We start from the raw sequence: 144,179 nt of genomic DNA, 5'->3' as shown, positions 1-144,179 counted from the left end.
TGTGTGCTCGGACCCTGGCACAGCATATCATAGACAGAAGCTCCGGTCCTCATGGAAGGATAGAGCAGATATTAATGATACTACGTCTGTTGTGACTTTACTTAGACACTCCAGGCTCTAGCTCATGTCTTACCATAGAGAGTGCTCAGCTGTTTCATATCATTCACGTCTTTTCTGGTCTGGAGCCCCACAGCGCTACTATTGGACAGGAGGTAGTCGTGCATGCACTGCACCAGCCCCGCACAGGTCTCATTAACTGACAGTAACAGTGTTTGTGACACCGAGGACAGGAGCGCGGACGTGAAGGTCGGTTTAAATGCTTTCCAAATGTCTACACTTTGTCTGGATCCAAAAAGACTTTCTGGAGACGGAACAATCCCTGCAAGGAAAAGGAACCGCAATTATAATATAGAGTAAAGTGAATCCATTACACAGTATCTAGACATGTGTGACATCAGCAGCCCTGTCCAAAGGGGGTTTCTAGGGAAATTGGAAAGTTCTAGAACATGTTTTTAAAATATTTCTGTTTTCAAGATACAGTAGGGGGAGCGCCAATATTAATACACTCTGTATTACTCTGTATTAGGACTGGTACTAACTGCACTGGAGGTATCAAGGAGATTTGTTTCATCTTGTATTCAGACAAAGTAATCCCCAGTTCAGACAGAACCAGAAGGAAAATTCTTATACTCTGGGATCTCTTGAAACCCCGGAGTATAACAGGTGCTAAATACTCACCTCCTCCTACCTCTATTGGCTTCCTTGTGGCGTCCAACACTCTCCTGGTGGTGTCAGGTGACCGGGGTCACTGCTGATTGGGCCACCAGCTGTCACATAGGCAAGCCAAGTGTCATGGAGCCTCCATCTTCTTCTGGAACGCCCTCTTCCTGTGACTTCTTCCATCTTGGGTTTCAATCTTCTAGGCCTCAGGCAGAGCCAACTGCGCATGCCCGGGCCACAAGAAAATGGCTGCTTACACAGTAAGCTACACAGTAAGCTGGTGTAAGCAGCCATTTTCTTGTGGCCCTGGCATGCGTAGTTGGCTCTGCTTGAGGCTTAGAAGATTGAAACCCAGGAAGAAGACACAGAGAGGGGGTTTTCCAGAAGAAGATGGAGGCGTTGCTGGAGAGTTCTCTCGCAGCATTCGGGACGCCCCCAGTGCTTTGAGAGAACTCATTTGCATACTGAAGAAAACCAGGATTTCTAGTGAATGGCGGCACGGAGAAGACATCTAAAGGTAGGAGAAGAATAGACTTTCTTAAGGCTATTCGTACGTATTAGGGAGAAAAAAAGGGTATCTAATGATAGGATCCCTTTAAAGGGATTCTACCATTAACATCAACTCTCGCTAACACTCAAACAGCACTGGGGCGTCCCCAATGCTGCAAGAGAACTCTCCAGCGCCGCCTCCATCTTCTTCAGGAACGGCCTCTTTATGCGTCTTCTTTCAGGGTTGGTTTCAAACATCTAGGCCTCAGGCCTAGGGCAAAGCCGACTACGCATGTCCGCAGGCCACAAGAAAATGGCCTTTCTCAAGGCTATTCCTACGTGTTAGGGAGAAAATATTCGATTTTAATGGTAGAATCCCTTTAAAAACCAAACAATTTAGAATATTCAGGTTGATTCTGGTTCGTTGCAAACCGATTTGCCCGACTCTAGTGAAAACCTGTTATTCAACCTGCGTCCCCCGAGTCCATTCCTGCACTCACCCCCAAGGACCCTTCCAGCTACTACCATTGGTTCAGTGAGCTGAAGACCACCGGAGGGAGCGACTTGGGGACAACTACCTCCACTATTAGGCATCCTGCAGGCCCCCTCAGCACTGCACCAACTCAGGAGTCCGGCTGGAGGAGACTTGCAAGTTTTGGAAGGTGCCACTGCTTCAACTACTTCTCCCATCCTCCGGATTGCCTTCAATGCATTGTTGCAAATATATACACAAGGTGGCCAATGACTTTATACCCACCTAGCTTTCCATCATGCTGCCTCAGTCTCTGTGTTACCTGGTTTTATCATGTGCTACCCATTCTGTGCTCAAAACTTACAAGAAAGGCCAAAGTTGTAGAGGGTTTCTTCATCTGGCAGCCTGCCCTCCGGGTAAGACAATGCATATCCATTCGATAGTGTAAAGTCATCTGATTTCTTGGCGCTCCATAGTCCCAGAAGGCCGAGTGTTTTTTGTAGGAATGTCTGCGGTAGATTCACCAGGATTCGTAGAATAGCTCCTTCCCCCATCCCCACAGACACCTGAAGACCACAGCCGTACACCACGGCCATCCTCTTGTCTTCCAGCTTCAGGACGGCAAAGCCATATTGGCTGAAGTACATTACATCTATAAAACAATGGGATAGGGGTAAGGATAGGACTTGTGTTACTGCACCATTGCCAATCGTATACCACCATGAATGGTCTGGGACTTGTCAGAACCAGGATAACCAGCCAGGATAGATAATCCAGGGCCATGCAAGTCTGAGGGGGCCCGAATGCCCCTTTGTTCCTTTTGAGGAGACCAATACCATCAATAAGGGGCCCGATTACATATTTTGTATTGAGTCCTGGGACTTCAAGATATCCCTAGAGATGGGCGAAACTCAGAAGATTCGTTTTCTTTTGGGTTCAGACAGTTCGGCCCAAAGATTTGTTTGCAAGCTCAGACAGGGTTTGACTTCAGTATTCCAGAAGTTTCGGATTTGGAGATTTGGAGATTCATCACTTGCAAACTGGAAGTGCAATTATTATACTGTGGGGTCTCTTCAGTCTCTTCAGTAGGTGGAGGCCCAATGGAGGTGTAAGAAATAGCAAATAATTATACTCATCTTCTCTCATCTCAGACGTCATAAGGAAGCCCAGAAGAGGCGAAGGAAGGCGGGTATAATTTTTTGTTATTTTTTTCACCTTCCCTGGGCCCACAACTATTATATCTGAAGAGACCCCACGGTATAATAATTTCACTTCCAGTTTGCAAGTGATGAAACTTTTGGAATACTGGAGTCAGTAAAATCAGTAACATTGCCCGTCTCTAGTTACTTGCATGGATACAGAATTCCCACAAAGCCAGAACTCCGGGAAACCTGGGGGGGGGGGGGGGGGGCGCTCTAACTGAGTTGTAATGCCAGAGATTTCAATGGGGCAAATTTATGGAGGCTGAAGTTTTTATCGCCAATCTTCATATTTCCTAGGGTGGCGGTGGATGGGCCTCATTTATGGCAAGGCTCATTCCTCCTCCTATATCAGGCTCACCCTCTGCCAGGCTGGCAATCTATGCCCGCTGATAGCTATCGTATATTTCAGGCATCAATTGCTCCAGATCATAAATCCGGTGGTGTCGATCGCCCGCCCACATCACACCCTATTCAGGAAAGTTGATCGTTTGTCATAATAAGTCCAAATATTTAGCACAAAACATCCAACTTTTGCAAAATTTGGGGCTTTTTCGTGGTTTGTACACTGGAGCCCATGGCATGATAAATCTTCCCCTTGACTTCGGCTTACAAGTCATATTATATATGTTCATGTCTCTGCTCCTTTTTGTTTTACCTCTTTGGAATTCCACCAATTTGTCATCCACCAATACATTCAGATCTTTCCTATTGTCTGATATTCTCCATTGTACCTAGAAGAGAAGACAAGCATTAATGATATGAGTCTGTGTATGTGGCCTTGTCCCGTCTAGTAGCCGGTCACATACCTTCAGTGTACCCTGGTAGAACGCCGCCACCCGTACCAGTGCCGTGCTGTCAGTAGTCCCATATTCTGTTTGCCGTCTCTCAGTTTGACCCTGAAGAGTGAAAACGTTGGCCCCGGTGACAGATGACAAACGGACGATTACAAATTCTCCCAGTCCTTTAAATGTATATTCTTGTCCATCAAACATAAAGAAATGCAAAGTCCCATAAACCAGCCCTGCGGTGTATAAAGAACATCAAACAAATCACGTAGAAAGTCTTCAATGTTCTACGGAATTGACAATACTAAGCAACTGTACAACCCAAATACAAAGACTCATTTCTAATATATCTTCATAGCAGGTAGAAGGTACAGGTGACTACTGTAGCCAGTGGCAACCTCTTTACAAATGGGCAGGTCTCAGTGGTGACCTCTTCACAAATGGGCAGGTCTCAGTGGTGACCTCTTCACAAATGGGCAGGTCTCAGTGGTGACCTCTTCACAAATGGGCAGGTCTCAGTGGTGACCTCTTCACAAATGGGTAGGCCTCAGAGGAGACCTCTTCATAAATGGGTAGGCCTCAGAGGTGACCTCTTCATAAATGGGCAGGTCTCAGTGGTGACCTCTTCATAAATGGGCAGGTCTCAGTTGTGACCTCTTCATAAATGGGCAGCCCTCAGTGGTGACCTCTTCACAAATAGGTCGGTCTCAGTGGTGACCTCTTCACAAATGGGCAGCCCTCAGTGGTGACCTCTTCACAAATAGGTCGGTCTCAGTGGTGACCTCTTCACAAATGGGCAGGTCTCAGTGGTGACCTCTTCATAAATGGGCAGGTCTCAGTGGTGACCTCTTCATAAATGGGCAGGTTTCAGTGGTGACCTCTTCACACACGACTGTGACCTGCCATTTGTGCAAAGTGGTGACAGCTGGGAACTTTAAACAGAAGCCACCACTGGAAACAGAGGACCGCTGAGGAGATGAGTAATGTTTTTTTTACCGTAATTTACTACATTTGGCAGCAAAACAATTAGATGTCAAAAAAGTCAGACAACCCCTTTTATTTCTGGTCCGTCCATAAAGTCCACCTATTAAGCCATGTTCACATCTGTATTGAGAAATCCATTCTTTTGGACCATGGAAGAATGGAAAAACAGACTTCTAAAATAGAGCACACGATGGACACCCCAGGGACCCCATTGACTATAATGGGGTCTATCGGGTGTCAGGTTTGCAGCACTTTTTTGTCTGTTGATTTCTGATGGATCTGTTTGGGGTGAATGTTGCCTCAGGTTATGGTCGCACTATTTTTATTGCTGTCCATTGTTGTCCTCTATCATAGGAGGACAGCAATGGACATGAACAGTGGCAGAGTAACAGACATAGAAGAAGTCTCCTCCGTCTGTTACCAAAGACTCTAATGTAAACAACATAACTCACGCCTTCTTCTTCCACCATGTTTGTTTATCTAGCTTACATTGGGGTGAATGCAGAACCGGACAGCGGGGGCTTTATCTACATCTGTCTAACGTCCACTGTCCTCATCCTATGATGGATGAGAGCAACAGACATTCAATAACAGTAGTGTAAACCTACCGTTACTTTGTTATGTCATATAAGAGTAACTGCAACTCACCGAGCCCTGGAGAGGAATAGTCAGTGCAGGTATCAGGAGGTCGTCTCTCATAGTATAGATGGCACAATGGAGACTTGGTGCAGCACCACTGGAAAGGCAGCAGATCTTTAGCTGTAACGACAAGAACACAATCATCAGAAGTCCAAGAAGTTACATTATATATTATACAACTAGTATAATGGATACACTTACTTATATGTTCTTGAACCCCATTAACATAGACGTCACGTACAAAGTAGCGATCGGTGAATCCATTCCTCAGGTAGCCGTCAGTATCATACACGCACCTTCGTCCAGCATTGTACTGGTTGGGTAGAGTGGACTGAAACGCCGTCCCGTTACTTTGCAATCTCCGTAATGTCGCAACAAGGTCTTTGCTGATGGCTGGAACGATCTCAGGACTAAACGTGTAATCTTTAGCAGCTTGGGATTTGAGGCACGGACATGAGGGCAACCCAACGTCCCACGACGATCTGTCTGGCTCAGAGTAATACCAACTCCAACACTTACTCTGGTAATTGGTTTTGTTGGGGGTGGCTGGGGCTTCTAACCAGTAGGCCCAAATGCCAATTCTATTTGTGTTACCGAGAACATTGTGGGGACGATAGACCCCTCCTGACCCATAGGTATTGTTCTTCAGGGAATGGGGGTCATTGAGGTAGATGCCTTCTCCATTGGTGTATCCAATCATTGCTCTGTGATAGACTCTTTGTGCAGGAGACCAGGACATGTTGTAATATTTTATTAATGCAAAGGACATGGCCCCATCCGTGGTCAGCACACACTGGAATGTATTAGTCTACATATATAACGGGTAAAAGAGACAAGATTAGCAAGAATATTAAGAAAATCAGTTCTCACCCACAAGATCAAGTACTTTAATAGTGGAGGAGATGAGTAGATCCTTCCATTGTTATATCCCTGACCTCAATATTCTTCCAGAATGTCTGGGAGACCTGGAACAATGGGAGATCTCCTAGACTCCTGGCATCGGCCTGGAAGGGGTCACCACCCCCCATTTTAGTTAGTGACACAGGTAGTGGGGCCTATATGGCAATTCTTATGGAATACCCCATTATGTATGAGAACGTCTCAACTGCCTTAGATGTCAAGATTAGAATTTTCTATTGAAACTTGACCAAATTCTCCTTAGGTCCTTTCAAAATTGCCCCGTATACCTTACTTACCTAGAGAGCGTCCTGAGAGGGACACAATATTGTGGGGGCAACATGGGGGCGGTACGGTACTGTGGGGGCAACCTGGAGGGCACATGACACTGTGGGAGCAACCCCAGACGGACATGTCAATGCGAGGGCAACTTGGGGGGAGGTACTTAACAATGTGGGGCCAACCAGGGGGGTGGGGGTATGAATCATTGAGGGGGACATGACAATATGGGGTAACCTGGAGGGGGACATTAGGAGGGGCATTATGGGGCAGTAAAGAGGCATTAAGGGGAGTTATACTATGTGGGGGCCCATCGAGGGGGCATTAGAATTTGGGCAGGTCAGGTGTTTCTTGGTGGTGGTGTTGGGGGGGGGGGGCACTTTTGAAACACTTGCACAGGGCCCACCACATGGCCCACCATCGGCCCTGGGAGTAGGAGGTTATTGGAAGGAAGTGCAGATTAGACGTTACATGGATTGTCTGCAGACTGTAACCATGGTATTACATACATCTGCATAGGAGCTGGGTACATAAAACTGTAGAATCAAGGATATTTACAAAGTTGTACAAGGGGTTTAATTTTTCTTATTCGCGCCTCTTATTTTTATTAGCTGGACCTGGGGCTGGTTCGGACCCCAGGTCAATGTGATTGGAACCAGCACCCAACCCCTAGGCTGTTCTGCCTCCTCTCCTGTGTCCTAGTCACCTGAGCTATGGAGGACAGAAGCGGAGCGACCTGGGAGTCGGGCGCTGGTTCCGATTGTGTGACCCCGGATCAGAACCGGCCTGGAAGCCTCATATCCAGAATGGGAAAATCCCCAGAGGAAATAAGTAAAATGAAACTCCTTGGACAACCCCTTTAATTTTTTTTAGATTAGATATATAGAAGCAACGAAACATTTTTACCTCGTTAAAGGCAACTTTTTGGAAGGACACGGGTAACACCTGATCCCATGTTATCTTTAGGATCCATTTTGCTGTAAAGTTGGCGGTGAGATTCTTATAGAAATAACTGTTGACTTCCTTATTGGTTCTGTTGAATACGATTTGCGAGTAGAAGTTTTTCTGATCTCTTTCAGAATATACCTTCACAAAAACATAAAATGGGACAGAGATTATTCTTATTAAAGCAGATTTCTACCCAAATAATAAGACGTCCATGCGCGTATCTTCTCCTTATGTGCACAGGGTTTCATTCATAGCCGGTGCTCCAGAGCTGCACGACTGTATCTCGGGTTGTATGGTTTTGCATACTGTTGTCTTTGGTCACCCAGTCGCCCTCCACCATAGACGTACACACAGACACTTCCCTATCGTTATCGAAACGGTAAGATCCAAGACAGAAGACAACACAAACCTGGTACCACAGGGACCCATTCCCCAGTGTGAGGTCGGCGTCGTCCCAGAAGACCGCGAGCATGGCCATCTTCTCGTCTCCTCGAAACCTCTTTTCGAAGGGATTGGGAAACAAATATTTCTCGTTGATGTTCACGGGCTGAAATTGGACCAGTCCATTGTCTGAAAACTTGACAAGAAGCGTCCACAATTATTTAGTTTCTAATTTTTTAATACTTTTTTACGGTATTTTTCTGCTGATATGGATTTAGATAAAAAATAACTATGGATGGTAACTTTTAGGTGAGACTGGTAGATCACCATGTGCTCGCGATTTTACCATGGATCGCTGTGATGGTAAAACCTGTGAGCCTGTAATAGACCACTGTAACTACACCCAAATTACATCTTTGGGGGGTCCTATGATCAACATACCGGGGAGTAGTAAGCTCAAGCCCCACGTTGCGGAAATGCAACATTATTTTTGTTTTTTTGTTGCAGAAATGTAAGGTATAAACATATCATATCTGTAACCTGTGCAAGCAAGGGGGCTGACTACGGGCTAGTTCACATGGGTCAAAAGGGTCAGGATTTGGACGCGGAATCCTGCCACCTCCCATTGAAATCAACGGGAGCCAGTCATTTCCTTTTTCCGTAAGCGGTTTGTTCCCGCTCGCAGAAAAATGAAGCGAGCTGCCCTTTCTTCAGGCAGATTCCGACACCACCCTCTGGACTAGGCCCATTCATTTGGGCCTAATCTGGAGCAGAAAGCCACGATGGGATGCCAGTGCACTGCACCGGCATCCAGTCGCGGCAGTTGTGACGGAATGTGTTGACATGGAACCCCGTGTGAACTAGCCCTACTACCCTTCAAGTACTGGCAGGTTGTTAGGGTAAGTTCACATGGTGGATATTGTGGCAAGAAATATTTCCCACGGTTCCCCTTCACTTTGGTGGGAGGTTCAGGTGGATTTTGGTGGAGGATCAAGTATTCCGCTAGCTGATTTTTGGTGGAAATTGAAATCTGCCTCTATAGATATAGATCTACAATTGGGGTTGAGCCGATCTTGAGTTTTCAGGATCGATTTTAAAATCCGATTTCCGATCATTTTCCAGCCGATCGCCGATCGGGATACGATCTTCTTCGATCCCGATCCTCAACCCTAGTCAATGCTTCTCTATGGGAAAAGTCACTTGAGGGTTGAGCCGATCTTGATATAATCCCCGACCTCGATCCCGGTGGAAAAGATCGGGTCGGGATTCCGATCGCGATCGTGAAATTTACTCGATTGCCAATCGGAATCCGATCTTTTCCAATCCCAATCGCTCAACCCTATCTACAATCTCTGCACCTTTTGATCCTAAAATTTCTATTTCTATCTATGCCGGAGGTTATTTCCCACAATGCTTGGCTACTGGCCAATCATTGTAAGCTTTTCCCAGTAGCCAAGCATTGTGGTAAATAAGGTCCGGCCTCGATCCTGCAGGAAAAGATTGGAATCAGAATCCGATCTTTTTCCGATCCTCATCGCTCAACCCTCATAGCTTTGCATAGGAGCTGTATACAGAAAACGTTAGAATATTTTAATGTCAACTGTTTACAAAGTTGCTTCTTTTTTGCTCTTCGATGTATCGGAGTGATGTTTCTTCCCCCATTACCCATTTGTACAATGCAGTTTATTTCCACTCTATAGACGGCAGTTTTCGTAGGTCTTCTCAGATAACCCAGTCCATTACTTAGAGACGAACGAGCCATAAGACCTACCGAAAGAAATTCCGGCAATTCTAAAGACATTTCCATTCATTATGGAATCCATTAGCGGCACGGCAGTAATGTCATCGCCACTAAAACCTGCTCCTTAACTCCCAGCAACACAAGCGGGATCGCCCCCTTTACTAAGTCGCGGCTCCTCGTCTGCTATTGATATTTCTGCTACGATGAAAATCCAGAAATTGCATCTTTTCCAATTTGGCGTTTTTGTATCATCTCAATAGTCTCCTATGTAATCGCCGCCGTCATCGGAGCCGCTCATTTCTCCATTAGGCTAAGTGCACATGAAAACCAGGAAATAAATGTAAATACAAAACATCAGTAATAGAATTAAGAAGTAAATCCAATTAGACTGGCATCAGAGAGCAACAAATACCAGTCGTGGAAGGGTTTCTGGAGATTACTGCCACAAACTGCAAATTATATGCCCGGCGATTTCACTTAAAGGGACCGATCAGAGATTCAATAGCAAACTAGCCATAGTGCATAGTAGGGAACAATATGCTGAGCACCATCATAGCGATAGATAGTCCAGTAGATACTTTGTTTCCTTGAGAAGTCTGTTTTTGATGAATATGCAAATGAGGCTCCAGTGCAATTTGCATATTTCTTAAAACAGCATTTTCAAGGTGCATCTACTGGACTATCTAAAAGTATGATGGTGCTCAATAATGTCCCCTGCAAAGGACTGGGACTGGTCTGATCAAGTTTTTCTCTCTGCAAGAGAAATCTCCAGCGCCGCCTCCATCTTCTTCAGCAACGGCCTCTTCACGCGTCTTCTTCCGGCACACGGGAATTCAACACATTTTTGTGGCCGCTTACACAAGCATGCGCAGTGCACTCCTGTAGTTCTATGGCCGTCTGCATGTGAAGTCGTCTCTGCCTGAGGCCCGCTGGCAGAGCCGACTTGCGCATGTGTTGAATTTTGACCCCCTGTGCGCAGGAAGAAGACACGTGAAGATGCCATTGCTGAAGAAGATGGAGGTGGCACTGGAGAGAGTTCTTTCGTAGCATTGAGGATGCCGCCAGTGCTGTTTGAGTGCTCGGGACCGCCCCCAGTGCTGCGAGAGAACTCATTTGCATACCAACAAAAAACGGGATTTCAAGCGAACGGCGGCGTGAAGAAGACATTGAAAGGTAGGAGAAGAAGAGACTTTCTTAAGGCTACATGACATCACATAGCCTGTGAAATGATGCCCATTGCCATTCTAAACAGCTGATCTGCAGGGGCCCTGGGTGATGGACACTTATCTATCTATCCTAAGGACAGACCATGAAATATATCCTTTAACTTTTCCGGAATTATGGAGACAGATTTGCTACGACCCCTGTGCTAAGTCTTCTGCCATAATAAATAGAAATCTGCAAATGATAAGATTATAATGAGATACAGAGTCAAGAACATTCTTAGGACGTATCAGTCCTACAGGTCTATAATATCAATGATATACGTACATGACAGCGCTGATCGGATCCCACACCACTATATTGGGAGTTTCTGATACTTACATAGATTTTATTATACGTCCGTCCCAAAAAAGGGAACCCCATGGAGGGTACGATATAGGGGGAATTCACATCTTTACCCGTTGCCATAACTTTTTGGTCACCAACATCACTTCCAAACGGATACAGTAACATCTCTATGGAAACAATGAATAGAATAAAGATACATTTTGCGATAATAAAGTATACAATGCGTTGTCAGAGTTGTCAGAGGTTATGTAATGTCAGTCGCTCCGAGCTTAGAAAGATGGGTCTTTTGTCCAGAAATAGTCCCTGCTTGTAAATGGAAGATTATGAATGATAATCTGTTTTCCCTTAGCCCAAACAGCAGGACACAAGTGGGGTATTTCTGCCCCTGTGAGCTGTTAGGACAGGTGGAACTTTTAATTAACTAACAGCTTTACCCCCTATAAAGAGGCTGCCAGACCTCCTCCCCCCTGTGTTAGTATCAAAGTATATAAATACAATACAAATACAATACACCATAACAAGGATCTGGGAGGGAGCCTTGTGCTGCTGTTTGGGCTAAGGGAAAACAGATTATCATTCATAATCTTCCTTTCCCCCTACGCCCAACCAGCAGCACAACTGGGGATTTAGCAAGTATCGCCATTACCCCAGGGTGGGTGATCCTGGCAGGCTGATGCCAAGACAGACTGTCCAAATGCTGTGGAATCCGCCGCACGCCAATCTAACCTGTAGTGTCTGGCGAAGATCAGCTGTGAACTCCAGGAAGCGGCGGCACATATCTGTTCCAAGGAAAGGGAACGTCTTTCTGCCCAGGACGTCGCCACTGCTCTGGTGGCATGGGCACGGACAAACTCAGGTACCGGAAGGTCTTGAGCACGCAGGGAGCAAGTGATGGCCTCCTTGATCCATCTGGACAGAGTCCCCTTCGATGCTTTGACACCTCTGTTGTGGCCAAATACGTTGATCAGCAGATTTTCTGATCTCCGGAAGGAGGCTGTACGTTCCAGGTAGATCCGAAGTGCCCTAACCAAGTCCAGCTTGTGCATCTTCTCCTCCCACTCGGACGAAAGAAGGCCGGTAAAGAAATTACCTGGTTGATATTCTGAAGTGAAGGTACTTTTGGCAAAAATCCTGGAACAAACCTCAGCTGTACCCTGTCAGAGAAAAAGGTTATAAAGGGTTCAGAGGCCGCTAAGGCCTGTAGTTCTCCAACTCTTTTGGCGGAGGTTATTGCCAACAGAAAGGTAACCTTGTATGACAGGTACTTCCAATCCACATCAGATAAAGGTTCGAAGGGGGGAGCACATAGCCCTTGTAGAACTGCAGCCAGATCCCACCGAGGGACTGGAGGTTGTACCTGGGGTCGGAGTCTGGCGGCCCCCTTCAGGAACTGCTTAATTAGAGGATCCTGCGATAGCCGAGTTTCCAGGAGAGCGGACAGCGCTGAAACTTGAACCTTCAGGGTGGCTGGTGAAAGCCCCCTCTCTAGGCCGTCTTGTAGGAACTCCACAATTGAATTTCTGTCGGCATCGCGCTGGTTCTCCTCACACCAGCCTCGGAATACACGGGCGATCCTCTGATAGCTCCGGTTAGTAGATTCCGCTCTTGAATGGGCTAGTGTTCTTAGCGCTCCCTGGGACAATCCTCTATCTCCACATATGGCGCGGTTAACCTCCAGGCAGTGAGGTTGAACCTGTCCAGGTCCTGGCAGAGCTGTCTGTTTAGAGTTACCAGGTTGTGGACTGATGGAAGCCTCCAGTAGATCCCTCGACTCATCAGAATGAGGTGGGTAAACCATGCCCTTTTTGGCCAGAACGGCATGATCACTATTGCCAAGGTCTGGTCCTGCCTGAGTTTCGCCAATACCTTCGGAAACATCGGAATGGGAGGAAAAACGTATGCCAGTTTGAACCTCCAAGGTATTGACAGGGCATCTACCGCCAAAGGGTTGTCCTCCTGGTACAGGGAGCAAAACCTTTCTACTTTGGCGTTGTACTGGGTGGCCATCAGATCCACCTCGGGGAGACCCCACATCTCGGTAAGATGGTGAAAGATTTCTGGATCCAAGGACCATTCGCCTGACGTCACCAGGCCTCTGCTGAGCTGATCCGCAAGGATGTTCAAGCGACCTCGAATGTGAACAGCCGACAACTGGGACAGATTCCTTTCTGCCCAGGAGAATATTAGGTTGGTCACCTGCAGGAGAGAGGGGGATCTGGTTCCCCCTTGTTTGTTGATGTAGTGGACTACTGTTAAGTTGTCTGTCCTTATCTTCACCGCTTGTCCCTGCAGGTGATGTGCAAACGCCAGAAGAGCACGGTGAACTGCCGTAAGCTCGCGCCAATTGGACGAGCGCATTTTCTCCAGACGATTCCATGTACCTCGTACCGGGGTCTCCCCTAGATGCGCTCCCCATCCTGTGAGGGAGGCATCTGTCGTCAACAGGATCCAGGAGGTCTGGACCGTGGACTTCCCGTCTTGGAGATGAGACCACCAAGCCAGTGATCGACGGGTACTGATGGATAACTGGATAGGCCTCTGAAGTCCTGAAGGACTGTGGTTCCAGACTCTCAAGATCTCGCTTTGTAAGGGGCGCATGTGCCACAGGGCCCAGGGGACTGCCTCGATGGTGGCGGACATGAGACCTAGGACCTTCATGGCCGTCCTGATAGTAACCTTCCGGGTAATGGATAGGTGATGAGCCGCTCGACCAATCTTCTCCTTGCGAGGAGAGGGCAGGGAGATCGTCATACTGAGATACTGTCATACCAAGATGAATCCCAGGAACTGGATCCGGGTTGATGGAACCACTACTGACTTCTGCCAGTTTACTAGCCAGCCCAGCTGGTTTAGTAAAGCCACTGTGGTCTCTAGTTGTGTGGCGAGAACCTCCTTTGACCGGGCTTTTAGGAGCCAGTCGTCTAGATACGGAACTAAAAAGATCCCCTGGAGGCGCAGGGCGGCTGCGACCGGAGCCACTATCTTTGTGAAGGTGTGGGGGGCCGAGGATATGCCGAATGGGAGAGCCGTAAACTGGAAATGAGACAACCTTCCGTTTAAGTACACAGCAATCCTTAGGAATTTTCTGTGAGCTGGAAAAATAGGTACGTGGAGGTATGCGTCCCTTAGGTCCAAGGTGACGAAATGATCCCCGGGCTGCAGGAAGGGGAGTACCGATCTGATGGTTTCCATCCGGAACCGTACCTTGTGGATGAACTGATTCAGGTACCTGAGATCGATGATCATCCGCCATCCGCCTGACGACTTGGGAACTAAGAAGACCGGAGAGTAAACGCCTTGGCCGCGTTCTGTGAGAGGAACGGGTTCCAGCGCGGCTTTGTCCACGTACTCCTGAACGGACCTTTCTAGATGAAGTTGTTTGGTGCCCTGAAAAGGGCGAGTTGTTATAAATTTCTCCGCAGGGTGAGATATGAAACTTATTCTGTAGCCTTCCTGGATCAGTTGTAAGACCCAAGGGTCCTGAATATGAAGACTCCAAGCGGCCAAATGATGGGAAAGCCGGCCGCCTACAGCTGCGGGGGCGCGGGGAAGGGAGGTCGGGTAGTCAGAAGGATGAGCACTTCTGCTGGTCACGGGAGGCGCCACGACCTCTCCCTCTGGTCTGAGGGCCGGAGCGTCTCTGGCCTCGAGAGCCCCTCCTAGAAAATCCGCGGCCCCGAAAGGAAGGTCTTCCGCTGTTGGAGGGTTGAGGGAGGTTCTTCCCCTTGGAATCCGCGAGGCCTTCCATGATTCGGTCTAATTCCCTACCGAATAGCCTCCCAGGCTCGAAGGGGAGGGCGCACAAATTAAATTTAGAGGCATTATCGACTCTCCATGGTTTGAGCCATAATGGGCGTCTGGCTGGAGTGGAAAGCGCCATTGCCCTAGAAGCCAGCTTCGTCTGGTAAAAGGCAGCCTCAGATAGGTGGTCTACCATCAGATTAATATCTGACATGGCTGATAGCAGGTCGTCACGATGAACTCCGGTGTCGATGTCCCTAGCCAGGGAAGACAACTCAGCCCGCAGGCCTGACACCACTTCGCTGGCGGAGATGCCCACCGAAGTCTGGGCGGAGGAGGCTGCATATATCCGCCTCAGGGAGCCCTCGACGCGGCGGTCCATAGGATCCTGCAAATTCGATCCGTCTTCAGACGGGACCACCGTGCGCCTAGATAGCTTGGCCACGGCCATATCCACTTTGGGGGGAAACCCCCATGTTCCCTGCTGGGATTCGGCAATGGGGAACAAGGATCTAAAGCGTTTAGTGGCGTTAAACGCTCTTTCAGGCCGTCTCCACTCTGCCTCCATCTTTCGGACTAAATCCGAATTTGCCCTGAAGGATCTGGATCTCCTGCTGGATCCTTCCCCGCTCTCACGGTCCTTTGCCCGGATGGTCTTGAGCAGTCTGGGCATCTTTTCCAACGGAAATATTGATTTCTCCACTTCCTCGGATTCCTCCTCTGAATCCAGCTCCCCAATATGGAGATCCTCCAATGGTGGGAGAGAGAGCTCGCTGGGCTCCACACGAGGTCTCTTTGCCATGTGAGAGATGGTATCTTTAACTTCTCTCATAGACTGATGAACGAAGTCTTTTACCCAGCCGACCACATCACGCAGGGGGGTATCCTCTGATGGAGGGCCTCTGCATCCATGGCAATCTCTATACTCATACCCGTCGGGTAAAGGAATCCTGCATTTACCGCAGGATAAATGCTTCCTCTTGGAGGTCGCCTTACCCCGGGAGGGGAGCACGGAAGAAGAAGAGGAGGACATACTAAGGAGAAAGCAAAACAAAGTTATTCAGGCTCCATATAAGTGACCAGGTCTGCCAGCCCCTGCCTCCCCCTGCCAAACCTGAAAACAACACGGTCAACCACCCCAATGTGCTTGAGGGACAAACCGACAGCTTGAGCACCCAGAGAGTGAGCAAGCAAGGCAGTACTGACAGGGGGAAGTTTAAATAAGCCGGGCAAACCAAAAAGGGGCGGAGTTACGATGAGGCCCCGCCCCCTCACAACAGAGCCCCGAAATACTGCAAAAACCCGGGGCCCCAGGAAGCTGAAAATGTCCAGGAGGAGACCTGAATACTTCCCCCCCACCATCCGACCGGAGGGGGGAAGAAACACCAAAAAACCCCGCAGTTAGCGGCGCCCGACGGCCGGAGAACTGCGCATGCGCAGCAAACCCGGAAGCGGAAGTTCCTCCGCCCGGGAACACGGCCGCGCACAACAGTTCCCCTATGCCGCCGGGGAAGAGAAGTTCCTCCCCGCCTCCTGACCCGCCGAAGTGCCGGCAGACACGCGCCAGCACATGGGGAAGATGAGCGCACCCCAGACGGGAGGAGGCAAGGAGCGGAGGTAAGCTAAAACCGGAGGGAGAGGTGCTCCCTAGTGAGAGGTTACAACACCTCTCCCCCCCCGCCACCTGTCCTGTCCGCACAGGACAGAAAAAAACACAGGGGGGAGGAGGTCTTGCAGCCTCTTTATAGGGGGTAAAGCTGTTAGTTAATTAAAAGTTCCACCTGTCCTAACAGCTCACAGGGGCAGAAATACCCCAGTTGTGCTGCTGGTTGGGCGTACGGGGAATAGGCTGTTTCTAGTATTGTAAAGGGGTTTTGCCATGACATGCGTCCTTTATTCATAGGATAGACGACAAATACCTGATTGGTGGTGGGGTCTGACCGATCCGGAGAAGGGGGTGTTCTCCCCTCCATTACACATTCAGTGTCACTTGGTGGATGGACACACCACGCTACCATTCACCTCAGTGGGTGCAGCGGAGAGCAAAGTGCATTACTTCACTCATCTCTGTTGCTCCCATTGAAGTGAATCGGAACGCAGGAATCCATTCATCAAGTGACTCCCCTATATACAGCGAGGCGGCAGTCAGACTGAATATGCAAGGAGGGGAAATATTCCCTTTCTCAGGATCAGTGGTCTCAGTAGTCAGAGTCTGGTTTCTAGGGATACTTCTAGGCCTCGGGCAGCTGACTGCGCATGCCTGCTGGCCACAAGAAAATGGCCGCTTACAATACTGCGTAAGTGGCCATTTTCTTGTGGTTGGCAGACATGCGCAGTCGGCTTTGCCCTAGAAGCAAGACGCGAAGAAGACCCGTTCCTGAAGAAGATGGAGGCGGCACTGGAGAGTTCTCTCGCAGCATTGGGCCCGCCCCCAGTGCTGCGAGAGAACTCATTTGCATACCGACGAAAACTAGATTATATACCGAACAGCGGCACGGAGAAGACATCTAGGTAGGAGATGAATAACCTTTCTTAAGGCTATTTCTATGTGGTAGGCAGAAAAATTGAGTTTTAATGATAGAATCCCTTTAAGAACTTAGTCCTATATGGCTAGAGTGAACCCACCATATTGAACACGTCATCCAGTCTTCATGGCGGCATATTATAGAGCAGAAGGAGCTGAGCAGATTCTTACAGTTTTGTGGGAAAAGATTCAGTATCTCTTGGTTATACCATTCTATGGTTAGGAGTCCAGTGGGCGGTCCTCGGTCCTAGTCAGCCTAGTCAGCAGTATGTGGGTGCTTAAGGCTCGCCAGTAGAATTCATTCTGGGGGTCGACTATGCACCAAAATACATGTATTACCTGCCTCCTATTCACACATTTCTTTCAGTACCAGACGGACCACCTAGACCGTTTCCGTCCTGTGGCCCTCTCAGTAACCTGGTGACTTGTTCTTGCTTTAGACCAGGGGCCCCCTTAGCTCTAATAGCAAGATTGGTGATGGCGGCCAGCAGGGACAGTAAGAAAGGAGACCGGGCCCGGGGGTAGTGGCTGCGCCTGTGTCTGGATGGTATCTCAGCCACCCAATGCATCCATATATAATAAACTGGGTCATGTGTTAGAAACTCTACCCAGTTTATTACATAGACTGAGATGCTGTCGGCTTCATGTGGTGCAGTGAGTGTATTCTTCCAGGGGTTGGGGGTGTAGGGGCCACTAGCCCCTTTGAGTCAGAGGCCCATTGGGGGATTCGCCTGCTCCCCTGTGGGCCAGTCTGAGCCTGCTGCTCAGTGATTGATAGTCTTCCAGCATTGCTGTCACTAAACAACAAGGGCCGCCCACTGGACTCCTAAGACCAGACTCAGCAATTATTCTCAATCCCTTGTAGATTGTAAGCCCCGGTGAGGTGCGGTCCTTTCTCCAATGGTAGCAGTGGGTCACAAAGTTAGTTTATGTCCCTGTTCTGTAATATGTACAATACCCTGGTATTAATGGCGCCCTGTTACTATTCTCATTCTATAATATGTCCAACTAATAACAAATAAGTGACATTACAAGCACACACCATTGCCTATAGTGTTCGGGCAGTTGCTGCTTTGACATCGGCACTCGTACGATCCCGGGAGGTTGACACAGGAGGATTTGATCCCGCAAACATCAGAAATTCCACATTCATCGATATCCTGACAAATCTGTCCATCTCCACGATATCCAGGTTTACAAATGCAGTAAAAACTTCCCATTGTGTTTTTGCAGAGAGCTTGCGGATGACAAGCACTGTTTGCTACCATGCATTCATTAATATCGGTGCAGACGCCCCCACTGGACATGAAACCTTCAGTGCAGCTGCAGAAGTAGGATCCCGGGGTATTCACACATAGAGCTTGCCTGGGACAAACGTTTGCTGCCATCGTGCATTCATCTAGGTCATGGCATGTGTTGGCCTTTTGAAGGTACCCCGGGGGACAGGTGCAATAATATGATCCGGGAACATTTACACAAATGGCAGATGCGTCACAATGGTGTGTATTGTTTAGGCATTCATTGATATCTACACAGGAACCGCCTTGGGATGTATAGCCTACGTCACATAGACAATAGAAGGAGCCCGGTGAGTTTCTACAGACCATGTGATCCCCACAAGCCGAGCTGTTAAGACACTCATCAATGTCTTGACATATTTCACCATTCCCGGTAAATCCAGGGTGACATGTACAATTGTATGATCCCATTGTGTTGGTACAGAAGGCCTGTTTATCACATTGAGTGGCGTTGGACTGGCATTCATCAATGTCTACACAACCTCCGCCATCAGCGACGAAGCCTTCAGCACACCGGCATATATAGGACCCTACAGTATTGATGCATATGTAATGTAGGCTGCAATCGGATATACCCTGGGCACATTCATCAATGTCTATGCACATAGCTTCACTATAATGGAATCCCACATGGCACTGACATATGTAGGAGCCTATTGTGTTGATGCATTGAGAACTATTGTGACAAATGTCTGTTGCATTCTGCTGCATGCATTCATCGACGTCTTCACAATAGGAGCCATTTCCAGTATATCCATTAAGACAGAGACAGTAATATGAGCCGGGGTTATTAGTACATAAGCTATAAGGAGGGCAACTGGCAGGGTCTAAACATTCATCTATGTCACGACATGTGGTTCCATTGGATTCATAACCTTCCCAGCATACACAATGGTAAGAGCCAGCGCTGTTCAAGCAGGTCGAATTGGAAGGACAGGGATCTAGGTTGCACTCATTGATATCTTCACAGTCTGTGCCATTTCCAATAAAGCCTGAATGACACCTGCATAGAAATGAACCAGGCGTATTACTGCAGCTGGCATTTGAATGGCACACGGTCTGGTTGAGGCATTCATCCACATCTGCACAGATGCCAGCTGCCAATGCAAATCCTTCTTGGCAACTGCACAGATAAAACCCAAAAGTGTTTGCGCAGTAGGAATTGTTACCACATACATGTCCGGTCAGACACTCATTGATGTCAGAACAGGTGATGCCATCCCCCTGAAATCCTTCTATGCAGGCACAATGGTAGGAACCGGCAGTGTTGGCACATTGTGAATAGTTACTGCAGAAGCTGGTATAGTCCTGGCACTCATCAATGTCCCAGCAGTCCTTGCCATCTCCCACGAAACCTTTAAGACATGAGCAGTTGTAGCTTCCAGGTGTGTTTGTGCAGGTAGCTGTCAGGTGGCATCCTCCATTATCTGTGTGGCATTCATCAATGTCTATAATTTGTTACCAAAATAAGTGTCAGGACATGGTGACATGCGCCAGTCATCACAGATTTCAATGAGCAGCAAATAACAAAGCAATTACTAACCAAAAGGCTAAAAAAAAAACGTATAATATGCAGAATGCACGACATGGCAGCCACAGGAAAGGCTCGGGGTTAGTCTCTAACTATTGGGCACTGCAATGGGCACTGTATAGTATCCTGCTCAGTATGATATGGGGTTTCTATAATATCAGAAAACAGGGTGAGAATATCAGACAACTGAAGAGAACAAAAACTACTAGCCAATTAAAATGGGTTATTATTATAAGGTATATATATATATAATATTGCACAGAGATACTCTATTCGCTAATAGTCGGTAGGTACTGCAATGGGCACGGTGCAATACCCAAGACACAAGGAAATGGTATCTATCTATAAAATATCAGAAAGTAGATTCTGTTTAAGAGAATCAACTACAAGGAATTGAATATTGTGATAAACACTAACCAGTTGAAAATAGATTCTTATGATGCAGAGAATATGATATAATAATCTGTAGGTACCATAATGGGCACGGAGAAGTGCCCCACTCAGGATAACAATGAACACTAGACAGCTGAAAATGGATTATTATGGTGCAGATATTCGATTAGAGATTCTATAATTATACTGTATAACAGGGGTCAGCAACCTTCGGCTCTCCAGATGCTGCAAAACTACAACTCCCAGCATGCTCCATTCACTTCCATGGGAGTACAAACAACAACAGAGCGAGTATGCATGCTGGGAGTTGTAGTCTTACAACAGCTGGAGGTCTGGAGGTTGCCTACCCCTGCTATATAGTATAATAGCTTGTAGGTCCTGTCATGGGCACGGTTCTGTACCCTCGTCACTAGGTAATGGTATTTATATAACATCAGATTACAGGTTCTGTTCAAGAATATCAACTAGAAAGAAATGAATAATGTAATAACTATTAAGCAGTGGAAATGGGTTATTATGATGCAGATGTAATAGATCATTATGTAATAGTCTGTAGGCACTGTAATGGGCGTTATACAGTACCAATAAAGACTAACCAACTCCACATGGGATATTATGGGCAGATATAAGATATTATTATATAATAGTCTGTAGGCACTGTAATGGGCACGGTGAATTACCCCACTAACGAATAAAATCATAGACTAACAACTCCAAATGAGATATTACAAACAGCTACAAGAGATTTTTATATTATATAATGGGAAAAATATCCTGTACATTAGGTAATAACATGAGACAATTTTTTGTGTCTTGAAGATCCATCCTAGTACAAATCATTATTGACTACACATTATAATAGCTAGAAAATAAATGACAGTACAGACGGCGGAAAAATTCTACTTGTATGTGGGGAATTGTCTAACAAATTTATGCCAATATCTGGCCTATAAAACTTGCAAATTTTGGCACAAGTCATGTTTGTGCAAAATTCAGTGTCCTTTTCCACTTTGCGCTTTTCTTATGTCTAGAAGAATAAGTAAGGATTAGGGGGAAGGTGTAGCCGCCCATGGACAGATTTATTCCAGAATTTGGCACAAATCTGTATCTGCTCATAGATTTATGTCCCGGTTATGTATAGACCTTGTATTGCTTCCCTGGTGTCGGCCAGTGCATTTTATTCTAGCAGTCTTTGGGTTATAATCACGTGTAAACCGCTGATCTTAGTAAACGCCTCATATCTTTCGGCATACTGCTCAGAACATGGGTCAGGTCAGCATAACATGTAGTATGATCATGGGAGTCAATGACAGAAGAATACTATACACACGGATTTCTTGTTACATTGTAAATACATTATATTATCCCATTATTGGTCTATAGAATTACTACAAATTGCAGAATAAAATTACATGGTCAGTACATAGGAAAACTGGCCGGGATTTGAGGAATCTGTTACGCTCTGTTAACACTGGTTTCATTTGTTATTGCTGGATCCCTGACAGATATGACAGATACATGAATGGACCCTAACAGATCTTGATGATTCCCATTGACTCCTACTGACTCCATAATAGTAGCAACAGTAAGTACAACAGACTACACCATAAAGGCTGCCGAGAGTGGGAGAATCCAGTCTGAACGACTCCTGACACCCGAGCATTGCTGAAATCCTCTGCGCTGCACATTCTGCTTGTGAGGACCTCACTGTGTGTGTCACAGGGGCTTTTTAATCAATTAAATAACAAATAACCAATTCTATTTACAATGTCATTGGCTCAGAATTTACAAGTGACAAAAAATGCACTTTCTGTATGTCCTAGACCCCAAACATAGTGTAGAGGAGCTGATTTATGGAAGTAAAGAACTGGTGACAGACAATCTTCAAGAATGGAGGAGATTGTATTTCATTGCAGGATATCATTATGACAACGATTATTTGCTTTTCTCATGGAGACTCAATGTAAGGAGCACTGCGGAGTAGAGGAGTTAGGATCTGCCATACAGATGCTCATCCCCCACAAGGGGAGTCTATCAGTATGCTTTTTGCATGTGGGAAGAACATACAAGCTCTATGCAGAAGTTGCTGTTGGTGAGATGTGAACCCAGGACCCCAGCACTGACCACTGAGCCACCATGCTGCCCCACTATTAGTGACCAAGTCCGTGAAGGCTTACTAATATAAATGCAAAAAAGACTCTTCCAGGGTTATTTCCATCACAGTAAATCACTGCCAAGATGGGAATACCTGTCCCCAAATCCGAGGCCCCTAGGAAAGGATTTACAGAAACAACAGAGCAGTTCTTCTCTATGCTGTTCCCCTGACTCCCATAGAGGGTAATGAGAGCTACAGAAACAGCAGAGCATATCTAGTTACACTGTTTTCGCACCTGTGAATCATAAAAACCGTATTCGTAGCTGACGTTCTACTCTATGGGGGTTACGATGACAGCATAGACCAGCACTGCTCAGTTTTTCACGTAATTTCCAGCCATAAGGGTCGGGATGGGGGGAAGTTTTTCTCATTGCAGCATCAGTTTGCTAAGATGGGAACAACCCTTTAAGTCTACATCAAAATTGTGTAAAATTGGTGGACATTGTACGTTTCCTCACCTGTACAGTTCACTCCGTTCCCTTGGTATCCATTTTTACACTTGCATTCGAATCCACCAAATGTATTGAAACATTCAGCCATAGCGTGACAGTCGTGGTTGCCAGAGGTGCATTCATCAATGTCTGCCGGGTCAGAGGGAAAGCATGTTGTTACATGACATTTATATGTGCACTATGTATGTTACATGTATCTCTGCCTGTTCACACTCCAAACTGAATGCACATATAGTAACCTATGTACACGTGTATGGAGCTTCAGGGTGCAACTCATTATGATATCCCTAAAGGAAAGTCTCCTAAAAATAAAATAGGACGTATTTTCAGTAGGTCAATATCCATCCCAGGATTTGGGTAAGTGCAAAGATGTTTATAGAATAAATAGACAATGCATTTCCAGTCCAATATTGGATTATTTCTCAAGAGCCAAAAGTTATTCTCAAATCCCATTGTCTGGATATTCAATAAAAAATGTTCCTGTTACCTGAACTCCGAGGTGGACCTACTGTATTTGCAACCTATACCGTAACATGGTCTCCTTCAGATAAACAAGCATTCCAGTTCCCAATGAGTCTGTGTGTAGTGTCATGTTTCTGAATAACCTGTGATACTGTATTGTAAAGTTATTTGCTCCCTTCCGGAGCCCTGACCGTCTCTCTGTTCCTCTAATGCACACAGTGATGTTTCTTCTATGAATAGGAGGTCAAGCTCACAATGTACGTCTATTAGAGCCATAGATGGGTGTAGATCATTTGACTCCCTGGTCATACAGATAACACTGTGTGCATCAGAGAGCAGAGAAGAAGTAAGTACACTGGCGGGAAGCACCTAACTGTGCAAGAAAGCTGACCTTCTTCAGTGACCTTGTACTGCACACCGGCTTATCTGCAAACAGAAGTACAAGTGGTGGTACCAAGAGTTGCAAACCGCCAGATCTGATATGAATGGCCTATTACATGGGTCAGTCAAAGAACAGACAAGCACTGCCTGATGATATAACACATTGATCAATGTGGTCAATGCAAACTACTTGGGGGAACGCAGACGGCTACTGGGATTGTTTCTCCACCATAGAGTTCAGTTACCATCAGCCCCTGTTTACAGCACCAGCTTCCTAATTTGTGGGCTTATTGGGAGCACATACAGAGGCCATTATGGGGAACGTTCCTAGGAATTATAGATTCTGATAACTAGCTTCATTATCAGTCAATGTAATAGGGTTTAATGGTCTTGGGGTTGAGGACAAGGATCAGGATCAGATATACGTAAGAACATTCCACCCAGATCATTGCCGCACCTTGGCTTCATTTACATACCGCACGGCTTGTTCATCCCCATACGGTTTGCATTTGCCCCCTAGTTCCACATAATTGACCTGATAACTGACCCATATTAAAGGACCACTTAGAATAGACCTTTAAGAAATAAACTCCCTTACAAATGTATCTCTATAAGATAAGATAAGATAAGATAATCCTTTAATATAGCCTATAAGCCCCCACCTATGTCTTACCTAAACACTGCGAGTTGTTAAAGCTGAAGCCCGGCTTACAGATGCACATATAGGAGCCCGCAGTGTTCACACAGATGGTTGTGTTATCTTTGCACATATCTTTCTGACATTCATCAATGTCTTGACAGTCTACGCCATTGCCTTGATATCCGACATCACATACGCACTTGTATCCCATGGCTGTAGCATGACAAAGGCCCTTAGTATGGCAAGATGGCTTGCAGGCAGAAGACGGCTGAACACAGCTGCCATTGATGGCTACAGACCCATTCAGACAGGAGCAAACATAGGACCCTAGTGAGTTGATGCACACGGTGCCTTCCATACACGTGTCGTTGCTTAATGAACATTCATCGATATCTTCACATAGAAATCCATCACCGGTAAACCCGAGGAAGCACTGGCATTTATAGCTCCCTGGAAGGTTAGAACACTGGGCATGTTCATGGCAGCTCAGCGGGTTCCTGCATTCATCTATATCGGAGCAGTTAAATCCATTTCCGTCAAACCCGTTGTTGCAGCTGCAGTCGTATGAGCCAAACGTATTGGTGCACGTGGCCTGTACGTGGCAAGGGCTGCTCAGGCATTCATCGATATCATTACAACTGAGCCCATTGTTACTACTGAATCCAGATCTGCATTTGCAGTAGAATGACCCAAAGGTATTAAAGCACTGTGCATTGAGTTGGCAGCCACCGGCCACCGTACTGCATTCATCCACATCTTGGCATGACGTACTGTTGACAGCTTGGAAACCGGTGGCACAAAGACACCGATAAGAGCCGGGTGTGTTCATACAGGTGGCGCCATACAGGCAGTTGCCATTATTCCGGGCACATTCATCAATATCCAGACACTGTCTGACTCCATCCCCAGAAAATCCGCTCAAACAAGAACAAGAGAACGATCCGGGGAGGTTGGTGCAGATGGCATTGACATGGCATCCTCCATTATTTTGCACACATTCATTGATATCTGTGCAGGTTATTCCGTCTCCTGTAAAACCGTTTTTGCATGAACATCTGAAGCTTCCTGGGTAATTTTGGCAAGAGGCATTAGGACTACAGATCCCAGCACTGCATTCGTCTATATCCACACAGCGGCTCTGATTTATCATGTATCCTGCAGCACATATGCACTGGAATGATCCTTCTGTATTGCGGCAGGTGGACTCACTAGGACATGCATTATCTTGTTGACATTCATCTATATCAGAGCAGGAAAATCCATTCCCAAAAAAGCCCCGTCTGCACGTACAGTTATAGCTGCCCAGGAAATTGGTGCATTCGGCCTGTGGGTGACATCTGTTGCCTGCCACACATTCATTAATGTCTACACAAGTCAGGCCGTTTCCATTAAAACCGTCCTTGCAAACGCAACTATAAGACCCTGGGGAATTGGTACAGGTGGAAAACGGACTGCATATGCGGTTGGCACATTCGTCAATATCCACGCACCTATTTTCTGTATTTTGATACCCTGATGAGCATGTGCATTGGTAAGACCCTGGTAGGTTTCTGCACCCAGTGAATCCAAAAGCACGAGAGCAAATCCCAGGGGAATCAGTGCATTCATCTATATCCAGACACAGATAGTTACCATTGCCTTTGAACCCGGGATTACAAGTGCAGACGTAGGACCCCGGATTATTGTAACAAGTGGCATTCCAGTGGCATAAATTGGCTTTTTTACATTCATCAACGTCTGTGCAACTGACTCCACTCCCTGTATATCCCGTCTTGCATTGACAAGTCCGATCTCCTGGTGTGTTGGTGCAAATCGCATCAGTGTGGCATCCACCATTACCACTGGCACATTCATTAATGTCTGAGCAAGTAAAGCCATTCCCAGTGTAGCCGGGCTTGCATTGGCACGTGTAGCTTCCAATTGTGTTGGTACATATGGCTTGTTGGTGGCATTGGTGCAGTGAGGTGGAGCATTCATTAACATCCGCACATACTTCTCCAGTACCCGAATATCCATCTTTGCAAACACAAAAATAGTCCCCAGCAGCGGTGCTCAAGCAGTCGGCGTCTTTGTGACACTTAAGACCTTTGGCTGCACATAAGTCACTTGCTGAAATGGAAAGAAAAACACTTTAGGTAAGAAAAAAGGTCGTATACAAGAAAAGAATGTAGGGATAAGTTCACACATGTCAGGTTCTCTGTCATTCAGGTCCAAACAACAGAGAGCCCATCTACTAAAACAGCAGATACCTGCAGACCCCTGGACTATAATGGGGACTATTCTCTATGCCGATTTCCACCGTATTCTGTGACAGTCTCCTATAGAGACTCCGACACAGATGTGAACCTAGGGAGTCTGTCAGCAGAACCAGCATATCACCCCAGCCCTGCAGATAGATAGGTTACTGTCACCAGAACCAGCATATCACCCCAGCCCTGCAGATAGATAGGTTACTGTCACCAGACCCAGCATATCACCCCAGCCCTGCAGATAGATAGGTTACTGTCACCAGACCCAGCATATCACCCCAGCCCTGCAGATAGATAGGTTACTGTCACCAGAACCAGCATATCACCCCAGCCCTGCAGATAGATAGGTTACTGTCACCAGAACCAGCATATCACCCCAGTCCTGCAGATAGATAGGTTACTGTCACCAGAACCAGCATATCACCCCAGCCCTGCAGATAGATAGGTTACTGTCACCAGAACCAGCATATCACCCCAGTCCTGCAGATAGATAGGTTACTGTCACCAGAACCAGCATATCACCCCAGCCCTGCAGATAGATAGGTTACTGTCACCAGACCCAGCATATCACCCCAGTCCTGCAGATAGATAGGTTACTGTCACCAGAACCAGCATATCACCCCAGCCCTGCAGATAGATAGGTTACTGTCACCAGAACCAGCATATCACCCCAGCCCTGCAGATAGATAGGTTACTGTCAGCAGAACCAGCATATCACCCCAGCCCTGCAGATAGATAGGTTACTGTCACCAGAACCAGCATATCACCCCAGCCCTGCAGATAGATAGGTTACTGTCACCAGACCCAGCATATCACCCCAGTCCTGCAGATAGATAGGTTACTGTCACCAGAACCAGCATATCACCCCAGCCCTGCAGATAGATAGGTTACTGTCACCAGAACCAGCATATCACCCCAGTCCTGCAGATAGATAGGTTACTGTCACCAGAACCAGCATATCACCCCAGCCCTGCAGATAGATAGGTTACTGTCACCAGAACCAGCATATCACCCCAGCCCTGCAGATAGATAGGTTACTGTCACCAGAACCAGCATATCACCCCAGCCCTGCAGATAGATAGGTTACTGTCACCAGAACCAGCATATCACCCCAGCCCTGCAGATAGATAGGTTACTGTCACCAGAACCAGCATATCACCCCAGCCCTGCAGATAGATAGGTTACTGTCACCAGAACCAGCATATCACCCCAGCCCTGCAGATAGATAGGTTACTGTCACCAGAACCAGCATATCACCCCAGTCCTGCAGATAGATAGGTTACTGTCACCAGAACCAGCATATCACCCCAGCCCTGCAGATAGATAGGTTACTGTCACCAGAACCAGCATATCACCCCAGCCCTGCAGATAGATAGGTTACTGTCACCAGTACCAGCATATCCCCCCAGTCCTGCAGATAGATAGGTTACTGTCACCAGACCCAGCATATCACCCCAGTCCTGCAGATAGATAGGTTACTGTCACCAGACCCAGCATATCACCCCAGCCCTGCAGATAGATAGGTTACTGTCACCAGACCCAGCATATCACCCCAGTCCTGCAGATAGATAGGTTACTGTCACCAGACCCAGCATATCACCCCAGTCCTGCAGATAGATAGGTTACTGTCACCAGAACCAGCATATCACCCCAGTCCTGCAGATAGATAGGTTAGTGTCACCAGAACCAGCATATCACCCCAGCCCTGCAGATAGATAGGTTACTGTCACCAGAACCAGCATATCACCCCAGCCCTGCAGATAGATAGGTTACTGTCACCAGAACCAGCATATCACCCCAGCCCTGCAGATAGATAGGTTACTGTCACCAGAACCAGCATATCACCCCAGCCCTGCAGATAGATAGGTTACTGTCACCAGAACCAGCATATCACCCCAGCCCTGCAGATAGATAGGTTACTGTCACCAGAACCAGCATATCACCCCAGCCCTGCAGATAGATAGGTTACTGTCACCTGGTATTGCTATTTTTGTCAACATGTAAATAACTTCTTTGGAGAGACAAGGGCATGGTAACCTGGTACCTCTTGTGTGTAACTGCAACACCTTCATTATTCCCTAGTGTTACCTATCTTAGGTGCTATGTTCACACAGTGCAGAGTCCATTTGAAATTCTAAACAAAGAAGTTCTGCGGCATTATAGTCAATAGTGTTCCTCAGGATCTGTTGTTGTCCATCATTAGAAGGACTGTCTTCTCTGCTTAAACCATTCTTTAGGTCAAACGATGCAGAATGTGAACACCCCCAAAGCAGTCACTTACATATCTACTGCTCACCTCCCCCCTGCAGGGGACACAATAGTAAACACGTCTCTCCTGGGCCTGAAGAACGACTTGAACAATCTATTACTATAAGTCATTTATACAGTGTAAGGCAAAATCCTAGACTAGCTCATATAGTATCTAGTAATAAAAACATTAGAAATGTCCCATGGAAAAATATATCGCAGCTTATAACATGAAGGTTCTTACCTGCTGTGACATCTTGTACAATCATTGTCCAAGTCAACAGGATCAAAGAGACCCTCCTAAATAGAAAGGGAATAGAATCACTGAAAGGAATAGTTACATTGTATTACATAGTAGATGAGGTTGGATGAAGACATCAGTCCATCAAGTCCAACCTATAACCCTACAATCCCTACAGTGATGATCCAGGGAAAGGCAACCCCCCATCCCCCATGAGGCTCCTGTCAATTGCCCCATTTCAGGGGAAGTATATTGGGGGAGTATTGTAGACATGCTCAGTGTGGGGGAGGGGAGGGGATAAGAGGTGACCTGATCTATTGTCAGTAATGGATGTCATGATGGGTCACTATGGGAGTTATCTTCTATTGTAATCCTGACTGTATTGCCAATGAAATAACTACTGCAAAACTGGCAAATCTCCAGCTATTATTTGACTTAATGGCCAGAGTTAAAATTGCAGGATATTGTTTATAATATGGATTGTGAAATGGAAAATATAAAAAAAATTCTAAAAAATTATATGTGTAATATAAAAACTTAGTTTATGGTCATTTTTGGTGACATTTTCCTTTCAAGTATGGAATCTACAAGGTGCAGATACAAAGTAACAGGCTGATCAAAGCTATACGGATACTTGCTTCCTCTATCACAGGGACAGGGAACGTACGGCTCTCCAGCTGCTGCAAAACTACAACTCCCAGCATGCAGACTTACTCTGCTGTTCTTGGAACTCCCATGGAAGTGAATGGAGCATGCTGGGAGTTGTAGTTTCTCAGCAGCTGGAGAGCCAAAGGTTACCCCTACCCCTGATCTATGGGCAGAAATTCTATACGGAACTTTGTTGCCTGTTGTTCTGTGTGACTACAAGGAACTGCCAGATAAGAAAAGCCCATTAACAGATCTGCCATTCTGAACACGTCGATGATATCTATGGAGGACACTTCAAGTAATGGAGAATACACAGGGTTGACTTACCAACACATCATGCCTGACCGGACAAATATCGCTGGGAACTCCGGAGCCCTGATCTATAAGCTCAACACAATGCAACGAAAGTCTAATGCAAGAAGTTTCAAAAAGTTTACATCCAGTGGTCAAGTGCCGAAAATCTTCCCTCAACCTGTGATATTTGAAGAACAGAAAAGAATATTATATTTTGGATCCATCTCAAGGTCCGATGAGATGTCCTGTATATGAATCAAATCCAAAGGAGCAACATAATACAGTGCTGTGCAAAAGATTTAGACATGGGAAAATGACAAAATGAAGTGAATGAAGAAAAGAAAAATGTGAATCCCATCAATATTTGGTATGAGCTCCCTTTGCAGGAGGAGACCTGGAAGTGATGAGATGGGCCACGGAGAAATGATCCGGATAGCCGGACTACCTTGCTCTCTTGTGTGGCTAATGTAGGCATAATATCAGATATGAGCCCTGTGTGACTGATATCCTGTGAATTACAGGATAAACTGAGAATTTATCAAGTCTTGCAGACTCCTCAGCACTGAGCTCTGCTTTCCTTGACCTGTAAGTGCCTCCTGCTTGTAAGAGCTGAAGGGAGAAACCAACCACAAGAGGAGACGGGCTGACATTACATCACATAGGATATACTGAGAATCCGCAGAGTAAGTAAGAGAATATAAATTATAGGTGATTGATCTATCCTGTGCTGCCCTTTACAATGGGCCTAGAAAAGCACAATTACAATGTGATGGATCTCCAACCTCTCACAAAATACAGTATATTTGACCCCTACTTTCTATGAAGCTTCGCACAGTAGGTCTGGGCTATATGGACTGATACATACATCTGTATTAGGTTATATAGAGTCCAGAGTTGGACAGAGAAAGCAGGAACCCTCATACAGGAACAGTATATGGGCCACAAGAGTGTTAAAGGGGTCGATCCAAATTACTGGTGTCAGCAGCCACGAGTTATATATAGTATATATAGTGGCGTCACTGCTAAAGCCAAGGATTGGCTATAGGGGTCGTGTGCTACAGCAGAGATAGAGGGGCACAGACATTGTTGTAGGAGGCCTTGCCTGTGCCCCTCTCTGTTTTTGGATCGCTCCTTCCATCTCTTCCTCTATCCCTGAACTTTATGGCCATATGTTCATCAGTGACAGCAGGACGGGGGTAACCCGAAATAACCAAAATACCCTTTTAATAAAAAGTTCTCTTAAAATTAACTATAATACCTAGACATTGGCAGGGGTTTGACTTTGGGCAATTCTAATCCTGTACAACCATTTTAACCCTTTCCCGCTCCGCACCATACCATGACGTTACGTTGAGTATATGGTTAATACTCCGCACCATAATAGTACAGAGCGCCATACTGTAGGCACGGGAGCTGCGGTATGACTTAGCTGTATGGACTCGGTCCTAGCTGTTCAAGTCTCAAAATACATTGCATTGGGGATCAGAAGACCCCAACTTGCAGTCTCCTTGTGGCCTGGGAAAAAAATATTAAAAAATTGGTAATTCCTACATATCACAAATTGTTACCAATAGAAACTATAATTTGCCCTGACATATAATAATAAATAATACGTTGTATTTATATAGCGCCAACATATTCCGCAGCACAATTTGTAGGGTTCAAGTACAGACAAAAACATATCTCCATTAGGGGCAACACGGTGGCTCAATGGTTAGCCTTGCAGCACTGGAGTCCTGGGTTTGAATCTCACCAGGAACAACATCTGCAAAAAGCGTGTTTGTCCTCCCTGCGTTTGCATGGATTTCCTCCCATTCTACAAAGACGTACTGATAGGAAAAAATATACATAGTGATCCCTATATCATATATCCCTATAGGGGGCTCACCATCTACATACAAAAACGTATCTCCATCAACGAAACAGTAACAAAATTATAAGTGTCAGAATACGGCGGCCCCAAAAAGATTGTCTGTTTTTGTAAAATGGTGTTTTATTTAATGAAACTGGTAAAACATAAGAAAACCAATATAAATCTGGTATCAGTGTAATGATAATGAACTGCCGGACAAAGCAACAATGTCATTACTAGAGATGAGCGAACACAGAAAAAGACAAGTACAAAGAATAAGTCTATGTGGACAAAAAATAAAGTTATGAATTTATGAAGGCGGAGATGACAATATGAAAAAAGTCGTCAAGTAATAACATTCAAATTACTGTCTGTCCTTAAGGGGTTAAAGGGAGTCTGTCACCAGAACCAGCATATCACCCCAGCCCTGCAGATAGAGAAACACCGAGCACACTTTATAGTGTAGATAGTCTATTCACCTTTTTAGATAATTTTAATAAATGTATCAGACCTGGTGGCCTCTCACCTGGTTTGGTTGTGACAGCGTTCACAACTCCGTACTAGGGTGTATATGATACCAGGTATGGGGAGCAGCACGTTTCAAAGGCACCGGTTGTGTCAACTGGGGAAACAGCAGAGGAATAGGGCAGGACGGCGCTCACAGGTCCAATAGATTTTATTAATAAGAAGAATTGCACAACGCAAATAATCACCGCGTTTCGGGCTGGACGCCCTTTCTCAAGTGCGTATCTTGCAGGAAAAAGACCTGTAGATACCAAGGATGAGCTATTAGCTGATCCTTGGTATCTACAGGTCTTTTTCCTGCAAGATACGCACTTGAGAAAGGGCGTCCAGCCCGAAACGCGGTGATTATTTGCGTTGTGCAATTCTTCTTATTAATAAAATCTATTGGACCTGTGAGCGCCGTCCTGCCCTATTCCTCAGCCCTGCAGATAGATAGGTTACTGTCACCTGACCCAGGATATCATCCCAGCCAAGAAACCATTGAGAACCTGAACACTAAGCACCATGAAAAGTTATATGAATTTACAATCTATTTTCTATATTAATTCTTCACAGTATTCCCGATCTCGGCTTGCTGTTATTCAATAGACACCTTACTTGTCTACTTCAGGAGGATTTAACCCTATCCTGGCCTTGTCATAATCCCAAGAGACATTTCATAAATGAAATCCACTCACCAATCCCCGTAGTAGCAGCAGTGGTATTAGCAGCGCAGGACAGAGGGGCTGTAATGGGTTCATGTCTCCTCTCAGACTGAGGAGTGACTCTGTCTTGTGACCTTTTAGGCAGGTTTCATTGTTATAGACAATACAGAATGTCCTTAAATCTGAGAATCCAGCCTTTTGTATAATTGTTATTCTAGCCGGGTCCCTAAGGATATTGCGACTCCCATATCATCTTTGTTTTCAGGTTCACACAGTGAGAGTGATTACTGTACGCCACGTATGGGGAAGAGATTAGGGAGCGCCCGCACCATAGGACCAAGTCACACAACCGAGGAACCAAACATGACCTACAGTGGGGAAAAGATCAAACTTTGGGGGTGCTTTTCTGCAAAGGGGACAGAATGACTGCACGGTATTGAGGCGAGGATGGATGGGGCCATGTATCACGAGATCTGGGCCTTCCCTCAGTAAGAGCATTGAAGTTGGGTGGTGGCTGGGTCTTCCACCATGACAATAACCCAAAACACAAAGCCCGGGCAACTGAGGAGCGGCCACGTAAGAAGCATTTCAAGGTCCTGGAGCTCTATCCTAACTTGTATATTGTATGCACCTTGGCCTTACTTATTCTCCCTGCAGTGTGGATACTTACTCAGTGTGCTCACTAAGGCTGAGGCCCCACATTGCAGAAACGCAGCTTTTTTTGTTGCAGATTTTGCAGCATTTTTATTTACTCCAAACCCAGGATTGGATTGAGCAGAAGGGAGAAGTATAAGAACTTCCTATATATTTCCCATTCCTTATGTAGTCACTCCTATCTTTGGTTCATAAAACCACAGCAAAAGCTGCAACGTGGGGTCTCTGCTTAACTTTCTTTGCTTTTCCTTTTTGCAACAGATGCACAACCACAAATAATACCGTCATTCTGCAATTCTACCAGCAGATGTCACCGCTACACTTTGTAAGAGCCTTCATGGAAGGAATACATAATATACACAGGAGTCTGTTACATATCCTACTGTCTCGGCAAAGATCTATAGGATCACACAGTAGTATATCACATAGAAAAGTTGTCCAAACTGCGCATACCAGTCCGGTATATGCCCAAGTGACACTATTGACCCATATGATGAACAGAGATTTTAAAGGGGCTGTCCGAGACCCCTGGGTAATAGATACCAATGACCTATCCACAGTTTGCTCCTCTGTATCAGATCTGTAGGGGTTATCCGGTTTCTATGATTGATGGTTTATCCTTAGAATAGGCAATCAGTATTAGATCTGTGGGGGTACAACACCCCGAACCCCAGTAGATCACAAGTCCCGAGGCCTCGCAGTATTGTTCACTCGCAGACTATAGAGGTGACTGCCCTGATCCTGCAGCGCTGCCCCATTGAAGTCTATGCCTCAGTACCAGTGATTAATATACACAATATAACATAACACAACATAACTATATGTAAACTCATTTTAATTAATTGCCAAAAAGTATATAATAGCTGCAAAATTAATATAATAAAATGAGATGTTAGTATACACCAAATTCTACAACCCCATGGCTGCACTAACGCAAAGAGTTACTATTGTGTAATGATAAGACGACGAAAATGTAACATTGTTTGCGGTTCTTAGTAACAAAATTGATTCAGAACTAAGGGGTTAAATCTTTCCTCCAAAGACAATATGGCCGCTCAGTACAAGCTCATTTTATTGGTCATATATGGAAATTCGGAGCTATATGGAGAGCGGAGTATTCCCTCCAGTATAAGGAATTTATAGATTATACTTCTTCTTATCACAAAAGTCATAAAGATAAAACAGGAACTGGGTGAGACCTATAGAAAACCCGGAGACAAACCCTGACACCTGAGAGCAGAGGCGTAACGTAAAGCGCCAGGGCCCTAGTGCAAAATCTGTAATGGGGTATATAGAATTGTGGTATATCTTATGTGGCCCAATAGTGATGGCTACTGTTACACCCCCTATAGCTGTCCCCCTGGTGCTCTGTACATTGAAGTCTGTAAATGCGGCGTATCCGTAATCGAAGTGTACATCCGTAAACAATCTGGAGAATTGCAATAACCACCAATGACCACCAAGTGGCGTATGATGACAAAGAAGAAAAGATACCGAATCCGAATATTTTCCAAGTTGCTAAAATGCAAGTAGATCTTATCTCTGTACAGATTGTAAAGCGATTGGAAGTAAATTTGTTCATGACTAAAAAATAGAGCTGAAAATGTGCCCAATATAAGGCTGGAAAATAAGAAACAGCATCCAAAACTGGTTCAAGTCACATGTTCTCTTTCCCTCTTGTCTTAAGATGACAGCATTACTAGTACTGAAGTAATGCAATAAATATGGAAGACTTTAGAGGGAAACACTGACTAGGTATGTACCATATAGAGGTATGTACCATATAGAGGTATGTACCATATAGAGGTATGTACCATATAGAGGTATGTGCCATATAGAGGTATGTGCCATATAGAGGTATGTGCCATATAGAGGTATGTACCATATAGAGGTATGTACCATATAGAGGTATGTGCCATATAGAGGTATGTGCCATATAGAGGTATGTGCCATATAGAGGTATGTGCCATATAGAGGTATGTACCATATAGAGGTATGTGCCATATAGAGGTATGTGCCATATAGAGGTATGTACCATATAGAGGTATGTGCCATATAGAGGTATGTGCCATATAGAGGTATGTGCCATATAGAACTTGTACATTTGTATTAAAGGGGTTTTCCTATCTCAGAGTTTCTCTTGCTCTCCTGTCTCCTCTCCCTTCCTCTTCCGCCTTGGCCTGTATGATGGACAGGTCTGTGCTCCCAAATCTGTGTTTGTGCTACGCTGCTCTCTGTTATCTCTGGATTTACATATATCAGGACTCAGCAGCTGAATGCACTTTGCAGAGCTGATAGAAGAGAATAGAGGTGGTGGGGACAGGGACTGATATCACCTGCCTGGCCCCTGCAGCTAGATAGCAGAGGGGGTCTCAAACCTAGCCAGCGAGCTGTAAACACTGGGGAGACATAATGAGCATATCGGGCCAAGATAGAAAGAAGCAGCCTATAAGGGACAATAACTTCTGTTAGCTTAAGCTTAAAGTTTAATATGATCTTGGAGATGGAAAACCTCTTGGGGAGCTAAAATTACCTTCATTTATCCACTGGATTCTTAATGATAGACCCAGTGGTTCCAGCTTGGTTCCAAGGTCATGTGATTGGAATCAGCTCCTGACCCCCAGGTCACTCTTTCTCCTCCCTCCAGTCCTGATTTCACAGGGGCAACATGACCCAGAGACAAACCCTGGAAGCTACAACACGCAAATGGTCACAAAAAATCTGACCAGAAACATGTAAGATGGTCAGTGCAGTATGTACCTCTTGTCTACCGTTAATGGTACCCCCTGAGGATTGAGTAGAAATGGAAGCAGACACAGAACAGTTCAAAGGAAAATAACTTTAATGAAGCTGGGCACAAAGCGCGATGGTTGCAAATAGTGGCATCTAGTTTGGCAGTTACAGTCTCTAATGGGTAAACTGTTTGGTGCGTGTAAGCACTGGCACATGGCTTGGTGGTTTCAGCTTCTAGTAGGTAGATATAGTAGCTTAGTGTTATCTCCTGTAGGCAAATAGCTTGGTGGTTACAGGCTTAGGTGGGTACATGGCTTGGTGGTTAAATTCTCCAGTAGGCACATACAGTAGCTCAGTAGTTATAAGTATAATAGGCACATAGCTTGGTGTTTGCAGTCTCAGGTAGGCACAGAGCTTGGTGTTTGCAGTCTCAGGTAGGCACAGAGCTTGGTGTTTGCAGTCTCAGGTAGGCACAGAGCTTGGTGTTTGCAGTCTCAGGTGGGCACAGAGCTTGGTGTTTGCAGTCTCAGGTGGGCACATAGCTTGGTGTTTGCAGTCTCAGGTAGGCACATAGCTTGGTGTTTGCAGTCTCAGGTAGGCACAGAGCTTGGTGTTTGCAGTCTCAGGTAGGCACATAGCTTGGTGTTTGCAGTCTCAGGTGGGCACATAGCTTGGTGTTTGCAGTCTCAGGTGGGCACATAGCTTGGTGTTTGCAGTCTCAGGTAGGCACATAGCTTAGTGTTTGCAGTCTCAGGTGGGCACAGAGCTTGGTGTTTGCAGTCTCAGGTAGGCACAGAGCTTGGTGTTTGCAGTCTCAGGTAGGCACAGAGCTTAGTGTTTGCAGTCTCAGGTAGGCACAGAGCTTGGTGTTTGCAGTCTCAGGTGGGCACAGCTTGGTGTTTGCAGTCTCAGGTAGGCACAGAGCTTGGTGTTTGCAGTCTCAGGTAGGCACAGAGCTTGGTGTTTGCAGTCTCAGGTAGGCACAGAGCTTGGTGTTTGCAGTCTCAGGTAGGCACAGTGCTTGGTGTTTGCAGTCTCAGGTGGGCACATAGCTTGGTGTTTGCAGTCTCAGGTGGGCACATAGCTTGGTGTTTGCAGTCTCAGGTAGGCACAGAGCTTGGTGTTTGCAGTCTCAGGTAGGCACACAGCTTGGTGTTTGCAGTCTCAGGTGGGCACAGAGCTTGGTGTTTGCAGTCTCAGGTGGGCACAGAGTTTGGTGTTTGCAGTCTCAGGTAGGCACAGAGCTTGGTGTTTGCAGTCTCAGGTGGGCACATAGCTTGGTGTTTGCAGTCTCAGGTAGGCACAGAGCTTAGTGTTTGCAGTCTCAGGTGGGCACATAGCTTGGTGTTTGCAGTCTCAGGTGGGCACAGAGCTTGGTGTTTGCAGTCTCAGGTAGGCACAGAGCTTGGTGTTTGCAGTCTCAGGTAGGCACAGAGCTTGGTGTTTGCAGTCTCAGGTAGGCACAGAGCTTGGTGTTTGCAGTCTCAGGTAGGCACAGACCTTGGTGTTTGCAGTCTCAGGTAGGCACAGAGCTTGGTGTTTGCAGTCTCAGGTGGGCACATAGCTTGGTGTTTGCAGTCTCAGGTGGGCACATAGCTTGGTGTTTGCAGTCTCAGGTAGGCACAGAGCTTGGTGTTTGCAGTCTCAGGTAGGCACACAGCTTGGTGTTTGCAGTCTCAGGTGGGCACAGAGCTTGGTGTTTGCAGTCTCAGGTGGGCACAGAGTTTGGTGTTTGCAGTCTCAGGTAGGCACAGAGCTTGGTGTTTGCAGTCTCAGGTGGGCACATAGCTTGGTGTTTGCAGTCTCAGGTAGGCACAGAGCTTAGTGTTTGCAGTCTCAGGTGGGCACATAGCTTGGTGTTTGCAGTCTCAGGTGGGCACAGAGCTTGGTGTTTGCAGTCTCAGGTGGGCACAGAGCTTGGTGTTTGCAGTCTCAGGTGGGCACAGAGCTTGGTGTTTGCAGTCTCAGGTAGGCACAGAGCTTGGTGTTTGCAGTCTCAGGTAGGCACAGAGCTTGGTGTTTGCAGTCTCAGGTAGGCACAGAGCTTGGTGTTTGCAGTCTCAGGTGGGCACATAGCTTGGTGTTTGCAGTCTCAGGTGGGCACAGAGCTTGGTGTTTGCAGTCTCAGGTAGGCACAGAGCTTGGTGTTTGCAGTCTCAGGTAGGCACGGAGCTTGGTGTTTGCAGTCTCAGGTGGGCACATAGCTTGGTGTTTGCAGTCTCAGGTAGGCACAGAGCTTAGTGTTTGCAGTCTCAGGTAGGCACACAGCTTGGTGTTTGCAGTCTCAGGTAGGCACACAGCTTGGTGTTTGCAGTCTCAGGTAGGCACACAGCTTGGTGTTTGCAGTCTCAGGTAGGCACACAGCTTGGTGTTTGCAGTCTCAGGTAGGCACATAGCTTGGTGTTTGCAGTCTCAGGTGGGCACATAGCTTGGTGTTTGCAGTCTCAGGTGGGCACAGAGCTTGGTGTTTGCAGTCTCAGGTGGGCACAGAGCTTGGTTGGTATAGGTCACTGGCACATGGCTTGGTGATTAGAGTCTCTAGAAGGCACATAACTTGGTTGTTATAAGAATTTAGTAGACATATATCATAGTGGATAAAAACAAACCTAGAACATAAGAGGGAAAAACTAAATATAATTTTGAGACACATAGTATGTTCCCAAAGTAGGGTCCTACCTCCAAAATCGTGTCTATACCACAAACTAATAGAGAAAAAACAAAGAAATAGGTATACAGACACTCAAAATAGTGAGGTCAAAAATAGACCAAAACTCGTAATAGGAATATACAAACTTTAATAGAATCACATTAAAAAGTTATACAAAATACATAATGTGAGTAACACACAGATAAATGTACAAGAAAGAGCAAAGAGTCCAATACTGCCCAGGAGAGTTATTACATGTAGGTACACGGGAGTGGTAACACGGGATATATACTGTATATATATATACCACATGGACTGGCAAGGTAAGCTAAAGCATAAGGCAGGATTATACAAATGTATCCTATAGTATATATAGTGCAAAGTGCAATAAGGTAAGAGCGCAATTAAGCTAAAAGTAAATTATAACAACATGTAAGTAATGTGTACTACTAGACAAGAATACATGGCCACAAAGTAGATTGTAAAAGACTTAGGGCCCCTTCACACGGCGGATACGCTCACTGCTTTGGAGCGTGTAAACGTTCCGTAGCAGCGGCGCCTAAAGCAGTTCCCATTGTTTTCTATGGGAGCCGGCATACATGCGCTCCCCATAGAAATGAATGGAAAAAGCAGCCCATTCATTTCTATGGCGAGCGCGCGTCTGCCGGCTCCCATAGAACACAATGCGATCTGCTTTAGACGCCGCTGCTACGGAACGTTTACACACTCCAAAGCAGTGAGCGTATCCGCCGTGTGAAGGGGCCCTTAGTCAGCAACAGCAGAGGTTACACAGCAGGTCTATCATATTAATACATGGAAGTACAGCTTACCCATGATATAAACCATGTAAGTAGAAGTAGGGGGGCAATAAGAGGAACTGGGTGTGAGCCGGTGGTTCCTCTTATTGCCCCCCTACTTCTATATACGTGGTGTATATCATGGGTAAGCTGTACTTCCATGTATTAATATGATAGAACTGCTGTGTAACCGCTGCTGCCGCTGATTCAGTCTTTTACAATCTACTTTGTGGCCATGTTTTCTTGTCTATAAGTTCTCAATACTTACATGTTGTTATATTATATTACTTTTAGCTTAATTGCGCTCTTACCTTATTGCACTTTGCACTATATATACTATAGAATACATTTGTATAATCCGGCCTTATGCTGTAGCTTACCTTGCTGGTTCATGTGGTATATATATATATATATCCTGTTACCACTCCCGTGTACCTCCATGTAATAACTCTCCTGGGCAGTATTGGACTCTTTGCTCTTTTTTTGTACATTTATCTGTGTGTTACTCGCATCATCTATTTTGTATAACTTTTTAATGTGATACTATTAAAGTTTGTATATTCCTATTATGAGTTTTGGTCTATTTTTGACCTCACTATTCTGAGTGTCTGTATACCTATTTCTTAGTTTTTTCTCTATTTTTTATATATCATAGTGGCTACAATCTCTAGTAAGCACATGACTTGGTTGGTATAGGTCACTGGCACATGGCTTGGTGGTTACAGTCTCTAGTGAGCACATAACTTGGTTGGTATAGGTCACTGGCACATGGCTTGGTGGTTACAGTCTCTAGTGAGCACATAACTTGGTTGGTATAGGTCACTGGCACAGAGCTTGGTGGTTACAGTCTCTAGTGAGCACATAACTTGGTTGGTATAGGTCACTGGCACATGGCTTGGTGGTTACAATCGCTAGTAAGCACATAACTTGGTTGGTATAGATCACTGGCACAGAGCTTGGTGGTTACAGTCTCTAGTGAGCACATAACTTGGATGGTATAGGTCACTGGCACATGGCTTGGTGGTTACAGTCTCTAGTGAGCACATAACTTGGTTGGCATAGGTCACTGGCACAGAGCTTGGTGGTTACAGTCTCTAGTGAGCACATAACTTGGTTGGTATAGGTCACTGGCACATGGCTTGGTGGTTACAGTCTCTAGTGGGCACATAACTTGGTTGGTATAGGTCACTGGCACATGGCTTGGTGGTTACAATCGCTAGTAAGCACATAACTTGGTTGGTATAGATCACTGGCACAGAGCTTGGTGGTTACAGTCTCTAGTGAGCACATAACTTGGTTGGCATAGGTCACTGGCACATGGCTTGGTGGTTACAGTCTCTAGTAAGCACATAACTTGGTTGGTATAGGTCACTGGCACATGGCTTGGTGGTTAACAGTCTCTAGTGGGCACATAACTTGGTTGGTATAGGTCACTTGCAAATGGCTTGGTGGTTACAGTCTCTAGTAAGCACATAACTTGGTTGGTATAGGTCACTGGCACATGGCTTGGTGGTTACAGTCTCTAGTGAGCACATAACTTGGTTGGTACAGGTCACTGGCACATGGCTTGGTGGTTACAATCTCTAGTGGGCACATAACTTGGTTGGTATAGGTCACTGGCACATGGCTTGGTGGTTACAGTCTCTAGTAAGCACATAACTTGGTTGGTATAGGTCACTGGCACATGGCTTGGTGGTTACAGTCTCTAGTAAGCACATAACTTGGTTGGTACAGGTCACTGGCACATGGCTTGGTGGTTACAATCTCTAGTGGGCACATAACTTGGTTGGTATAGGTCACTGGCACATGGCTTGGTGGTTACAATCTCTAGTAAGCACATAACTTGGTTGGTATAGGTCACTGGCACATGGCTTGGTGGTTACAGTCTCTAGTGAGCACATAACTTGGTTGGTACAGGTCACTGGCACATGGCTTGGTGGTTACAATCTCTAGTGGGCACATAACTTGGTTGGTATAGGTCACTGGCACATGGCTTGGTGGTTACAGTCTCTAGTAAGCACATAACTTGGTTGGTATAGGTCACTGGCACATGGCTTGGTGGTTACAGTCTCTAGTGAGCACATAACTTGGTTGGTATAGGTCACTGGCACATGGCTTGGTTATAGTCTCTAGTAAGCACATAACTTGGTTGGTATAGGTCACTAGCACATGGCTTGGTGGTTACAGTCTCTAGTGAGCACATAACTTGGTGGTTATAAGTCTTTGATAAACACACAATTTAGTGGTGTCAGCCGACGAAGTTCATAGAGTTACTGAACTTATATGTAGATAGCAGGACCGCTCTTGGCTTGGTCACACGTGAGCAGGAGTCACGCAGCTCCTTTATCCCCTGAGTAAGTCAAGATTAAATTGGGTCAAACCCACTCAGAAGATAGACAGTGCTTCCTACAGTCATGGAGTCCTCTGCATCTCAGCAGACTGAAGAAGGCAGCAGGATTGTTCATGCAGCTCCGCAGGATTGTGAGGGTCACAGCCTTTGTAGAGATAAATACTGGCAGGGTCCAATCCACTCTACAGATCTCTACAGATCTCCACAGTCTCTGGTCAGATCATGAGATGCACCGATATACATTGTTATATACTTTGGTTCTGGTCTAGCATGGAGCCCGTGTTGCGCCAATCTACTGCATCTGCACCTATAACTGGAGACCCCACCAGCCCACCCACTGCCTGTATATTGTGCAAACATATCAACAATTGTTAAAGGCAAAATACCTGCAAACAGGTTAAGATCATTTTAGATATGTCAAGAATGTCTCCTTACCTTCACTGACGCATGAGGTATACACTCACCGGCCACTTTATTAGGTACACCGTGCTAGTAACGGGTTGGACCCCCTTTTGCCTTCAGAACTGTCTCAATTCTTCGTGGCATAGATACAACAAGGTGCTGGAAGCATTCCTCAGAGATTTTGGTCCATATTGACATGATGGCATCACACAGTTGCCGCAGATTTGTCGGCTGCACATCCATGATGCGAATCTCCCGTTCCACCACATCCCAAAGATGCTCCTCTATTGGATTGAGATCTGGTGACTGTGGAGGCCATTGGAGTACAGTGAACTCATTGTCATGTTCAAGAAACCAGTCTGAGATGATTCCAGCTTTATGACATGGCATTGCATTATCCTGCTGAAAGTAGCCATCAGATGTTGGGTACATTGTGGTCATAAAGGGATGGACATGGTCAGCAACAATACTCAGGTAGGCTTTGGCGTTGCAACGATGCTCAATTGGTACCAAGGGGCCCAAAGAGTGCCAAGAAAATATTCCCCACACCATGACACCACCACCACCAGCCTGAACCGTTACCGATACAAGGCAGGATGGATCCATGCTTTCATGTTGTTGACGCCAAATTCTGACCCTACCATCCGAATATCGCAGCAGAAATCGAGACTCATCAGACCAGGCAACGTTTTTCCAATCTTCAATTGTCCAATTTCGATGAGCTTGTGCAAATTGTAGCCTCAGTTTCCTGTTCTTAGCTGAAAGGAGTGGCCCCCGGTGTGGTCTTCTGCTGCTGTAGCCCATCTGTAGCCTCAAAGTTGGACGTACTGTGCGGCGTTCAGAGATGCTCTTCTGGCTACCTTGGTTGTAACGGGTGGCTATTTGAGTCACTGTTGCCTTTCTATCAGCTCGAACCAGTCTGGCCATTCTCCTCTGACCTCTGGCATCAACAACGCATTTCCGCCCCCCACAGAACTGCCGCTCACTGGATGTTTTTTCTTTTTCGGACCATTCTCTGTAAACCCTAGAGATGGTTGTGCGTGAAAATCCCAGTAGATCAGCAGTTTCTGAAATACTCAGACCAGCCCTTCTGGCACCAACAACCATGCCACGTTCAAAGGCACTCAAATCACCTTTCTTCCCCATACTGATGCTCGGTTTGAACTGCAGGAGATTGTCTTGACCATGTCTACATGCCTAAATGCACTGAGTTGCCGCCATGTGATTGGCTGATTAGAAATTAAGTGTTAACGAGCAGTTGGACAGGTGTACCTAATAAAGTGGCCGGTGAGTGTAGTTCAGCTTTCTCACCCCATACACATGGCTCAGTCCATGTGTCCCGAACAAGGAGAGAGGAGAAATCTGCTTCCAGACTCTTCTGGCAATAGCTAATCTCCCTGAGTACAATAGGATCGGGGAGATGAAATCGAACTGCCCGATCCTTATCCCCCCAATATCTCTGTCATCGGGGGATCTTCAGGAGGCTCCAAGACCTTTACATGGTCACTGAAACCATCAGAGTCAGAAAGTTTGGCTAATAATCAGCTAATGTGTATGGTCAGCCTTATATGCTTATGGCTAAGTTGTCAGGTGTTAAGTCTGACAGCAAAGTGAAGTCAAACTGTTGTCTGTTTCCAAGGGCAACGTGCAGACCTTTGAAAGCAACTTTGTTTATTTCAGGAAAAACATAGAAGTTTCTGAAGTTTCTCAGTATCGCTATTATGTAACTAAAACCAAGGAGGAGAGTAATGCAAAGTACCGGAAAAAGCGGAGTTATTATAGTATTAGCTATCAAATGTGCAACAACGAATAAAAACAGGTCTCCAATCTTAGGGTGCATGCACACTGAGTAACGCCGGGCGTGTATGAGAGCCGTACACGCCGGCATTACGGCAGACTGCCGAACACTTCCCATTCACTTCAATGGGAGCGCTCGTAACAGCGGCGTTTACGAGCGCTCCCATTGAAGTGAATGGGAAGTGTTCGGCAGTCTGCTGTAACGCCGGCGTGTACGGCTCTCATACACGCCCGGCGTTACGTAGTGTGCATGCACCCTTATAGGAGCATGGAGTCAGTGTTCTTGGTATACAAATGCACAGTAGACAGTGGAAACCGGATGCTTGTGAAATTCTATCAAATATTCTGGAGGCAGATATGATCTGCCAGACACGGACAGCTCTGCTCTGTCATGAATTGTTTCTTGGGATGTTATTTTTTTACGATTTTCTTGAGAAGTGACTCCTACAGGTTCTGTCCTGTGCTGTTCTTCCTGGTAGTCTTGGGGCGGGAAGGGGCGGGGCTAATGGAACACTAAATGTTCCGGGTTGGAGATATTGGCAATCTCTTATATAATATAATAGATAGAGTAAGATAAGAGAAGAATCTGCTCTAGAATGTCTGTGCATATTCCCCGGGTGTGTGCATGAGAATGTGATCCTATAATGTAGGGCATTCTTATACAGGTGACTGCATAGAATAGGTGATGGCCTTGTTTAGTTCGGGTGTGTTCACACCTGTGTTCGGGTTTCCGTTCCTTGGGCTCACTTGGGGTTACCCAAAAAGTGGTTACCTGCGGAAGCCTGCGGACTCCATAGAACTATAATGAGGTCCACCGGGTTTCCGCTTGAAAAATGCAGAGGCAAAATACTTGTTTGCAACCAGAATCCCCAAATGGAGACGGGGTGCAAGTGCGAATAATAAATTATACATGAATGTAATGAATACTAGCCATCCATCACAGCACTGACAGATTCAGATACATAAACTTTTATGGGAGATTATTGTGGGCATGCTCTGTGACCCGAGCAGAGGGGGGGGAGGTGAGTTGTGACCATCGTCTATTGAACAGTGGATCCTGTATGATCAATATAAATCCACCTTGTTATATATTCCTGCCTGTGCTGGTAATGAAATGACGCCTCAGAAGTGATCTCTACAGAGCAGGAAATGTCGGCTTATGCGGCTCCAAGACTGGATTAATAAAGTACAAAAATTGAGAAAAAAAACAGGCTTGTAAAAACATAAAAATAATTTTGGTAAAGTTTTATTTTTTCCAATGTGAGTCATGATAAGAAAAGCAAGATGTGCAATCCAACACAGACTGGGTGTCGGGAGACGACTCGCTCTGAAGGGTCACCGCCCCGTACTTTCCGACTCCATGGCCAGTCAGGAGCCCAGGACAGCTGACTCTGTTGTTTTTAGGATAAGATCTGTTCAAGTAACTAATATAGGTGTGCCAGGAACTGAGAGTAATTATTAACCCTATAAAGACACATTCAGTCAGCAAAACGGAAGAATTAATCCCTAATTATACAACCGCCATGACAATTTTATGACATATATGAACTCGCAGCGCGGTGCACTTACCATCTGTCTCTTGCATATGGAGGCTCCTGACTGTCCCCCGACAAAGCTGTCAGAGAAAAGAAGGATCTAACACTCACGCACCCTTGGCTAAATGTGCATATAATTCGGAGCAAGTTGGAAGGAACAATTTAATCAGAGTTGTGGGCCAGGCTGTGGAGTTGGCAGGTTCAAACTTCTCAGTCTGACTACGACGACGCGTTTCACTCCTTCTCCGACTCAGACGCCATCATAAATGGCTAACTGCGGGGAGCCGATCGGGAGCAGTGAAGATCCTCTAATTAAAACTCTGTAGAATCAAGGAAATATGTAACAAGTTAAACATCAGATTATTATACAATGTTAATAATTATACGATTCAAAATAATTGATCATTAATTAATTCTGAAGCCATAGTCAGAGTTGGTAACTTCATTCATCTGACTCCGCAGCCCCTGGTTGAGGTTTCTGGGCACCTTGAGCTTCATAAGTGGAAAAGCTCTTGACATTCTTTCATTATAATGACAGATCTGCGTTTAGCTTTCAGGACACAGCACATGGGACTCACGCAGTTTTCTACAGATAGAGGAATTGTGTTACATGTAGTGGTAAGATCTGTGTTACCTGTCTGGTTGTCAGAAATATAGTCCATTAAAGCTGTATCATTTATGGTATATCTGTAAACTAGTGGCCACTTGTGGTACTGCATGCCAGTTCTGATGAGCCTGGATATGCGTCACATGGATCGTTTTTCGTGGACACTGCCATTGGAATAGACCTATAGTGTGTTGTGTTTTCCTTTAAGAGTTGCTCAAGTTCTTTATCCAAACACAGTCTCTACATAGCACAATGCATCCTCTGATGTCTAAGACCTTATTCACACATCTGTGTCTCCGCTGGGTCTGCCAACATCATCCAGAAGGCTGGAAGAGGCCAGTAGATGCCTGAGAACAAACAGCAATGGGACGCAATGCCTGAGCCCACGAGAGCTGAAGGAAGACCATGACCATTTATTATTTCTTGCACCTCCTCTGGGCCTCCAATTATTATGCCCTGGGGTGTGAGGAGACCCCATTATATAATAATAGGACTTCTGGTTTGGACCAAAACAAAGTAAGTAGGCGAACCTTGCAAATATTTCTGAAATGAATTGTGCGATGTTCACCAATCTCTATGTTTGGCATACAATTACTGATGCAAATCACTGACATGTGAATAAGGGTTAAACTAATTTTTTATTTCTCTGGAGACTTGTGTCACAAGGACTGGCCATTTCCTGCATCTCTAAATTTCTGATTTATTTTAGTGATCTGACTGATCTGAGGTTGATGCAACCAACACGTAGGCCCCGACCCCTCTGCTCTGGGGTCCATAGCTAGGCCTCTCTCACATTCAGTCCATTTACCTATGACACTCTGTGCTGGGTCTAATGTCCCACTAGCCATTGCTGAACACAAATCATACCACTGGATCAACTTGGACTTGGCATAGTATATGTAAATGTATCAGTTGTTTCCATGAGCCATGGCAGCTGGGAAGTCCCATAGGTATTAATTGTATATATTCTGTGCATTTATGTCAGCACTAAAGTGGAGCCTAGGAACCTATCTATAATACATAGTGTATGACACTGTCAGGGCTCCTAGGAACCTATCTATAATACATAGTGTATGACACTGTCAGGACTCCTAGGAACCTATCTATAATACATAGTGTATGACACTGTCAGGGCTCCTAGGAACCTATCTATAATACATAGTGTAGAATACTGTCAGGGCTCCTAGGAACCTATCTATAATACATAGTGTATAACACTGTCAGGGCTCCTAGGAACCTATCTATAATACATAGTGTATGACACTGTCAGGGCTCCTAGGAACCTATCTATAATACATAGTGTATGACACTGTCAGGACTCCTAGGAACCTATCTATAATACATAGTGTATAACACTGTCAGGGCTCCTAGGAACCTATCTATAAACCATAGTGTAGAACACTGTCAGGGCTCGTAGGAACCTATCTATAATACATAGTGTATGACACTGTCAGGGCTCCTAGGAACCTATCTATAAAACATAGTGTATGACACTGTCAGGGCTCCTAGGAACCTATCTATAATACATAGTGTAGAATACTGTCAGGGCTCCTAGGAACCTATCTATAATACATAGTGTATAACACTGTCAGGGCTCCTAGGAACCTATCTATAATACATAGTGTATGACACTGTCAGGGCTCCTAGGAACCTATCTATAATACATAGTGTATGACACTGTCAGGACTCCTAGGAACCTATCTATAATACATAGTGTATAACACTGTCAGGGCTCCTAGGAACCTATCTATAAACCATAGTGTAGAACACTGTCAGGGCTCGTAGGAACCTATCTATAATACATAGTGTATGACACTGTCAGGGCTCCTAGGAACCTATCTATAAAACATAGTGTATGACACTGTCAGGGCTCCTAGGAACCTATCTATAATACATAGTGTATGACACTGTCAGGGCTCCTAGGAACCTATCTATAATACATAGTGTATGACACTGTCAGGGCTCCTACGAACCTATCTATAAAACATAGTGTATGACACTGTCAGGGCTCCTAGGAACCTATCTATAATACATAGTGTATGACACTGTCAGGGCTCCTAGGAACCTATCTATAAAACATAGTGTATGACACTGTCAGGGCTCCTAGGAACCTATCTATAATACATAGTGTATGACACTGTCAGGGCTCCTAGGAACCTATCTATAATACATAGTGTATGACACTGTCAGGGCTCCTAGGAACCTATCTATAATACATAGTGTATGACACTGTCAGGACTCCTAGGAACCTATCTATATAACATAGTGTATAACACTGTCAGGGCTCCTAGGAACCTATCTATAATACATAGTGTATAACACTGTCAGGGCTCCTAGGAACCTATCTATAATACATAGTGTATAACACTGTCAGGGCTCCTAGGAACCTATCTATAAAACATAGTGTATGACACTGTCAGGGCTCCTAGGAACCTATCTATAATACATAGTGTATAATACTGTCAGGGCTCCTAGGATCCTATCTATAATACATAGTGTATGACACTGTCAGGGCTCCTAGGAACCTATCTATAATACATAGTGTATGACGCTGTCAGGGCTCCTAGGAACCTATCTATAATACATAGTGTATGACACTGTCAGGGCTCCTAGGAACCTATCTATAATACATAGTGTATGACACTGTCAGGGCTCCTAGGAACCTATCTATAATACATAGTGTATGACACTGCCAGGGCTCCTAGGAACCTATCTATAATACATAGTGTATGACACTGTCAGGCCTCCTAGGAACCTATCTATAATACATAGTGTATAACACTGTCAGGGCTCCTAGGAACCTATCTATAATACATAGTGTATGACACTGTCAGGGCTCCTAGGAACCTATCTATAATACATAGTGTATGACACTGTCAGGACTCCTAGGAACCTATCTATAATACATAGTGTATGGCACTGTCAGGGCTCCTAGGAAACTATCTATAATACATAGTGTATGACACTCTTAGGCACCACATATTATACTCTAAGGTCTGAAGCGACACCAGAGTATAATGCAATGGTCACTATAATTCAACCAAGACATATTTCCATTTTTTAAGTTTTGCAAAAAAAAATTAAAATTTAGAATATTCTAGTCGAACTTGGCTCAGTACGAGTTGGTTTGCCCATCTCACCCATCTCTAGTTGGAAACATAAACTCATCCTTTTACGCTAGTGAAGAAGATTTGGAGGGGACACTGGAGCTGTGATTTTGGACCAGCAGGGAATTAATTTTCTTTGTTATTTTCACACCTTGCTTGCCTTTCCCCAATCTTGTCCAATGCCCAGAAGACAACCATCTGGACTATAAACTACTATTACCATGACTGGGCCCAGGTTTCCGGCCAGTCTCAGTCCGCCCCTGATATATTTAGGTAAGAGATAGTCATCTACAGTATAGTAACTCTTTCACCCCAGGTCTTTGACCCCAGCGTATACCAACAGTAATGATATCACTTGCTATATAACGCATGTACAGGAAACGAGAGTCACAGCAAGTGAAAACATGTGACATCACAATACGGTATACACACACCCCACCGTCTCTTACCACATACTTCACATTTTTCGCTTGCACCACCTTAGCATTGGCCCCAGGCGGCAGCTCCTACTCACTGTATCTGGGGATTAGTTCTCAGGTTGACTAATAGGGTTATATGTACTGGCAAGTTTGTGTTCACATTTAGTAATGTTTTTGCTTCTGTGTCACCTGTCTGGTCGTCCTAAAATGGCTCCTTAAAGGACTATCTTAAGTATTAAAGGCCTATCAGTAAAATAGTGGCCCCCTGTGATGTTGCAGAGCCACACGCAAGGGAACAAATCCACAGAAACTGGAGAACTGTCAGCAAATGTTCACACGATGCTGTGCGTTCTGATCAGACGACCTGCAGCTGGGACGGGAAATGTGGTGTGAGATGTATTTGTGTCTGTAAATGAAATATGAAAAAAAAACAAAGGAACAAAGGAACATTCCCATGTGGACAGAAGAGGTGCAAGACCTGCCTGCACATACTGACCACTGACAGGATAAAGATCCCAAACTCTAACAGGGAATATAAAATCCCAGGTACGTTCACCTGTAACACCCCTAATGTAGTGTATTTGATCATTTGCACCAAATGTTCCACTGAAAATCTGTATGTTGGAGAGACCGGACAGAAACTCAGAATGAGAATTAATTCACATCGCCATACAATCAAACAACAGAGAACTGATCTTCCCGTGCCAAAACACTTCTGCCAGGAAGACCACAACATCATCAATGACATGAAAATCTTGATCTTAAAAGGGAACTTTAAACCAAGGAAACAGCGACTGATTTATGAGTACAAGGCCATGACCCTATTCCAGACGCTGGACAATGGAATTAACGTCTCACGTGGGTTTATGTCTTTTTATACAAATCATTAAGACAGCCATTAAGATAACCTGAGATCTGGCAATTGATTGTTTGTTGTTATAAGTATATAGTAATAAGCCTCTTCCCCCCTCCCTCCTGTAACTCTACCCCTATGTCCAGTTATAAATATGCAGCCTCTACAGAGTGTTTTTAGATATATCTCAAGAAGGAGCTCAGAGGAAGCTTCGAAACGTCATATTCTGTCATCATTATGAGTTAGCCATTAAAAAAGGTATCACCTACTGAAGACTTGAAAAGTTTTTTTGTTTTTTTTCATATTTCATAACCACTGGCTAACACGGTACCAAAACAAACATTGTCTCTAAATGGAAATGATTTCTTGAGCTAATCTGACTGTCAGTGATTTCTTGTATAGACCATATTGAGGTATATATTCGGTGTATACCTTGTCACTTATGTAAAAGCGTTGTCCGAAATCAGGAAATACAGAGAAAAAGCAAGCAAAGGTGTAAAATAAGAACAGAAGTATTACTTACCTGTCAATTCCCTGGTTGATACAGCGGTACAGTTTTGGAGTTCCATGACGCTCATTTTATTGGGATGCAAATGTGATCACTGGCCTTAAAAATACATTTTCGTACATATCCACAGCACCCCCAAACTCCAGTTTTATTACATGACAATTCTTATTGGGAGCAGAGTTAGTAACGATATAGATAATGTCTTTTGAACGTTGCAGTCTAGCCTAGGCTTTTTTCAACATACATCATGTTGGTATCCAAATGGGAATATAGCAACAAAGTGAACCAGCCGCACAAAATATATGAATAAAAATTAACTTTTATTAAGTGCTCCTAAAAAGGTGTAGCAACATATATACATACAAAATATATAAACAAACATAAAACAAAATCATATAGGGGTAGACAATGCTATAAATACCAACTTGTCAGCCATGGAATGTACACTGGATGGCAACACTAATATCATAGTACAAAGGGCTCAACCATAGCTAAAACTGAAAGTGTCCAATAATAAAGTGTTGTAAATGAAAACAACAAATAATCAGTGTAATAACCCACAGATAGCTATGAGACTGCCCACATAGGATGATCCAAGATTAGCCTCCATACATACCAACAGTAAAGGGACCCGACGCGCGTTTCACCTGTACTTGACAGGTTTCGTCAGGGGACATCCAAATGGGAATCCCCAACTATCTTGACCTCAAAAATAAAATGCTGATGCTAGAGATTGACTGCAGCGATCATGAGTTGTCAATAGAGATAGGTGAACCATTCAGAATGTGTTTACTTTCGAATTCAGGTGGTTCGGGTCCCACATTAGTTTTGGGTTGAACAAGTTCAGTATGAACCACACCTCAAATTGGTTTAAAACATAGTGTATGACACTGTCAGGGCTCCTAGGAACCTATCTATAATACATAGTGTATGACACTGTCAGGGCTCCTAGGAACCTATCTATAATACATAGTGTATGACACTGTCAGGGCTCCTAGGAACCTATCTATAATACATAGTGTATGACACTGTCAGGGCTCCTAGGAACCTATCTATAATACATAGTGTATGACACTGTCAGGACTCCTAGGAACCTATCTATAATACATAGTGTATGACACTGTCAGGGCTCCTAGGAACCTATCTATAATACATAGTGTATGACACTGTCAGGGCTCCTAGGAACCTATCTATAATACATAGTGTATGACACTGTCAGGGCTCCTAGGAACCTATCTATAATACATAGTGTATGACACTGTCAGGGCTCCTAGGAACCTATCTATAATACATAGTGTATGACACTGTCAGGGCTCCTAGGAACCTATCTATAATACATAGTGTATGACACTGTCAGGGCTCCTAGGAACCTATCTATAATACATAGTGTATGACACTGTCAGGGCTCCTAGGAACCTATCTATAATACATAGTGTATGACACTGTCAGGGCTCCTAGGAACCTATCTATAATACATAGTGTATGACACTGTCAGGGCTCCTAGGAACCTATCTATAATACATTATGTATGACACTGTCAGGGCTCCTAGGAACCTATCTATAATACATAGTGTATGACACTGTCAGGGCTCCTAGGAACCTATCTATAATACATAGTGTATGACACTGTCAGGACTCCTAGGATCCTATCTATAATACATAGTGTATGACACTGTCAGGGCTCCTAGGAACCTATCTATAATACATAGTGTATGACACTGTCAGGGCTCCTAGGAACCTATCTATAATACATAGTGTATGACACTGTCAGGGCTCCTAGGAACCTATCTATAATACATAGTGTATGACACTGTCAGGACTCCTAGGAACTTATCTATAATACATAGTGTATAACACTGTCAGGGCTCCTAGGAACTTATGTATAAAGCATAGTGTATGACACTGTCAGGGCTCCTAGGAACCTATCTATAAAACATAGTGTATGACACTGTCAGGGCTCCTAGGAACCTATCTATAATACATAGTGTATGACACTGTCAGGACTCCTAGGAACTTATCTATAATACATAGTGTATGACACTGTCAGGGCTCCTAGGAACCTATCTATAATACATAGTGTATGACACTGTCAGGGCTCCTAGGATCCTATCTATAATACATAGTGTATAATACTGTCAGGACTACTAGGAACCTATCTATAAAACATAGTGTATAACACTGTCAGGGCTCCTAGGAACCTATCTATAATACATAGTGTATGACACTGTCAGGGCTCCTAGGAACCTATCTATAATACATAGTGTATAACACTGTCAGGGCTCCTAGGAACCTATCTATAATACATAGTGTATAACACTGTCAGGACTCCTAGGAACCTATCTATAATACATAGTGTATAACACTGTCAGGACTCCTAGGATCCTATCTATAATACATAGTGTATGACACTGTCAGGGCTCCTAGGAACCTATCTATAATACATAGTGTATGACACTGTCAGGGCTCCTAGGATCCTATCTATAATACATAGTGTATGACCCTGTCAGGGCTCCTAGGAACCTATCTATAATACATAGTGTATAACACTGTCAGGGCTCCTAGAAACCTATCTATAATACATAGTGTATGACACTGTCAGGGCTCCTAGGAACCTATCTATAATACATAGTGTATGACACTGTCAGGGCTCCTAGGAACCTATCTATAATACATAGTGTATGATACTGTCAGGACTACTAGGAACCTATCTATAAAACATAGTGTATGACACAGTCAGGACTCCTAGGAACCTATCTATAATACATAGTGTATAACACTGTCAGGACTCCTAGGAACCTATCTATAATACATAGTGTATAACACTGTCAGGACTCCTAGGAACCCCCATGCGTGTCAGGCTGGTTCACTTTATGAGCTCATGATAGATAGATAGATAGATAGATAGATAGATAGATGATAGATAGATAGATAGATAGATAGATAGATAGATAGATAGATGATAGATAGATAGATAGATAGATAGATAGATAGATAGATGATAGATGATAGATAGATAGATAGATAGATAGGCGATAGATAGATAAGAGATAGAGATACATAATTTGTCGCAACACATAATGACGCTGACTTGTGTCACATGACATCTGTGACTTCATCAAACAGGCCTGAAACCTGTGGGAACCCAGGAGAGGTAAGTATCAGTGTTGTTCAACAATCATTATTTTCCGGGGTCAGAAAAGACCCCAGAGTATAATAATAGCAGTGTTGTGGTGTTCGCGGGCCCACGACCTCACTTACCGATCCCCCATCCTGCTCACAACTGCCTCCGCAGAAGGGGAAGTGCAGGCGGCCATGAGCAGGAGCCAGGATCTGTAAGTAAACAGGGCCACCCCGGTAGTTACACCCCTGCATTGGGTCAGGGTCAGTGTATATCCAAGACGTAGCAAAAAATGAGGCCTGAACATAGCTTTATGTAATTTGGGGTTCACAACTCCCAAGAGAAGTGAATGCAGAAGAACTGATAATAGTCCTTGTGTACTGTTAAGCTGATCTCCAGGATTTCACTAAATTCTCATGGCCCTGGTGCAATAGCTCAGCTTTGGTCTCCTTTGGCAACTTCCCCTTGCAATTGTTATCCCATCCATATATTTTATCAGCATTTACATTTCCCTTTCCTTCTCTATCTGGGCTCCGACCACCATAAAGACTTCTTCACATCATGTCTGTACCCACCCAAGCTTCCCGTCATTCCCATCCTATCGGTGCCCCCCACATGATTATCTTTGCCCCTTTGGTGCCATAACCTGCACCATATAAAGCTTCCATCACTACATGCTTTGGGCTTGCTGCTCCTTTTGCCACTAACAGGTTAATTTTCTCCTTTCTAACAGTAGAAGGCTGTGAACCATCTCTCTCCAGTACACCAGAGGGCTGGGGTAATACATTTATACTGCACAGACTGCCAACCATCAAAGGTGATCAGAAAGGAGATCAAAGAAGTTTATCCAGTCCTGATGTGATGAGGGTGGCCAATGGGTCTGCATCTGATCTGTGACCCTATAGGTTGCAGTTGTGACCCTATAGGGGTACATCAATACTTACCTTTCTCGGGACATGGGTCTTATTATAAATGCAAGGATTCTACCATGACCCTGTATAACCCCTGGAAAGTTTCCCGATAGTTGTTAAGAAATCCTACAATAATCATTGGCTGCACTAGGTGACATACTGGACGCCGAGCTGTAAATCAGTCTCCATTATCGCAGTCACTCTGATACAGTTTCCACATTAGCCGTCAAAGCAGATCATAACATATATCAGTCCGGAGATAACAGACTGCTTACGGTTTTCTAGTCGGTTATCATTTGCAGTGACTTTTGCAGACACAATTTTTATAGTGCACGGTGAGTTCATATCGCATGAACTTTTTTATTCCGAGGAAGGAGTTAGTAAATCTGTCACATACTTTTTTTCTGCAATTTTCACTTTGAACCTTGCCTTGCCCCTTGGCATGATGTTAATCTGCAACCTCCCTCCACATTGCATTAATAGGATAAAATTCTACAATATTTAGAATATTTCCATAGTTCACACATTTCTGGGCCCCATACAATGGTCAGAGGACTTTTCCTTGTCTCCTCCCTTTAAGAAACTGGGTTGGGAGTGTGAATGATGCAGATGAATTAGCTTATGACCTGCACTAGGGGTTAAAGTAGCTTTTGTTTCATTCTCAGGTGAGTCATTCCTTATCATGAATATTTATGACATAGGTCACACTCATTGGCAGGGCTAGCACTGACTACCCAGGTCCAGCGGGATATCAAACAAAGCCGAATGGGCTTGCTAACACACAGTAAACCTTGACTAGTCCGGGGATTTACTATAGACAGTTTTTACAGCTTCCTTTAAAGTCATTTGTAACTATAAAGCCCCTAGTAACAGCTAAAGACAGGAATCAGTTTATCACTTACAAGGGGTTTTACAAAATGACCAATGTGACTGTCTCTGAACTCTCTCCAGATGATGCCATCAAATATTTTTTTTTATTTTTATTGTTTTGCTCCATGCTGCACCTTTGTTTTGATGCAACTAGAGCTTACTGTGGGTGGAATTATCATAGTAAGGGCATCCGCTCCTGCTGGTATTTGGCTCATTGCATTGTTTGCTGCTCAGCAAGTAAAATCCCTTGAGACAAGGAAAAGAAAATGGAAACTGAACTCTGCCTGCCTCAGCCTCGGCACCATTTGATCACATAATATGCTTGCCAATAAGATAAGATAAGATAATCCTTTAATAGTCCCACAGTGTGGATACTCAGCATGTTACAACAGCCTAGTAATACAGATACAGGATAATACAGAGTAATATATTACAGGACACACATAAGCTGAGAAGAGAAGATATACTAGGAGTCCATAGCAGCTGAGGAAGAGAAGAAGAAAGAAGGAAGACGTCATAGTCATAATCATTAGTTCTCCGTGCGGAGTCTTCGCTTGGTCTGATGTAGATTATACAGCCTGGTCGCGGTTGGAAGGAAGGACTTGCAATAGCTCCTTCTCACACTTGGGGTGAAGCAGACGGTCACTTACAGTGCTGCCAAGTCCCATCAAGGTCCCATACATGGGGTGGGATTTGTTCTCCCGCATGGAGGTCACCACGGACCGTATCCTTCTGTCACCCACCACCTGTACTGGGTCCAGGGGGCTCCCCAGGACAGAGCTGGCCCTCCTGATCAGCCTGTCAAGTCTATTTCTGTCCCTGGTTGATATACTGCTCCCCCAGCAGGCCACACTGAAAAAGATGGCTGAAGCAACCACAGAGTAGAAGAAAGCCCTAAGAAGTGTCCCCTGGACCCCCGGCCCTCAGCCTCCTGAGCAGGTAGAGTCTGCTGTGGCCCTTTCTGTGCAGCGCCTCCAGGTGATCAGCCCAGTCTAGTTTATTATTGAGGAGCACGCCCAGGTACTTATAGGTCCTGACTATCTCAATACATGTTCCTTGGATCTCCACCGGGGTCGGAGCACCTCTCCGTTTACTAAAGTCCACCACCATCTCCTTGGTCTTCCCAGCATTAATCCTGAGATGGTTCCGCTGGCCCCAGTCCACACAGTCCCGGTGTAAGTCTCTGTATTCCCTATCATCGCCAACAGTGATAAGGCCGACTATAGCAGAGTCATCGGAGGACTTCTGTAAGTAACAGCTGGAGGAGTTGTGCCTAAAGTCAGCAGTGTACAGTGTGAAGAGGAATGGGGAAAGAACTGGACCTTGTGGTGCCCCCGTACTACAGATTACAGGGTCAGACACACAGTCCTGGGCTCTCACATACTGGGGGCGGTTTGTCAGGTAGTCTAGGATCCAGTAGGACAGGTGATGGTCCACTCCACCGAGGTTCAGCTTCTCCCTCAGTAGTCCTGGCTGAATGGTGTTGAACGCACTGGAGAAATCACAGAACATTATTCTCACAGTGTTCCCGGGTTTCTCCAGGTGAGAGAGAGCTCTGTGAAGAAGGTGGATGATGGCGTCATCTACCCCAATGCCCGGCCAATAGGCAAACTGGAGGGGGTCCAGAGCGGAGCTCACTAGGGGGCGTAGGTGTGTCAGGACCAGTCTCTCTAGGACCTTCATCAGGTGGGATGTCAGTGCTACAGGTCTGTAGTCATTGTAGCCCATCGGGTTGGGTTTCTTTGGGACTGGTACCACGCAAGACACAATATAACAGATGTATAAACAGCAAGGAGAAAATAAAATAGAAGAGTTGAAATGTAATTTATCAGCTTATTAAAATACAAAGTATCAACCTAGGAGCTCACAACTTATTAAACATATATATTGTGTTGCTGTAACGTCTCTGCCTGTTCGGGTCTCTGCTCCACCCTCTGCTCACACGCTGCAGCACAGGAGACATGTTCAGTTTGATTCTTTGCTTAGAGTTTTTTGTCTGAACACTGCTCTATTTCTTATCCTTTGTAATTGTATTTCCACTACACCCATCTGCTGCACCTTATTTCCATCTGTTCATCAAATAGTTAATCTTAGCCTTGCCTTTGTGATTGACGACCTGTCTACCAATCAAATGTGGGGCAGGTCTTGGGGAGGGGCATTAGCACTGGGTGTCTACTGTGTAAAACAGTACACCACCCCCCCCCCCGGCGGCTATGGTGGCCGCCATAGTTAAACACCCAACATCCACTGTACTAGTATGGTGGATGTCGGAAAGGGGTTAATAGAAGAGATTGCCGTGTTGACACGATCATGCTCCATTACATAATTAATGCCGTTATTTCAGGTACCTACCCAGATTTGGATAAGGGCTGGGGCAGTGGCGTAACTAGGAATGGCGGGGCCCCGTGGCGTACTTTTGACATGCCCCCCCCCCCCAACCGACAACCTCGACCGACCCCTCCTCCGCACTCTATTATGTCCTGTAGTAAGCCCTGCACACAGTATTATACCCCATAGTGGCCCCTGCACACAGTATTATGCCCCATAGTGGCCCCTGCACACAGTATTATACCCCATAGTGGCCCCTGCACACAGTATTATACCCCATAGTGGCCCCTGCACACAGTATTATGCCCCATAGTGGCCCCTGCACACAGTATTATACCCCATAGTGGCCCCTGCACACAGTATTATGCCCCATAGTGGCCCCTGCACACAGTATTATACCCCATAGTGGCCCCTGCACACAGTATTATACCCCATAGTGGCCCCTGTACACAGTATTATACCCCATAGTGGCCCCTGCACACAGTATTATGCCCCATAGTGGCCCCTGCACACAGTGTTATCCCCCATAGTGGCTCCTGTACACAGTATTATGCCTCATAGTGGCCCCTGCACACAGTATTATCCCCCATAGTGGCCCCTGCACACATTATTATGTCCCATAGTGGCCCCTGCACACAGTATTATGGCCCATAGTGGCCCCTGCACACAGTATTATGTCCCATAGTGGCTCCTGCACACAGTATTATCCCCCATAGTGGCCCCTGCACACAGTATTATACCCCATAGTGACCCCTGCACACAGTATTATCCCCCATAGTGACCCCTGCACACAGTATCATCCCCCATAGTGGTCCTTGCACACAGTATTATGCCCCATAGTGGCCCCTGCACACAGTATTATCCCCCATAGTGACCCCTGCACACAGTATTATCTCCCATAGTGGCTCCTGCACACAGTATCATCCCCCATAGTGGTCCTTGCACACAGTATTATACCCCATAGTGACCCCTGCACACAGTATTATGCCAAATAGTGGCCCCTGCACACGGTATCATCCCCTATAGCGGCCCCTGCACACAGTATTATAACCCATAGTGGACACCCATAAACAATTATTATACTCCGGGGTCTTTTCAGACCCCAGAGTATAATAATCAGAGACCCGGGGGATTAAAAAAATAAAAAATTACTGTTTCTTATCTGTCCCCGGCTCCTCTGCTGTCTTCTCCGCTGCCGTCCTACTTCTATGACGTCGGACGTTACATGACCCTGGATGCAGGCCGGGTTCATGTGACGTCAGAGACGTCAGACAAGTAGGAAGGAGGCCTGGCCAGGATCGTCGAGAGGTAAGTAACAGTGTTTTTTACGTTCCCTTACCTCTCCCGGTCCGCTAATCATTATTCTCGGGGGTCTGCAAAGTATAACGATAGTATTTGTGGGGCCCGCGGTGTCACTTACCGATCCCAGCCTAGCCAGGATCGGAAAGTAAATAGGGCCCGTAACGGCCTATTAAAAAAAAAAAAAAAAAAAAAAAACGCAGCGGTAGCGGCTGTCACCGGGCCCCCTAATGGCCCGGGCCCTGTGGCAGCTGCCTCCGCTGCCTCTGCGGTAGTTATGCCAATGGTCTGGGGTCCCTGGGTTAACAGGTCCAATATCCCATGTCTGTCATACTGCCTTCAGCTTTGACCTGTAACTGTGTGCGAGTGATCTGTTTTATTCTTACCCTGGGCAGTTTCCACTAAACCCTAAAATTTATCTCGTATGGTGAGTGATATAAAAAAAAATAACATGTGATTTGCCGTTCTTGACCACCTCTAAAAGTGATAAAAAAGTTGTATGTGTCTGAAAATATTACCCATAAAAACGCTACCTCGTCCCACAAAAACAGAGCGTTTACTCAGCTCTGTAAATATTAAAAAAAGTGTCAGAAAATGGCAAAGCGAAATAAACTTTTATTTTTTGTAAGTTATAGATCATAAAAAAACTTTAGACATTAGGCATCACTGTAATTATATGGACTCACGGACTGAAGGATTTGTGTCATTTTCACTGCACAGCGAATGTTGAAAAAAAAAATGATCCCAAAAAACAAGATCAAAAACGGCATTTTTTTCTCATTCCATCCCACAAATGATGTTTCTACTGTTTCACAATACATGATATGGACAATGCAATGGTAGAAAAAATATGGCATTAGAAAACATTAAAAAAAGAAGCCCTCATATGACTATGATGATGGGTAAAAAAGAAGTGGGGTAATTTATCAATCCAACTCCATCAGTTTTCTGGTATAGATGGGTGATTATGTGGCTCATCCTTGGTGTAAGGCTCTTTTTGCACCCAAAACGCGTCACCTCCCCCATTCTGAGAATGTAGTTGAAACGCCCATGGCCCAGTTCACATCTGCGTTCGGGCCATTCCGTTCCCCTCTCCTACAAGCAGCACTTTTCTCTCCTCATTTTTTGTGCAGAAACCGAGCGGTAACCACATGGACCTCATAGTCTATGGGGTCCACGGGTATCCTAAGGTAACTGCTTTTATATGTGGATAGGTTTCCATTGGGGGGGGGGGGGTCGCCGAATGAAAACCCGAACGCAGATGTGAACTGGGCCTATTATATAGGAAATCTATGCTAGTTCCTGACTGGTGTAGGTTACCATTCTGGCACATGGGCAGACACCTGATTATTAAGAAGTCAGAAACTCTTGGTAATTCAGACGCAGATGGCGCCAGTCAGAACCTATTAAGACTGTGGTGGGATTCGCCTGTCTTGATAAATTCCCCCCAGTATATATATATATATATATATATATATATATATATATATATATATATATATATATATATGTGTGTATTATAGCCACCTATGTAACACAACCATAGTAACCTATGTAGCCACTAGTGCAGTTTGTTTACTGATTCAGAGACCTGTACAGGTGAGTAATAAGTTTCAGCAATCTGTGGGGAGATCCTAGAGACAGTTTCCCTCTCGGTGGGAGGACCATGACATCACACAGAGCAGGCAGTGTGTCCAGATGGGACAGGTAGGAGACTTCCCACAGGTGAGTCATCCCTCCTAGTTTCATCCAGGTGACCTGTGACGTCACTACCCTCCTCTATATAACTCACTGCTTGTGTATAGACCTGATCACTCTCTGCTATTGGATCTTCAAGCTGGAGCTCAAGGTCTAAGGATCTGTATTTAACCCCTAGGGCACTGGTTTCGGTGGAGGAGGGGGGTTGCTGCACAGTATCCAGGTGTAACCAGAGGAGGGTTGCTTGCAAGTTTCGTCCTTGTTTGTGATTCAGGGAGGGACCTGCCTGACCGGTCTGACCTGGTATAAGTAGGAGGAGTAGGAAGTGACTTGGGTGAAGACTCTTGAACTGGGGGATCGGACCCTAAAGGACATTGACAAGTCAGAGGTGTCTGGAAAGATGAAGACCTTCATTGTAGCCTCCTTATTGTGCTGTATCGTCGTCATACAGGCTCAAAGTCAAGGTGAGTCCCTGCCCTCAGGTTATTGATGCCCTTCAATATAGTGGGATCAGGTTATTGGAGCCATTTATACCCCTATATTATAGTGGGATCAGGTTATTGGGGCCATTTATACCCCTATATTATAGTGGGATCAGGTTATTGGAGCCATTTATACCCTGTATTATAGTGGGATCAGGTTATTGGAGCCATTTATACCCTGTATTATAGTGGGATCAGGTTATTGGAGCCATTTATACCCCTATATTATAGTGAGATCAGGTTATTGGGGCCATTTATACCCTGTATTATAGTGAGATCAGGTTATTGGAGCCATTTATACTCCTATTTTATAGTGGGATCAGGTTATTGGAGCCATTTATACCCTGTATTATAGTGGGATCAGGTTATTGGAGCCATTTATACTCCTATTTTATAGTGGGATCAGGTTATTGGGGCCATTTATACCCTGTATTATAGTGAGATCAGGTTATTGGAGCCATTTATACCCTGTATTATAGTGGGATCAGGTTATTGGAGCCATTTATACTTCTATATTATAGTGGGATCAGTTGTAGGGACCATTTATACCCCTGTATTATAGTGAGATCAGGTTATTGGAGCCATTTATACTCCTATTTTATAGTGGGATCATTTTTAGAGACTTCTGATGGAGATCGTTGAGTTGATACTTTGTAGCGAATTTGAAAACCCCTGATACAATGTAGCAAAACTAAAACTGAATCTACAATGAAGGCAGGAGCCCACAAGACCAGATCTCCAGGGGATCAGCTCTGTCTTTGGGATCTCTTCAGAGCCTGCTGGGCTTTGTAGTTACTTTTCAGCCATTGTCTTCTGACCAGTGTGATCTTCTCCTCCTATCTTGTCACTTTCTGTGATTTGCTGTATTGTTGAATATAAAGGGTTAATAGTGACCAGAGAGCACCGCAGGGGTTTTTACACTTTGTTAATGTGAACTGTCACCAGAGTACAATGGGATAATGTCAGGGCTCTGTAACCTGCGGCTCTAAAGCTTTTACAGGACTACAACTCTCAGCATGCCAGAAGATGTAGTCCCCAATATCTGATGGGGCTCTGCAGTACTTGTCTTGGTCCAGACCTCCCCCGTATCCCTCCTGTAGGTGGCCTGTGTGTGTATATAGATACGTATGTGTGTGTGTATATAGAAATGTACGTTTATATAGGTGTGTGTGTATATATAGTTATGTACTTGTATATAGATACGTGTGTGTGCAGGCTGTATCAGTAAGATATGGAGGTGTGTGTGTATAACTAGTATATCTGTAGCTGATAAGATAGCAGCCCTGTCCCGTTAGCTCCTCCATTGTTTTGCAGGTTATCTCTCTCTGGATTATTATATCATTTTATAACGTCTTGCCGCACCTCGGGATAGCTTCCCGCTCACACTGCACTGTATGAGGCGCGGCTCTGTCAAAATGGCGCCGGGCTGTGCTCCCTGGGGGGGGAAATGGTATTCTTGGCTACACCTGTATGACGTCACAGGGAGTGGCTGCCAGTACCTGAGGCTGTGCTGTGGTGGAGACTTGTCTTTTGTTATGTCTCAGTGACTAGGGGAGGGGGTGTTACTGTGACCTGTATAGGTGGGGGGCCCCCCTAATAACATGTATAACAGTTTACCTCAGATCTGCCGATATTGGGGTAGTCTTCCTCAGGCTGTATTCACACCCACTAGGTGCTTTGTTGCGTTATCTGTTGCGTCAGGCTCCGGTGCATCTATTGGGGTCTGTTCCATTGTGGAGAAGTGTTAGTGACTGAGGGTCACACTTGCGTTTCGGCAGTTATCGAGGCTCCTAAATACTTCGGCCTCCACTTATATTTCTGTGGGTTTATTTGATGATTCCACCAATAATGGAGCCGCAGCAGTGGCCTCATATCAGAGCCGTCTATTGAGGGGCTGTCAAGGTAGAATCAAACTGATTTGGGGGGGAGTGAATTTTCTGTGCACCATCGTTTCCCGTGCTGTACAGACTTGGGCTATGTTCACACTTGCACCTGTTATGTTTGGGGGTTTCTGTCCCCGAATCCACCAGAGGTGACCTGTAAGGATTCTTGCTCTTCTCTCTGCATTTTCCAGAAGACCTCACTGGGGGGGTCTGCGGGTCACCTTCTTTAAGAGGATTAGGTTTGTTCTTCTGGTCCCCAAGTAGGTCTAAAGAACAGAAACCAGGTGCAGGTGTGACCCTAACCCGAGGCGTTCGCTAAAATCTGCAGCTCTATAAATCAGAAGATGAAAGTAATGCCAGTAATAGGAACTAACAAGAATTTTTTCATGAATTTTGGGGTATCCAGGTTGTGTAGTAGAAAATGGCCAATTTGATACTTTTTATTTTGTGGGTACTTTTATCTGATAGCTCCTTAAGGATTACCTAACATGCAAGTGACCTCTTAGAGCAGTGGGAGGTGCTGCTGCTTATCTCTTCGGGAAAAGAACACTCTCCTTCTAATTTACTTGCTACACAATGCCAAAAGTGACCCTAAACTATATTCAGAGCCCCCCCCCCCCCCAATAGGAACCTATATGCATAAAAAAGCGATTGCTTAAGGAAACCTGTGAACCCCATAGATCATAATGGGGTCCGTGTTGTTTCAGAGAAATGCAGAGAAATGTGCTGCTTGCAGGACCTCATTACATGTTTCATGCGGAAACCACACAGACCCCATTATGATCTATGGGGTTCACAGGTTTCCTTAGGTAATCACTTCTTTGTGCAGATAGGTTTCTGTTCAGGGGGGGTCACCAAACAGAAACCCAAACGCAGATGTGAATAGGGCCTTACACCTGCCCACCATTCCAAGGTAATGATGGGTCTGAAGTACCTCCCGGCTTAACAGTGACCTTCCCAGTAATAAACAGGTGTGCCCTTTCTCTGGGTTGGGGGTTGTAGCTATGGTCAGATACAACAGTAACCTGTGGCAGCAATGCCTCATCTGGTTGCACTTTTTAACTGTGGAGTGTGTGGGGGGTTGTATTGTACTGTATGTAGTAGGCACAAAGCTGCAAGGAGGTCGGGGGACACAGGGCATCGTGGATCAGTGACGTTTGGAGTCCTATATCTTGACTGGGTTTGGCCAAGGAAACCTGTCTGTAGTACATACTATATACACCCATTTTTTGCAAATTCTATTTCGCACAGTAAAGTGGTCCCGTAGAAGTAGAACAAATAAGTGGGCACTTGAGCCAGAGCCAACCTAGACCAGCCCCATGCAAGTCCCTAATGGTCTCTGTAACCCTTCTCGCTGATATAGTGCCTTATTTATCTTGTAACTCTTTGATATGTTTGGTGTATTAGGTTGTTCCTAGTATAGTTGACATGTATACATACGATTGGAATATTCTGCATTTGTCCTTATTGGTAATTCTGATGTCTTTACAATTTCTTTCCTCTGCAGACTGCAAGTGCTACTCCCATTATGATGGCAAATGTAACAGCGGTGGTGGTGTTGGGCAGCCCTGCCAGTGCACCCTTCAGATAGGTCCAGACACCAGGCCCGCAGACTGTGAGAAATGTGAGTATTGGCTTTCACTTGCTATACTGTAACTTACAGGACATGGACTTAATAGGCGTATGTTCTGATATCGGTTGTGTGCTCTGTTCCTGAAATGGGTATGTATGTAAGTTGAGGGGGCTTTCCAACATGGAATTTGGGGTCTCTACCTTCGGGTTCCTCTGAGCACACAAGGTCTGACTCCTCTCCGATCACTGGTTATGGGGTTGGGGCTCCTGCTGCTTCCTGTGAGAAGGGCCAAAAAGTAGAAATCTGCTGTTGGAATAGGAGTAGAAGTGGGATCAGGGACTATTGCTGCTTTTATGTCTATAATTTACTGCATTCTTTGGTATATTAACATTTATTGCCAATAAAGTGCCATTGGGCTGAGGCCATACAATGCCAAAATACAGTAAAACAATACAGCATTCTACAATCCAGCAAAGAGAATAGGACTGAATTCAAGCTCATCCAACATGCAGAAAAAACTTGAAATGTTCAGCTCGCTCATAAGCTTTGAAAAATGTGGCAGGTTAATGTGATGTGAATAGAAAACGAAGAAGAAAAGTTTCCTCTGTTCTCTGCAGAGTTCTTGCCTGTATGTAACCCAAGTGGGTTTTTCACTCTATAGACTCTTCTCCCCAATTTGCTAGAATGCCCAGTTAATGTGGGGTCTGTGGGTAGGAACCCTGTTCTGCTTTCTTGGTGTCCCCCAGCAAGCAAACACTCATCCCCCCCCCCCATATGCTATAGATGGGGAAATAATTGAAAAACCTTAATCTGGTAGCTGGTGACAGTCCTAGGGTTAGGTGGTGAGTTACATTCAGCATCTTTGTATCCTCCACAGTGATTCCTAAATGCTTGCTAATGAAAAAGGAAAGTCTTGGCACCAAAGCTGGAAGAAGAGTAAGACCTGCAGGTGCCCTGATTGACAATGACGGCCTCTACAACCCCGACTGTGAAGACAATGGTAGCTTCAAAGCAAGGCAGTGCAATGGTACAGAGATGTGCTGGTGCGTCAACTCCGCTGGGGTTAGAAGAACTGAGAAGGCGGACAAAGCATCAAAGACCTGTCCTGAACTTGTTAGGACTTTGTAAGTACTATCCTGTCTAGGTATAGCTTGAAGTATCTGTAATGGGGACTGGTTAAATAAATGTATGGACACTGCCTGGCAAGTCATGTCAGTCTTAGATAGGGTAGTGTGGCCAGTCCATGAAAATATGGGGCAGAACTGTAAATACTGTCTGAACTTTAGAAAACTATAGAAAATTGTATTTGCAAGATTTTCAATGTCTGGGACATTAGACGACCGCTGGGTGCCACAGCTATGGGGTCAAGTTTCCACCAGACTTTCTGTACCACATTGGAGGGAAAACTACAATGGGAGCAGTGTGAATGTGAACGCTCCCATTATAGGACTTATTCTTGGGATAGGTCATAAAAAAAAAGTCAGGGTTCTGACACCTGGGGCTCCAGCTGATCAGCTGTCTAAACCTCATCAGACCTTGCCAAGCTCAGTCCTGCATATTAGTATGACAGGTACCTATGCTCAGCCCATTCACTTGAATGGGACTGAGCTGTTATTGGGCCTTATGACTGAATGTGACTTCAGATCTGCTCAGGGTTTGGTTTTCACATTCTATTTTTGTTGCTGAACCTTTGGGCATAACTAAGGTCTTTACACTTTCCTCTTCTTTCTTTACAGCTGGGTAATTGTTCAAATGAAGCGCAATAACACGGATGCGGTGTCCATCCAAGACTTGGAAACGTAAGTGAACGATTATCCATATATGATAAATGACGAAGCTGGAAAAGTTCAATAATAACTTGCTGATATTCCTTCCTTATAACAGGGCAATAAGAAAGGTGATAACAGAACGCTACAGGCTGCCTGCTAAATACATCAAAAAAGTTGAGGTAAGTTGGATTTCCTCTAATACCACCTGACAGCTTATTTCTAGAAGATGAGGCAGCTATACAAACCCTCCTGACAATCCAATGGTCATGTCATTGGGGGAGGGGGGTGGTCAGATGGTAACGCCTTAGAGGTCCTGTCTGAAAAGCCCAATGACGTATCTCATGTGATGGGTGCTGTTACCCTAAGCACTTTGGCCTCTATGCAGATTGGTCATGCCAAAGATATAAGCCCTCTTAGAGTTGATGCTGCAGGACTTGGTATAGACCCCCTCCCCCAAAGAAACTAGCGTTACGTGATGGTGTCACATTAATCCCCAATGTGCTACTATAGATTTCACTTTAAACCTTGACTGAGTGATTAACATAGAATTCCTTGAGGATTTTGGCAGATCCTATAAACCTGCATTACAATTGTTTTCTACAGTTTGAAGAGAACTTGATCTACGTTGACTTGATGCAAAATTCCACTGAGAAAGTTCCCGGTGAAGTAGACATTGCAGATGTCGGCTACTACATGGAGAAAGATGTAAGTGTCTCTATCGTCTGTATCGAATGCCTCCGGGTTTTGTCTGTAACCAGATGGTCGGATCTGATTGTCCTCTATATGAGTGGGGTTACATGTGGATTTCTTTCTATAGATCAAGGGAGACAGCATCATTGCTTCCACCAGTCCATTCACCATCCCAGTCAATGGAAAGAACTTCTTGGTTCAGGAACCTCTTATCATGTACATCGATGAGAAGCCTCATGAACTGTCCATGAAACGCCTGACTGCCGGTGTCATCGCTGTCATTGTCGTTGTGGTTGTTGCTATTGTTGCAGGAATAATAGTATTGGTGAGTACTGCTTACTATTGGGGGCGCTACAATAGCTTCAAAGGGAGGGTTTAATGGCAACATATGGACCCAAAAATCTCCTGCATCATGCATGCTTACAGAAGTGACTGGTACTTTGGAAAGGTATTCTTAGAAGTGGTCTACTATACTGGATGTGAATAACTGATATAACTTTTCTTAACAGGTCCTCACAAGAAGAAAGAGGGGCAAATATGAGAAGGCAGAGGTAAGATGCTAGATGCCATATTGATATTTCAACAAGCAAAGTGTATGAAGCCATTCAATCAGGGTTTTGCCTATAGTCATGAAGATGTGCAAACTGTACTTGATCTAAAAGGGTTGTGCTCCCCTGTGATGACTTATAACTTAAAGGGGTTGTCCCAGGATCGGGGTAGTTGTGTGTTGGTTTACCCACCATGAATACTGCAGTGGGCAGGCATCGGTCACTGCTCTGTTTAGTGCTTTTGGATTCCAATCTTGGCAAAGCGCTGTATTTGGCAATCCATAAAGTTGAATGGCACTGCAAGACAAAGGCCCCATTCAGTGTCAAACTGGGTCACCAGAGGATCCTCCAGTAGGTCCAAACTAACACAATGTGGAGCAGACAACCCAAATTTGAAGGGTACGAAGGAACTGTAATCCAACACTAAGGAAACTGGGACACCAGTCTCTAATCTGTTGTGGACCATTGCTTCTCTACTTTTCTATAGATGGGTCTGATTTGAGACCCTTTATTGAGCTACAGCCTAGAAAAAAAAAGTTTCATGCACTTCGCTCAAGCTTCTACCTCCTTCCCAAATGTGGACACATCCCCCTTAAAGAGAACCTTTCACAAACCCCAGTTCTTGGCATCCATAACCGGATCCTCTCCACTGGCTCCAGCACAGTTGGGCTCTTCTATGGCCCCAATTCCTGTACAGTTTTGGTGCCTGTTGCTGGTTAGGCTTTAGGGCCCCTTCACACGGCATAAGCGTGCCGCTCATTTATACACGTGTCCGAGCACAGCACTTCAAAACAGAGCCCATTGATTGCAATGGGCAGTGCACGTATATGCTGTGTGAAGGGGAGCGTAGGGGGTACCAAAACTAACAATGGAGACTAGAGAAATTTCAGTTGCATGTTAACATTTGCAAACTTGGGCTCTTTGCATGAAACTTTACTGCCCATCATTACCCTACTACTGAATTGGATGGAGGTGGTTGGATTGGATGACATGGTGACTCCTTGTAGCAACTAACGTCCTGGTTTTGTTTCATCTGCAGATGAAGGAGATGAATGAAGTGCAGAAAGAACTCAACTCTTAAACGTGCCACAAGGAACTAGAAGACATCAGGGGCCCAGTCACCCTGTCAAATCCCAACGTGCTGGATCCATCATGAAGCTGTACGATCTGTATGACTGGAGCCTTGTTCTCTAAGAATACTGTGCCCAGTAATGTTAGCTATTTATTTCTGTGGACCCTGCACAGAACCTTGTACCTGACATTTATGCATTGTCTTTGATCCTTCATCAGTGAGTTAGTGGAAGTTTTTAACTTTTTTGTAGACCTTTAAGTGTCCTTAATATTGGGGGCATTTCAGATGGACTCAGGTTTTATTGTCTAGCTATCTGCTGGGGCTGCTCTAGCCCAGGTTTTGTAAAAACAAAGGGTGGGGGAGGGTTTATGGTTTTTGCCTGGAAATAAAATGAATTTTTTTTATGTAAATAACCTATTTGAAGTGACTTTTTTATGTAAACTGGAGAAAATAAACAATGTAAAAGTACAGATTTGCTTTACTGTCTTGGATCTTATTCATGGCATCTATATAACACTGATGGCAGAAAAGACCACCATGTATGTGGCTTCTGATCCACCCAAGTAACTTCAGATTGGCAATTATTCAGGTTGGTAGACTTCCAGTAATAACTTTCCTCCCAAATATATACCCACCACCATTCCCACCCATTCTATTATCTGCCCTCTTGTAGATATGGGGGATGAACTGGACACAGTATTCAGTGTGGTCCAGAGCGATGTACAATGGGATCCCAATCTCCCAATGATCATGAGACGTCAGGACGTGCGCTCAAAATTAACCTCCTGCAATAATAGGCAAATCTCCTTGACCTGGCTCAGTGCTCCTGACAAAGTGTCCAAGACAATGTGCCCATAAAGTCCTGATAAGTAATGGCCCTGATTTTAGTTGTATCTAGAGATGAGCGAACACTGTTCGGATCAGCCGATCCGAACAGCACGCACCCATAGAAATGAATGGAAGCACCTGTGACGCTGACTTTGCCGGCATCACAGGTGCTTCCATTCATTTCTATGGGAGCGTGCTGTTCGGATCAGCTGATCCGAACAGTGTTCGATCAGCTCTAGTTGTATCCACAATTGTAACACTGGTGTAAATATGGTGCACATGGCTGGGCTAAAATTTTCCAACATGTTTGAATGGAATCTTCTAGAAAGGGTCCTGGCTTGAATGTAGCACAATGTGTCAAAATTCTGATACAAAGTCATCTAAAGGGTGCTCGAAATAACTTCTAAAAGTTGGCAAGTATGTATCTATGATCTAACGCAAAATGTGGTTGCAGTCAAACTGTATCCTAAATTATTTCCAAACTGCCAAGGTTAAGGCTGATCTTACACGGCTGAAATGTAAGTCCGCAATTGAGGGTTTTCAATTGCGGACCCACTATATTCAATGCAGCCTCTTACATCACCAGATATTTTATCCATGGTGTGCCAGGCTGCAACCGTGGTCCGCACTTTATAGAGCTGGTCCGCAAAGGTTGTGAATTCATGGCATTGCACGGACTCGCCCATAGAATTCTATGGAGAAATGCAGCAGTTCACAGGTGTCTGTTGCTGATCAGCACCTTGTGGAACATAAAATCAGTACGGCTATGTAGACCAGCCTAAGTCTTCAATGGCAATCAAGAAAAGGTGGCATCTGTGCCAGGGAGGGGGATAGATATATATATATATATATATATATATATATATATATAATATATATATATAAAATTTCTTTTTTTTTTTTACAAGCCTATAACCTATGGTGGTCCAGATGTTTTTGCAAGAGTTACTTTATCTAGTCCCTTCAGTAGCAATCTCCCCACTGAAATGAATTTCAGGTGCTTTCTTCAGAACATATTTAATACAATGGTGGGAGAGGAAACTGGATGACGGCCTGTCCTGGTCAGGTGCTCAACAACCCTATTGTACTGTAGTGAGCTTTGCATCCACATGATCCTCACATGACTAGAACAGAATTTATCCCCTTGAGTAAATGAAGGTTTCTATTTACTGATGGCAAATGTAGATTTTAAGGAAGGAATTGGACTAGCGGTCTGCTGAAGCTAGAATCTCTCGGGCTGCATTGTGTTGGCTTCCCTTGTCCTATGCTTTCTCAACTCTTTGAATCTCCAAATGATGGTAACTGGGCTAAGTACTTGTAATGGGTGTGGGTATTAATCCTGTGGTTATGCCATAAATACTTGCTGGTAGCACCTTTTATATGCACACTTGTGTGAACATGTCTATTGCAACATCAAACTCTAAAAATAAGCGGACTTGGTCTTGCATTCTGTTATGACTATTGCTTGTCTGCCATGGCTGCAGCAGAACAAAAAGCTGCCATCCAAGGGCGTAACTACCGTAGAGGCAGCGGAGGCGACTGCCACAGGGCCCGGGCCTGGTGACAGCCGCTACCGCTGCATGTTTTTTGTTTTTTTTTTAATTGGCCGTTACAGGCCCTATTCACTTGCTGATCCTGGCTGGGCCAGGATAGGTAAGTGACACTGCGGGCCCCCACATACTATCATTATACTCGGGGGTCTTTGCAGACATGAATCTGGAGGCAGAGATGGAGGGACATGAATCTGGGAGGCAGAGATGGGAGGACATGAATCTGGGGGCAGAGATGGAGGGGACATGAATCTGGGAGGCAGAGATGGAGGGGACATGAATCTGGGAGGCAGAGATGGAGGGGACATGAATCTGGGAGGCAGAGATGGAGGGGACATGAATCTGGGAGGCAGAGATGGAGGGGACATGAATCTGGGAGGCAGAGATGGAGGGGACATGAATCTGGGAGGCAGAGATGGAGGGGACATGAATCTGGGAGGCAGAGATGGAGGGGACATGAATCTGGGAGGCAGAGATGGAGGGGACCTGAATCTGGGGGCAGAGATGGGGGTACATGAATCTGGGGGCAGAGATGGAGGGACATGAATCTGGGAGGCAGAGATGGGGGTACATGAATCTGGGGGCAGAGATGGAGGGACATGAATCTGGGGGCAGAGATGGAGGGGACCTGAATCTGGGAGGCAGAGATGGAGGGGACATGAATCTGGGGGCAGAGATGGAGGGACATGAAACTGGGGGTAGAGATAGAGGGGGGACATATAATTTACGGGTGACTGTAGGAGGATTATACTGTGTGCGGGCACATGAAAAATTAATGAGAATGGGCGGAGTCAACACAAAAGTGGGCGAGGCTAAATTTGCCACGGCGCGCCGCACTTTTTGTCCCTCTTTCAGTTCTTCAAAAGTTGGGAGGTATGCTACAGTTTGGGCGCGGTGCAGCGCGTTACAGTCCCTGCATAGGGGACATTGCAGAAAAATACACGTAATGGACACAAACTTTGCGGTTTTGGAAATTGCAGCGTGTCAATTATACCTACAGAAATGCTGGCGGTTTCCCTATAGGTATAATGGAAGCAGAACATCCACAGAGGAAACCTCTACGGATTTTCTATGAAAAGTGCTGCGGTAAAAGCCACAATGAGTCGCCGCTGCGGTTTTCCCTGCACCCCTTTATTAGCTGGGGCTTAGCCTTAGACAATTTTCCTAAATCCATCCAGTCTTCCTATACTAAAGGTTTATCAGTAGAGCTGACCAGATCAGCGCCATCCGCAGGGCTAAGACCCTCTTGTGGGCATCAGCTAGAAGTCTTACCGGGCTGTGCCCTCACCTAAGATGGCGCCCGCAGCGCGTGCGTACGCTGCGTGCTGACGTAATGACGCCGTTGCCGGGCGACGCGGCTCTGCCTACGGCCTGTCGTCCTGTGTTGTTGCTGCTGCTGTGAGTTGGCGGGAGATTCCAGCATGGCGGTGCAGCCGAAAGAGAAGCTGTCTATGGACAGCGGGGCCGAGAGCGGCTTCCTCAGCTTCTACCACTCCATGCCGGAGAAGCCGGACACCACCGTGCGAGTGTTTGACCGGAGCGAGTACTACACGGTGCACGGCAGCGATGCCTTGTTTGCCGCCAAGGAAGTCTTCAAGACCAATGGAGTCATCAAGTACCTGGGATCAGGTGGAGGCGCTATGTTATACATGTTACCGGGCTCTTATAGGCAGTCACACCCGGGCCCTGTATATCAGGGGCCACAGAGCACTATGAAAGGGTTAATAGCAGCCATTAAAGGCGCGTGGCTCGGATAGTTATGGCCGCGGGAATCTGATCTCTGGTCCCCAGCGGTTTGCGGAGGTCACGGCGCTCATGATGGCGTCACATGGTGCGGCTCAGTCCTATTCAAGTAAATGGGACTGAGCTGCAATATAGCATGAGATGTAGGGCGCTGTGCGGGGATGAGGCACCCAAACTCTGCAGCCACGTTAAGCAGCTGATCTGTGGGGGTCCTGGGTATCCGACAAGGAGTCCCAGAAAATCCCTATAAACCTGCACTGCAGCCCAGGGGATGAAGCCCCCCCAGTGCGGGCAACACCATGTAAGCAGGACTGCCTCCTCTATGTCACGTCAAGCAGTCCATGGCGTATGACCTATACAAACTATGCAAAAAAATGTTCCTGCGCAGCGTCTTCCTGCTTTATGGCAGTGATGGCGTCCTCTTTGTCATCCTGTAGCCAGTTCGTTGTCTCAGCAGCCGTATTTGCGTGAATAGCGCATGACCACTGGGTGCAGCCTGTACAGGAAGGTGAATGGGATGTCGCCACTTCTAGGCGATGGTGATAGAACAGGAGACTTACAGGAAGTCTGAAACTACACCAGATTTATCACAGTGACTGATGCTGGAGGATAAATCTGCTGTATTTTATGATTCTGCAGTTACCGTATTTTACGGACTATAAGATGCACTTTGTTTTCCCCCCCAAATTTGGGAGGATAATGAGGGTGCGTCTTATAGTCCGAAGGGGGGCAGAGAAGCGGAATCGCAGCATTGCCATATTCCTGCCGCCGCTGGCTTCCTGCAGCGACAGGAGCGTGGAGATACTGCGGGCCCTGACACCTGTGCTGGCGGCTAAAACCCTCCCCGGCATCTGCTGTCTTATTACAGCAGAGGTCGGGTCTGTAAGTATAATGGCGGCTGCTCTGCTGCAGAGCGGTCGCCATAGCAGACGCCAATGCCTGCGGTCCCCACCATACCTGTAAAGTTGCAGGCTGGCTCCTGTGCGGCGATATCGCAGGAGCCGATCTGTTTCTATGACAGCTGGGAGCCAATTGAAGGCTCCCAGGTCTGTTATAGGAATATTACTATTGCGGCTGGTCATATAGTAATGGTACAGAATCACCTATAGACGGCAATACACTTCTATTGCCGTCTATGGGACTTGCAATCAAATGATTGCAGGTTCAAGCCCCCTGGGGGGGGGGGGCTAATAAAATTGTTAAAAAAAAAAAAAAAAAAAAAAAGGCTTTAAAAAAATATATAATAAAATATTAAAATAAATAAAAGTTCTAAATCCCTCCTTTCCCTAGAATACATATAGAAGTAGAAAATTACTGTGAAACACAAACACATTAGGTCTCCCTGTGTCCGAAAATGCCCGATCTACTGAGATTTTTCCTGTACGGTGAACGTCAAAATCCCAAACCACCAGGTTTTTTTTTCACTGTTTTGCCTCTGATTTAAGTAAAAGGTGATCTAAGCAATAGACATTCCCCAAAATGGTAGAACTAAAAAGTACATCTGACCCAACAAAAACGCTCTATGCATCCCCATACAGCCGCAGGGTCACCGGGCAATGTGGCCTTGCAGTTGTTGCAAAACTACAACTCCTATATATTAAATATTTTACCATTTTTTTTTAATTCAAAAAAGCAAATAAAAAAAAAAAAAGCATCAACAAACGTTTCTTTATTCCTGAAGTTTTTTTCAGCCTGCAAAAACTTGCGTGAGCGTATCCTTAGGCTGAGGCCCCACGTTGTGGAAATGCAGCTTCTTTTGTTGCAGATTTTTTACATTTTTTTGTGGATAGGTCATCAGTTCAGTATAAAAATCGCTGGGGGCATTGCAACCGTTTTACTGTAAAAAAATCATCATTTTTCTGATTTTTAGGAAGCAAGAAGCTGGAGAGCGTGGTGCTCAGTAAGATGAACTTTGAGTCGGTGGTGCGGGATCTGCTGCTGGTTCGCCAGTATCGTGTAGAGGTTTATAAGAACAAGTCTGGAGGCAAATCCTCCAAGGAGAATGACTGGCATCTGGCTTTCAAGGTACGGGCTTCAAGCTGCCATATTACTGCTATAAATGGGATCTAGGCATATGACCTGGTACAAGTCACTGCACATTGCTGACGTTTTGCAGTGTGGTTTTTGGTTGCACAGCAAGTACATGTGTGCATGACCCTGCAGCACAGCCAAAAACCGCAGTTGCCTCAAGCTTATTCGTGCACAAGATCATTACATTATATAGCCGGCCTTGGGGAACATTGTATTTGGGAAGCGTATCTATAGCACTCCAATCACCCGTCGGAGTTCTTTGGATCTCTCTTGGGCCAAAAAAAGAATTATAATTTCACCATCTACTTTCTCTTTTCAGGCCTCACCAGGAAATCTCACCCAGTTTGAGGAGATTCTCTTTGGCAACAATGACATGTCCTCCGCTGTTGGGGTTGTTGGTGTCCGCTTGGTCAGCTCTGAGGGACAGAGATTGGTCGGTGTTGGTTTCGTAGACTCTACCTTCAGGAAGCTCGGAGTGTGTGAATTTCCAGATAACGATCAGTTTTCCAATCTCGAAGCTCTCTTGGTTCAGATTGGCCCAAAGGAGTGTGTGATGCCTGGAGGAGATGCTGGCGGAGACATGGGGAAAGTAAGGCAGGTATGTCAATAATGTGTGCAAGCAGTATGGGTCTTGTGATGGTGACACCGCTGCAGGTCTCCGATCTGTTATTACCAGACTGCCGAGGTGTCTGACATTGCGTTCACATCTGTGTCGTGGGTTAACCCATTTATGCCTAGAGTTCCATTAATGGAACACAAATACAATACAACCTCCGACATAAATGGGTTAATCCGTTTTTCTGTTCCGTTGTAGGGCTAGAAAAACTTATCAATAAAACAAATCCTTGTAATAATGGATAACAACGGATCCCGGGGAACTCTGTTGACGCTAATGGGATCGCTCTGGTATCTGTTTTTTTGCCTCTGACTTTTCCAGATGGGAAAATTGGGATTGCAGGACCACAATTGTCCATAAATTAAAATGGTCTGTGCACCAGAAGGACGCCGGTGCAGATGTGAACATAGAGTAAGGCTGAGGCCACATGTTTTGGAAAAGCTACGAGTTTTTTTTAAGCTAAAACCAGGCATGGATCTATCAGAAGGGAGAAGTATAAAACCTTCTTTCCTAGTCCTTTAGGTTTTGGCTCAAAAAACACACAAAAAACAAGAAAAAAAGCAGCTTTTCCGCATACAATGCGGCTTCAATAATCCTGCAAACTTAGTTTTCTTTTGCTTATCTGATCTTTCTATTCCTTTAATTACTTTCTGCAGATTATTCAGCGAGGTGGGATTCTCATCACCGATAGGAAGAAGTCTGAATTTACCACAAAGGATTCTGTCCAAGATCTTAACCGCCTGCTGAAAGCGAAAAAAGGAGAACAGATCACCAGCGCGGCCTTACCAGAGATGGAGAAGCAGGTATATGTATATATATGGTGTAGCAAGTACAGGACGCTTTATGGCAATACAGTCCGGTGCGGTTGTATATGCAGGTGCGGCCATGTCTGGTGCATGAGACGTATTCTCTGTCCCCATTTTTGTTGCGGCAGAATTTAGGTTTATTCATGCCTATCCTGTGTGATTGTGCCCAGGAAACTGCTTTTCACATTGTAGGACTTTCACATAAGACGCCAAGTATTATCCTGGCTTCTAATCTGAATGGCAGGCATCCTTCCGGTGTTATCAGGGTTTACCCAGAACATGGGTCATTTCTTATTAGGAATGGTTTGTGCCCATTTTCTATTTTTCTTGGATGGGATCTGCTTGCAGTTTTGGTGCCCATAGGTAAATGCAGACTCTGGGGATAGTGAGCTGTGTGATGCGCCTGTGCTACCTTTACCTGTTTGCCTCAGTGTATGTACTACTGTGTCCTAACATCTCCTGTAATCCCAGGTTGCAATGTCCGCCCTGTCTGCCGTCATGAAGTATTTGGAGCTGTTATCGGATGAGTCTAACTTCGGACAGTTTGAGATGACCAGCTTTGACCTGAACCAATACATGAGATTAGATAATGCTGCCGTTGGTGCGTTGAACCTTTTCCCTGTAAGTATCACCCAAGTAAACAGAGGTGGAATCTAATACAGAGTTACATCACGTCAGAGCTATTCCATTAATATATATTGGTAGTATTGTCAGACATGCATCTCCCATAGACTCTGAAGCTAAAATTCTGCAGTTACAGAAATATAAATGACACAGAGAGCCCTGATATTTAGTGAGAGTCACAGATCTATTACTACCTCCTTGTATAGATCATAAGATTCTCCTATCAGAGTCAGTAATCTGTCCCTCGTCACCTCCACATTCACATGCACACTCTGCTCAGACTAAAGGAACATAAGCTATTGCCGGAGGGGAATATATCTCCCATGAGAAGAAAAGATTGGGCAAGATGAAATCCAACATGTCCCATCCTTTTTACCCCTTTTTGACATCCCCATTCACATTAGATGGGTGACTGATCCTGGTGAAGTTGGCAGACTTTCACCTAATGTCTATTGCCAGCTTCTAAAGCTAAACATAGACATGGCTGTTTATTGAAGACTTGTCTTATGTGATATATATATATATATATATATATATATATATATATATATATATATATATATAATATATGCTCCGCAGGTGTACTGAATAGGTGAGGGGAGAGGTGATCGCACAACCACATTGTATATATCAGACGTGACCAGTCTGTACATGTTGTCTTTGGTGGAAATCTTCCATTTTGATGCACTTTAGACTAATGCATAGGTGTCAGACACAAGAGCTGAGCCAAATCCAGCCCTGGCCTTGTCTTTTGGAGCCCACAGGCAGGGCCACCTGAGTCCCTGAGGGGGCAGCACTGGCCAGTGGTTTGGATACAGACACTGAGTGCAGAGCTGCATTATTGTCTACCCCTGAGCCACGACCTGTAACTCTCCCCTGCCATCCCCACAGTGTTAGGGTGTCAGGGGGCGGCTTTGGATGCCTCTCCCCAATATTCTGAACTTGTCAATTATTGTATTTACACAGCAGTGATGCAGCGGGTGGGACCTCCTTATACACATGGCCTCCACGCATCTTATAATTTTTTTTTTCCCCAACGGTACCATAGACAAGGGGTCGTGGTTCCAGTAAGGAAACAGAAGATGCATAGGGGCCAGAGGACGTCCTGCCCGCCACATCACTGCAGTGTAAATGTAATAGGATTATATAGTGCTGCAGAGCATTGAATGGTGTGTGGGGGAGGGGTAGTAATACTGTAATGGTGCCCCACCCATAATGAATAGCATTGCCTGTGCTACCAAGCATTGACTGGCATGTAAGGGAGAGCAGACTATTAACTCTGGGGAAGTATTAGACAGCTATTACTGGAATAATGGCCCCCTGCCATAGATAATAGTGTTACTTTATGTGTGCGCGCTTATGGGCTCGCTGGTAATGGTGCTACACACAGGTAATAGCATTGCTTATGTAGGGGGGCTTCTATTAGGTTAGACCCCCTGAACTAATGTGTATATGCACCTCAAAGGGGTGAACTAAAATAGGTCACACCTTGGCACCCCTTCATATTTGGGACCCCCATCAATCAGCTGTTTGTAGAGACAACCTTTTTGGCTTCTCTTTTGTTCCGATGATGTCATGTTCATTGGTCACATGGTGCAGCTGCTCCGTCCCGTTTAAGTGAATGATGCTGAGCTGCTATGTCACAGACCCCATACAGTGCGCCGTATTTGGTATTAACAGACATGTATACTTTGTATTCAAGTCAGTGTGTCTTACCTGCAATACCAAACACGGCCACCGCGCAATGTGTGGCGCTGCACTTGGTATTCGGCGAAGAGGCTGCAGCACTCTCACCCAGAGGCTGCGGTCTCTTCAAGCAGCTGATCGGCTATTGATGACCTGTTCTAAGGGTCCAGCACTCGGCACCCCTACTGACCAAGAGTCACCAGCATCAGAACATGCACATGGAGCCAGAAGCCGTCTGGTCTAGTGGCCGGACTGGATCAGCACCCGTTCATTCCTATTGGTAGTAATGATGGTATATACAGTACGTTGTATTATACAAGGCCCATACAGCGGTGTAGATTTGCAGAGCGGTTTGTATAGGGCGGCCATTACATAAGGAATGCTGGAGCTGATCTGCCGTGTAGGCCGTGCCCCAGCACAAGTTACAGCAGGCCTGACTACAGTGTTCAGGAATGCCGTCCTCTCACACTCCAACAAACACCACGGTTTTGTTTTGTCTCGTTTTATTGTAATCTAGAGGAGCTCACTTTATTTTTTTTTATTTTTGCAATACCTGTGGAAGCTGTGAATGAATGTCGGCGCCTCGCCTTTATTTATCTGATCAAACAGAATATTGTGTGTTTTACCGCACGGAAACCAGGGATCGAGCAGGGTATGGGATCATGTCATATTGCCTGCAGCTATGGGAAATTTATAGTGTATTCCGATAAAGATGAGGAAAGATAACACCGAACACGCCTGTCCCCGTCATCCCTCGCAACAGACTCCTGCCGGGGGTTTCCAGGACCTTCTGTAATAGACTCTAATTGCCCATGAAAGGGGCAAATGAGCCTAAGAAAGTAGGTCTGTGTCTGCACAGCTTTCCTATAGGGCTCCATCGTATAAGGAGTATAAAGTGCAGCTTTTTTTCTTGCCCTGCAAATAGGAAAGTGCCGTCTCTTGCTCTTTCCAATACAGTTCAAACTTTTATTTAGGATTTGGAGCAACCGAGGTGGGGGTGAAAGGGGAAAAAGGGCAGACTCTCCTGCGCCTGGGACTCTGTAGTCCTCTCCTGGTTGTGTGCTGGAAGCCGTGAGGCTCTCGTGACTGCCAAGACCAAATTGTGGCCTCAATAGTTGCTGGAATCTGTGGCGTATGTGAGTGACATGACCGGTCCCTCTCCAGCCACGGCTGAGGCCACTGATTGGTGTCGGCGCTCTCGTGATCCTCATGACTTCTGTTGCTGCAAGTCAGAGCATGTGAGTGAAAGGGACCGGCCAATCTTGTACACCCGTCCTGACCAAATCCTGATAACATACTGGCCTATTGGTGGCCGATAGGAACCGCTATTGTCAGATGCTGACCTGTGTATATGTGTGTATGTATGGCCTATGTATATGTGTGTATGTATGGCCTATGTATATGTGTGTATGTATGGCCTATGTATATGTGTGTATGTATGGCCTATGTATATGTGTGTATGTATATGTGTGTATGTATGGCCTATGTATATGTGTGTATGTATGGCCTATGTATATGTGTGTATGTATGGCCTATGTATATGTGTGTATGTATATGTGTGTATGTATGGCCTATGTATGTATGGCCTATGTATATGCTGGGAGCTTTTCTCTGCACATATGTTAAACATAAGGCTCATATACAATATGTATGGAGTGTTTCCCTATATCCACATATATAACCTTAGTATAGGTCATCAGTGGGGGTCCAACTCTGCAGCCTCTTCATTAAATACTAAGCACAGCGCCACACATTATGTAGAGGCTTTGTTGGGTACTACAGCTCAGCCCCCTTCACTGTACCATGTGACCAATGAACATGACGACATCAGTATGGTAAAGCAGGACCAGACAGATTAATAGCAGGGGCCCTGGGTGACTCCCAGAGATCACTAATACATGGGCCTGCCCTAAGGATAGGTATTAATATATAAGGCCCAGATACCCCCCATTAAAGTTGTTTATAGGACCAGAAAAACATGGCGACTTTCTTCTAAAACAGCACCACACTTGTCTACTGGTTGGATGTGGTACGGCAGCTCAGTCCCGTGAAACCTAGCTGTAATACCACACACAACCCATGGACAGGTGTGGTGCTGTTTCTGAAAGAAAGTCGCTGTGTTTTTCAAATCCTGGGCAATCCCTTTAAGTAACACTCCTTATAAAAGATATAGTTTATACTGTTCAGAAAATGGGTTTGGGGCAAAAAAAAAGGGTCACGCACTGGCACTGCCCATTCTGTCCTGGTATATCTGATGCTTGTCGTGTAGCCTGATCTGGTCAGAAAACGACAATGAATGATTAGTATACGGTGTGTCTGTGAAGCCCGGGGTGCAGGGTGAGGCGGGTTGCATTTTTCTCACTTTCTTTGGCAGTTTCCTATTTTATTCTTATGTAGTTGAGGCGTGTTCAGACAAGGCTTGCTCTTTCACGTCAGTAGATTTTCTCAGTGATAACAGCAGGGAGGGATGGCGATATATAGAGAGGTATTTATCTGCTCTGGAATTCATCCTCTTCAATCGCATTCAGATTTGTGGTTGGAAGAGAAAACTACAAAACCAGAGCTGTGACGTTGGCTGCCCGGATGTGTGACCACTGGGAGATCTGACCCCCACACAGAAGCTGTGTCATATAAATTAAACCAAGGGATACTTGCCAATCCGCGTTACTATGGGGAATGTTGTTGCACTCATTCACTTGTGTCTGGCTCGATGCACCGAGCCACAAACATCAATATTGGCAGCCTGAATGGTGGAGCAGGATGATGAAAGCTTCCTGCTTCACCATTGGATTCAACCTTAAGGATGCAGATGGGTAGAGGCTATTTGGGGGGGGGAAGGGGTGTTTGGTGGATGATGTTAGTGATTTTGATAAAATTAATGGTGCCAAACTGCTTAAAGGGATCCTATCATTAAAACTCAATTTTTTCTCCCTAACACGTAGTAGCCTAATGTAGAAGGCTATTCTTCTCTTACCTTTAGATTTCTTCTCCGTGTCACCGTTCGGTAGAAATCCGGGTCTTCCTCGGTATGCAAATTAGTTCTCTCGCAAGCACTGGGGGCGTCCCCAATGCTGCAAGAGAACTCTCCAGCCCCGCCTCCATTTTCTTCTAGAATGTCCTCTCCCTGTGTCGTCTTCAGTCCTGGGTTTCAATCTTCTAGGCCTCGGGCAGAGCCAACTGCGCATGCCCGGGCCACAAGAAAATGGCCGCTTACTCAGTAAGCTGGTGTAAGCGGCCAAGACGATCTAGCAAAAATAGCAGCTGTCACAGCTTTCCATTCCAAACAATGGCAGGAGGATTGCAGACAGAATTTGAAGCTGATTTTGAGGCGAATTCCATGTCAAAAGCAGCTTCGCATTACACAGTGTGAACCCAGCCTAATGTAAATGAACAGCTTTACTTTAGTGATGTAACACATGGTGAAGGATCCTTTACATTCTCTTCCAATTCTCTCCAAGGGCGCAGCTGAGGACACGACAGGAACGCAGTCACTGGCCGGACTGTTAAACAAGTGTAAGACCCCCCAGGGGCAAAGATTGGTCAACCAGTGGATTAAACAACCCCTCATGGACAAGAACAGGATTGAGGAGAGGTGAGTGAGACGTCTGTTAATAGAAATGGGACAGATTTATAAAAACTGTCTAATAGTGTTTGTTGCCCCTATCACCAATAAGAACACATTTTTTATTTTCTGGCGGAGTAGGTTACGTTGACACTCGCTTCAGCTCTCCATCTGCAAATCTAATGACATTTTGTATAGTTATATTATTACAGACTGAGCATTTAAATATTTTATAAGGTGCTGGCTACAGTCCTGTCCGCATTCAGCATCACAATACCATTTTTTCTCAAAAGGTTTTCTTAAAGTGAAGCTATCAGGATATGATAGAGGAGAGAAGCTGAGCTGTGTGATATATAGGGGTATATGATAGAGGAGAGAAGCTGAGCTCTGTGATATATAGGGTTATATGATAGAGGAGAGAAGCTGAGCTGTGTGATATATAGGGGTATATGATAGAGGAGAGAAGCTGAGCTCTGTGATATATAGGGTTATATGATAGAGGAGAGAAGCTGAGCTGTGTGATATATAGGGGTATATGATAGAGGAGAGAAGCTGAGCTCTGTGATATATAGGGTTATATGATAGAGGAGAGAAGCTGAGCTGTGTGATATATAGGGTTATAGGATAGAGGAGAGAGGCTGAGCTGTGTGATATATAGGGTTATATGATAGAGGAGAGAAGCTGAGCTGTGTGATATATAGGGTTATATGATAGAAGAGAGAAGCTGAGCTGTGTGATATATAGGGTTATAGGATAGAGGAGAGAAGCTGAGCTGTGTGATATATAGGGTTATATGATAGGAGAGAAGCTGAGCTGTGTGATATATAGGGTTACATGAGGTAGGGTTATACATTTTGGAGGAGGGTTTCTGAGTGAATCCTGATGGGTCTCCTATGATACAGATTGAGAGTCCTGATTGCTCCGCCCACTCAGGATGATTGACAGCTCTCCCTTTATCATCTTACCAAAGAACAATTCCCTCTCTGTTGAGCTTCTCCTTCTCCCAGCTGTTGATATCTCTGGACATAATACAGGTAGAACATTTATGTCCTAGGTTATATAATACCGGATATATACTGTATGACGTGACCCCCTCCCCCCCTCCCCTCTTTTTCTTTGTGCATTTGTACAGCAGAGGACAAAGTGGATTTTGGCTCCGGATTTCCCAGAAAGGCTCCACAATTTGTTAATGAAATAGATCACAACATTTATTAATGTCACAAATGCTGCCAGAAAATGAAAAGTTGTTGAATTGTTCTGCTTTATAGTCCGGGGAGGGGTCGGCTTTCTGACCTGTCTGCTCTGTGACTTATGGCTTGGCTTCATTAGCTCCTGGCTTGCTAGTCATCGTTCTTGGGGTCACACCCTGTGGTGTCATTGAGGTCTCCTCGAATTATCTGAAGTCCTTTAGAAGTGAAGGTGCGCTGACTCTTCCCGGGGCTTTGAAGCTTTGCTCTTGGGTTTGCTTGTTATTCAAAGCTGGATTTCAGTATTCATTGATAGAAGTCGCTTTGTAATCACACATTTTGCCTTGCAAATCTAATCAGGAAGTGACGGACACGTTATTGTGTAAGCCCATAACCCGGCCCAGCCTTGGTGTCTAAATTAGGACATTTCTCTGTGGATTACACTACAGTCTTCCATTATTCTTCCAAAAATAGCATTCTGGAGTGGAGTACGGTTTGTCTGTTCGGGGTCCCATCACATTTGGAACTTCCATAGAAGTGAATGGAGAGAGCCGTGCGGGTGCGGGGCATCTCTCTAGACACAGGAGGCTCATTCCAATTGCTCAATGTCAGGGGAAAAAAATTCCTTCCCGACTCCAATCTGGCAATCCGTATGAAACCCTGGATCAACGTGTCCTTAACAAAATCTAGAACCCATAACCGTAATATTATTCTGTTTGAGAAAGACATAATTTATTTCTCAGTATTTAGCTGCACACAGAGCGCTCTACAGAGAGGGGAGGGGTGGAGTTGGATTCTTCTGCTGCTGGTTAAATGATTTATTGCTTCATTCTGTGCACTGGGTAGCCCCTTATCTACAATCTAGCAGTGTTTACAGGGGACCTTTCACCAACTCCACCAAGTTCAACTTCTTCCGACTTATGAGACTCCGCTCCACTGATTCCAGCGCTATTGTAGCCTTCATATGTCATGTAAAAACCAAAACAGTCTGACCGTGATCTTTCAGGATACGATTTCGGCAACTTTCTTTGACAGGTGAAGTAAATGGATTTGCTGCTGACACATGGAGTGCGAGGCTCTGCCCTGCTCAGCGTGTCGACGTCTCCAAATTATGTTTTGTCACCTGAATTGAACTGTATAATAATAGAGCAGATCATTGAATAATATTCCAATAGCCCCGTATTATGTCTCCCTCTAGTGGTGAGGAATAGAGATGAGGGAATAGTATTCTAAACTATAGGAATGAATGGAAGCGGCCGGTGCTTAACCCCTCGCTGTTCGCCCGCTCCCATTCATTCCTAAGGGAGCGAGATATTCGAAACTATGTTTCGAATACTATTCGAATCAACTCTAGTAAGGAACATGGTACTCTAAATGCCACATGAAGGGTCGGAATACCTCTTTATCCCACCGTGTGATGCCCCCATCTACCATCATCTTATCTGGTGACCAGAAGACCCCTCCAATGGTATGTAGTCACAGGATCCCCATTGTTTGCTGCGCCTTGTTTTCTTATCTCATGGCCTTGTGTCTTCTAGGGTTAGTTTCTTCTGGTTTCTGGTTTCGCACTCTGCTGTGAATGAAATGGGTGCGGCAGTTTCACTGTGTGAATATTGCCGGGTAATAAACATATATTATACCACAGACAATAAAGGAAGCGATAAGTATAAAGTTATACCTGGCGGTGTGGTGCGTACGTGAGTCAGAGGTCCCCGCGGCCGGACGGGTGGGGATAGTAGAAATGCCTCCATATCGGTAGGGGGGTACAATAGAGGATAATGTAAGTGTATGCAGTCCTATAAGGGTTTGTTCACACGGCGGAAACCATGGCATGATGGACACAGCTCAAAACAGAGGTGTAAGAACAGACCCTCCAGAGTTATGTCATGGGGGAGTCGTTTTACTGAAACAGATGTATCAGGAGAGGTGACAAGTCATCTATAAATGGGTTGTATGACAGCAGAATAACATGTCTGCTTCTTCAAGGAATGGCGCCCCTCTTGTCAAGAGGCCGTGAGTGGTATTGCAGCTCAATTCCATTAATTTAAATAGGAGACTGCACAAGGGACCTTCCTTCTAGCTATCATGCAGATCTGACATTGCTGTGGTGCTGTACATGTGGATTAATGTGGCGCAGGGTCTTGGCCTGGTAACAGGGATGTGGTCGATTTGCTGGGTCGCTCCCCTTCATATAATCCAATAACAGACTTGTAGACAAGTCTTGGGCAAAGTAAAGATGTCGATCCTGTATTGAGTTCCCAATAGAAACGAGTAGACGGCACCCCCTGGCTATACGCTGTATTGTGTGTCATTAGTCTGCCATCTCCAGCAGATAGCGCCCCCTATGTATGTGACTGTAGCACCTTACACTGACACTCCTTAAGTTCTCAGTAGTCACGACTTATGTAAGGGATCCTGATAATCCATATACTGTGATATTTCTGTCCACATCCCTGAGGTCGGAGGGGACATTGAATATCCTTTTGTTCACCGGTGATACTGTATCCCTTATATACTACACGTGTATCTATTACAGAGGATTCTTTGTCATGTACGTTGTATTGTGTTGGGGTTTATGGCAGTGTAATGGTGATATGTACATTTACACACTTGCTTATAGACTGCACATGTATGAAGTATATCTGTCCTTCAGATTATAAAGCAATTCCCATCCATGAATAGTTCTGGTGAATAGAAGAAACTTTGTAATCTATCTTTTTAAAGAAATCTGGTTCTATCTCTTCATATTGGGTTGTAAATTTTATTTTTTTTTATTTGCAAAGAAGTCTATGGAGAAGGCTGATGCTGAGCGGCCTCAGACCTGCTGACAGGAAAATAATATTATACAGAGGATGAATAAGAGAAGAAATAGGCCTGTGCAGGGGAATATTCTATTGTGCAGCAGTGCAGGTGTTACACCACTAGATGTCACTGCAGCACTGAGCATGTAGCAGAGCTCATTCAGTCCAGGGTGTGTAGTGGATTAGATGTAGTGACCTGCACCGACCTGTCATGTCATTATGTCTTAGATTAATTTTATGGTTATCAAGAACATCAAGCTAATTGCTTATTAGCAGAATCATATCATATATGTATATCTATCTATCTATCTATCTATCTATCTATCTATCTATCTGCATTGTGCACTGTAGCTGGGCTGACTCCTAACCAGATGTTACATAAATGAACTTTTTCCCATCTTCTGACTCTCAGGATATAAAAGTAATCTTGATAGGACCTGAAGCAATGTGGAGGGGTGAGCGCATCCTGCACCTTAATGTCAGAGGGATCAGATATTTTCCCTTCTCCTACATACCATATATAGTATATAAAATGGAGTGATCTTAAAGGGGTTTTGCAGGCTCAAAATATAGATGACCTACCCTAAGATTAAAGGGGGTGCACACGTGGCGGCAGATCTTATTCCATCAAGGGTCTCTCCATGGATCTAGCGATGACGTAGTAAAACCTGTGAGGGTTTCAGGTGGGTTTTTATACATTTCACTCCCATATATTAAAGGTGTCACAATCCTTTTTTATTAAGGGGTTTTGCAGGTCCAGTTCAGGTGCATTTTACTGTAATTTGGTGCAGAGTCGGCTGCAGCCTAAAGGTGGCGCTAGAGGGACAGTTTCCTCCTTTTTGCAAAGTGAGCGGTTTTGCCTAATTCTATATAAGGATATGTAAGGAGATCCAGGACCTTCAGGAGCTGGAGGATGCAGAGAACAGATGGAGGAGCCTGTAGTGCAGCAGAGACGTAATAGTCACATGCAGGACCGGACAAGGGGCAGTAGCCTCGGCTTTCTTCTTTATGGTTTGTTTCTCTGACAGATCAAGGAGCTAAAACCTAAAGAGCAGAAGATTTTATTTCTGCTGAGGCTCTTGGATCCGCACTCATCGCTTTGGAAAAGCTGAGTCACAATGGAAGGATGGAGACCATGTCAGTCAGTCTGGTGCAGAGTCCAAAGGGTTAACTGAATATCGCCTCCACGAATACTAAGCCTTGGACTGTACACTCCTTAGTGGTTGTGCTCAGCATTGAACTTCACTGGCTGCTGATCTGTGGCGGTCCCAGGTATCTGACCCACATTAATCCGATATTACTGACCTATCAACTCCCAGAAGACATCGACAGTGACTTAAGAATCCCCCTCCCTATTTAAATGAAGTCGTGGTTATACATGCACCCTGCTGTCCATCTCTCTAGGACCGCCGCAGATGAGCTGACCACACTGCCTGGCTATCTCAGGTGGTCCCATAGAACTGAATGGAGAGTCCCTGCACATACACAACCACAGTAGTTGGACCCCTACTGATCAGCAACTTATCCTGTAGGACATAGTCTTCTGTGTGAGACAACCTCATGACCTGTTCTTAGGATAGATCCTCAATGTGTGATCATTGGGGATCAGACACCCGGGACCTACACAGATCAGCTTGATGAAGAGGCTGTAGTCTTTGGGTGACTCTTCACTGAATTCCAGGCTCAGCACACTGTACATATCGTAGATGCTGTGCTTTTATTTGCCATTCAGTCCCATTCACCTGAATGGGGCTGAACCAATGAATATGACAGAGTGAAGAGTCTGCAGCGCTTGTGACCTCTTGAAACAACTGATCATCTGGAGTCCTGGGTGTCAGATTGGCACGGGTCCAAATGCGTAAATCCTGGAAAACCCCTTTAAGGAGCCTTTATAACAAGCATCAAAAGTGGAGAGCCCCTTTAAGGCATTTGTTCTGTATAATGATTAATGCAGCTAATCCAAGGATTGCAATCGCTCCTGAGCTGCCGACACCTCCCTCCATGACTGACTCGCGAGATCCCTCTCACTACCACTGATATATAGCAAAGAGGGATCACTGCGGGGCGGAAAATCACTTTATCTGCTCATTACCATAACCTGCGCCCTGTTCTCCCCCCCTTCCTATTTGCTGCTGTGTAGTATCGCCGTATCACAGAGCATGCTATCAGATAGGATTTTCTTTATTATTTTGGTGTCCCTCCAACCACCCAGTAAACCTACTGATGGGTAAATGGATCCCTTTGGTATTGGCCCTGATTCCTAGACATTAGAGGCAGGGACTGATGTGAGCGACTACAGGGCAGTATCCTGGTCCTATATAATAGATGGGGTTATATAGGGGTGCTATAATTTACCTACAGAGCAGACTGAAGCCCTCCTGTATTGTGTGGGTGTTGCAGGATCCTATACGACGTGCGAGACGCCAGGCTCCGGCTGACACCTTACTGGAAATCCATCCTGTGTTGTGACTGCAGTCGTCGCGTTTCTCTCTGCATTGCAGTGCAGGGATCTGTGACAGAATCAGGGCCGTGTGCCGGCTTTATGGCCGTGGTGGAGGCTTTATTACATACTACTAGACTAGAGACGGCATTATTATTTGGTACATTTATCTAGGACTCCATCTTTTCTGCTGTCTATCCAGTACAGATGAGACTATAAGCAGGCTGTGCTGGAGAACTGCAGGGCGCAGCAGAGCAGCTTACATGTAAAATTTAAAGGGACCCGTCCGCTCTCCTGGCACTGTCACCAGGTCTGAAACACCAAGTGACATCCGTCATCTGATCGGTGCTGTCATCCTGAGCATTTCGGTGTTTTGTTTTATTAAGTCCGTTCAGCCATTCCAAAGGTATAAGCCCTTATAGTGTTGATGCAGATTGGGATATATTAGTCAAGTGGGCGGTAACATTGCATAACTTACAGCACAGAGAAAATGGTGCTACCGCCCCCTTGGCAACAACGCATACAGGGCTTATAACTTTGGTATGGCTGAACAGATTTGGATAAATCAGATAATGGGTGTAATTATGTAGTAGGATGATATATTTTGGCGCCAGAAGTCCTCATTTGCGCCGCCCTTACCACAGTGTGCAAACGGGGACTGGTTTGGGATGGAGATGCCTCAGATGCCAACATTTGGCGTCCTATTTGTCAGGCTTTATAAATCGGGCCCAGTGTGCGGATTCAGGAGATTGTAGGAAATCATTTTCGCAACGTGGCAGCCAACCATGCCGCTTTTGTGTCCAAGGATTGGGCACATGCCGGACACGGTATACTTAGTCTTCCCTCTTCATATGTGATATTGATAAGTTATTGTAACGGGAGCTTGTCACGGCGCCCCCCTCCGTACCCATCTGTGAGTCTCTGGATGACAGGTAGAAAGCCCGGACTCTCCATGATTCTTTATCAGTTTCATAGAAGTCCTCCGCTATAGCCCGTTTCTAGACGTTTCGGTCGTTGCCCATTAATTGGTGGCTGGAGCTTGAAATAGACTGTTCAATATTCTATTCTATGGTCCATCTGGTCGCTGCGGCGTGACAGGCGAGGAATCAGAAGCAAGCGCGGCGAATGATGATCTAATTCGCTTATTGCAACAGGATAACTTTTGTGTGACGGATGTTTTACTGACATATATGTTAATTCATTCATTCATTCATTCATTCATAGGCTGAACTTGGTGGAAGCTTTTGTGACGGACACCGAGCTGAGACAAAGTCTGCAGGAAGATTTACTACGTCGCTTTCCGGATCTTAACCGCTTGGCCAAGAAGTTCCAAAGACAGAATGCAAACCTGCAGGATTGTTACAGGCTGTACCAGGCGGTGAACCAGCTGCCAAGTGTCATCCAGGCCTTGGAGAAGTACGAAGGTAGGAGTCCCTGTATCTGAATAGGCCTGTGAAGGGTTTCATTGCAATGATGACCTCTGTGGAAAGTGCTTATCATGATGGTGCAACAGCTTCAGCCTGCAGAGATTTGTGAGATACTTGTATCAGTTGCTCAATCGGATCTCCAGATATAAATGTATCGCACTCGGTTTTCACTGCTTACTAGGATTGCTGTGCTGGTGTAGACACAGATGTGACAGTAGCCGCACCACAGGAATCCTTGTTTCTGCCACATTGGTAAGCGGACATTTAACCACATTTAGGTACATGACAAGTGCTATAAACCTCGTCCTACTGCGTGTATTCAGCACCTCCTCCGTCTTCTTCAGGAATGGGTCTTCTTCCGGTTGTTGGCTTCAAACTTCTTGGCCTAGGGCAAAGCAGACTGTGCATGTCCGCCGACCACAAGAAAATGGACACTTACACGGTATTGTAAGCGGCCATTCTCTAGTGGCCGGCCGGCAGGCATGCGCAGACGGCTGCCCGAGGCCTAGAAGTTAGAAGCCACCGCCAGAAGAAGACGCGAAGAAGACCCATTCCTGAAGAAGATGGAGGCGGCGCTGGAGAGTTCTCTTGCAGCATTGGGGACGCCCCTAGTGCTGTTTGAGCACTGAGGCCCGCCTCCAGTGCTGCGAGAGACCTCATTTGCATACAGACAAAAACCGGATTGTATACCGAACGGCGGCGTGGAGAAGACATCTAAAGGTAGGAGAAGAATAGCCTTTCTTAAGGCTATTCTGACGTGGTAGGCAGAAAAAAATTAGTTTTAATGATAAGATCCCTTTAAGGCTCTTCTTCACACGCACGTGTCTCTGCCATGTCACTTGTCCATATGTATTCTTGTTTTATTGACTGGAATACTATGCAAGGAGAAGGGCAGATTACAGTACTAAGAATATTTCTTGGGGCGACAGGGACTTCTAGCATCACAGATTCCCCTGCATACTGTACAAGCCTGGTAAGTCGGGCGCACACGGACAATTTCACGGCTGAGACTCCGATGTGCAAGTAAAGGTGAGTGTGAAGTGGAAGATTCTAGGAGTAACCACATCTCGGCCGTGCACACACAGACAAGCCAAGCTCCTGGTATATACAAACTGGCTATCCGATGTTGCAGAGACATCAGCACAAGGCTGTATTCACACTAACCCCTGTTCCTGCAGGAGAAGTCCCTGTGATCTGTGTAGTAGAGGCAGGCTTTTCTTTTTGACCTATCGGAAACACGGCCCCATTTTCACAGATCTGAACCTCCCTTTAAAAGTGGGTCCTTGAAAAAAATATGTCGTCACGTTGGTTCTGACTTGGCCGAGACAAAACATGGCTGAGAATCAGCAAGGTGGTGTGAATATAGCCCAAGAACTGAGGGGCCTGTTTATGAAGATTAGTGTATTCTTGAGAACCTCAGAATCGGTTCACATAAGCCTAAGATGAATGCACATGACAAGTGGTGGCTGTAGTGCCGTAAAGCAGTTCCTCAGCTGTAGACATGTATCCTCTGGGCAGGTATGGTACCTACTGTAAAATGTGAAGGCGCAAGATAGGTCTATAGGTGATTATAAAGCAGGTCTATGGAGTTTGTAGGCCAAACTGAGTCCGACTCCTTCCCCAGTTCCTCGACATTCATTCCTTTTTCCTTGCTGACGAATTTCCAAAATTTTTCTCTGTTCCCCAGATTCATTACAAGAGCATGAACACCTCCAGACGTCTTGTTAGCAGATCTTAAAACCTCCATTGATGTAAATGAAAGTTAATGCTCCGGCAGCGACGGCTAGGACTGGCGTTTTGACAGCTGGCTTGTTTCTCCATTCGGTAGATCTTAAAAGAATAAGATACCGAGGCACTAAAACGGGTCATAAATATTTAAGCACGAAGTACCTTGCAAGGAGATGCTAAAGCCAGGAAACCTAAATTTTCCTTCCATTTAGCTTAAAACACCCAATAGTTTTATAGGACGGAGAATCCTGTAAAAATCATTATAGAATATGTAAATGTTTAAGGAGTTATTAGACGGTGACAATCTGAGACGAACCGCTAGGAAACATCTTCCTCCTACGGAGGCGACTTGTTTTTAAGGCTGAAGCCACACATTGCGGAAAAGCTGTGTTTTTTGCTGCAGAATGCTTTGGGCTGCATGCTTTGTGTGCTCGCCATGTTTTTCTCTACACCTGCATTCACACGCTCCGTGTATTCTCCCAATCAAACCTTAGGATAGGTCCTATACCTGTCTGTTTTGGGTTCACTGAGAGAAGTGAATGGGACCAAGGGTAACGCACAGATGTCATCTACGTGTCGCGCAGCCACGGGCCGGCTACGTACATACAATCTTATGTATGCAGCCTTAGGACAGAAGAGAAATGTCTAAGAGCTTCCTTTAGATTTGCGATTCCTTTTGAAGCCACTACAGACTTAAAGGGATTGTCCAACCCTTTAAAAAGGCTCAAAATGATGTAAAATAACAAACTGACCAATGCCCTCCTCCCAACTTCTATGTCACGTCCTAGGTCCTTCACCGGTTTTTGATATGGACGTGTGACCAGTCACCATTTAGACACAGATTTGTGTCTTAAAGGTTTCGCCCTTTAAAAGGAATTTACATGACACGTGATTGGTTAGGGTTCCACACCCTGGACCCCCAAAGATCAGCTGGTTGAAGAGACTGCGACCCCTTGACTGTTGTAAAGATGTCACGGTCATCGGTTACATTGTATAGCAGCAGCCTAGTCTCATTCAAGTACAATCCCTATGCAATATACGGTGCTGTGCTTGGTATTCAGTGAATGGTGGAGTCAGAGTTGGAAAAAAAAGTTATCAACTCCGGCAATTTTTTAAGAAAAGACTGTTAGTGCTAGTAATGGTCTAATAAGTACACCCATATACCGTTAGCAGTGTTTGGAGTGATTTCTGGGTGTCTCTCGTGGCTGCTGCATCCTCTGCCTTTGTTTACAAGGTGTTAGCTTCCTTCTGTGCAGCTTTCTGTGTTTCCTCTCACTTAGCCCCTCCTCACTCTGTTACATACCCCTCCCTGTCTCACTAAGCCTAGCGTCCCACCCATTACTAGCCCATCCCCCCCCCCCGTCTCCCTAGCTAACCTATTCTGCCCACTACTAGAAGAGGGGAGGAGCCGTTTCCCGGACACAGGAAGGCTTGGTAAGTATTGATGGGGATAGGGGAGGGGGAAGAGTAATGGTGACATTCCATTTCGTAAGCATTGAAATGGGATGTCACCGGTTTATCAGAAAGTGTCCCTGGTATGGTCACATGACCGCTCCAGGGATATGGGTAAATATATATATATGTATGTATATACACATACATATATACTTTTTTTTTAAATTAAAGTAAATTAGAAGTTAGATGGGGAAAGGAGTTTAGTTTACGGGTTAATTTTCAGTTTATCCTGGACAACCCCTTTAATATTGTATGGATTGCTATATATTTAGTTTCATTCCATCATTGGCAGTGGCTTTTTAATGAATTAGAGGATCTTTTCTGCGCCTGTCAGACCATGACTGTCTGCCATATATGAAGGATTTGGAGTTGGAGTCAGTGGCTTGGCCTAACAAATCCACATTCCAGAATAGTACCTACCTAAATCCTCCAAGGGAAGAGAACTGTTGAACCAACATGGGGTCATTATGAAAGGGGCTCTCTGATACATGTGTGAAGTGATGCCTTGTCCATCAAGTCCGATCCACAAAAAAGCTATTACAACACAAATTGCTGGAAAAATAAATATCGAACTTGTTCAGAGGTCTTGTGGAGTCCATGATTTGACCGGTCAGGACTGTTTCAGCAGTTGGTTTTAATGGTATGGTTGATCAGTATGTATGTATATAATAATAATATATTTATTAGCAGAAGGACCCAGCTTCACACGGGTATATTTAATATTCCTATGGCCCCATAGGAATAGGTTATTTGCTATTGAAACCTGGTGTAAAACTGTGTGTATGTGAAGAATGAAGAACTTGAGAGTTTCCATTGGTCCATAAGCGTCATGTGATCAGGTATATCTCAGTTTGGATATCAGTGAAAAAATCTGTAATCGATTGTTATGGAAATCTGGAGTAAAGCTGTGTGTCCATGTCCTTGTGTAACAGTGTCATCCACAGCGCCCTGCCCCTGTAAAGCTGATTAACAGTAATGAACCAAAACGGCTGGGTTATTATGGAAACCTGGAGTAAAGCTGTGTGCATGTGGAGACTAAGCGCCTGCTGGCTTCTATTGGTGGATAAATGACATGTGACCGTGTGTATGGCCGTTGGAATTTGAGTGAAAGACTTGCATGATTATATTGGCCAATGCATGCCATTTTTTTGAAATACTATATCTCAGGAACGTGGGACCAGGTCTAAAACCTTCCCAGACACCTGATGTACCTGTGTGCCATATTTGGTGAGGATCGGGCCAGTCATTTGGTCGCGCATAAAGAACAGACAGACACAGACTCTCATTTTTATATACAGTATATAGGAAATATATATGTGGATGGAGGGAGTGTATTATATAACAGTTAATGTTCTGCTAACCCTTCCTGGGTTGGAGATGAAGCGTCGTTCTTACGTCCGCCCTTTCCTATGATTATTTGTGAATGTTCCCTGTGGGTTCGTTACATTATCGCCCATTAAGAAGACTCCCGGTCCCGGTAAGTGGCCGCGCTCGTCATTCATCACACCCCGCAATGACATGGATTCAGCCATTACTAGTAATTGAGTTGTTGGACCAGGCAAGCATCCAACCGAAATGTAATTTTTCTTATTTCGTCCTTGACCCGTCCAACTCCTTCCGTTTTTTTTTGTAAAAAATAATTTTCCACTTGCCATGTTTTACGTTACCTTGAGGTGCGTTTCACTCCTAGCGAGGCTCGGAAGCATTGCATGAGCAGGCAAGTGGTAAAATTAGCATTCTCCTATAGATTTGTCGCCTCATTTCCTGGATCCAGCTTTTAATTTATTTCCACTAACCTTTCAATCCGGAGCGCTAATATTAGCAATAGCGGTGACCCCTAATCTCCAGGTTTACACAACTTTACTCTTTCAATTTACTTTATTTTTCACACAAGTAAGGACAAGGGAAGAAGAAGAAGGGAGTCGGCATGTATTTGCAGACACTGCAGAAAGGATGGAGATTAATGGACTTGTAGGGACGGGATTGAAATGAAAGACGAGCACACAAGTTTAATATATATATATATATATATATATATATATATATATATATATATATACACACTCACATATATATACATACATACATACACGTATATACATACATACATACATACACACACACACATACATACATACACACACTCATACACACCCACACTCATACACTCACATATACATATATATACACATACATACACACACATACTCATACACACACATATATATACATACATACACACTCATACAGTCACATACATACACACACTCCACACACTCATATACATACACACATACATAATACACACTCATATAGTCACACACACACTCATACACTCACATATACATACATACACACATACTCATACACTCATATATACATACATACATACACACATACATACATACACTCACATACTCATATATACATATACATACACACACTCACATACATACACACATATACATACATACACACACTCACATACATACACACATATACATAAATACTTACACACACATATACATACATACACACACACATACATACACACACACACTCATACACACACATTCATACACTCACATATACATACACACATACTCATACACTCATATACATACATATACATACATACACACACATACTCATACACTCATATATACATACATATACATACATACACACATACTCATACTCATACATACACACACACTCATATACATACATATGCACACACTCATACACGCACATATACATACATACATACACACATACATACACACTCACTCACATATACATACATCTTTACTTCTTCTCTCTGACCACGGTTGGCAGAGTCAACCTATGGAAAAATTATTTTGGTGGTTTGTCCTCCGTACCCCACAGCCCTGCTGGAAACGTTTCAGGCCGTACCCACTCGGCACATCGCACCGATGTCACTACATTTGTGGGTCAGTCATAGTGATGGCTCTTTATTAGTGGTCTGGAAAGAAACTTTTTTTTTTTTTGTCCTTGCTGTGAATTTTCCCTCTGGATTTGTGGGTGGAACATCCTCAGAGATTCACACAGATCTCACCCACATACTGAGGACCAAATCTGCAGCTTAATTGACTATGGTTTTAATTTTGAGTGCTGCAGCGTATAGGGTTAATTTCATGGCAGACTTCTTCCAAATCCAAGACAAATCCGCTGACCGGTTTTCCTGCAGGTTTGCCTCTAAATTTGCTGCAGAATCTAAAGTGGAAATTGGTTGTGTGTGGGCGTATCTTAGTGTAATTGTCCTTTCGCTTTATTTTTAGGGGGGTGGGAGGGTTGCAGTACATTCTTGTAATATAACTTGTGTATTTTCTTAGAACAAGTTCTAAAGTTCTCCCAGTATTCACCCAGTAAGTAGCAATATACCAAAGAGGGAGAATGGTCACCTTAAATGGTTGAATCTCTGGTTTTATACCACCTAGTAAACTTAGTGTCATTCGAAAGCCGAGTCTCAAAACCAATATGGTAGCTATGACTATAACAGGAACCAAGAAATCCCTAGATAAAAATGGTCAGGGATGAGATTTTTATATTCTGAGACTTTCAGCTTTCTAATGGCACCAGAAGATTTTTTGTAGGTGGTGTAAAACCTGAGATACAGCCATATGATGATACACCCCTCACTTAGAGAGACCTTTCATGTCCTCTGGCACCTGCCGTATTATATTACTAGTGGGCTGAACTCTGTGCACTGTCAGCTGTGCTGGTATGTTCCCCTGGAACCGGAGATAGTGGCGCCGGCACCGATATTCCTCCACTGTCAGAAAGGTGCGCCTTACAGCTCGGCGTCATCGCCCCTGACAGTACAAGGCTATGGAAGACTACTGTCAGAGGGAACGTTCCTCACATCCCAGCGATGATGCTGAGCTGTAAGGCGTGCCCTTCTGACAGTGGAGGAATATAGGTGCCGGCACCACGATCTCCGTTTGCAGCAGCTGACAGTGTGATGAATTCAGTGTGCCGTGCCTGGTATACAGTGAAGAGGCCACAAGGCTTCCCTGAACACTACAAACTGATCAGCTGATCTGTAGGGGTCCCAGTTGTCAGACCATTACCAATCAGCTGATCTGTAGGAGTCCCGGTTGTCAGACCATCAGACATCGGTGACCTATCCTAAGTCCTGGATGAATCCATTATGATATGCCCATATGGAAACAAGTCCTAGGAGACTAAAGTGGAAGCTGCCATGATGGAGGACTGTACATTCCTGAGGCTTCTCTTGCATTACCGCGGTGTTTACCTGTCAGTATACAGCAGCCATTCCGTATTTAGACATTGCGGGTTCAGTAATAACCTCTATTGTCTGCAGAGACCATTTCTGGATTCCTCGTTGTCTCCGCTCTGTAGTTTCCTCCTTTTGCCTCCTGCCGGCTCCGGTCTGCGCAGTGCGGTCTCGCTATATCTCCTCGTAGTCGGCTGATCTGTCTCCCTCGCAGGTACCTGTTTAGAGTCTTTCAGAGCCATTTACGCTTCACATTACAGAAGGGATTTTTTTCGGTGATTCTAAATGAGCTGCTGAGTAAGTAATAGTTTATAAAGCATTTCATCTGCTAAACGGCGTCCCCCGCAGTGCAGACTGATGGCTGCAGCAAATTACAGATAAATGAGCCGATGGGGTCAGCCTTCCCTGATACCTTGTGTTGGCTTCATCAATCCACCTGGTGGCGCCGTTTTACCTGAGTGGGCCTAATCCAGGTTATTTATTGGCGCACACTACCTGGGGGGCGGTCACTCCTTCATCTAACCACTATAGTGAATTATTCAATAGTATACGGCGGTGGTTTTATTCTCCTCTGGATGGCCGGATAACGTTGCTGCAATGGTGGATATTACTTTATGGGGAAAGCAATATATCTCAATGCCTGCAACGTTTATGGGGTTCGATGGGTATCATACATATTTTATAGCTGCTGCTATAGCGGCGTCTTAAGAAATACGCCTATGTCTTATGGCAGGTTCATTTTATATAGATATATGTGCAGGGCTTTGTCGTATAACGTTTTCTTTGCAGTGTTTTTGCTCTATTCTTTGAGCAAGAGTGAATAAAAATCTTCATTTTAGAGGACAGTAGATATCTTAGGGGTACGTTCACACTAGTAAACGGCAGCAACAAACTCAGCGCCATGGGCAATAGATACTGTCCAAAAATGGCTCACCCCAATGGGTAAAGAGAGAAACAGCAACTTAAAGGGTACCACAGTTTTCATGGAAAGTTGAAATATCTGCGGGATCTTGCTGGACAGTCTCTTCTATAACTGTATAAGACTTCATACCCGGTGTCCTATCAGGTTTTCTGCTGTTGATAATCACTTTATGGCTGCAGCACATTTTACATTGGTCTCTGAGGCTATGGACGTGTGCAATAAGGAGAAGTCTGCCCCCTCCCCTAGCCATTATAACTAGTTTGGTTTATTTACATGTGATTCTGCCAGGAGTAACTGTACAATACAAACCAGTAGTAGTGACCATAATATAGGAGACCCAGGAACACTGAACTGCAAGTATAGGATAAATACGTGCAGGCATGATACAGGAAGAGAGCGATTTATGAGTACAGGCAGGAAAGCAGCCAGAAGTGGATACAGGTACATAGACTTTTCTTACATTGTAAGCTGTGAGATTTGCAGAATGTTCTGTTCTTTGCACATAGAAAGCAGTTTGGAGGCTGTGAGGAGAATCAAGCCCTCCCATCTACATTAACACTGTTAAGAGAATCAACCCCTCCCCTCCATTCACTGTGAATCAGTCTTCAATCTATGGAGACATCACTTGTCTGGTAACAGGGACTGAACTGCAAGCTATCTAGAAGGGAGACACCTAGTGGCAGGAACTTTAGAGAGATTTTTTTAAGGGTAAAAAGCAGCCACATTTTAATAAAAGTGAATTACATTTTGATCTAGAATCACATGATCAATGGATAGTCGAAGCCTGCAGATAAGCCTGTGACTACCAAGACCAGTGACGCTGGGTTCACACCAGCATTCGATCTCCATTTTCAGGTTTCCGTCTTCTGCACATGTAGAAGATGGAAACCTGTCATGCCGAGTCTGGCCGTAAGCGCCGGTGAGCGTTTTATGCTCTCCGCAGCGAAAGCGGTTTTTTAAAAACGGACACAGAGTACTGAATGTCTGACTTTGTATCCGGTTAAAAAAAAAAAACTGTTTCACCGCGGAGAGCATAAAACGCTTACGGCCGGACACATTTTAAACCCATTCAAATGAATGGGTATGAAAGAGTCCTGCAGCTTTCATTGTACTGTTTTGTTTTGTGCAGGAAACGGAAACCTGCAAAAACGGAGACCGGGCGCAGATGTGAACGAGCCCTGACTGACCACAGCAATCTCCTGGGCCGCTTCACGTCCAGCCTGGGCAGGGCCTGAAGAAGGGGACTTGGAGGGTCGTTGGGTGTTGCTTATTTTTTAATTATACCGAACCCCCAGTCCCTAGGAATCCCTTTTAAGGGGATTAAATAATAGATTGTAATTTTAACCCCTTCAGCACAATCACTGGGCCCGTCATTTGTCCTGCTGAGATTTGCTGTCAGTGGAAGGACATGGCCTGTAAGCACGGCGTCTTATTTCTGCTTCTCCTCTGTGGATATAGTCATTTTCCAAGGATTGCAGTCGCCTCTCGCCTTTTCGTGCGAGGTGTCAGACCTGCCTGTCGAGGCTTCCGCTTCAATGTGGATAAATGAGATTTTTTGCAGCCCTGTTCAGACTGATCCTGTATGTACACAAGCCTCTTGTCAGGCCTCACGTTGTCTCCTTTCATAGTCTAACACTCTTCTCAAGTATCCGTGTTTCTTCTCGAGAGCATCTTGACGCTGATGCTTTCATTCACCCTCCTTCTGCATTTCGTGCCATTCTTCGGCGGCGGCTGAACGCGGATCCTATTTATAAATATTTAATACCGTCATTTTCCTGGATTGTGCCTGTAAAACAAAAGGCGACTCGCTGCGAGAGACTCCGCGCGGTTCTCACATGAACGGCACTTCATTATAAAGCCGAGTGCACACAGAAAAACATCTGTTTGGGAGACTCCGAAGCCAACGCCATGTTTACTAGTTCCTTCCATTAGTGCGGTGCGTATAGTGTGTACGGAGACCGAAGATTGATGGGCTTTATATGAACAAGGCTCTGAAATAATCGAATGCTCCCTCGTTCTCTAAAGGCAGCGGTGGGTCAGGATGGTCCTACAAAGTGGGACCATGTTTGTGTTGTGTTCTAGATGGGAATTTACTAAGACAGATCATATAGCAGTCTTTATAAAGTGAGGACTGGAGGAATGAGCCCCATGGTAGGTCCAGAGCACCAAAACCCAAATCTATGCCAGTCCCCTGGTATACGGCATCAATATGGCTCCGTATTCTGTTTCTGTGGTCTGTGTGCCGTATGTCTGCAAAAACCGTAGATAGGTAAGTGTTCTGTAAATAGGGATTACACGTAGACTTCTATGGGCTGGTCCTGAGCAGAATAGGACATGCTCTGAGTGTTACGGCAAGGATTCGCGACCCGCACGCGGACCCATAGAAAACCTCGTACTGTGCATGGGTAGTCAGGAAAGGATAAGCCCTATGCACTCAATGGGACCGTGGCTGTTGGGGAGGATGAGGAATTAGGGTTACTAGGGTGACATCGAGCCTCTGGGGTGCCAAGGTGTATATTAGCAATAAAGCATTCTGACAGCTCAGCGTCATTCCTCCAACAGTACAGGGCTATGGACGAGTACTGTCAGGGGACATTCGCCACAGCTCAGCTAGACTGTCAGGAACGCCTTCTGACGGTGGACAGAGATCGGTGCCGAAACTCCAGCCTGTGGACACAAAGCAGGAAAGCCAATAGTGCACTGAATAAAATCATGTGTGCAGGAGGACACAGCGCTGCAGCTTCTATTGCATGTTGTATCTCACAGCAGTGCAGAATTTCTAGCTTCCCTGCACACGGCTGCTGTATAATGCTTTTTAGGGAGCAGAATCTGCTGTTTTTGCCATGGGCTGTCTATGGGAGACTTCATAGCATAGCACATACTGGTAGAATATGACCTACAGCAGTCATATAGTGGTGTGATATAGTGCTATTCTTCATGTGCACACATAACTATATCATGAGAACCCGTGCATATTAAAGTCAATGTTGCTTTTCCTCTCCAGGGACGCACCAGATGCTGCTCTTGGCTGTGTTTGTCACTCCTCTCATAGATCTGACTTCAGACTTCGCCAAATTCCAGGAAATGATAGAAACCACGATGGACATGGATCAGGTATGGCGGTCACTTTTATGGGTTGTTCACGGCAGAGGACATGGTGCCTGATATAATATTCGGCACTCTCCTCCTGGTCGTCCTCTCCTCTGGTATGAAGTACGTTGTGGATGATGCATGGTACGTGACATGCGGGTAATTGCAGGATGTCTCCATTGGAGTGACGGCTGTCGGTCATCATTCCCTCCGATATATCCTGGGGAAATTGGGTCAGACCGTAAAATGCTATGTATATTACCGATGTGACATCACTGTAGTCCTGCGCAGTCCGTGCGATTGTCCAAGGTAACTGTAGACAAACAATCTACTGCTGTTACATCTGGACATGGATCTGAAGAGGGAGTCTGACACCAATGTTTGCAAAGGGAGACAGAGACGCGGGATACTTACAGAGAATAATATTGGATATTCAGAGTCAGGCAGAATTTGGAGCTGATTTGAGGTGGAATCTGCCAGTGCCAAGCGGTTTTGAAATGGCATATTTTCCTCTTTTTTTCTGCAATGTGTGAATGGAACCAACCAGAATCCCATCTACTTTGCTGGCACCCTAAAACGCTTCGGGTTTTTTGGCCGCGGTGTTTCCGCTGAGGCCAAAACGGTAGGTTTTCTCAAGATGGGAGCCTGGCCTAAAGAAGTTTTCCAATACTAAGTTATTGAAGGCCTATTGGTGAGGTATGCCACCCAGCACCCATGCCGATCAGCCTATTACAGAGGCGGCAATGTTCTGAGCAGTGCTGCGGTTTCTTTGCTAATTACGAAGTACAGTGCCGTTCATTTTATAGTGGCTGTGCTTGGTATTGCACAAGCCGTTAAAGGGATCCTATCATTAAAACTCAATTTTTTTTGTCCCTACATGTAGGAATAGCCTTAAGAAAGGCTATTCTTCTCCTACATTTAGATGTCTTCTCCGGGTCGCCGTTCGGTATAAATCTCGGGTTTTCGTCGGTATGCAAATGAGATCTCTCGCAGCACTGGGGGCGTCCACAATGCTGTGAGAGAAATCTCCAGTGCCGCCTCCATCTTCTTCAGGAACGACCTCTCCCCGCAGCCTCAAGCAGAGACGACTGCGCATGCCTATCATCCACAAGAAAATGGCTGCTTACAATACTGCATAAACGGCCATTTTCTTGCGGCCTGTGAGCATGCGCAGTCAGCTCTGCCCAAGGCCTAGAAGATTTACTGTCCGCACCGGAAGAAGACATGAAGAGAGGCCGTTCCTGAAGAAGATGGAGGCGGCGCTGGAGATTTCTCTCGCAGCATTGGGGACGCCCCCAGTGCGGCAAGAGAACTCATTTGCATACTGACAAAAACCAAGATTTCTACCAAACGGCAGCCCAGAGAAGACATCTAAAGGTAGGAGAAGAATAGCCTTTCTTAAGGCTATTCCTATGTGTTGAGTTTTAATGATGGGATCCCTTTAAATTACCATAAATTTTCACACTTTTGTTACATTTTCCTCGATGTCCTTAAAAATCCAAATTCTAGGGAACATTTATGTATATGACACGGTGCTGGGTGTGATGATTGTGTGACCGTCTTAATGTAAAGCTCTTTATTGGACCTGTTTTATCTCTCATTACTCAGGTCCTCCGCAGGTAATGCTTTTATCTAGTGTAAGAAATTGTGTGTCTGTCACAGAGGAGCGCGCAGTCGGGCTGTCTGCTGGAAATACTCCGCGGCCTACATGTGGGTCACCGGGACGCGTCTGGAAATATAGTTTGTTCTGTCCTAAGCATTTCAATTAGGTCTGTCTGCTCGCCGCCTGTTATTTCACCAAGGTCGCATACACTGTTTATCGTATCTGTCAGAGTCTGGATATGTTCTACTGTCTGAGTGTCCTCTGTGTAGTCTCTGCCCTAATGCTCGTCTCTGCATGGGAACGCACTGTCTGCGCTTGTGTCAGCTTTACATTTACATATTACCTCATGGCTGGGTTTTCCATGGCCTCACTTAAAGGTATATTCCATTTATAATATTTTTGTCTTTTCACAGGCCATGTTAGTAATTGTGGCCTACAGAGCCATTTCCACAAAGCTTCTCATTGTAAACTGATCACACTCCACCATCTAATGTCCCAAGAACGGCCACAACATTTCTTTACTTTTGTCTCCTTTGTCCAGACTTCTCCCTGCTCTCTTGTCACTTCCTTTTGTGCAGACTTCTCCCTGCTCTCTTGTCACTTCCTCTTGTGCAGACTTCTCCCTGCTCTCTTGTCACTTCCTTTTGTGCAGACTTCTCCCTGCCCTCTTGTCACTTCCTTTTGTGCAGACTTCTCCCTGCTCTCTTGTCACTTCCTTTTGTGCAGACTTCTCCCTGCTCTCTTGTCACTCCCTTTTGTGCAGACTTCTCCCTGCCCTCTTGTCACTTCCTTTTGTGCAGACTTCTCCGTGCCCTCTTGTCACTTCCTTTTGTGCAGACTTCTCCCTGCCCTCTTGTCACTTCCTTTTGTGCAGACTTCTCCCTGCCCTCTTGTCACTCCCTTTTGTGCAGACTTCTCCCTGCTCTCTTGTCACTTCCTCTTGACCAGACTTCTCCGTGCTCTCTTGACACTCCCTTTTATGCAGACTTCTCCCTGCTTTCTTGTCACTTCCTTTTGTGCAGACTTCTCCCTGCTCTCTTGTCACTTCCTTTTGTGCAGACTTCTCCCTGCTCTCTCGTCACTTCCTTTTGTGCAGACTTCTCCCTGCTCGCTTGTCACTTCCTCTTGTGCAGACTTCTCCCTGCTCGCTTGTCACTTCCTCTTGTGCAGACTTCTCCCTGCTCTCTTGTCACTTCCTTTTGTGCAGACTTCTCCCTGCTCTCTTGTCACTTCCTTTTGTGCAGACTTCTCCCTGCTCTCCTGTCACTTCCTTTTGTGCAGACTTCTCCCTGCTCTCTTGTCATTTCCTTTGGTGCAGACTTCTCCGCGCTCTTGACACTCCCTTTTATGCAGACTTCTCCCTGCTCTCTTGTCACTTCCTTTTGTGCAGACTTTTCCTTGCTCTCTTGTTACTTCTATTGTAAAAATAGGTTCTGGGGACAACAGCAGATTTCTTCCCAAGTGTGCAAAAAAGTGAGCTGTGAACTGAGCCAGTCTCCTGCTTCTCAGAGCGGGCTTACAGCAAAGATTTCCCAACGTACACCCCAATACATACCTCAGAAGTTAATTTTTCAAAAAATAAAACGCTCAAAATGTTTTAATTTTTTTGTTTTTCTGAATCCTCTATGTAATCGCATAGTCTGCTGTGTGATTCTATACAATAAAGGTACAGTATACCGAAGTGCACCAAACTGTATAAGCCAGAAAGATACTGCTGTGGCCTCCATAGGGTGAATGGAAAACCCGGATAGCACACGGAACCAGAAGACGTAGGCGAGGGGCCGGGTTCACATTTGTGCAGGGAGTTGAATCCTTCGTTGAGGACTTTTTTTTTTTTTTTTCTGCCTTTTTCAGCTTTTGAAATTGCAAACCGCCAGCGGCCCCCATTATATAGTCCTAGTCTAGTGTACTAGTTCGTGGTCCCCCAGTAGAGACCACAGCCCTAACTCTACATGTACAGGCTCTCCTCCTCCTCCTCCCTTGGCTGACCAGGATCACTATGTAGCCCCCAGGACACCTCCCGATCCGCTCACTACATGCTCATGCACCAGGATAGTACTATTAGTTCTTGTTCCAGCCGCCATATTATACCGGGGTCCGTCTAGTCCTCGTAGGTTTTTCTTCATTATTTGACCTCGCTGCCCTGTTATAAGAGCGACACCGTCGCCTTCTGAGTAATAAATTGGTCTTATTGCTTTCCTGTTTTCCCAGCGCGGTCCGTATCACAAGCTAATTGGTCCCCGACCACCGCCGCGTCCCCATGTCGACTGCTTGTAATCAGAAAGGGCTATCGATTAATATAGACTTTGTTTCTGCTTCTGCCCGTCATCCAATTCTCCGTTGGCCAAATATTTATTTTGGATTTCATTTGTGAAAATTGACTTTCATACTATTTTATTTTCCTTCTGTTTGTTGGTTGAAGGTGTTTTGTTATGTGATCCAGGACGTGACGTCATTGCCTGAGAAATGGAAGTGGAGCTCTGTCATGTTTTCTAATTCTAGATAACCCCTTTAAAACGGTCTAGTCTAAGATTGCACTATAAACGATATTAGTATATATTTTTTTTATTTATTTGCAAAGTTCCTTAAAAAATCCTGCCCAGTACTATTTCACAACCCATATACATGCGCCAACGACTGGCCGGAGGAATATTTGCCCTGCGAATACGGGTCTGAGGATGGCCAATAAAATTATTTGGCAGCAGCAATAATGCAGAATGTATGGGGATGATGTATTTTAATAAAGGGGTTGTCTGGGACTGACTACTACGCACAGCGCCATGCAATGCATAGTGGCTACGCTTGGTATTACATCTCAGACCCATTCATCTTGCTTGGCCGTGTGACCACTGACCCGTGATGCCAGGGAGCAGAATATTAGTCCCAAATAATCCCTTTAAACATTGTCCACTCCCTATCAAATTTTAGGAGTTTTCCATCTTTGGAATATTGATAGGACATCAATATTAGATCTGCGGGGGTTTGACACACAAGATCCCTGCAGATCACCTGTGCTGCACAGCTTAATGGGACGTCACTACAGTAGGTAAAACATTACAGAAAGCCACACTGTCTTAGTATAGCTGATCTGCGAGGGTCCTGGGTGCAGGACCCCCACAGATCTAATACTGTTGGCTTATTATAAGTAAAGGTCGCCAATACTAGAATCTGGATAACTCCAACACATACAGCAATGGGACGGCACTACAGTAGGTTTGTGGTATGTAAAATATTACAGAGATCCACACTGTCTTAGCATAGGTGATCTGCGACGGTCCTGGGTGCAGCACCCTTGCAGATCTAATACTGTTGGCCTATCATAAGTATCGGCCACCAATAAGTAAAGGTCACCAATACTAGAATCTGGATAACTCCAACTCATACAGCGATGGGGCAGCAAACATTACCAGTACCCGCACTCATCTGAAACAGCTGATCTGCGGAGGTCCCAGTTGTTGGACACCTGCAGATCTAACACTGATGGCCTATCCTTAGGATAGTCCATTAATGTTCTAAAGGTGGACAACCCCTTTAAATAAAACTGCACCAAAAACGGCATCAGAAGTTGCATGGAGTTAATTTTCGGCTGCAGTTTTACCGGCGTCTTGTGAACACTCCCTTATTGTGCCCCCCACTGCCTAGACTCCATTATCTATATGACTATAATCTGTTCTTTCGCAGAACTTCTCTCCACAGTGATCGGGTTTCTTTCGCCTCCTCTTACAGGCGGTTTTTCACAAGGTGCAGCCTCAATTACTGGAAGTGGGTAAATGTTCGCTGACCTGAAGGACGGATCGGCCCAGGTTCTCATTTTTCCATTTAGAAATTGAAAATATGGGCAGAAAAAGACTCGTTCTGGAACATGCGGCTGCTTACTGTACGCCGCTTGTATGCATGCATCACGACATGCAGAAGACATTTTATTTAATGGGGTTTTTGTGCACCGAGCGATCAAGATTGGTCATTATAGACAGACATTACTTGGCGACGATTACAGGATCACGGCTGAGTAGGAGAGGACGCTCAGTGGCAGAATTTATCCATACAAAATCGGTGTATTGGATATAAAGAGATCGTGCACATGTCACATGTATCAAGAAGGAGTTGTTGGAATAGAATGAAACTTCCGATGCGTGAATATAATAATGATATATGGTGCCATTAATACTACATTAACACCTAATCTTGTGATATACAAGCGGTGGAGACGTTGCTGGGGGCGAGCATTATCCTGCTGAAAAATACTGGTTTGAAGCCTGGCCGTGAGAAGTAACCTATGTGGCTGCTGGATGTCCTACACTTGGCTTCACAGATCACCACACCAGGAGTTGGGGCAGCGCGTGGCTCCACAGCAAAGTCACGACTGAAGCATTCACCACGAGATCTGCAGTTTCAATCCCGACCATTGTTGAAAACTTATCTAAATACAATGCTGTTCCAGTCCGTGGCAGTCCAGGTGTGTTCACCGCATATTGCAAATATATGCACCAGTGGCTGGCTGTCCATGGCGGGACATGTAATGACACCAGGTCTTCTGCTAAGTGCAAGGAAATGATCCGGCAGAGACAATCCTGGACGGTGGACTTGGAAACCGTCGGATCTGCTTAGGCTTGTCTGCAGATCAAACAGTCCTCTGTCCTGGAGCCGGTCTGGTGTGGGCTCCCAGTGCTCCCAACGTCACCTAACAGCTAGGTCAGAATGGTCCAGATGGCGGGCACTTAGTAAAATCGACCATCCTCCTTCTCAGTCCAGTGATCGCTCCAGCTGGGGAAAATGCTCTAACAGTTAATGATCTTTGAACGAGAAGTACACTACCCAAAAGTAGCCAGAGCCTATTATATGGCTGAAGGGGAAGCACAACCCAGTGTCTGATGAGACCACACGTATAAGCATTTACTTGTGTGCCTAGGACATAACTGCAGGATGGTACTAGGCTCACACTATTCTTCAATCACATGAGGACCCAAAAGACTTGAGACCCTGTCTGCTTACAGTGCAGTTACCCCTGGACCCTGTAGACTATAATGGTGACTGCAAGGTTTCTGCTCAGTTTCAGAAGAAAACCAGAGTCCTCCGCCACTGATTTGAAGCGGAATCTGCGGTGAAGTGTCCTCCGATGCGAATCCAGCCTAAGTTTGCAATAATCTGACATGGTATTTAACCATCACCTATCCTGTCTGCGTTTAGAGACGACTTCTCTACGAGTTTATTATTATGACTGGTGCGGTTAAAGGTGATGTCTCGCTAGAGGCTTGTCACATGAATACGCCATTAATGTCACACCGGCGGCGGGCTGACCGCCATGACAGTCTCCAGTCACTAGAACGAAATGGCAGGAGGCCATGGAGCCGTAGCGGCAGGATAAAATCCTTTATTGCTAATTGACTTCAGGTTTTTTTCTTCTTCTCGATTATTATGAAGCTCAGAACACAAATGGCTCCAGCAGGAAGAAGCGACTTTTCTATAGATTTCCCATTCCTTCTAAATCCATGCAAATTCTGCATTTAGTGTCTATACGCAGTTACCAGACCGTGTACATATCTGTACGTTTCAGAGTATTTAGTCTTACATCCATGGATCTATAGAAAAAAGCAAAGGCAACATATTCGTCTTTCTCAGTAAACTCCATGCACATAGAAAAAATATGAACTTGATGGGTCGAATTCTTTCAGGTAGCTCAACACAGTGTAATGTCCCCTAGCACTGACCCCATTGATTTCAATGGAGCAGTGCAGCAATACTGAGAGCTGTACTGTCTTGGCGCTGGTGATCTGCTTGGGTCCCAGGTGTCGAATCCCTTCAGATCTAATATTGATGGCCTATCCTAAGAAACTGGAAGGAATGGACCGGTAGGAGCCTCTGCCTGCGACTTCGTCTGTGGGTTGTTGGAGTGGATGATCCTCCTATATTCAGCAAATTGCTTCCGTTGATGGTTTGCCTGCTCCGGTGTTTCAGCAGCTCTTAAGCTGTCCTGCTGCTGAACTTGTTCCTTGCAGCATGCCCGTGATTGTTCCGGCAACTCAGCAGCTCGCTGGGGAGCCTTATAATGAGTGTGTTGTTGGCGTTGATGATCCAGCTACTCGGCGTTTCAGCAGCTCTCAAGCTGGCCTGCTGTTGAACTCGTTCCTCGCTCTGTGCCTGTGATTGTTCCGTCATCTCAGCAGCTCGCTGGGATGCCATATAATGAGCATGTTGTTGGCGTTGATGATCCGCCTGCTCCAACTGTTCGGCAGCTCTTCATTCTTTGAATGAAATTTAGCACATAGATAGTTTGTAACCTCAATTAAAACATCAGCTACTTTTTATCCTGGTAAATGACATGGCTTCGCAACTGTTATGAATTTATGTTCACGTACTATATGTCACTGCTCTTACAGCTGTCTGCCATGTCAGATTCTAATCTCTCCCTATAGGTATTATCCATAGTCACAATCTTTTCTATCAGTGAAGCGTAGGATATCTAATAAACAGAGATCACGCTGGGTGAAATATACAGTAACCTCTTACATTACAATTTTTCATTCCTATGATTGCTTACTAATAATGAAGTAGAGAAATTACTTTTATATTTTTATAAGATTTTTTTTTTTTCCGGACCATTAACCAAGCTTAATGTAGAGTAAAATCTATCTGTTGGCTTTGAGGCGTGTAAAGTGTTAAGGGCTTAGGATGTGAATTAAAAAACCGGCGCGGAGAAAGCGCAATAAGTGACTTTGAAATATGGCAGTGGATTCGCCTCCTCTTTCGGATATTCTAATGCCCCTCTTTATTAGCGCTTACTACGTAGGTTAAATACTCGGTTTGGCGTGCCGCGGAGAGATAAGAGATTCATTGGAATATAAAGCAGATCTGTCATTTTAATCCACAACTCTCTTTAATCCCTCATATGCAGCGTTTGTAAGTTTTCTGTCTTGGAAGACTCGCACGTGTCGGACCGTCGTAGAATTATAAGCGGATAATAATAGGTTTTTTACCCACGTTGGTTGGGATTCTTTGTGTCGGGTGCCTGCATTATAAGATCCTATATATTCTCTACAGCAGTCTAGAAAGTAAGGGGTTAAACGGGCGATTCATTAAGCGGCCATGGATTTATGGATTGTCCAGCTGAGCGAGCGCATTGGTCATATATAACAGTGGCCCCCAACCTTTTTTCCACCAGGGACCAGTTTCAGCAAGACAATTTTTGTATGGCCCGGTGGGGACGTGAAGGGGTGTGGAGGGTGGGGGTGGGGGGGAAGGGATGTGGTTGGGGGGCGGGGTTAAGCATAGGGGTGTAGATTACTGATGGCGGACACTGCAGTTTATGAAGATGGCTACTGATGACAGACACTGTTATGAAGATGGCTACTGATGACAGACACTTATGAAGATGGCTACTGATGACGGACACTGTTATGAAGATGGCTACTGATGACGGACATTGTTATGAAGATGGCTACTGATGACGGACATTGTTATGAAGATGGCTACTGATGATGGACACTGTTATGAAGATGGCTACTGATGATGGCTATCACTCCTAACGCTGCTATTAACTTCACTACAGCCTCACTACAGCTACATTACACGTTACAGGGACAAGTGATATGTAATGTAGTTGCCCAAAGTTTGGTAGGCGAGTGCGGGGTGGAGCCAAGACTCGCTGCATGTCCTGCATAGTACTAGAATCCCGGACATACAGCGGGTCCCGACTCAACCCCGCACTTTGCTCACCTTATACCGATGAACAACAACCAAGCGTCAGTGTAGTGGAGCCGGTTGGCGGGTCCTGGCTCAACCCCGGGCAGCTGCTGAATCCTTGCCGCCAGTACGCGGACCGGTGCAACTTGCCCCGCAGCCCGGTACTGGTCCGCGGACCGGCGGTTGGAGACCCCTGATATATAACACTGCCCAGGTTGGACCGTTCCAGGCTTTGCTATCTATTTCTCTTCTTTTTAACTCTTTGGTCATTGTTTTGAATCGTGCCATTGCCAACAGGGCGGGTACAAGTCCACAGTCACTCGGCCATATGGACCGGCTTACCTTTTAGTAGAAATCTGCTGCGGTCTTTACAAAGTACATAAATATATAGGTATGCCCAATAATTTCTAGATATCTCCAAAAACAGATGGACGATGAATCTAAAGGTCCTCCGAGCGGAGGTTTACTATGTTTAGTTCTAAAAATGGCAGGTTGTGTCAATAAAGCTCTCGCACAGTGTGCAGCAGCCGCAGCTATTTGTGTATCTTTTTCAGAAACCTCCTCCTTTATGTCAATGGAAACTGACCTGCAATACCTGGTCTGACCACTACACAGAGAACGGAGCTGTCTGCTTCCTGCTCTGTTCTCTTCGTATGTTACCATCTGCCGCAGCTGCTGGAGGAGTGGATCGGTGGGGGCTCTTCTGTCAGACCCATACCGATCCCATATTGATCGTAAAATAGGATATCACTAGGTTCAGCTCAGAAGACCCTTTTAATTTCCCTCTAATTCCAGCCGGAGCCGTTCCGTCCCACATAGAGCGTTGCGTGCAGCCCACCCAGCTAATAATATAATGGCTGCACATCTAAGAACTTGATGTATTCCAGTAATAGTAAAGTCCTGCAATTCTCAAATCCGCAGACAAGTGAGATGAATGTTTCTGCAGCTTTGTTACGTCTTTGTTAATGTGTTTTTACCTCGGGAGAAATGTAAATTCTTGGGGAAGAAGGAAAAAGTCTGTGCAAAGTAATCGAAGTTTTCCTATTATTTGTTTCCAGATGATAATTTCAGATTCTGATGAACCTTCTTCAGGATAATAAAGGGAATCTAGATGCTGCATAATTTTACATAATCTGTGTCTGGGATATTTGCAGGGATCTATTTTTTCTCTCTATTTTATGTAACTTGTAGAAAAAAAAAATTCCTTGAAATATATCTAAAAATAAAATACCGTTACTGGGTGGATCTGACTTGTCCTCCTTTGGGATTTAAGGTTAGTCTGTTCCCGGTGTCTGTGACCTCTTCCATTGGTAATCGAGTGGACTGTTCCATCTCCTTGATCCCAAGGGGGTGGGTGTATAAATACATGACTTCCCCAGGTATATATTGTACCTATCAAAAGGAACGAGGGTGGCCGTGCACTTTAACTGTCTGACAAATGTTCATTCAGCTGATGCCTATCGAACCCACCACCTCCTCCTTCCCGTTCAGTCGAATGTATGTTTTGTACAGGAATAGGGTAGAAAGTTACTGTGGGGCCTTAAGAAAGTCTATTCTTCTCCTACCTTTAGATGTCCGTGCCGCCGTTCGATAGAAATCCTGGTTTTTGTTGTTATGCAAATGAGTTCTCTCGCAGCACTGGGGGCGGGCCCCAGCACTCAAACAGCAATGGGGGCGTCCCCAATGCTGCAAGAGAACTGTCCAGCACTGCCTCCATCTTCTTCAGGAACGGCCTCTTCACGCGTCTTCTTCCGGCGCTGGAGTCAAACTTCTAGGCTTCGGGCAGAGACGACTGCACATGCCCTTGACCACAAAAAAAATGGCCGCTTACACAGTAAGCAAGTGGCCATTTTCTTGTGGCATGTGGGCATGCTCAGTCAGCACGCCCAAGGCCTAGAAGTTGGACCTCAGTGCTGGAAAAAGACGCGTGAAGAGGCCGTTCTTGAAGAAGATGGAGGTGGCGCTGGAGAGTTCTCTCGCAGCATTGGGGATGCCCCCAGTGCTGTTTGAGTGCTGGGGCCCGCCCCCAGTGCTGCGAGAGAACTCATTTGCATACCGACAAAAACAGGATTTCTAACGAACAGCGGCGCGGAGAAGACATCTAAAGGTAGGAGAAGAATAGACTTTCTTAAGGCTATTCCTACGTGTGATCGACAAAAAAATTTGTTTTAATGGTAGAATCCCTTTAAGGCAGGACAAGTTATTATGTATGGAGCTCTAGGTGTTGAAACCCCCAGTGATCACTAGATGGGGCCACAGTCGTTTGACAGCCATTGACCTATACAGGCTCAACACTACTACTCCAGAACAAGAACTGTGGTGGCCAGATGAAGTCATGAGAGAACTTTCCCTGAACAGATTAATATTCTTAGTTCTTGTTCTTTGCTCCTTGTTTTGGCTCTCGTTTGTTCTCCTCTTCATTATTCGTTCTCTGTTGTAATCGTTCAGTTTAAGAATAATCTCGTTGTTTCCCTTTTTCTTCTTGTTCTCGTTGTTATTGTTGTGCTTTTTGGAGCTCTCGTTCGTTCTTGTTGTTCTCGTTCAGCTTAAGAATATTCATAGTTGTTTTCTGTCCTTGTTCTCTCTCCCATTGTTGCTGTCAGTCTCGTCCTCATTGTCGTTCTCGTTCATCTCTAGTGTCTTCATAGTTGTTTTCGTTGTTGCTCTTTTGTTCTTGCTCACTTTAAGAATATTCATACTGGTAGTTGTTGTTCAGTTTTTGTTCTCATTCCCATTGTAGTTGTCGCTCTCGTTCTCATTGTCGCTCTCCTCGTTCTTGTTCAGTTTAAAAGGATTCAGTCATTTAAAGGAATTAGAGGAAAGTCTATTCTCCTACCTTTAGATGTCGTCTCCGCGCTGCCGTTCCGTAGATATCCCGGTTCTCTTCAGTATGCTAATGAGCTTTCTCACAGCACTGGGAGGGGGCGGGCCTCAGCGCTCAAAGTGGCTTCCCCAGAAGACAGAGGCCGTCGCTGGAGATTTCTCTCAAAGTATTGGGGAAACTCCCAGTGCTGTTTGAGCGCTGGGGCCCGCCCCCAGTGCTGCGAGAGAACTAATTTGCATACCGGCAAAAACCTGGATTTCTCCGTAATTGCGACACAGAGAAGAGAAAAATACCGTTTCACACCTGTGCCCGGTCTCTGCTTTCTGGGTTTCTGTCTTCTGGTCTCTGCAGCGAAACCGTTTTTTTTCTTTGTTTTCTTTGTTTTGTTTTGTTTTTTTTTTAACTGGACACAACGTCCTGCATGTCTGACTTTGTGTCTGGTTAAAATAATTGGTTTCGCCTCGGAGAGGAAGAGGACGCTCACGAGCGGACACTTTGCAAACCCATTCAAGTGAATGGGTTTGAAAACTGACCGCCGGGTTTCCGTCACCTGTCCAGTTTCTCAGGCAGAAGACGGAAACCTACAAAGCGGAGACCGGGCGCAGGTGTGACCCCTCCCTTATGGAGAAAAAATTCCATTTTAATGATAGGATCCCTTTAAGAATATTCATAGTTGGGATTATTTCTGTTGTTGTTGTTATCGTTGTGGTTGTCTCTTGTTCAGTATAGGAGTATTCCTAGTTGTTCTCATTGTTGTCGCTCTGTCTCTTATTATTAATGTTGTCACGATTCTCATTGTCGTCGCTCTCATTCTCATTGTCGCGCTTCTTGTTCTTGTTTAGCTTAAGAATATTCATAGTTATTCTCGTTTCTGTCGTTGCTCTTGTTGTTGTTACTTTCGTTTTCATTGTCGATCTCGTTCCGTTTAAGAATATTCATAGTTGTTCTGACTTTTGTTGTTCTCGTTTTCTTTGCCGCTCTCCTTGTTCTCGTTCCGTTTAAGAATATTCATAGTTGTTCTGGTTTTTGTTCTCCTTGTTCTTGCTCTCGTTGTTGTCATGATTGCTGGGATTTTTTTTGGCCTCGCCATGTAACCTGTAATAGATTTCTTTATATTCTTCCAGTATTGTGACTCCCCATAGGTTTTTATATTTTAATGTATTTTTAGCCAGCGTTCAGTAAAATGCAGCTGGAGCTTCGTTGTCACAGCCGGCCATCGCCGCAGGCAGAGTAACAGACATGGGGACCATCATTTAGAAACTGTCAGCAGAACTCTGTGGTGGTTTCTTCCAAAATGGCTCCACGGAGCTTTGTAGTAAATCACCCGCCCAGCAGTCGCCGCACCGGCCAAGGTGACCTCCTGACAACACCAACTTTTATCATAAAGGATAGGTCTGACAAAATTGTACAGATCTATAACCACACACATTATTGGAATGGGAGATGTTACAATTTGAGAGATCGTTACAAATAATGCAGATACATTTTTTGTTCTATATGTAACTGTATTTCTATAGAAGTTTTCTGTTTTATATATCCTGCAGATATCTTACCGCTTGTTCTATGGATATCTTATTTTAGGTAGACAATCATGAATTTCTCGTGAAAGCTTCTTTTGATCCCAACTTGACAGAGCTGAGAGAAAAGATGGACGAGCTTGAGAAGAACATGCAGTCCACGCTGAACGGTGCCGCGAGAGAGCTGGGTGAGTGGTGACTACAAGACACGAAGGGGAGAGTCATTAAAGGGGCTGTCCCATCGCAAGGATCCTATCTATACTGCTTGTTAATGTGGATGTAAGACTTTTCCTAAATACAATGCTTCAGCAAAACTGCTTTGTTTGGCCACTATCTTACTTTATTCAATTATTGTTTACACATCCCTTGACTTATCTGGTCAAAAGTCCAGTGACGTAGCTGCCTGCTGTGAGGGGGGTGGGAGTAGGGGCTAAGTTCTCAGGAGCTAGCCTGTGTCTCTCTATTTTATTAGTCCCCCCCACTAGGGGGTTTGAACCTGCAGTCATTTGATCGCAATTCCCATAGACGTCAATACAACTGTATTGCCGTCTATGGAACTTTCTGTATATTACTATTACGGCTGGTCATAGACCCAGCCGCAATACTAATATAGCAGTGACATTATTATACACCTTGGAGGGAAGGGGCCACCAATACAGACCCGGCATCCGCTGTAATAGAAAGGCGGATGCCGGGGAGGGTTAGACGCCGGCACAGACACTGGATAAGCGGAATGGCAGCATCGCTCCTGCCACTGCTGGCTTCATGCAGGGCAGGAGCGATGCTGCTATTCCGCTCCTCTGGCGTCTGTGTCGGCGTCTAACCCTCCCCGGCATCCACCTTTCTATTACAGCGGATGCCGGGTCTGTATTGGCATTGTGAAGGCTGGGGAACTGACTGGTCTTCACAATGCTGCATCGGGAGCGCGCATGCAGAGCCAGCAGCATAGAAAGCCGCTGGCTTTGCATATGTAACCCCGCCCACCAATGACGCAACAAAGCAGGAAGAAAGAAGATTTTCTAGCAGCGAAGAGTGGTGAGTATGCGATGTGGGAATACCCCTTTAACATTGGGGTATCTCACACTGGCTGTGGAAAGAAGCGGGGGATAGTGGAGTGTAGTGTGCAGCATATGGGGCATGGAGTGGTTGGGATGATTATGGTCCTACTATGACATGGAGATCTAAAGTGATTCCCTGCTTAAAGAAAACCTTTCACGTCCTCCCGTACATGTAGTTTTATATCTGTGCACTGTCTGCTTTCCCATTCTTTACCCCGGTGCTGGAGATATCAGTGTTGTTATAATAGCATAGATCTCTGTGCACTGTCAGAAGGGCGTTCCTGACAGTCTAGCTGGGCTCCCTGACAGTGCTCGTGCATAGACTTATACCGGGGGCCGTTGCTCACAACTCGGCGTCATCACTTAGCGGTAAGTAACGCCTCCTCTGACAGTAGAGGGCTGTGGACAAGTACTGTCAGGGGAACGTTCCTCACAGCCCAACTAGACTGTCAGGAACGCGCTTCTGACAATGGGCTGAGATCGGTTATAATGGCACCGACATCTCCAGGCCGAGGTACAGAACGGGAAAGCCCGATAGTGATAGAATAAGCGTCCTGCTCGATCTTACTGCAGATTCCCCGGCTGATTTAGCGGCAGGTTCCACAGCTCGAGACTCCCCAAGGATTAGCCTCATTCATCTGGGTCTAGTTCGCCCCGGGGAGCCATCAGATGGAAATTGGAGAGGAATTCCTCTTCATTTTCCACCGTGTGAATGGGCCCCTTGTAATAAACGATCAGGAGTTGCTTGTACATGGATTTACATTGATTATTTCTTCCATAAGTGATGGGCTAGTAATTCAGTGGGTGTGGTGGTCCTTCGCCGCCCGCACACCCCCTCCTGATGGTTTCCCTTTAATTAGTGTAAATCTCCCAGCTTGTACATTGTCTCCCGCCTCACCCCGAGCGCTTTCCGTGCCAGCTGCTCGATAGCTTTTCAGACTTCGCCATTCAGTTTAATTATGGATATCAAAGTCAACTAACTAATGCAGATTAATAGAGGCTACGGGTACGTGCACATCAGCGCGCCTTGTCAGCGCCAACACAGACATCGCTTTCTAGACGTTGAAATAACATCTGAGAAAAAAAAATATAAAAAATTACACTTTGCTGCCAAAGTCAATGCGACTTGTCAATGCCCGATGGCGGAGAACCTACCTTATACCGGCTGCTAAGTAATCCTCCGAGGCCTGTTCTGCTCCGCGCTGGCCCTGTCACATAATATATTTAATTGGCTGCTTATATGGGCAAAGCAACCGTTTCTAAAAAACCTAAGTGACATGACAAAAATATCGGCTCTCCTTGTGGTAATAACCCTGCTAGAAACTTCATTACGTTTAATAAGCGGCGATTTCTGGATGACGGCTGCAAGAACTTTCTGAGATTTTCTTTCCTTTTGTGCAGGTCTGGATGCTGGAAAAAGCATAAAACTAGAATCCAATGCCCAACTTGGTCACTATTTCCGGGTGACCTGCAAGGAAGAGAAGGCTCTGAGGAACAACAAGAAGTTCACCACCATCGATATTCAGAAGAATGGAGTGAGGTTCACAAACAGGTATCGGCATCTGTTATCTCTATCTGCTCTCATGACCGCGGGATCCATGTCTGACAGGATGGGTTAGTTTTGTTATATAAACTTTGGCGGAATTTAAAGGGATCCTATCATGGGATACCTTTTTTTTTTTCTGATTAGTACGTAGGAATAGCCTTAAGACAGACTATTCTTCTCCTACCTTTATATGTCTTCTCCACGCCGCCGTTTGGTAGAAATCCGGGTTTTCTTCGGTATGCAAATGAGTTCTCTTGCAGCACTGGGGGCGGTCCCCCGCTCTCAAACAGCACTGAGGGCGTCCCCAATGCTGCGAGAGAACTCTCCAGCGCCGCCTCCATCATCTACTAGAACGCCTTCTACCTCAGCTTACTGTGTAAGCGGCCATTTTCTTGTTGCTCAAGCATGCACAGTTGGCTCTGCCTGAAGGCTGGAAGATTGAAACCCAGGACAGAAGACGACACAGGGAGAGGGCGTTCCAAAAGAAGATGGAGGCGTCGCTGGAGTGTTCTCTCACAGCATTGGGTATACCTCCAGTGCTGTTTAAGCACTGAGGACCGCCCCCAGTGCTGCGAGAGAACTCTAAAGAGAGACATCTAAAGGTAGGAGAAGAATAGACTTTCTTAAGGCTATTCCTATGTGTTATCGAGAAGAAATGTGATTTTAGTAATAGAATCCCTTTAAGTCCTTTTCTACACCGGTCTTGCTCTGTTCCTCTGCTGCAGGAAGTCTATGTATTCTCTTACGCCTACCAGCTCTCCTTACGCTTCTCCTTGCCCCGTCACTCTTCCTCCACTCACTACTGGAATTGTCTATAGGTTGCTGTAGTCACAGAATCTTATCCTTCTTCTTCTTCTTCTCTGTCTATCCATCTGTTTGTTCCTCCAGTTGACATCAGCAGGGAGAAAGTAAAGTGCTCCAGTAATTCAAGTCTCCATCTACTCTGCCCATATTAAAGTACTGGGCTACCTGCAGGTGATTGACGCTCATAAACAACATATAGCTTTCATTTTTATTGTATTCCCTTTGTTTGTAGTGGATCACTAGAAGGTTATGTTCACACAGGCGGATTTTACATGGAATCTGCCTCAAAATCCGCCTGCAAAAATGGCTCTCATGGGAGCTGCTCAACACGCCCTCTCTTGCTGTGGATTCCGTGGCGGACTCGGCCTTGGCGTCTGCTGCTCGACACTCGCTCCTGTTCCATTCATTCGGGCCTAATCAGCGGAAAAGGTTTCCGCCACCTTTTCCTCCGTGTGAACATCCCCGAAGAATACTTTAGACTAAGGCAAAAAACTGCAGCAAAATCTGCAACAACAAAAAAAAGCAACGCTTCCGCAACGTGGGGCCTAACATGCCAGATTTATTCTTATAGGGGCCAAAGGTAAAACCGTCTCCAGCTATGATAATATCCATGTCACCGTGGTTATGGGGCCGCTTTATTTGTTTCAGCGATACATTTTCCGCCGCCTCTCTTGACCCTTACCTCCAAAAACTTGATGTAAAAGATAACACTGCAACAATCGGGACAGAGACAAGCACATAACAAATGCATAACAAAGGGAATTTTTTCCCCATCCCCTGCGTTTGAAGCTTCATGTTCACCTAATTTCATTGTTATCTGAAGATAAATGCTTCGCGTCTTGCCGCGTTCCGAGTTTTGATGCACATTTTACAAATATCTTAAGATGTCTTGGCTCCCTCCAGAAGCATCCTGAGCGTTACTGACGGCTTCGCCTCTTAGATCTTCACACAAACCCACCAGTTGCTTTTGTAGACTTTGTTCTTTTTGGAAATGTATCTAAAATGAGTCATTGTCTGAAATTGGAAGCACAAATCAAAAGGCGGCATGGCAGGGTAATGCGCCGTATATTCTGTATTACAAATGGTGAGCGGGCTGGTTCCTGCTTCTGATTCATCCGCAGGTCATTTGGTGAGTCACGCTATCGAGCTGACCTGATATTTCATTTCCACATCTCTGACGGATCGCATCTACGGAGCGGGTTGTCAAAACGATCTGCCTGGCAGGCTGTGGGGAGTAGTGAGTATGGAGGTGCCCGAGGGTAGAGGATTGGTGGGTAGAAGAAAACATAGAGCAACGTCCAACCTGTCTACATTGGGACCTAAAGGGATCAGTCCATGAATTACTTGCAGACCTCAAGGCCTGAATTGACATTTATATCAGACTAGCTATAACCCGCGACTTCGTCCGCTGTCCCCTCACCCTTGCCCGAACAACCTGCAGCGCAGCGTTTCATTGTGGCTGGCGCGGGCCCCTCACACAGCATTGTGGGCCGTGACCCCACTGCCCTGCTGCTGCACCTGCGGCCTTCCCGTTTCCCCCCAACCGCGCCTCCCGGCTCTCCCTTTAACCCCCACCCGCGCCCCCTTTAGAGATTACAGGCACCTCGTACATCTACCCCTTCCCACCACCACCACCCACCCGTGACCCCGGTTACCCCCCCCCCCCCCTTTCCACATGTGCAATCTGGCCCCTCTCCCCCCTACTTACCTTCTACCCTCTGGCCCTAAACCTCCCCGACGGCCCCCTCCCCTCCATAACCCCCCCCCCCGTCCCCCCCCGCCCATCACCTGTTGTCCCCCCTCCCCCCCTCCTTTAAGCAACCTGCCGACCCCTGTACCCGCAGCACTCACCATGTATATGCTGGGGAGCTGCGTGTCTCATGGCTGCAGCTTCAGCAAGCATGTGCGGTCCTTCCCGTGCCATGTGTTCCCGGCCGCACAGTTCGCAGGTACGTGCAACTGGCCTTTTTCGGGCTGGGTGCGCTGCTGCATGCTACGCTGGCCTGAGGCAATATGTGGCCGGACGGCATGTCAGCGGCGTTCGGAACCATGCTGGCAGCCGCCATGTTAAGCAAAGGGTCCCCCGCATGCTGGCCACGCCCACAATTCAGCGCAAACCTATGGGGCCACTGTGCTGGCTCCCTATCCCGCCCACACAACGCCATGCACCAATAGGAGTGGCGTGTAACAACCTGTGCTGACGTCATGGGACACTAAACCACCCATAAGTCCTTAGGGCTAGTTCACCCTGGGATTGCGCGTGTGCATATTCCGCTGCGGCAGTGCACGGCATCCCATTGCAGCTTTCTGCTCCAGATTAGGCCCAGATGAATGGGCCTAGTCCAAAGGGAGGTGTCACGAGGCAGCTGAATCGGCCGCGGAATCCACCTAAAGAAAGGGCAGCTCGCTTCTTTTTTGCGCAAGCGTGAACAAGCCGCTAGCTCAAAAAAGAATGGTGGCAGTTTCCATAGACCTCTGTTGTGAGGGGGCAGATTTTGAGGTGGATTCGGCGACAAAATCCACCCCCTCTTGCCCCGTGTGAACGAGCCCTTATGGTTTAGAGTTCCAAGTAGCCCTGCGTAGCGTAGTCCTTGTCCACACACACTTACCCACCCTTACACTTATGCTGAGACACCAGATATTCCTTTAAATAGAAGCCTATGCAGTGGTGGAGGCAGCTGCTACTACAGGATTTAGCATACGCTTGGTTCACACTAGCGTCGCCTCTCCATTGTCTTGGACCGTTGGAGGACCAGAACAATGAAAAGGTGGCATCTAATGTAGCAATAACTCTGATGGACCCCATTGAGTTTAATGGAGTCCTTCAGGTGTCCATCACTTTAAAAGTGAAACCGTTGAGGAAAAAAATCCTTCTGCTGATTTTCAGGCAGACTCTACTATGGAGTCTCCAATGAACAGAACTTAGCAGAGCTTGCAGCAGTCTCCTCCTCCCTTCTCTCTCCATAGACTTCTATGTATGAGGTTGACAGTCCAACTTACTGGATATGCATTCTATAAGGCCTCATGCACACAATCCGTGTGTGCAGTGTACAGATCAGTGAGGATAGATTGGTCTCCATGTGCGGTCTATGATTTTCACCGACCCATACACTTGAATGACAAGGCAGAGCTTCAGAAACGGACGGGTGCAGGGCCCGCTCTATGTTTTGATGCTCTATTCTACAGCCTGGGTGCAGAGCTGCAAAAACTACCCCTGTGCATATAAATGACTGGGCCCGTAGGTTACCTGCCATGGTGTACCCGTATTAGTGGATAACTTACTACAGTCATGTGCATGCGCTCCCTTCCGATGGTTCATTGGCATCGCTAATATTCTCTCATAGGGAAATTCATCCACTTGGATTTCAGCTCATCGCTCCTGTTTCTGCTGACACAACACATCCGATTGTACACCCAGTGTTATCGCTGCCTTGGGTGATGGGCCCCGGATTTCCAGGCCGTCCCGCTTCTCCATATAGATAGATCTAGATAACCCATCAGTGCTAAAGACTCCATTAAATTGCATTTAGTTTTGCAGGATTCAGAGAAGATTTAATAATATGGTGGAAAAACATTCCTTAAAGGGTTATTAAATTGTCCCCAGACAGCTGGCGATTCGTCCTCCTTGCCTGCCGCCACTTTCCTAATAGTAGGGATTAGCTATGGCGCGGCGGATGTATCCGATAAGACTATATGGTGTATATACGTTTATTTGACCAGTCTGCTTACAAATAACAGCGGGCGGATAGTGAGACAATGTGTCAATGGCAGATGAATGTATCTATTCAGAAGGTTATTTCACTCCAAACGAGCGTGAATTGAGGACGATGTTATTATTCCCAGGCGTTGCGCGGCCACCTGCTCCGAGCGCGCCGGCTTTGTTCAGATGCCAGGTGCTCTGTGTATTCCCGGGCCCTTCTCGTCTTATCTCAATAGTTATTTACACAATATGTCCACAAAGCAGAAACGAGAGGGCGTTATGGTAACGCCACAATAGAAGGCAGCGATGACAGCGATAGCTGAATTATTAAAATTAAACAAATGCCCGTTTGCCTCCAGGAAAATCTGACTAACTGCATTGGTTCCACCTGCTGCTCGTGTCACTTTTGTCGTCACCCCCCCCCCCCCCCCAAGGCCTTCACGGTGGAGGGAAATGAAAGTGAACGCAGCATATGTTCTGTGCGCTTGGAATAAAAATGGAATTTATACAGAGACTTGTTTTGTCCCCCTTACCATTAAAGGCGGGTTTCTAGGACTATATCGATAGACCGTCAGTAATATGGGGTAAAGTCCAACACCTGGGCGCCGCTGATCAACTTCTTTTAACCCCTTCAAGTATGGCGGCTGGCCGTCTCTACTGTTTTATACAGTAGAAATCCAGTGCTAATGCCTCCAGTTGGTGCCCGCACTGATCGGGGGCATTAACCCCTACGGCACCTTGGTCAAAGCTGACGATGGCTCAGTGATTAGCCTTGCAGCACTGGAGTCCTGGGCTCGAATCTCGCCAGGAACATCTGCAAGAGTATGTATGTTCTCCCCGTGTTTGCATGGATTTCCTCCCATTCTATAGACATACCGATAGGAAAAAATGTACATTGTGAGTCCTATATGGGGCTCACAACCTACATTTAAAAAACAAAAAACTAACCGAGGCGCCATTTTCCTGGAGGCGCGTGGGCGCTGCTATTTTCCGCAAGGTCCGGGATTGTGTTGCCATGATAGTGGGCCTGTCATTCACTGGCTTCTATTGCAGGCTACTCTATGTAGCCTGTAATAGAAGCCCTACTATTTTGCACTGCATTGCATTAGTGATCAGACCCCCTGGGGTTCAAGACTCCTAGGGGGTCTAATAAATGCATACAATTTTTTTTTTTTTAATTTGCAAATTCCTATTATACATCATGAGAATGTTGTGCCAGACAACCCTAAAATCTGTTTGCATCGTGAGATCCCCTTCTCGGTGTAGGTGAGAGTCAGTTTCTGTACGGTGCTAGAAAGACAAATCCCCGAATTCTGGGTGTCTTCAAAAATTCCCCTATGATTAGAGATGGAATTCACCCCTTATCGGAAAAGGAGGCGCAGGTTCACAGCATCAGGGGAAGGCGAATGGCGTCACCATCTTCTCTGTAATTCTCAGTGCTTGGACTATGATGACGGTCTCTCCAGTGATCAGAGCTTTACCCCCTCCTTATTGACACGTGGGAGGTACAACTAACATTGGTTTCTTTGTTACTGGTTGCTTTGCTCTCACGTGACCTTCTCCTGCGGCACTGTCCTTTTCTATGCAGTTTCTCATAGTTTCTTGCACTGGACTCCTAAGGGCCATTATTTCCTATTGCATTCAGGCCTCTTGTTACTCCTATCACAGCTGGACTGTAGTTCATTGTTCAATGACCATCACATTACACATGTAGCGCTACTCATTTCTTCATCTCTAAATAAACGTTATCAATAATTGGACCCCTAAGCCCTCCGCTATGCCAGAACACCGGCCTCCAATTCTAAATTACTAGTACAGGTGACTATAAGAAACTGTATTAAATCTCCATCCTCACTTATCAGGCTTAGTTGCTTTGTAATCTATGGAGAGGGGAAGGGGGAGGAGGCGGCTGCTGGAGAGACACAAATAACTGTTTCTGCTCCACACGGAGTGAGCGCGCTCTTCTGACACTGCTGCATCTTTAAGATAAGACTGCACAGAGTAAGGCAACCTCCTCCTCGCCCCTCCCCTCTCTTTTCCCTAGACTTCTATGTAATGCTAAGTACAGGATACTCTTGAGCCTGATAAGTGGAAATGGAAACTTATTTCTTTTAATAAGATAGATGACTTTGGTTTCTTATCTCTTCCACTATTCATTTATGGAAAGTGGTTTTATAATACACAAATGTGTTGGCAAACCCACAAAGCTTCCGTGTCTTCCGAGGCTTCTGTGCACACGTCCTTATACCCGGCGTGTATTCTGTTGCCTGTGTCACGCTTACAGCCGAGCCGTCACTTATTAACACCAATGTAATTGAATTATCAGTGAGTGACACAACGATGAATAAATAATGTTCACATCAGCCATTTATTGCCGGGCGTAGAGGTTCGTTCTCTCCCCCTGGGTTGGAGCTGTGATGTTTTTGTGCGGTTCATATAAGTGTCACAGACCGCCGGCTCCCCTGTAATGGCTAATACTGGCCAATAATCGATCACCAGATCACTGCATCTGATCCTGGATCTGCAGAGCGCACGGCATTGCTTTGTATCATCTGCTCAATGGTTCATCTTACATGGGGTATCCAGAAATCTCAGGGGTATTAAATAAATTGTCATTTTTTTTTCCCTCCCAAATCTCAACTTGAGGCGTCTCCAGCCAAGATGAAGGTGAAGGATGGGCACACGTATATAACCTATATGACACAATGGATGCCGCCGGTGCTGAGTATTAGGAATATGGATTTCTAGAACATATTAATGTGTTCTTATTTTTCTTTCATTACAGTAAGTTGAGCTCCTTCAATGAGGAATACATGAGACACCGGGAGGAGTATGAGGAGGCTCAGGACGCCATTGTGAAAGAAATCATTAACATCTCCTCAGGTGAGTCCTCCGACCCTGTGGCATTATTGTATCGTGGACTAGTCCTCCTAGGATAACATTGAGCTCATGTATAAGCCGATCACTTGGGTTTTGTATATGAGTTGCAAATGTAAAGTTGCTTATACCCTTGTAAGATTTCGTCGTGTATGGCCATCGGTCTTATTCGTATGACTTGTATCAGGATTCCTGTTGTTAGGTGTAACCTAATGACAGTCTGTACAAGCCCCATATAGGGCTCACAAGTTACATTTTCCCCATCAGTATGTCTTTGTAGAATGGGAGGAAATCCACACAAACACGGGGAGAACATACAAACTCCTTGCAAATGTTGTTCCTGGCGGGATTCGAACCCAGAACTCCAGCGCTGCAAGACTTCAGTGCTAACCACTGGATTGAGCAGAAGGGAATAGTATGAGATCTTTCTATATAGTTCCCATTCATATTGCAGCCACTCTCTGCTTTGCAAAAAAAAAAAAAAAGTTGCAAAATCTGCAAAAGAAAATGCAGCACCGTGTAGCCTGGGCTTAACACCCGGTCTTTAGGAGGTTATAGCAATCCCTTTGGTATATGACGCCTCCTTACGATGGCTCTTTTAAGACGTCCTTCTCTCCGTCGTCTTCGATTTGCTTTCCAATTAGAAAAATAGAATTCTAAGAAGTTGAAATGTCTCGTGGAATAATCAGGGAAGACGCAGCAGGTATTAAATGGGGGTAAATTACCATCACGGCAGCGCCATCGATAGCTTTACCCTGGCTGTAAATTGCTGTCAAGTTGTTTGTGTTCTCTCTGTTGGAGCCGAATGATTGAGACGCGGAGACGTTTCACTAATGATCTCATTCCAGCTGTGTCTGGAGATGGCGGCTACGTCCTGGGGCTCCGACTCCCAAGACACATGCACATGCAGCGGAGCAAATAGACATCGGGGTAATAGCGGTAACATAGGGCTGGATGGGGGAGGGTGCGGGGGCCGGAGGCGGCTGATTGATAAAAGGGAGCAAATTAAGTTCAGGACTTTGATGTGACTCTGCATTTAGATGTTTTGCATATTTTGCATTGACGTAGGATGCGTAACTCATGTTAAGAAGGTTAAATATTGATGACCTCATTAGAATAGGTCGTTCGTATCTGGTCGGATGGGGTCTGACAACCAAGGACCCCGACAGATCAGCTGGTTGAAGACGCTGCAGCATCCAGTGAGAGCTATGGTCTTCCATTGAATGCCGAGAATAGCGCCAAACGTGGGGCTGTGCTTGGTAATGTAGCTCAGAGACATGTGATCAATAAATGTGATGTCACCTGAGCAGCTGATCCTTGTGGGTCCCATGTGTCGGACTCCCAACAATCAGATATTGATGACCTGTCTTAAAGGGGTTGTCGAGGACCTGATGATAGTTCATACAGAATAACTCATCGGTATCGATTCAGTCGGGGTCCGACAACTGGACCCCAAACCGATCAGCTGATGTTGGCCAGGGGTAGCGGTATATAAGGTATATAGCCCTGCTTCTATTGAAGTGAAAGGTGGGACTGCAGTTCTAGGCACCACCTCTGTAGTATATGGAGCTCTGTACACTGTATACAGCTCTGGTCCACAATCTACAGCCCTGTTCCCCAATCATTTGCTGCTTCTGGCCATAGACCTAGTGATTTCCAGCAGTCCAACATAATGGAGAATACAGTAATTTCCTGACACATGTCAGGAGGGGAGCCCTGTAACTGACAGCAGATGGATCATAGACTTGTATAATAATCAGAAACTGGAAATGTCTCGTCTTTATTTCTCCCCCTCTTCTAACCAACCTGCCATCGCCGTGTTCTGGTTTCCTCCTCCTTATAGGATATGTGGATCCAATGCAGACGCTGAACGATGTCATAGCTCAGTTGGACGCGGTTGTCAGCTTTGCTCACGTTTCTAATGGAGCACCAGTGCCATATGTTCGCCCAGTCATCTTGGAGAAGGGACAAGGAAGAATCGTGCTGAAATCTGCCAGACACCCATGTATTGAAATGCAGGATGATGTGGCGTTCATCCCCAATGACATAACGTTCGAGAAGGGGAAGCAGATGTTCCATATTATCACTGGTAATTTATCAGCGCCTTCACATTTTATCGCCGTGATCTTCTAATTAGCATTGGATGTGATGTCATGTGACCCGGGACAGAAGGTTCTGCCTATCGTTTACATAGGGGATTGTTTCATTTCTGTGTATTATGTCGTTGTTTGGCTGCTACTCTAATGTTGGAGCGGTCATGGGTTGTATATAAAGGGAACCGGTCAGGATGGTTTAGGACACTAAACCACACACGGGTCCTTATGGATGGGAGGGATATACCGTATTTTTCGGACTATAAGACGCACCTAGGTTTTAGAGCAGGAAAATAGGGAAAACAAATTTGAAGCAAAAAATGGTAAAATATATAATATATGGGAGTTGTAGTTTTGCAAGGCCACATTGACAGGTGACCCTGCAGCTGTACGGGGATGCATATTTTTTTTTTTTATTGCGGGGCCAGAAGTACTTTTTAGTTCTACCATTTTGGGGACTATCTATTGCTTAGATCACCTTGTATTGAAAAAAAAAAACCGGTGGTTTATGATATATGATTTTCTACTTTTATATATATATATATATATATATATATATATATATATATATATATATATTCTAGGGACAGGAGGTGATTTAGAACTTTTATTTATTTCATATTTTTATTATATATTTTTAAAGCTTATTATTTTTTTTTACTATTTTATCGGGGGGCTTGAACCTGCGGTCACTTGATTGCAAGTCCCATAGACGGCAATACAACTGACAACTGACGCATTTTCTTAATATCTTGCCCCGATTTTCTGAAACAAGTTCTAATGCACAAATTCCTAATGTAGATCTCCATTCTGGGGATGTTCGGGTGATTTATGAAGAGGCCGGGGTGCATCATAAATCATTTCTTCTAGACTGGCGTACTATTCACCAGTCTTACTATCTTCCCCACCGTGTGCAGGATCTCCATTGGAGAGGTCATCCCCGTGTACACTGAAAAGACATTTTCCTCTGGCGGTTTCAGTTTTAAAACAGCGAATACCCAATGGTCCCCATTCTAGTCCGTGGGGTCCGTCAGACTCTGTAGGGTTACCCATTTTTTAGCAGTCCGCCTCTCTCTTGTTCGGGTCCCCCAACAGATCCGCACATCGGAGAGGCGACATTAGTGTAAACCTCACCATAAGCTCTGATCACTTAAGTGGTGTTTTCGGTGTTTCTTCAGGTTTTCTTCTCACAGTTCGCTCCTAGTATGATAAAGCAGGTAAATGTTCTTGAAGAAATTCAGGAGATCCTTATCCACACTGACACAGAAATCTGACTTGCAGAATAAATAAATCTTCTACTTCATTTTCCTTCTGCATTTCCATTTTTATGGCCGGTGATCGGCGGGTTGTGGATCAGCCGGCAGATTGCAGGTGACGTGTGTCTTTAAGAATATTGTCTTGTAAGATGCCATTGAGACGTTGTATGGAAAGCCGCAGAGATGGCGCTCTCCTCCTCGTGTCAGGGATTCAATCACATGGAAATTTTCTGTCTGATTTCTGACAACCCATCCCTGCCGTGTCCAAAGGAACGTTTGGTGTCTGATAGTTGGGAATGGCTTAGAATCTGTTTTGGGGCCGGTCATAAAATCTTGCAGGAAAATGAGATGTATACGGTATGATGAAAGTGAGATGTCTTAAGGGTGATATGTCTGTTCTGTAGGAGAATCCTGATCATCCTTGTGAGTATATTGTCTGATCCAGTAAGTGTCTTTTGGAATAAGACGCCTCAGCTTGTCCTGCACCGGGCGAGTGTTACCTTGGATTGATGGTGCAGAAGGGCTTCACACTGGCGCCGGCCTATTAGTTCTGCCCTGAGCCTGACAGACCCCATTAGCTATAATGTCAGGGGTCCGTTCTGTCGGACTTGCAGCACTTTATCACCCAGCGATTTTCGACACGATGTGAACGTTACCTAATTGTTCACTTTGTTCCCCTGCCAGGTCCAAACATGGGTGGCAAGTCCACATATATTCGCCAGACGGGAGTGATTGTTCTCATGGCTCAGATTGGCTGCTTTGTACCATGTGACTCTGCAGAGGTCAGCATTGTGGATTGCATCCTGGCACGGGTTGGAGCTGGAGACAGTCAGCTTAAAGGAGTGTCAACGTTCATGGCGGAGATGCTGGAGACGGCTTCTATCCTCAGGTATCGTTCTCTGTGTAACGTGTGTGTGTGTGGGGTGTCCTGACTTTCCCTTCAACCGCGGAAAGCAGGGTCAGGCAAATTTCAATGCACATTATCCTGTTGTTGTTGGAGAAGATAAACTGCCAGCAGAAATATCTGTCAGCAGCTTATTTCCTTTCCCCATTAAAAACACATGCACCCTCGGGCAAGCATTCATGTGTATGGGAGGTTCAGAAGGGCCGGTTATCTGAAGTGTCTGCTCGCTATCAGTGGCGCAACTAGGGATGGCGGGGCCCGATGGTCATTGACAGGTAATATTGGAATAGTAGTGACGTGGGATAGAGAGGTGAGTATTACTGGTTTTATTTTTTTAACCTAGTCCTCAACCACGCATGTAATCTCTATTAATGGCTTTCGGATCCCTCCTGGGGCCAGTAAACCTCGCCATGCTGCGGTCCGGTATAGCGAGCGTCTCGCATGTTCTCGCTCCTCACATAACATTTGTTTTACCTCCTATTACTTTATATTACTGTACTTTCTGCAATGAAATGAAACATGACGTGGTGTTAATAAGCGGCTGCAGCAGATGTTCCTCCCTTATGGCCGATAGTTGTATCAATTATGGATGATTGATGTCATAATAGCAGCCGACGTTACACATGATGGAAGACCTGCCTGCCGCACAATAGAGAGAACGGTGTCTGGGCTCAGCGTTACACAGATCAGCGGATTGTGTGCTGACTCCTCCATCCAGCACATCGCCCGTCATGGCAGGAGGACGCCGAATCCAATTAGTAAGCGAGCTGTAGGAAGAGACTGGACGAGGAAAGCCTAATGATGTCAAAGCGCGAGCGCACGGACCAGGACGGAGGCGAACTTCAGTAATGGAAGATCTTATGGGTCCGGTCACATCGGTGACCTCTGAGAAGATTCCTATAAAATGATATCTCAGCTTACACAGTCACTGTTGTTGCAACAAAATTTGCATAAATAAATAGTACAGGAAATTATAAGAAACTTTGTAATATACCATATCAGAGAAAAATGCTACATTGTGCTTTTCTCAGGCTACTTTCCTGCTCACTATACTTCTGCTAAAACAACTTTCACCCTGAAAATCGCTACTCTGTCTGGAGACGGATTGCAGGTCACATGACTCATGTCTATGGACGGGTGGTGGGGGAGTGAAGAGAATATACAGGGGAGAATAAAAGAAACCCATGTTTAGGCTCATACAAGAGAGGACTAGAAGTTTTCTATCACAACCAAATCACGTTAGTACAAGTCAGTACTTCTCTATATATGTCCTGCATGATCCTGGGGGCTAGTTCTGAGGGAGATGGTCATAGAGCAGATTCTCAATGGGACAGATTTGTGAACACTGGCATTTTTAACATCAGTCTTCATGTTGCCTGCATTACTGTGAGCCTGCACTAAAACCTGCCGGTAAACGAACATAAATCTGGTGGAGTTGTTGGCCCTGCCCAGGCCACGCCCCTTTCAGGAAAGAGTTAAGGTTGGCGCAAAGGTGAAAAAAAAAAAAAGCAAATGATGTGCAAAAACACAATTTGTGCAAAAATGTGTGACTCTTTCATGCCTTGTACTCCAGTGGTTCATGTGTGTCAAATCCTAAAAATTTGTGACACACCCAGTTTTATATGAACAGGTCTGGTGAAATCTATAGGACACTGGTAGGACCGTATAGAGAGACACTTCCAACTGTTAACCCCTTCCTGATAAATGCAGGGTTAAGCCCCCCCCCCCAGGAGGGCTAATAAAATAGCCCCCCCATAAAGTTAAAAAAAAAAATAAATATATATATATATATATATATATATATATACATACACACATACCAAATGCATATAATATTTTCAGAAGTTACAGGTGTCAGAATGTGGCTACTTTAAGAAAAAAAAATTCCCTAAATTTTTGGATTTTTAAGGGGTTAAAATGTAAATAAAACCCTATAAATTTGGTATCCCTGGAACGGTACTGATTCCTAGAATACAGGTGACTTGTCATTTTGGCTGAACAGTGAACTCTGTAAAAACTAGGCCCATAATAAAGTTGCACAAATGCAGTTTTTCTCCAATTCTACCCCATTCTGAATTTTTTTTCTCCAGCTTCCCAGTACATTGTACAGAATTATAAACTGTACCATTATGAAGAACAATTTGTTCTGCAAGCATTGAACGCCCCCTATGGCTCTTCACATGGAAAAATAAAAAAAATTATGCGGTTTGGAAGGCAAAAACGAAAATCATAAAATGTCACCAATGTGAAGGGGTTAATCCCCAATGGTTACAATTCTAGGAGGAATAATAATAATAATACATTTTATTTATATAGCGCCAACATATTCCGCAGCACTGTACAATTTATAGGGTTCAGATACAGACAGATACATAACAAAGAACGTCATTTCGCACAATGGGACTGAGGGCCCTGCTCAAAAGAGCTTACAATCTATGAGGTAGAGAGGATGACACAAGAGGTAGCAGGGGCGGCATTGCTTATACAGGGGTCAGACAATTTTGTAATAGAGGTGACTGTCATTACACAAACAAAACTTTGTGAGCCGTCGCTAGTCGTGTCCTTTAACATGTGGATAAAGCTTGGAATAACGGAGTAACATCACAGAGCAGAGATTTGTTATTTCTCGGGAATTGTTCTGTCCGGAGAGATGACGCCACCTCTGTAGGAAATGAAACCATCGATCTGATATATTAGAGTAACATTCCCAGGCTGACGCTTCTGTAGGATTAGGTTGCTCCGGGTATTCTTTAAGCTGTGACAGTTTTAGCGTTTGCATCTGTCGGCAGCGTCTTGTCGGCCTCTTTATTGCAGTTGATAATTGCTTTGCCTTAATTAAGGCGAGCGGCGGTGGCAGACGACGGAGATACAAGGAATCCGAAATCTATCTGGAACGGCCGGAGTCTTCTCCTTAGCATGAAATTGGAAAGAATTGTAATTTAGTAACACGTAGGCAGGGGAACATGTACAGGATCAGAGAGTTCACACAGTAATGGTTAAATTTACTGCAAAGTTATCTAAGCCGTGTTTTTAGAACTCATGTCATTCCTTACCGTTCCTCTTTGCTCAACATATCCTGGCATCTGTATCCTAAGATGATCAGCTTTTCAAAGTAGCGTTATTTTGCGATACTTTGTCACAAGTTGTATATCCTAGAGGGTTCTTTAAGGCCTGGTTCGGTAATCTATTCGGGGAGTTGGCATGGGGATCTTCTGATTGGATTACAGAACGCATTGGCAAGCGGTGGGCACATGGACCCCATAGACTATTATGGGGTCCATGTGATTTCTGCATGGTCTCCGCACAGAACATGTGGACACAAAAATACTTCATGATCTACTTTCCTGTCCGCATGACTCGAGTGGACAACACAGACCCCATTATAGTCTATGGGGTCCATGTGCGCACCACTTGCCAATGCGTTCGGTATTCTGTTTGTAGATTCCCCGAACCGATTACCGAACTCAGATGTGAACCGGGCCTGAGGACGCCAAGTGTGTGTTTTGTGAGTCGCGGGGTTAGTATATCAGGATACTGTATTGTATTTGTCCTTAACCAAATCTGATCTAAGTTAAGAGTTGATCAGGTTGGATAAGGTCCTAAATGCGTAAGATCCAACCTATAAACCTACCAAGTTGGTCCAGAGGCTGCCAACAAATATCTTGGCTCTGTGTGTTGTATAGTTGAGGTGCAGCGTTGCGATTGACGACAATGGGAGGTGACTTGTAATGTGTTTTCTTGCAGATCAGCCACGGAGAGTTCACTGATCATCATTGATGAGTTGGGGAGAGGAACCTCGACCTATGACGGCTTTGGTCTGGCATGGGCCATCTCCGAATACATCTCTACTAAAATCCAGGCCTTTTGTCTCTTTGCCACTCACTTCCATGAACTGACCGCTCTGGCTGACCAAGTACCGACCGTCAACAACCTGCACGTTACTGCTTTAACGACAGACGAAACGCTCACCATGCTCTACCGGATCAAGACAGGTCAGTGACTGGGACCCTCTGGATAACGGGGCGCCCACTTCTGTCCAACATTAGATGAACATTATTCTTCTTCTAGTCTTTATTTGGTAATAACCCCCGAACCCTTCTTCAGAGGATGTCAGATTTGAGGGGGCCCTTAGCAATTGGTTGATCTAGGCTGCAGTGTAAGTCGTTCTTGCATCTTCCATTAGCAAATTGCAGTTTAATTGGTCGCGGACGTTCCTGAGGGATCGGGTTGGACGGACTACAATTTGTTACGGGTCATAAGACGTAGATATTCAATCACAGCTCATTAAATTGAGTGATACCAAGGGCATTGAAGATTATAATAGTCACATCATTGGGCTCTTACTCACCCTGGCACTGATTTTATTTTGACGCCGGCGTCTGTAACTTTTTTCCAATGCCACCCAATACTGGCCCCAACACCAACTCCGCAGCCTTGATATTAAACATACCGGCAGGGATCCATAGTGATCAACTCCTACAATTATTGGTGGCTGTTTCACTCACTTGCAGGCGACGTTCGCACTCCATACATTACAATCTGGGGCAGTTTAGGGGAATTGGGATCCTGCAGCCCTTTACTTTCTCCCTGCTGATGTTAGTTGCAGAACTAGGTAACTACTGTTTTAGTTTTTTTGTAAAGGTATTCCTATTATTGTCACTATATTTTCAGCAATCCTGATGCTGATCTTTATCGTGTGTGTCAAGGACTGCATCATCATCATGTAGAAGACTCTAAAACTGAATAAATTGCCCATTTTAGCAGCTTTTCATTCCGCGTATTTGGCCAGATTTGTACCTAGGGCTGGACGATTATGATCTAAATCGCGATTCATTGGGCGTCTTACATAGACTACGGTTAATGGCAATTATTTAGGTCACGCCCTCTTTTATAATAAGTACGTGTTGGGTGAAGAATCTCACGAAAACTCCTGTAATACTCTGTGGTCTCTTCATACCCTGGACTATAAAGAACAAAGGCCATGGGGTGGTGAGCAAACCTAAAAAACAATGTTACTCTCCTCTCCTGGCTTCACATGACTCCCTGCTATCTTTGGCGCTTCTGACTGACCTCAGGAACAATTTAGGCCCATGACATGGACCATACAGCGTCGTTACACGTGCGTCTGTACATCATGACATCACATGACCAGCTGAGGCCCAATCACAGGCCACAGTGATCCCTGACACCAGTCGGAAGGGCTAAAGACAGCAGGTAGTTGCACCGGAGCCCAGGAGAGGTGAGTAACACTTCTTTCTATGTCTGACCTCATAGTATAATAATAGCAGTTTCAATTTGGTGCAAATGAAACTGCAGTTGGATCCTCACAAATATTGTAACAATCGAACCGAAATAACGAAAGTGAACAATATCACGTTGGTTACCCTGGTTGACATTGAGTCTCGGTTATCCGTCTATTAATCTCCCAGCCCTGTTTGAGCCTCTGATCTCCGTTCCGGCCTCCGAGGAATCTGGGTTCCCTTATTTGCTTGTCTTGCAAACCCTCGGCCGTGATTTATTCTCAGCAGGACGGCCCTGTAATACAGAGATCAATAGGGTTGCAGTGTTTGATTTGTTAGCAGTATATAAGGCTCGTACTGCTCAGTTTTATTTTACTGGTGTTCGAGGTTTTGATGGTATTAGAATAAAGACACGCCGGTGCGCTGGTCATTGATCGCTTTGTTTTAAGACCCCGCTAGTAATTGAGTTTTCTCTGTTGTGCAGCAGCTTGTTAACCAGTGCGAGCCCCAGACATACGTCAGGCCGGGAGAACTAGGCTGTAATAGGAATCCAGTATCGCCAGGACCACAAAGGGACCGGATATTATCAGTTTATAATTCTAATTCATCTATCATCCCATAATAAACCTCTTTGTGTAGGTCACTAATGGTGGCGACTTTATTTTACGTACTAGAACTAATACAGTTATTGTTGGAATTGGAATTGCTGCTCACGTAGGACGACGTAGTCTAGAATCTCCTATGGACATTGTAGAGTAATTGGTTTAAGGTAATTTTGCTCCGGGCTGTGACCTCTGCTCAATGTTAATAGGCCTAAATAGGTGCAGTCCTGCCATCGCCGTAAATCTACATTTCGTTTCATGCCTCGGTGAAGGGTAGAATCCAGTGTAAGCTTTGCTTCCGTCTTTCAATGTCATTTTCTTCTGCACAGTAGTTGAAGCCGTATCGAATGGGGGAAAAAAATCACAAGGGTAGAAGGGAACGGGCAAAGGACCAAAGGCTTGTAGCCTGGGCAAGGAAACGGGGGCGGCCAGGCTATATGTACACGGGTTACAAGCAAACTATTCCCAGGAAAAAAAAGATGACTTCTTACTGTTCTGTGTTTCTCCATGCTCGCGTAAGCGGCCACAAAAAAATGGCCACGTGCATGTGCAGTCGGCTCTGCAGAGCCAACATGCGCATGCGTAGAAGTTTGACCCTCAGCGCCGGAAGAAGATGAGGGGAGAGGCAGTTTCAGAAGATGGAGGCGTCGCTGGAGAGTTCTCTCGCAGCATTGGGACCGCCCCCAGTGCTGCGAGAGAACTCATTTACTACCTACTACCGAAGAAAACCGGGATTTCTACTGAACAGCGGCACGGAGAAGACATCTAAAGGTAGGAGGTGTGTGGTTTGGGGGCATGTGCGTCCTTGGTGTCTTGTTCTTGTTTGGGACGTGTGGGTATGGCTCATCGGTTTTGGGCGGGTGTATGCTCCTATGTAGAAGCCTATCTGTGTCTCATGGTGAATAGACCCTCCATATAGTGGTTTATTCTTGTCCTTACTCATCTGTGGCTTCTTTTACATCACCGGCATTCAAAGCTTCCAGTGGATTGGTAGGCTTTCCTAAGATTTGCCTTAGGGACTTATTCGGACATAAAACACGTTAGCTGCAGGCGAGGTAACCGTAAACCGGCGTCTACACCTAAGTAACGGCGTAGAAAAAGTCGGGCGATCACAACAAGCTCTAGCGGGAAAAAATAATTTTATTAGTAGTCGTCTCCAGTCCCCTCTGATTGTAGGGATGATACGATGATATATTGCTGCAACCGTAACTCGCTGGCCATATAATTAAATGTCAGAAGGTTATAGCACGTCCTTGGTACAAAGTATACACCATCATGGAGTATATACTGCTTACCAACAAGGCCGAAGCCGACAGGACACAGTTCTGTATGTAAACGTGTCTGTGTGTCCATTATTGCTCAACTATAGGATCAGGTCACTGTAAGGTCATAGGGTTGTTCCGATTTTATAAACCACAATTAAAACTTTTACATGATAAATCGTTAAAGGGATCCTATCATTCAATCACTTTTTTTTCTAACCAACACGTCGGAATAATCACATACACAGCGGACTCCCAACTAATAAATAAATTAAAACATAACTTTTAATAGTGACAATTAAAAACATACACTCTCTTGTCCACACATAAATAAACTTCACTAGTTGGCTCTAATACGTTCACTCCAACTAAATGTATCTTTTGTATTCAAAATAAATAAAGCCTAAACAATGAGGCACACATCCTCTCTGGATTGCTGCATTGTGGCAATGATTTAAACCTTGGTACACATTAATCTGTATGTCCAAGTCTCTTTTTCCCTATACCACTAGCAGTTTCAAGAGTTGTGTAAACCGCTATCTGCACTCAAATACATAGAGCTAGAATTTGGGCAACAGTGTAGCTACTGGCTGATAACTTATGAAGCTAAACGGCTGAGGGGTATTGTATATACCGGTCGGCCACCCTCTAGCACTGCTTCCACTGATCCATACAGACCGATACAGATTACTTTCAGCCGTGCTGCCTACATATAAAAGCTACGGGTGCAGATCCTATTTACTAGTTCATAACTTTCCCTCTACGCGTTTCACCACCTTAGTGGATCATCAGGAGGCTAAATGATTGGCGATACAAGCGGCATTGATGTGCGGTGAAAACCGCAGTTCCCGGGGCCTTAGTGGTAGACCCCGGTACCAGTGTGGGCTCGACACTGAGCGCTGTGTGAAACGGGTCTATATAGTCCTCCCGTCTCACAGCACGCTCCGATACCACGCCCCTAGTGTTTCCCCTGGCCAATCGCCTACTACAAAGCGGTCAGCCTCTTATCAGGGGGCGGGGTCATGTTCCGGGGCACGTGATCGGCATTCTTCGCGCATGCGCGTAAGCTGGAAGATGCGGCCGCTATCACCCCGGTATCAAGAACTTCGGGATTAAGGTAAGTATGACACATGGTCACCAATCAAAGTCCCTTTCCTGTTAATACACTGACCGATCACCAGAGACACCCTGGCAGTCGGCTCGGGTGTATCTCAGCAGAAGTCTATATCTCAGCCCAGAGTCTGAATGCAGCCATAATGGAGCAACCCTATTAACCCTTTGACAGGCATGCGCAGTCGGCTTGGCCAAAAAAAGTGATTGAATGATAGGATCCCTTTAATATGCCGCCATCTACATCTATGGAGTTTACATATCTCAACATCGGGGTAACATTGTAACTGTGTAGTACTGACCAGGCAGTACATGGGATTGGGGGTCTTTAGAGCAGGTCAGGTCTTGTCTCATCAGCAGTAGAAGGGTCAGAGAATGTCAGATGGAACAAAGAGAATTCGAGAAGAAATGGGAAGCACAAGAGAAGTCGGATTAGAGTTGTATAGAGGAGGATGTACAAGGGAGGGTGTCTGTAAATTACAGAAGGAATGGAGGATTCACCAGGGCTTTATGATTTGGGGTACGGATTCTAAACTGATAATGGAGTGATGGCCAAAGGGGGGAGGGGGTGGTATAAGAGAAATAGGAGGTCGTTGGAGTTCAGTTACTGTATATGGCCTGTCTCATAGACTGGAGCGATTTTGGCACAATACCCACCAAGCGACCAAAGACCCCCATGTAGCCCTGTGACATGGCTCGTAATGTAAGTGAATGGAGTTGCATCGTGACAATGAGAATACCACTCAGGCTGGGCCTACACAGCAACTATGTCCGCAGTTGTCATTGGATGACCGATGTGGGTGAATGAAGTCACATGGCAACCCCTCGGGGGCTCAGACTTCTGGTAGCAATTATTTGTGTCACTGTGACTCTCGGTCGTGGCAACATCAGGGTCAAATGCAACCCCAGTCATTACCATTACAGTCTTTGGCCATGGCCAAAATCGCAATATAGCCCCTTACCATGAACAGTAAATGATCAGTGGTCACCCCCTCCCTTTATTTGTTTTTAACCCTTTAGTTGCTTGGCAGAGCCCATGTGTTGGATTATTAACCTCGCAGTCACTTTCCTCTAGACTTCGGCTACTTGTCATTTTACCCACTTGACAGTATGAAGCGTACTATAGAAGGAGATTGATAGAGACATTTTATTACCGCACGATCCTTTACAGTCAGTGATTTATTTCTCTTATTATTTCAGGTGTTTGTGACCAGAGTTTCGGCATACATGTAGCAGAGCTGGCTAACTTCCCAAAGCACGTGATCGAAAATGCCAAAGCCAAGGCCTTGGAGCTTGAGGAATTCCAATTTGTTGGAAGCGGCGGAGACATCGAGGATGAACCGGCCTGTAAGAAACGTTACAGAGAGAAAGAGGTTTGTGACGTCTCTTAAAATTTTCAGTAGTCCTTGATAGCAGCAAGTACATCTTTAACTATGGAAGTTACATATAGGATTTATATTTTGCAATGGTCAGAAATTTCTTGCAAAGTTCTTCCCAATAGTCCGGTTCCACACAATCCCGAGTCAACCGCAGACTCTGGTCCAATCACAGGTCTAATGGCTGATTTGTTTCGTGTTGTTATACTTGCAGCTGGGCCAGGACTTGTGGCTGTCATGGTGTGCGTATATCACTTGTGAAGTATGCTTTAGTATACGGGTACTCAACCACTGACTTGGGTCGGCCATTAGTTTATGGTCCGATCTGAGCAAACTTGCCTCTAATCCCAACTGGACCTGTCTGTGACCTCATTCAATCCCAGCAGTCCCTTTGGGCCCCCTCTGCATAGTAGTCATGTACTATATGGCCCCCATACAGTATGAGGCCTCCTTGGTGTCCTCCATATGGTATAATACCCCATTGGTGCCCCCACACAGCATGGAATGGGACTGAGCCTGGCCATATATTTGTCCTCCTATTTGGTGCCATTCTGCAATATAAGAAGCTGATTCTATAAGAACATGGCCGCTCATGCTTCTGGTTGTAGTTTTGTGATATCTGGTCATCCCCAGGTTGGAAACCTTATAAGGGTCTAATAAAAGGACCTTGTCTGTCTTGGCAGGAAGGTGAGAAGATCATCCAGGACTTTCTTTCTAAAGTGAAGACTCTGCCGCTCACAGAAATGTCTGAGGAAGACCTAAAACGCAAACTGAACCGGCTGAAGGCCGACGTCCTAGCCAAGAACAATGGTTTTGTCAATGAAGTTATTTCCCGTACAAAGGTGGCGTCCTGAACGTCTGCAGGAAAGTCTCCGGGTGCGGGAAGTGACGTGCGGATCTGGCTGAGGTTCCAGCCCTTTGTTATACTGTAAATTACAGGGGTGTGCGATGTGCAGCTCTACTGTGGAGGGAAATAAAGATGGTTTTGTATTTTTATGGTTTGTGACTCTCTAAATTCCTACGTTCTCTTGTATTGGGTTATGAAAAAGCCGCATAGCCGGCAAACCTGGATGTTAAAGGGATGGTATAAGATCAGACAAACATGGCGGCTGTCTTCAAGAAATTCTACCCAATTCCTTTAAGAGTGGAAGAAATCGAATCAGTCTACATTGTATTCTTACATGAAGCTGGTTATCAAGATTGGTAAAAACTAGAGATGAGCGAGTGCTATTCGAAACGCCCGTTTCAAATAGCACGCACCCATAGGAATGAATGGAGACTTTGCCAGCTGCTTTAACCCCCTGCGCGTCGGCTCTGTCCATTCATTCCTATGGGTGCGTGCTATTCGAAACGCTCATCTCTAGTAAAAACCAACACAGGCCCAAAACCAGGAAAGGGGGTGAGTACTGTATAATTAAAGGGTGGAATGGGGCTAAGCTATAAACAGGCCACGTGGCAAATGAACTTGAGGTCACTTTTCTGTGAATCCAGAACCAGCGTTTACCCAACTGAGCAGCTGAGGTACTGAGGATACGTCATCCATACGCAACTCCTGGAAGAAATGCCCTTTAAAAGGCACAATACAAGTCTTCAGACTGAGCGCCCATGTCAAGGAGCAAGTGTTGTATCAGGTAGAGGCATTCTTTAAAGCTTTTGACAATCTTTGTAGTTCTTCTCCTCCTCCATCTTCTATTCAGTGTCGACAAGTCTTGAAGACTTCTTCTCGCCTCTGGAGTCTCTGCACCTTCGCTTTTACAGCACCTTCTTCCCTCCATGACAGCTACAATGTCCCGTCTCCATATGTGACATTCTAGTTGAGAAACGTGTGATGTTTCCAACCACGTCAGACCCGGTAAAAGCTCCATTACATGATCCAACACTGCCATGTGCACAGCCAACAAAACGGCATGTTCAGGGCTTGTTTAGCTCCATTTATGTGGTGCAAGTATCGGGACTGTATTGTCCCAAAAGAACATTCATCCCCCAAACAGTTTTATGACTGTCGACTGCACATCCCTGGTCACACAGAGCAACATTTAGATGGCAATTGGTCATCTTTTATACTGAATAATAGTCAGCCAATAACCAGTGAGACCTTGCTTAACAGCTGATCAGGAGTTTATGTACCCCAAGGTCAATGTTTGCAAAAATGAACTTTTTTGCATGCTCTGGTTTCCCATGGTCTACCCCTGTAATACGGCCTTAAAGGGGTTTTCCTATCTCAGGGTTTCACCTGCTCTCCTGTCTCCCGTCTCCTCTGCTTCCAGGTTTCAGTAATACGTTGGGAGACACTGGGGACGATTTATTAGGAATGGTATTTCCTATGTCAGTCTTAATAAAGCCCCTGATTGGTACGAAGGACGCCTGAATGATTAATTGATCGGGAGCACCCGAAGGGAAACCTAACGTCCGTCAGAAAGTGGCGAAAATTTCCTATGTAACTCGTGCCAGTTTACTAGCATGAGTTCTCATAAATTTGTCGGGTCAAGATGTCGCAACCCCCGGCCTGATCCTTCACCTGACGTCTGCTGCAGTGTCGGCCCTGCCAAGTGCTCACGTTGTTGTGTCCCAGCATTTAGTGACCCCATTACACTGTTATTGGCTTTGGTGAACAGTCATCCTCATCATCCTCTATGAGCCATCTACAGATATCCAGACGTAGATCTATCATTGTCATATCTGCAGTGCAGGGAACGGCGGCTTTATCTGCTCAATGTACATTGTCATTTCTGCATAAAAATGAAAAAAGATTAGCATATGCCAGCTGTAGGCAAAGCCGGAATAAATGAGCGATTTCAAACTTTTTTTTTTTATGCTCTTGTTCCTGCGTTCTTTCAGGTTTTGCATCTAAAAACTTTTAATCTGAGCCCCCCGGAGGCGTTCCCAGCCGAATCCGGAGTCCCAGGATTCCATGCAGTCTGCTGTGACTGTAGATCTGCCAGAAGGGAGAGACTGTGCAAAAACTTACATCCTACACGTTACTGGAGGAACTTCACTCACTACTTGTTGGAGATTTGCCATATACACCTGGATGCCCACTTCACCATGTGATGTTTTAGGTGTCCTCTCCCTCCCTCACGCATTTCTCATTCTGTTTACTTGCAGATTTTTTAGGCCATTTTGAACATGTCTTAGAATCTCTGAACTTGGCGGATCTGTATAATTATGTAGGTTTTGTATTTTTGAAATTTTTGGCCATATGGAACTTTTACAAAAATTGCAACAATGTACAGCAGCAATGTGGTGCAGATCTAGGGGGCTTGTGGTGCAGAGCTAGGGGGCTTGTGGTGCAGAGCTAGGGGGCTTGTGGCGCAGAGCTAGGGGGCTTGTGGCGCAGCTCTAGGGGGCTTGTGGCGCAGCTCTAGGGGGCTTGTGGCGCAGCTCTAGGGGGCTTGTAGTGCAGCTCTAGGGGGCTTGTGACGCAGATCTAGGGGGCTTGTGATGCATGCAGAGCTATGATCCAAATGGCAGCACTGTGGTGCAGATCTAGGGGGCTTGTGATGCATGCAGAGCTATGATCCAAATGGCAGCACTGTGGTGCAGATCTAGGGGGCTTGTGGCGCAGATCTAGGGGGCTTGTGGCGCAGATCTAGGGGGCTTGTGGCGCAGATCTAGGGGGCTTGTGACGCAGATCTAGGGGGCTTGTGACGCAGATCTAGGGGGCTTGTGGCGCAGATCTAGGGGGCTTGTGACGCAGATCTAGGGGGCTTGTGACGCAGATCTAGGGGGCTTGTGACGCAGATCTAGGGGGCTTGTGACGCAGATCTAGGGGGCTTGTGGTGCAGAGCTAGGGGGCTTGTGGTGCAGAGCTAGGGGGCTTGTGGTGCAGAGCTAGGGGGCTTGTGGCGCAGATCTAGGGGGCTTGTGGCGCAGATCTAGGGGGCTTGTGGCGCAGCTCTAGGGGGCTTGTAGTGCAGATCTAGGGGCTTGTGACGCAGATCTAGAGGGCTTGTGGTGCAGATCTAGGGGGCTTGTGGCGCAGATCTAGGGGGCT

The 144,179-nt window shown here is 45.4% G+C and overlaps 2 protein-coding genes across 2 annotated transcripts; both read left to right on the top strand.

The window, feature by feature from the left end:
• Positions 1 to 62,071: 62,071 nt before the first annotated feature.
• On the top strand, positions 62,072 to 70,442 carry EPCAM (epithelial cell adhesion molecule). Its single transcript, XM_075267006.1, has 9 exons — positions 62,072 to 62,423; positions 65,832 to 65,948; positions 66,775 to 67,021; positions 67,634 to 67,696; positions 67,782 to 67,845; positions 68,270 to 68,371; positions 68,484 to 68,681; positions 68,866 to 68,907; positions 69,944 to 70,442. Exons 1-9 carry the CDS (start codon positions 62,360 to 62,362, stop codon positions 69,983 to 69,985), a joined length of 939 nt encoding a protein of 312 aa, XP_075123107.1. The 5' UTR covers positions 62,072 to 62,359; the 3' UTR covers positions 69,986 to 70,442.
• Positions 70,443 to 73,736: 3,294 nt separating this feature from the next.
• Positions 73,737 to 141,181, top strand: MSH2 (mutS homolog 2). Its single transcript, XM_075267018.1, has 16 exons — positions 73,737 to 73,983; positions 75,968 to 76,122; positions 76,448 to 76,726; positions 77,401 to 77,547; positions 78,022 to 78,171; positions 83,319 to 83,452; positions 91,075 to 91,274; positions 102,648 to 102,757; positions 116,422 to 116,545; positions 118,817 to 118,967; positions 126,251 to 126,348; positions 128,186 to 128,431; positions 130,376 to 130,580; positions 134,340 to 134,587; positions 140,010 to 140,182; positions 140,869 to 141,181. Exons 1-16 carry the CDS (start codon positions 73,776 to 73,778, stop codon positions 141,037 to 141,039), a joined length of 2,799 nt encoding a protein of 932 aa, XP_075123119.1. The 5' UTR covers positions 73,737 to 73,775; the 3' UTR covers positions 141,040 to 141,181.
• The last annotated feature ends 2,998 nt before the right edge of the window (positions 141,182 to 144,179 follow it).

The sequence above is a fragment of the Leptodactylus fuscus genome, chromosome 3 (assembly GCF_031893055.1).
Source record: "Leptodactylus fuscus isolate aLepFus1 chromosome 3, aLepFus1.hap2, whole genome shotgun sequence".
NCBI classification, from domain to species: domain Eukaryota; kingdom Metazoa; phylum Chordata; class Amphibia; order Anura; family Leptodactylidae; genus Leptodactylus; species Leptodactylus fuscus.
The sequence above is the reverse complement of the archived record's forward strand: the minus strand, read 5'-3'. Positions and strand labels throughout refer to the sequence as shown.

What these genes read in the sequence shown, in the direction of transcription:
- EPCAM (XM_075267006.1), top strand. Translation starts at nt 62,360, where the DNA reads ATGAAGACCTTCATTGTAGCCTCCTTATTGTGCTGTATCGTCGTCATA. An exon ending in GCCCGCAGACTGTGAGAAAT is followed by an intron (nt 65,949 to 66,774) that starts GTGAGTATTGGC and finishes TATCCTCCACAG; the next exon opens with TGATTCCTAAATGCTTGCTA. An exon ending in TTGCAGGAATAATAGTATTG is followed by an intron (nt 68,682 to 68,865) that starts GTGAGTACTGCT and finishes TTTTCTTAACAG; the next exon opens with GTCCTCACAAGAAGAAAGAG.
- MSH2 (XM_075267018.1), top strand. Translation starts at nt 73,776, where the DNA reads ATGGCGGTGCAGCCGAAAGAGAAGCTGTCTATGGACAGCGGGGCCGAG. An exon ending in AAGAACAGGATTGAGGAGAG is followed by an intron (nt 83,453 to 91,074) that starts GTGAGTGAGACG and finishes ATTCATTCATAG; the next exon opens with GCTGAACTTGGTGGAAGCTT. An exon ending in GATGTTCCATATTATCACTG is followed by an intron (nt 128,432 to 130,375) that starts GTAATTTATCAG and finishes TTCCCCTGCCAG; the next exon opens with GTCCAAACATGGGTGGCAAG.